The sequence below is a fragment of the Equus caballus genome, chromosome 2 (genome assembly GCF_041296265.1).
Source record: "Equus caballus isolate H_3958 breed thoroughbred chromosome 2, TB-T2T, whole genome shotgun sequence".
Lineage (NCBI taxonomy): Eukaryota > Metazoa > Chordata > Mammalia > Perissodactyla > Equidae > Equus > Equus caballus.
Window position 1 is genome coordinate 46,324,163 of NC_091685.1, and position 132,973 is coordinate 46,457,135.

The following is a 132,973-nucleotide window of genomic DNA, read 5'->3' on the forward strand; positions in this document are numbered from 1 at the left end:
AGGTTCAGCTACCTCCTCTAACCTGGGAGTCTGAGGGTTTGGGTAACATAACTCCTGACTGGTGACGCCTCTCGCCAATCACAGTCGCCCAGCACCCAAGCTCAGGGCCTGGAAGCAAGTGGAAAACAACAAACAATGTCACACCGGGAGAGCCTTGCAGCTCCTGCTCGAAGGCGCCTGTCTGCACAGAGCTTCGGGCAGAGCGCATTTCTGGTTTCCTGCCGTGGCGGAGATGCAACTGCAGGTTAGGAAGGGCAGGAGAAACAGGTACAGGAGCCGACAGCAGTGAAGGCGGGAAAAGCCCTAACAGAGCCAATGTCACAGAGCCCAGCGATGGGCGTGGCACCCGGAGCCCGCTGGTGGAGGGGCAGCAGCCCTGTGTGTCCCGTGGCGAGGCGGGGGCACTGTCACTCTCCTGTGTGGGAGAAGGAGCGTCCACTAGAACAACTCTACCAAGACGGCCGTCAGGAAAGGCTCTGACAAAGACGCGCCGCAGAAAGGGGACTTCCGGCCCCGGAGAGCAGGATAGCCCTTCCCCAAACTCAGTGAACGAGCTGGAGGAGCTTGGAGGCTGCCGGGCCCAGCCCAGCCCCTCACTGCACAGATGGCAGCTGCTGAGCTCTGGAGAGTTTGGCCTGGGCACGAGGGACATGGGGAGAGGATCCAGGCGTCCTGGGCGCCAGCTCGCCCTCCGCACTTCCTGATCAGACAGATAAACGCCACTTAATCAGACGGAACTTCTAAAATTCTGCATCTAGAACTGGCTCATTCTAAGGTGTTTCTATATTTCAGAGAAGAAAACGGGACGATTGGGTTAATCTTTTAAAAATCATTGACCCCTTATTTTTATCCTTATTTTTGTCATTATCAATGATTGCAAACTCTTTTGACATGCCTATTTAATAAAAATCTTTATTGCTTTTTCTGATTATACAATAAATGTAAAAATTCAAATAGTACAAAACATTGACTTTAAATTTTTTTAAATTATGAAATGCTCATTTCAAAAACTTCAAGTATTATAAAATACACAATTTATAAAATGAGTCCTTTGTAATCCACTCGGACCCCAACCTTGTCCCCCAGGATTACTGCCATTCACAGATGGTGTGTTTCCTTGCAGGCTGTCTCTGTATGCATTGTCATACATGTGACATACACTCAGAACCTTTTATAAAACCAACGGCTCCTACTCTGCCTGGTTAAGCGCTTGCCTCATGCATTTAACAGACAGCTCCCCATTTCCGTACATAAACACTTAAAACTGCTACATAGTTTTGCATTTTATAGACGTATTAGGTTGAATCATGAAATCAGTGATGTCTGACCCTTTTTAACCTACAGAAACAGCAGTTTCACATGGTTCAACAGGAGGCCCCCATCAGCCTTTCCCCACAGACAGACATTTGGAGAGTTTTCTGCTTTTGCCATTATAAAGAATGCATTAGAAATAACACAACAATGACTATCCTTGTATGTTCTTTATGGAGTACAACACTTTACCCCAAAAGGGTCACAGCTGTTTCTTGAGCATTTAGAAGAGTCCAGAGGATGGAGCTCTCCAAGGCAGATGGAAACGCAGCAGCAGAGAGCTGGCGCATAAACAACTGGTCCCTCAAGAGTGGCCAGGTTTGGCCGTGAGGCCGTTTTAGGATGGAGACGCTACAGGAGCATACACACCAGTGGTGACGTCAGAGGAGGAAAGGATTCCTGAGCACAGGGACTGTTCCCGACCCTGCCAGCTGGCACTCCCAGGACGCACAGGCGCCAGGGAGCACACCACACTGGGCCTCTGGCAGCTGGGCTCTCAGAGGTGCAGAAGACAGAGGCAGAAAGATACTGGAGTCAGAATTTGTAGAAAGATTTTTTTTTAAGTTTTCTTCCAGAGACTACTGGAGTGACCAAAATTAATTAGCACCTATTAAAATTACCCACACACTGTCAGGCCATGCGTGAGGTCAAGGTGTGTGCCCAGGTCACGGGCACTTTTTAGCAGGCCGCTTCCTCTTTGGCTTTGTCAGGGGTTTGTAGATTCTGTCTGGGTCGCAGCTGAGTTTGTGGTTGGTTTTCTTATGGCAGGCAATGTGAACTAACTTTAGATTCTCCGAGGTAAAAAGCAGGCTGTAAAAATACTCCCAGTCTATTTCTCTTCCATCTTGTTCTTTAATCGCTTCAGCCAGCGTGGGAACAATGGTGCGTTTCTTCTCTATTCTGCAAAAGAAAGTTAGAGACGGTCACTTTCTGTTGTCACAATCCCACAGCACCTGCCGAGGCATGTTTCCTATTAAGCCACAGAGCCAGTTAAATATAGTTTCTATTTGGTTGTTGTAGCTAAAACATAAAACCATGTTTGGCTGCTTACAGGAAAAGACGAGTAAAATTGTTAAGATTTCAAAAGGAACCACCTTGGAAACCCCAGAGGGAGCAGGGCGGCAAGGACACAGAGAGGCCTCATGAGCTGTCAGCAGGAGGAGCACTGGGGACATTCCTTCACGCGCTTCTCCAAGCGTCATCACTGAGTGTCGCCACGCCTGCTGGCCAGGTCTGCCTGGCAGAGCCCGATGCAAGCAACTTTCCTTCGTCTCACTTTTTAAAATTGGATTGGTGCTTATATTTTTCAATACAGAAAAGTACACAGGAAAAAATGGGAGTCAACCGTATTCCCATCACAATTACTCCCCAACAACAATTTGGCCTGCTTGCTTCCACACTTTTACCTATGTGTAGATTTACCAAAACATTGCACAATGCTATCTGAACACTTTTAAATAGAACCTTACAGTAAGGCCAAAGTCCCCTCTGACTTCCACCTTTAACCTCACTGGCCCCCCCCAGGGACAATCTCCCATGAGCACTGGTAAGTGTTCCTAGTCCTAATCTTATGCTTGTATATGCATACGTGTGACCACTCAGAACAGTTACGTGTTTTGTGTAAACTTGTTTCACATATAAACAAACAATTCAAAAAGCTGTGCAATAGCCAGTGTAAAAGCTTGTAACCTGGCAAGACGGAACTGGCAATCCCACAGCTGGAAGGGCTGGTGGCAACAGCGCGGCCCAGACTGATTCCTCTCCCCTACAGGACCGGGAAATACGCAATCAAAGGCACCTTTTTATAAAAAATACATAGATCAAAAGAAAAGAGGCGGCTTCTCAGCTGCCAGCAACAGAGAAACCAGTGCTTGATCCATGGGGCAAGCCCCCCTTCAGCTGCTCACCAGGGTTCTGGTCCTGAGAGAGGCCAGGGTGGGTGGGACTGAGACCCCTGCTCCCCTCATTACAGGGGAATAGAGAAGCTGCAGGGGAGTCCAGGACTTGGGGAGGAGGGAGGAGAAGCCACTGTCAATTACCTATTGCTCATAACCAGCCCCCCAAAACTTAGTGGTTTCTGTGGGCAGGCCTGGCAGGGCTTCTGCTGGTTTTCCTGGCCTAATAATGCGGCTGCACTCTGCTGGACGGTTGGCTGGGGGCTGGCCCTTCTCCATGGGGTCTTTTGTCCTCAAGGAGGCCAGGTCAGGCTCCCTCATGTGGTGATGGCAGCATTCAAAGAGGACAAGCTCCTCTGTGCAAGCACTTATCAGGCCCCCATCTGTGTCCCCCATGTGTGTCCAGTCTGCTGGAGTCCCACGGCGAAACTGATTCAGTGTTGGGAGTGGGGCGCAGGGAACACACAAGGCAAGGACACCAGGAGGTGTGACTCACGGGGAACTGTTAGTGTAACCGGCTTCCACAGTCACCGGAAAACCAGGACCCTCGGCCCACCTCTCACACAGGCGCACAGTGCAACTGTACGTCACCACGCGGTATGGGAGCCACAAGCAAGAAATTACATGCAGTTGTTTCGGAACCACTGAAAGCCCTGGGCTTCTGGCAGAAACAAATGCAAGCCGCTCTGTAGGGATACTCTGAGAAGCCAGCGCACGAAGGATGTCTACAGAAAACACAGTTCCCACTGAGGATGAACTCCAACTCCAGACACACAAACAGCATAAGGAACAGACTGCAATGGGCAGGAGAGGCGCAGCCAACGGCAGTACCCCCAAGAGCCACAGGCTAGAAGCATCTGAAGGAGACCACCAAGAGGTCAGGGAACATCCCCGAGACCTCCCCCACTTCTGACACCATCTGTAACTGGCTCCCAAGACCACCCTCAGGTTCAATAATTTGTTAAAAGGACTCAGAAGCCCCTGAAAGCTGTTATACTCATGGTTATGGCTTAATCACAAGGTAAGGATGCAGATTAAAATCATCCAAGGGAAGGGAGGCACAGAGCAGAGCCTAGGAAAGGTCTGGCAGCTTCCAGTGAGGCGAGGACAGTGCTAACTCCTCCCGGCAGCAGTGGTGACCACATGTGGAGTATCACCAGCCAGGGATGCTCCCCCAAGCCTCAGTGTCCAGAGTCTTCTCTGACTCTGTCACATGGGCATGGCTGACCACCCAAGTGGCTGACCTCATCTCCAGCCCTCCCAGAGGTCAAGTTGAAACAGGCAGCCCAAAGCCCCCACCCTAACCACACTGTTAGCCTGTCCAGGGACCCATGGCCCCAGGTGAACAATGACACCAACAGGCAGGAGACTCCAAGGGCTGGGGTGTGACTTCCCAGGGGTCGGGGACAAAGGCCAGACCTCTCTTTGGGCAGTTACGTTCTTCACGCACAACCACAAAATAAATATGCTTAAAATGAATGATTAAAGTGACTTAAAAGACTGGTGTGGGGCCTGGGCCTTGCTTACTCAGCAGAAACCCTCAGGCCCATTGCAACTGTGTGTCCTTCTGGTTCCCCTCTGGGCAGGCAGTCCAGCTACCGGGCTTTGTAACCATCTGGGCCTGGCCAGCCCGGATCCTCCTTTATCCCACAAGAACATCATGTCTTACGGGGACACAGAGCCCCTCCATGTGAGCTTCTGTTCCTGGGACCGCTGGTCGTACCAAGGACAGCCCTCTGGCAAGCATGCAGCCTTTGTTCCTGTGCCTACTTAAGCAAGCTTCTCTCAGGGGGCAGATGCGGGTGCACACTTCCGTCCAGCCAGCCGCCACTGGACACTCCCTGTAAGTCAGTCCCAATAAACCTATATGTCTCGTTCGCAGTCTCCGGGTCGTTTCTTTGGTCTCTCGGCATGATACCCCGCCATCCTAGCCCAGCTGGGCTTGTGGCAGAACAACTGGTATGAAAAGGCTTGTTTTAAAAAGAACCCACTTCCAGGCAGGAAATACGTCCTCAACGGGCAGAGTGAATGCATTGGAGGTGAAGAGAGAATCAGTGCACTGAGCCACACAGGACGTGCACAGTCAGCTCAGGCTGCCGAAACAAAACGCCCCCGACAGGCCGGCTTAAACAACAAGAATTTCCCCACAGTTCTGGAGGCTGGCAGTCTGAGGCCAGGGAGCCAGCAGGGGTGGGTTCCCGTGAGGGCCCTCCTCCTGGCTCCCGGGCGGCCGCCTTCTCACGTGTCCTCACATGGCAGAGAGAGAGCTCTCTTCCTCTTCTTAGAAGACTACCATCCTGTGGGATCAGGGCCCCACCCTTATGACCTCATGTAACCTTAGTCTCCTCTTGAAGGTCCCATCCCCAGATATGGTCACATCAGGGATTAGGGTGTCAACATGTGAATTCTGGGGACACAGTTCAGTGCATGGCAGGAAGTCAGCAGCAACATAGCAGCAGAGCTGGAAACATGACAGAGCAGGCACAGCACACGGGGACAGAACCAGAAGGTCCAGCACCCGGCCGGCGAGAGTTCCAGAGAAACTGAATGGGGGAATCAGGAAAGCAATACTAATAAATGCTGAAGAATTTTCCAAAATTAAAGAAGAACGTGTCTTCAGAACAAAGAATACACATCCCAGTCAGAATTTAAAATAAAGACCTACACCTAGATACATCATGTTCAAAGAGAAAGGGAAAATCTAAAACTGCCATAAAAAAGGCAGAGATCAGACTGACAGCAGGCTTCTCGAGCACAGAAGACACTGGAGTCACGTCTGGGAAGCTCTGAAGGTAGGACACCTGTCGACCCAGAATCACTTCAGTAAACGGTCGCTCAGCGAGGACGTGGACCCCTCACACCCTCATGAGAGAAATGCTGAAGGCAGCACGTTGTACGTGAGAAGGGAAACCAGACGTGAGATGCAGGCAGACACGGGTCAACATGTTGCTGAATATACCTGAGCATTGACCACGAAACACACAAGCATTTTGTTCAGGGTACCAATCAGCCGGGCAGCCAACAGTCCATGTGACACCGTGCAGGACGGGGAGTGAGGACAACGATGCCACCTCCAGACGCTGTCCACGTCTAGGCACCCCACTCAGGGGACAGAAGGAAACACCTATTTTCTGAACTAGTGTAGGGTGGGGTGATGGGCCAGAGGAAAAAGAAAACTCAGTTAAACCTATAGAAAGCACAATGGAAACCAAAAAAGTAAAGAAATGGTGCAGCGAATAGGAAACCCCGAATAAAGTGGTTAAAATCAGTCCAGATACACCATTTACTCACCAGACGTTTACTAAACAGCCACTGTGGCCAGCCACTGCCCAGGACACTGGGAATACAGCTGAGAACAGAGACAAGACCCCTGACCTCGCAGAGTTCGTGCTCAGCCTTAACAAAGGCAGTGGGTTCTAGGTGCCTGCAAACCAGAGAATCTCAGATGCCATGAAGACAGAAGGCAGAGATGCAGCCAACAGGGGATCCACCCCAAACCCAATGGCACATCCAGGTCGGAGGTAAAGGGGCGGGAAACACTGTGTTCCCCAAGAGAAAGCTGCAGAGCAACTTCTGATCCAGCCAAGGGGAAGCTGAGGCAGGAGCATCTACAGACACCACCGTCTCCAAGACTGAGGGGAGCTCTCAACACTCACCACGGTCACAGACCACAAGGAGGAAATCAGGAATAAAACAGACACTGAAAACAAACACAAACACGGGTTTGGAAACTACAAAGACTTGCAAATAATTCATGGATCAAAAATACAATCACAATGGCAATTATAAAATCTTTAGAGCTGAGTAACAAATACAAACACTGCAGTCGTGGGAAGCAGCTAGCGCAGCATTAGGAGGAATTTATAGCTTTAACTGTACACATTAGAATACAAAAGAGATACAAATTAGTGAGTAAACAAGAGAAACCTGAAAAAGCAGAAAGAAGGAAGAGAAGATAAAAGCAGAAATGGCTGAAGTTCAGTAAAAAGCCAAGGTGGTTTGGGAGAGGACTGGGCGGGAGACACCTGCGCCGGACGGGAAGGCTTGGCATGTGCTACCCAACCACCACGGAACAGCCAGTGTTGAAGGAAGCACCCTCGGGAAAAGGGACCCGTGCTTCCGAGGGCGCCAGTGGGGGCAGGATGCTCTGGGCTGAGGAGCCATGGCCTCCCAGAGCCACGTGGACACCTGCCCAACCACACTCCCAAAGCATCCTGCCAGATGTCCCCAGCACTGCTTCCAGGGCCTGCATGGCCTCCTCACTGGCCCTTCTTCCCAGGACAGGCTGCACCCCAGTGCACACCCCCCTAAGCCCGAGGGGATGGTCAGAGCCCGGCCATGCATGCGTGCAGGCCCTCGTGGTGTGACAGGGCGAGGCAGCTGGGAGAAGAGGGCAGGCTGTGGAGCACAGGCCGTGGGGGTGCCAGGCCGGCTCCCCTGCACAGCCATGTTCCGGAACGCTGTGAAGTCTGCAAATGCCAAGCAGGAACCTGGCCCTCCTGGCTGCGGCCATCTATCATCCAGGTAGAATGATAGCACGTAAGTTATTTAACGGTTTGTTACTTTCTAACATTTACCTATTAAACACGGGGCATGTGGCTTCGCGCCCTACGGGAGCCAGGGGCAGGCCTGTGGTCGTGGCTCAGGGAAACAATCAGACCAATGTTCTCAAACTTTTGATGCCTCGTAGTAAAAACTACATTTCTGATGAAAACCCAGTACACACATCTATGGGTAATGCATAATATATGTATTGAGAGAGAGAGAAAATATAACCAAAACAAACATTTCATGAAACATCGCTCTGGCTCCTGCCGCGCATTCTGCTCTGTTCTAGGCTGACCTATTTCATTTTTCAATTGCTGGTGGTGTCCCCTAGAGTGATGTCCCCGCCTCTAATGGGTCAGGAAAAGACCCAAAGTAGATGGATGGCCTGGACAGCCCAGGAGTCTTTGGGTGCTCAGTGCACATCAGAAGGAGCTCAGCAAACCAGCAGAGAAAAAAATAGAGGAAAGGGAAGGATTTCTTAACACACAAAAAGGAAGAGGTACATCTCAGTACATTAAATTTAAAACTTGTCATTATCAAAGACATCATAGAATTAAAAGGCAAGCCCAACTGTAAAAAGATATCTGTAACATAAATAGCCAGCAAAGAATCAGTATCTAGGATAGGTAAACAATTCCTACAAATAAATAAGAACAAAACCCAATAAAAAATGAGCAAAAGAAGCAACAGCCAGGGGCCAGCCCAGTGGCATAGAGGTTAAGTTTGCGTGTTCCATTTGAGCAGCCCGGGGTCTGTGGGTTCAGACCTACACCCCTGCTCATCCAGCCATGCTGTGGCAGCATCCCACATACAAAATAGAGGAAGCTGGGCACAGATGTTAGCTCAGCAACAATCTTCCTCACACACACCAAAAAAGCAACAGCCACTTCACAGAAGTGACGGCCAATAAACATGTCAAGAGACACTTGGCCTTCCTAGTAATCAGGAAGATGAATTAAAACAGGAAAATCTCTCTCATCCATTAGATTGGGAAGACGCAAAAAAGTACAATGACACCAAGTGGTGGCAAGGACACAGAGCATCATGTGAACTCACACGGTCAGCGAGCGTGTAAACTGGGTTACCCTGGAAGGCAACCTGGCAATACTCAGAAGGGGAAGATAGGTGTTGTCGAGACCCAGCAGCCCCCTTGAGGGCAGCTCAGGCACCAGGACAGCCCTTCAACCCTGTATACCCCAATCCCGGGCTCCTGGGTAATGTTGGGGGGGGCCCTGAGAACCTGCACTCCTGACCAGCCCCAGTTGTTGCTGATGCTGCCGCCCACAGAACATACCGGAACCAGGGGACCATGTGGGTTCATCCCCTGTGGGTGTTCATCCCAGGGTTTCTTATACAAGTGGAAGACTAGAAAAAACCTACGTGCCTACATATGGAAATGGATGTTAAAATTGGAGTCAAGAAGTGAAGCACTCTGCACTGGTGAAATGAATGTTGCAAAGCTACAAACGCACCAGTGTCGCCCAGCGTGGTGTGGAAAAGCACAGCGGGCGAGGCTCCGTGAAGTGTATTTTAAACACAAACGCATATGGGAAAGGTGCATAAACAGGTATCAGAAGGACACACACATCTCAGGACAGCGGTCCCTGAGGGTGGGGAGGGGCTAACTACAGACAGGTGAAAGGGGGCCTCAACTGTAGCCAGCCATTTTAGGGGCATCTGAAGATCTTTCTTCAGAAAGCGGGGCAAGGATACAATTACAGTCGTGTGTCACTTAACGACGGGGATGCGTTCTGAGAAACGCACTGTTAGGCGATTTTGTCACTGTGCAAACATCACAGAATGCCCTCACACAAACTGAGATGTAGAGCCTGCCACACACCTAGGCTCTATGGCACTGATCTTGTGGGACCAGCACCATACATATAGTCCATCGCTGACCCAGATGTCATTGTGTGGCACATGACTGTCTATTCAAGGAAAGCGTCTCAGTTACAATAATAAAATTTTCCATTTCTGCCCTTTTTATAGAATGAGCTAGTATAGTTATAAAAACAATCCTGCTGGCCAAGACTTTAGCTCATCCTGGTTCAAGCAGGAGCTGCCCTACACATTCCAGCAGCCGAGAGTTTCTGCTCTCTGAGCACAGCCTGGTTGAGACAGGAGATGCCCTCACGGTGCAGTACCCGTGACAGCCGCTTACTGGGCCCTGCAAGGCCCCTCCTCCCACAGCCCTGCGAAGCAGGCATGCAGACCACCAACTCCATCCACAGGTGGGAGCTGGAGGTGAGAGAGGGGACACTCGCAAGGTCACACAGATGTGGACGGAGATCTGGGCCAGCTCCTGTCAGAGCCCACCGGCCACTGGATGACACCCCATCATGCGGGTTAGGGGCAGATGCACAGTGTGCGCCCAGCAGCCCCTAACACCCTGCCCACCCATGACACCTTTGGGTCCGTAACCCACGAGCTCAGCACGTGAACACAAGGGAGCCGGCGAGCCAGGGGCACCGCGGCAGGGACAGCCTCCAGTGGGCGCTCTTTGGGTTAGTGAACGTGGTTCTCCAGGATGAAGACTCCTGACGCTGCGGAACGCGCACTCACACGTGGTCCAGGTTCCAGGTGCTGAAGAGGACCCGGCTCTCCCTGTTGCTGTAGGGGTTGATGGAGTGCTTAGACACACAGTCGTCCACGTCAAAAGGACCCTGGGCCAAAACGGAACAAGGTGAAGGCCACGAGTGACTTCTGAGCCGCCAGTCTCACAGCCAGCTGGAGGATTTGCTGAAGAAGGAGGCCCAGCTAGGAGGGGGTCAGTCCCTGATAAATGGCCTCCTGTTTGGGGCGATTAGGAATTCTACCTTTGGAGGGGCATCCCTCGTTATCCTAGCATGACATTCTGCATTTGCAAAGGGGACAAGTTCGTTCTCCATTGTTAGGAACACCAGCTTCCTTTACTGTGTGCCTCTGTGTGTGTCTCCACACCCAGACAAACCCATTGTCTCCAGCCATCCTCATGGAAACGGAGGCCCACACCAGTGGGGGCGGGGCCAGGACCCACACGCTGGCTGTTCCCTTCCTGTCTGCTCCACATGGCTTCCCCACATTTCCCCATCATCCCAACACAGACTGGCCAGCGGAGAGGCTCAAACAGAGTCTGGGTGCCCTGCTGAAGGTGCCCTGAGAACTGGCCATTCAGCACGCTCAGCCACTTGTTCACAGACACGTGTCCAATGTGGGCTGCGGGCCATGGCCCCACCCACCACCTACCTGCCAGTCACCCCACAGAGTGCACTGCCTCCCACCTCTGTGCCAGGGCCCACCCAGTCCCCTCACAGGGACTACCCACTCACCCCGACTCCCACATATCCGTCAACTCCGCCCTAAAGCGTCACCTCCCCACTGAAGCCCCAACTCCACTCCACCCAAGAGGACTGGCCCATCCCCCGGGGGCCTTCACAGCCTCCCTGCACGAAGCCCACTGCCCTCACTGGCACACGCCTTTGACCTAGAGCCTCCCAAGGTCAGGGCGAGGTCAGTCATCTTTGTCCCCCTCGCTGTGCCTGGCTCCGGGAACACCCACTGAGAGCAGGTGAGCTCATTTGAAGTCCACACTGAAGCCGCTGGAAAGAAGTGTTTTGATGGTCAGAGCGCATCACCCATGGGAAGAACTGCCAGGGCAGAAGCACGAGGAGCCTGTCTGTGGGCGGGGGGCCATGCCTGCCCTGGATCCTGCTCCGCAACCTCTCAGTGGCGCTATGAAGACCACCAGCGCGGGAGGGGATTTTACTGGAGATGCAATTTGCAGCTTGTAAATGGCAAGAGGCCCCACTTCAGGTGCTCTCCACAGCCCAGGGGGCCGAGCACTCGCCAAAGCCCCGATGTCATCAGCACCGAAGGCTAGACCAACCTGGCAATCACAGCAGTGAAACCGGGGGAGGCGGCAAGAAGGAGGTGTGGGCTGCCTGTCCTCACAAAGGTCACTTGAACGTGAGCTGTTCCCCAGAGGGCTGCCCCTCATGAGGCCTTGCCCAGGCAGGCCAAGGAGGACTGTCCTCGCCTACCTCGCCACGGGAGGGCTGGCTCAGCAGGCACCAGGTGGCCCCAGGATAAACAGCACGCAGCTCACCTGGCAGGAGAACCAGCCTTCTGGCGTGCAGAGCCGGCTTGCCTTAGCTCCTCTGTCGAAGTAGCTGCCATTGTAACTCATAGCCCTGAGCCTCCGGGACATGGCCTCGACGATCTGCACATACTCCTCCTGAGCCTCGGCGCCGACCAGGGAGGAGTAAGCGCCCACCTTCAAGAAACCAAGGGACATCGCTGAACACTGGTGCACCATGCCTGAAACCCACCGTCGGCTCCCATCCATTCACACCACGGCCCTCAGAGACCCTGGCGCCTGAGGGCCCGGCACCGCCCTGCAGTCAGGGGCTCTGAGTTCACACACACCATGGCTGCCCAACCCTGCAAAATTTCTCTGGGCCCATGAGACGGAGCTTGGGTCACAGTTGGGCAGAGAACACGCTCAAACTTTGGGCAGCCTGGCCACCCCGGCTCCCCGGCACTCGTCAGTGCTGCCTGGGAAGAAACTCGAGGAGCAGCCCCTGCGTCACCATCGCCCACCCCGCCTCCCACACTGCCCACTCAAATGCAGGTGGAGACTCGCACGCTGGGTGCACCCAAGCCTGTGCTGAGCACCAGGCAGAGGCCAGGAGACCACTGTCCCCTCCCTGATGAGCTCCTGGGAGCGACAGGACAGCAGGCATGTTAACACAGTACAGAGGGTTGGCACCGGCCTGGAGACGGGCCGGGTTGGCCAGTGCGGGAAGCACGCTCTCGGCACCAGCAGGAGGTGGAGCGAGCGGGGCTGGACCAGGGCGGCCACGGTCAGACAGTGACAGGGGCAGCGACAGGGAGCTGGGCTGGGACACAGGGCCGCAGACACCCACTCCTGAGGCTTCCTTCTGCGTCACAGGATCTCAATGGAGCACTAGCTCTGGGCGGTTTTCTACCACAAACATTAAAATTTAGTCCAAGACACGTGCCTGGGTGTGGAGAGTCAGGCATGGGGGTGAGAGCCATCTACAAGGTTAGGGGGCAAGACAGCCTCAGGACTGACTTCCGACCACTGAGCTTAGGGGCAGCAGTGCTGTTAAAACAGACAAAGCCCCACCGGCTCGGTGGGAGGCGCCTGGCCCCCAGCCGGCCACAGTGGGCCCGGCTCAGAGGGCAGAAACAGCGGCAGTAGACATGCAGCCTCGGCTCTTGGAGCCAGCACATTCTGAGGAACCGACGTGTGTGTGTGTGTGTGTGTGTGTGTGTGTGTGTGTGTGTGTCTGTGTGTCTGTATGTCTGTGTGTGTCTGTGTGTGCGTGTATTTATCTTAAAGAGGTCAGGGCCCAGAACCCCTTCTTGAAGCTGCCCCAAAATGCACCCCTCCTCTATCTGTCCTACTGTAACAGGCCTGAAAGGAGCTGCACCGAACCCAGACTCATGAAAAAGTGCAGGCTCCCCGCAGCCAGACTGTCCCCCAGACAGGACCGCGTTCCCTTGTCCCCAGCAGGCCCGGCTCCCCGCGGCATCCTCTCCCCTGCACTTCACCTGTCAGCTAGGTCTGCTCCTTGTGGAAAGGGAAGTGGAACAGAGACCACATCGGGCCCTGGACCCAAGGACTCATTTCTTCTTGGAGGTGCAACGCTGTTTCCACTGGGAGCGTCTCAGCTTTACATGTACATCAGCCTACTTCTCACGCCTCCCGGAGGAGAAAGCGCACAGAGTCGGAGCTCCGACCCACAACTGCTCAGGGCCCTTCCAGCTCTTGTCAGAGCTCACACAACCGTACTTTGCCACAGAGAGAAAAGCGAGAAGCAGCTGTCTGCTGTGTGGCATCCGTCAGAGCTAACGGGGGACAAAGAGATGTTTCTTTGGGATAAGTTCACGTCAAAAGTGAAGCACCTGATACAGGAAGACACTCCGAAGTGAGCTCTATTCGGAACCCAGAGGGAAAATTACATGCAAAATGGAGGGCGTACGAAAGCTGCTCTGGCTCAGGCACGGCAGCCCAAGCCAAAGGGCAGCAGCTGGGGACAGATCCCAGCACCACGCTCGGAGGAGAGGGGAGGCAGGTGCTAACTGTGCCAGAGGGCCCATGAAGCGGCGTGCCCACGCCCACCTGGGGACCGCAGCTTCCTGACAGCAGAGCTGGCTTCCTACACCGCCCGGCGCACCTGCCACAAACGTGGACCCACCTCTCTCAGGTAGCCCCGGATCCGGCTCTCGCAGCTGTATCTCAGATAGCTGGACTTACTCCTAAACCGGGACTCCAAACCTGCCAGGAAGAAGAGAAGAGCCCTGGAGCCCATGTCTGTCCTCTCCCGGGCGGGTCGAACCGCTTCGGCTGAGAAATACCCTGGAGGGCTGTGCACAGTCTCTGGTTTCGTGTGTTTGGGGAGGGTTCTTTGTTTCACCAGCATGGAGCATCTCAAACACCACTGAGGGGCTTCTGCATGTGGCACCTCAAGCCTCCCTCTTCTAAGAGGGCTGCAGACTCTCAGGGTTGCTTCCACTGGCTCAAAAAGCCAGTCCAAAAGGTGGAAGCGACCCAAGTGTCCATGGATGGATGAACGGATAAAGAAGATGTCATCCCCCATACACTGGAATATTACTCAGCCTTAAAAAGGAAGGAAATTCTGACACAAAGTACAACACGAATGGACCTTGAGAACATCATGCTGAGTGAAATCAGCCCGTCACAGCAGGACAGATACTGAATGGTTCCACCCATCCGACATCCCCAGAGGAGTCAAAGTCACAGAGACAGAAAGTGAATGGTGGGTGCCAGGGGCTGGGGGAGGGGGCGTTGGTGTTCAATGGGCAGAGCTTCAGTGTGGAGATGAACACATTCTATGCTGGGACAGTGGTGACGGCTGCACAACAACGTGAATGTGCCCAACACTAGTGAACAGTACACTTAAAATGGTTAAAATAGTAAGTTTTGTGTTATGTATACTTTTCCACAATTAAAAAATAAACAGAAGTAAATGGCCAGTCCCAGGGCTGCCCGGACTCTGGCCAGCCATGAGCAGAGGAGCCAGGCAAGCCCCTTGCTGGGGAGCCCCTCACTCCGGGAACTGGAACAGAACCCGGGTCCTCCAGGCGAGTCCGGCCGGAGGAAGCCCTCCCACTCCCAGCTCCCTCCCAGACCTCGAACCCACAAGGTACCTTCGAACCACGGCGGGTCCTCGGCCCGGGTCTCAGCCGCGATGTTCTCACTGACAGTGTGCAGCAGGTCGACCAGAAGCTTCTGCCGCAGCGGGGCCAGCTCGCCAGAGAGCAGTTGCCGGGCGGCCTGGATGAGGCCCTCGTGGGGCTTGTGGAACACGCTGAGGAAGTGACTGATGTCACTCACATCTGCCACCAGAAGGGGGACAAAGGGAAAAGCCAGGAGTCCTTGGAGCACTGCGTAGGAAGACACATGCCACCCAGCCAGGGAAGGGCTGTCCCCACGTCACCCACCTCATCACCTGGGGACCACCACACCTCAAGGAAGTCCCAGGCCCCAGACCCTGTCGTGACACCAACCAGCCCATTCCTCTGGGCCTCGGGCCTGGCCGCCCTCCCACAGGGCGGTGTGAGAACCATGGGGAGGTACGGGACACACTTTAGCAAATGAAAGCACCCTCCAAAAGGCTGCCCTTCCTCCTGGCTTCTCCCTCACAAACGAAAGCACCGCATTTTTGGGCCTCCTCTCCAGGCCTTCCATCACTGCACTGCTCTCTCCTGGAGCCGATCTACACGCCCCAGGCAGCGGCCCTCCAAGCAAGCACTCAGTGTCACGTGGAGCCAGTCGGCTGGGCCCTCACGGCCTCACACAGAAGCAGCAGTGCACACGGGGTCGGCCGGGCCCTAACGGCCCTCACAGAGAAGCAGCAGTGCACACGGGGTCGGCCAGGCCCTAATGGCCCTCGCACAGAGGGCAGCAGTGCACACATGCACTGTGCACCATGGCCGCGGTCACCCAGGACACAAGGGTGTTCAGTACTCAGGAATCACTCCGTGTAATGCGCCCTTAACAGGATAAAGAAGAAAAGTTGCATCATCCTTGCAATTGATGTAGAAAACAGAGGAGAAAACCTTCGGGACCTTGGGCTCGATGAAGCATTCTCAGACTTAACTCCAAAAGCAGAAGCATGAGACAAAACAAGTGGACAAGCTGGGCTTCACCAAAGTTAAAAACGTTTGTTCTGTGAAAGATCCTGTCAGGAGAATGAAAAGACAAGCTACAGAGAAGGAGAGCACGTCTGCCAACCACCTCTCTGGTGAGACTCATATCCAGAATATTAGAAAAGACTCAAAACTCAACAGTAAAAAAATCCAATCAGAAAATGACATGAACATAACAAAAGACATGAACAGACATTTCACCTAAGAGGATATACAGATGCAAGTGATCACAGGAAAAGATGCTCGCCACCAATAGCCGTTAGGGAAATGCAAATTAAGACCACAATGAGACATTACGGCACACCCAGCTGAACAGCTACAATAGAAACAGCAACAACGCCAACAGCTGGAGAGGCTGCATCTTGCATACATCCACAGCGGAAATGTAAAACGGTACAGCCGCTCTGGAAAAGAGCGTGGCAGTTTCTTTTCTTTTTCTTTTTCTTTTTAACAACTTTATTGAGATTTAATTTCCATTCCTTACAATTCACCCATTTAAAATGTACAACTCAACAGTTTTTAGTTATTCACAGAGTTGTGCAACCATCTCCACATTCAATTTTAGAGCATTCCATCACCTCAAAAAGGTACCTCGTATCCTTCAGCAATCCTCCTCCCCCTCCATCCCCCAAACAGCCACTAATCTACTTTCTGTCTCTACAGACTTCTCTGTTCTGGACACTTCACATGGATGGAACCATATTCTAAGTGGCCTCTTGTGACTGGCTTCTTTCACTGAGCATGATGTTTTGTAGGGTCATCATGTTGTAGCGTGGGTCAGGACTTCATTCCTTTTCATGGTCAAATAATACTCTGCTGTAGAATACACTATATTTTGTTTATCCATTTGTCCATCAATGGACATGTGGATTGTTTCCACCTTTTGGCCATTATGAATAAAGCTGCTATGAACATTCCGGTAAAAGCTTTTATGCGGACATGTGTTTTCATTTCTCTTGGGTATATACCTAGGAGTGGAATTGATACTGGCCCTGACATCAGTTCCCCTACATTAAACCCAGCATATATGGGGTTAAAACCAAAGCACTCATTCCTTGCTTACTCCCTGGCTTCCCGGCTCCAGAATCCACTATCCATGGAGACAGACAACCAAGAACAGCCACCAGGATTCCCTTATCACCCTCCTCTCCGTAAGCAGCCTTACAAGGCTGAACACAGGCTCGGGGGAAAGCTCAGAACAGCAAGGCCATAGATACCCCCCACCCCGACCGTGCCCCGCATGCAAAAACATTCCTTGCAACCTTTAAAACACCTTGCTTCCCATCTTTCAGGGAGATGAGAAGAGATGAGACAAAACGAGTTTGAGGGCTCACTCTCGTCTGTCTCCTGGCTGACATCATCCAAAATAAAACCCTTTCTTTGCCGTCAGTTTGGCGTGTCAGTTATCATTTGGCACCTCTTGTGTGGCGGGTAGGGAACCTATGTTCGTAGGCGGTAACAGAATGTCTGGGTCACATGGTGATTCTGTTTAATAGTTTAAAGGACCGCCAGAGTGTTTTCCACGGTGGCTGCACCATTTTGTGTGAGGGTTCCAATTCCTCTACCTCCTCACCAGCACCTGTTATCATTCTAGTGGGTATGAAGTGGTATCTCACTGTGGCTTTGATTTGCATTCCCTGATGACTAATGACATCAAGCACCTTTTCACGTGCTTATTGACCATTTCTATATCTTCCTTAGAGAAACATCTATCAGATCCTTTGCCTCAGCATCTCCATAGCCCCACCTGCTTCCCCTCCAATCTCCAAGGTCTCTACCACTTACAGCCCTGCCAAGTCTGGCCCTTGGTGAGAAGCACAAGCTCCGAGTTGTCAGGAACGCTCCAGAAGTAATCTCCAGTCAGCTCCGTGCCATCTTCATAGAGGCAGAGGCGGGAGCCAGCAATAGGGAGCTGGGGAGAGAGGGGAGAGCAGGGCAGGACACTTACAAGGGTGGTCTCAGGTGGGCCACCCTCGGAGCAGAAACATGAGGTCTATTCATCTGCAATCCTCACAAAGAACAAGAATGAACTATGTTTTAAAGAATCATGCTCTGCATGCTACAGCAGGACGAACACCTGAGACAAGCACTCAGTGTCTAAAGAATCAGTGTGTCGAAATGACGGCACCCACTGTAGGGCATTCTAAATATGAAAAGTCACATAAAAATACATATACATTGGTGACTGCTTTTGGGGATTCACCACATGGACCTTTTCAAGATGAGCTCCTCAAGGGCGCTTAAAACAGAAGCCTGTTTCTGAAAATGATGCATGCCTGCTTCCACTAAGCCTGTAAATACATCCCATCAATGAGGCCCCTCGTCAGGACACCCCCGCTTAAGGCCCTCGTTTTTTCCTGGGCACTGATCAATCAAGGAGAACATCTTACTGCAAATGACTTATTGCTTCTGTCTACAGAAGTGTGACCAGCACACAGTACCGTTAGTTTGCTGAGGTTTGGTTCTCTGTTGCTTGACACTGATCAGTTTCATGAATTTTTATAGCACCTCCTCCACCCACTACCCCACACATGTACACACTCACAACCCCAGCACAGGTCTAAGACCAGTCAAGGAAACTAATACAATATGAACAAGAATGATGGCTGAAATCCCTAGGACATTAGTGCTGGAAGGGCCTTTAGAGGCCTCTGAGCCTAACCCCTTCATTTCACACAAGGAGAAACTGAGGCACACAGAGGCCAAGCGGCTGTGTTCGGCAGCACACAGCGAGTTATCAGATGTGCACTAGAACCAGGTTCCTGAATGTCAGGCCAGAGCTGTCACGTCCCGCAGGGTCAGAAGAGGGAGGTGTTCCAGATGCCCTCCACAGTCCCCCTCCCTCTGAATGGGGCTGAGGAGCTGGAGGAAGAAGTTAGGGACTCAAGGGGTCAGGCCCACTGCCTGCTGGTAGCACACGAAATGGGGATTTATCCCCTGGAGCTCAGACATCTCCCACACCCTCCGGCTTTGAAGTGGAAAAGCAGCACCTCTGACTCTCCCAAATTTCTCCCAAGCAGATCAGCACCCGAACACTAGGGCCGAGACTTCACTAAAGCTGCTTGCCGAGATGTGGCACCTCCGGGTGCACGAGGCAGCACTGGAAGCCCGAGGAGGACCCAAATTCCGCCCACTCGCAGCAGCTCTATGCACACTCAGAGGTTCTGCTAAGATCCCGGGGACCAGCTTTGGGCTTTGAGCTTAGCTAGTCCTGGGTTTCAACGCTGGCCCCTTACTCCATAGCTACGGCAGGTTACTTAGTGGCTCCGAGCCTCAGTTTCCTCCTCTGTGGAATGAGGGCCTTTCACCGATTCACTGGATTTTGTCATGGACTCCGTGACAACCCACGTGAAGAGTGAGAGGGTACCCGCCTAGAGTTCTGCTACGTGGTGGGGAGGGCGTCAACTGTGGTCGTGCTCGGGTTCTCCGCCTGCGGGAGCGACGTGGACAGTCCCCCCTTCCAGGACGTGTCAGGACTCGGTGACACACTGTGCGCTCGGCGCGGCCAGAGCTCCACCAGTCCCGGTGGCAAAAGATGAACGGTCAGCACTGTCCCATCCAACCCAGCACACTCTGGGCAAGCTGGCACAACGCCCTCGCCCCTGTCCGGGCCCGCGGCACCTGCGAGTGGAGGCAACCAGTCCCCTGCCCCCCGGCAGCACCCAGCCCTCCGGCCCAGCGCCGGCACCTGCAAGTGGAGGCACCCAGCCCCCGGCCCAGCCCCCGCCCCGCGGGCACCTGCAGGTGGAGGCACCCCTTCCGCAGCACCTCCTCGCAGCTCCTGCCCGCCACCCCAAACTTGCTCTGGCTGTGCAGGGCCCGCAGCTTGAACGTCTTGGGCTTCCGGAACACCGCAAACATACTCAGGGCCTCACCCTGGCCCCTGGCGTCTGCGCGGGGTAGGCTCTGCTGAGGTGACGAAGGCCGCGCGCCGTCCCCGGAAACTACATTACCCAGAAGGCACGAGAGAGGAAGGCGCGATCTCACCTTGTGCGCATGTGCAGTCACCGAAAGCGCCGGTACCAAGGTGGCCAGGGAAGCGGAGGCTCGACCTCGTCCTGTGAGCAGGCGCCGTCCTCCTGAAACTCCATTACCCAGAAAGCCCGGGGAAGCGAAGGCGGGGGTGGGGGGGGGGGGGGGGGCCCCCTATCTTGTGCGCATGCGCAGCGCAACGGGGTGGGGTCGCGCACGCGCGATGTCCTGGCCCGGCCGGCCTGGTTGTCATGAGAGCGGCGGCCGCAGCCCGGGTGATGAACGCTGGCGGCCGCGGCTTCTCCTCTGCTGCCGGCGCCGCTGCGGCTCGCGGGTGCGGGCCGGCCCGGGGCGGCGGAGGAGGTGCCACCTGAGCTCCGCCGACGGCGTGGCGCTACCGAGGGGCGGCGGAGGGGGTCGTGCGGGCGGAGGTCCGGGCGAGGCCTGCGGTCCTGACAGGTACCCCAAGCTGGCCGGGAGCGCGGGCGCGGGCGCGGGCCGGGGCACAGGCCCGGGCGGGCTTGAGGCCCAGGCCTCGCGGGTGTGGGCCGGACCTGCTGTCCGGAGGGCCGGCGGGGCGGGGTCCGGAGCGCCGGGCCGGGTGGGCGCTCCTGCGCGCTGCGTCACCGCCCCGGGCCCGCCCCTGGTGCGCCCCGCTCGGTTCCTGGATTTAGCGTCGGAGCCGCTTCTCGGATCCCCCCTACTCTGGACGCTCAGCTGCGGTGACCCAGGGCTCCAAGACTGACCAAAATGCGGGAAGAAGGTGGCTCTGCCCTAGGCGGCTTCCGTCTTGATCCCCCCTTTTTTTTTTTTTTTTTGGTACTCTTAAATTTCAGATATTCTGGGATTTCAATCCTTAAAATTACTTGACCAAAAATCATTTAATTGTGTAACATTTACGTTTCTTAGAAAGAAAAGTGGAAACAAGTTTTGTCTCCTAGTCTTGTAGCAAAATGTTTGAAAGTTGCTAAATTGTTTCAGTTTAATGCATAGATGTCGGTACCCCTGATACGTATTGACAGGTACTTTCTAGAAGGAGCTCCGGAGTTAGCTTCTTCCGTGCCGGGACCAGTAGGTGCAGTAAGGGAGCCGTGGGGAGGGAGCGGCTGCTGCTTGGGAAGAAATGCCATCTGGGGACGAGGACCGCTCCTGTGCACCAGGACAGTTGGGGCCCCGCGTGCTACTGAGCACCCAGCAGAGCTTTGGTTCTTCTCAAAATGTTAAGGGTGATTTTTATAGAGCCTAAGAATAGCACCCTTTAGTGACACCCCCAAGTATCTCTTGCAACACTTGAAGGTTTTACACAGAGGACCCCAGGGTGCAAGGGGGAAGGGCTTTAGATGGGCATGGCTAGAAAGGAATCCTTTTCCAATCCTGAAACTGAGGTAACAACGTTGCCACTACAGTGCCCAGGCATTTCTCCCACCTGGTTCGTAAATGCCAGCACTTTGTTTTGGATTTATTGAAACAACATAGTATAGTGGACACACCTCTGTTTCAACTTAAGAGGCCCTATGTTTAAATCTTAGCGTGTAGCAGAGTACTGGTCAAGGTCAGGCTCTGGAACCTGACCACGGCACGTGACCGGCTGAGAACAAACCCTGCCTGCAGGGCTTACTAGCTGAATGACCCTGGACACCGGCCTCTGTGTGCCTCAGTTTCCTCCTCTCAAAGTTGGGGTGACGAAACTTACATCAGAGTTGTTAGGAAGGTATCAGTCTGTGTCAAGTGCTGAGGACAGTCCCTCACCCGCTGAGTGCTCTGCGGGAAGTGTCCGTCTGCCGGTGAAGGGCTGTGTGAAGGAGTCAGTCTATACACATGTGGGTAATACGAGTAGTATTCCGCATTTTAAGATAGATAATCACATTCAGTTGAAACTATTTAATAGACACCTACTATTTTCATGGTGGCACAGGAAGTAACAGCCCCTGCTCCTAAAGATCAAAGGATTTGGTGCATTCAGAGCAGAGGGATAGACTTTAGAATTCAGAACAAGAAGTGAGGCTCAGAACCACAAGTTGGGTCAGGACACGGAGTCAGCCCTTTGGCCCTGGACAGGGAGCCCATCAAGGGTTCCTGAGCTAGGGCATAGATGGTGGTGAGCTGGCTGGGCATAAGGAGGGTGTGTCAGCAGGAGCACAGGGCGAGTGGGCAGGGGCAGCGCTGCAGGTGGGGAGACCTGGCCGTGGTTACTGTTGTCTAAAGACAGTGAGATAGAGAAAAAGAGAGACAGAGGAAGAAGAATTGCCGTTCCAAAGGCAGGACCAATGAGACTTCCCACTCGATGCATTGGGAGGGGGAGGCGGAGATGCAGAAGTAGATGGCGGGTGGAGAGGGCGGGTGCCGGGAGGAATCCCCTTCCTGCCCGGGGTGCTGGGAGCGAGGGTGGGGCTGTGCAGCGCACCGTGGCTTAAATCACACTTGTCCATTTTTTATGCCTGCTTTTCCTGGTTTTCTGGGTTAGTCTACTTTAATTTTCCTCTGCTATACTATAACATCTGCAGTGAACTTTGTATATAAAAAACTAGATCTTTAATAGTGGTTTATCATTCTATTTTTAATGCTTTTGTTCGTACATTCCAAGAAACATTAGATGCCAGCCAATGATTGATTTACTGATGTACTCTTCTTCAGGTTCTCAATGAAAGTAAAAGAAAGATCCAGCTCATGCATGTTTAAAAGGCAAAATTTCATGTGAGGTGTTTATATGTTACTTCCTGTGGAGAATTTCAGTTAATAGTATGTCCTACCCCAGAGAATTTTCTGGAAAATTCTTTATCCTCTGTTTTAGTGAGGACTCTTTTGGCCGCAGATACTTAAACCTAACTCAAACTGGAATTTGAATTGAAGAGGAATTTGATTGGTTCAGTGACTGGAGAGTGACCGGAAGTCCATGAGTAGTTGGGGTTTTAAATGTGAACCAAAGTCTCGCAGGTGTCCATGCCTCTCAGCACTGCTGCCCCCGTCCCCCCACTCTCCAGCAGCACCTCCTGCCTGGCGGCCTCCAGCACCTCCAGACAAATGTTATCCCACTGCCACAGGCCCAGCAAGAGGAAAGCTGCTCTCTCCCACCTGTGCCAGCCCAGTCCTGGGATTGAGTGGCCTTGGTCCACTGGGTCCTGTTCTCATGTTCCCATCCCTGAGCCATTCACTGAGGAGCCACGTGGAGCTCCTGGAAGGCCTGCGCCCGGGAAACATGCCCGCTGCAGGCAGGGAGCTGAGGAGCGTGGGGTGGGGTCAGCAGCCCCGCAGATGTGGGTGTGGGGAGGGCATAGTCACCCAGAGAAATTGCGACTGAGGTGCTGCTTTCAAATGAGCAGGCGAAAACAGACATCACAACGTCCACCTTCAGAGCAATGATGTTTAACTATGAACAAAGTCAGGTTCACTGAAAAATCATTCAGCCAGTGTGTAAATATCTCCTAGAAGTCAGTCACTCACCAGGCTCTGCCGCACAGTTCTGTACTTACTGTGTCTGTCTGTACTGCTCTCTCTTCTCTGGTCATTTTCATTCAGCAGTTATTATTACGCCATTGATTAAACTGCTCTTTTTTGTATAACTTATTAACACGCTGATTGTATTAGTTTCTTAACTAATATAAAAAACTTAGTATTTGCGTCTTAGCAAAAAAAACTTTTGTTTTTGCCATACAAAGTACCTCAACCTGGATGGCTTAAAATAACAACAATTTACTCTGGAGGCTAGAAGTCCAAAGTCAAGGTGTCAGCAGGGCCATGCTCCCTCTGAAGGCTCTAGGGGAGGATCCTTCCTGCCTCTTCCAGCTTCTGGTGGTCTCCAGCAATCCTTGGCATTCCTTGGCTTGTAGAAGCATTGCTCCAGTCGCTTGGCCATTGTCACATGGCCTTCTCCCTGAGTGTGTGTGTGTGTGTGTCTGTGTGTCTTTTCTTGTAAGGACACCAGTCACATTGGAGTAGGGCCCACCCTACCACAGTATGACCTCATCTTCACTAGATTACGTCTACGGAGACCCTGTTTTCAAGTGAGGTCACATGCACAGGTACCAGCGGTGGGACTTGAATGGATCTTTTTGGGAGACACAGTTCAACCCACAGCACTGGTCATGCTCTCTGGACATATGTTCGGGAGAAGTTGAGACAACTTAAATGATACTTTAAGTACAAGTAGAGGCTCCTATAAAAAGCACTTAAGAAAAAAACAGACTCTTTCAATGTGATGGAAAAATTCTGAATATGTTGTGAATTACTTTGTATGTTAGCAAGGCATGACTAACACTTTCCATGCTATAATGTGGTTAGAATATGTTGCTCAGTTCCTTTATTCTAAAGCAGTCTTTCCTGCTCTTATAAACAGCCCCAGCTCACAGAATGCCCCACAAGATTGGATTTGTAGTTGTCAGCTCGTCTGGACACGAAGACGGCTTCAGTGCCCGGGAGCTAATGATCCATGCACCAACCGTCAGCGGGTGGAGGTCACCGAGGTGGGCTGGACAGGGGGCCATGGGCTGGGGGTGGCACGGGTTCTGAAGGGCACGTGGGCTCCTTTCGTTCTAAGCTGCTAATTTTATTATAATTCAGACATGAGAACCCCGGGATCATCAGATTGTACTGCACTGTCATCTGTCTAGTTACGTGATGGATTTTTTCCTTGTGGTTACGTTTTTAAGGAAAATTTGTTGGATCTTTTTCCCTTATCACATTAACCCATACTCACTTAAGAAAGGCACAAATATGGACGAGTAGAAGGAAGAAAAGTGGTCCCCCATGGTGGTTTAGCCGTGTTCCCTGACCATGTGCGGGTATCACATCCTCATCCGTGTTCTGGACGGAAGTTTGTGTTTGCAGATTTCTTGCTTTCATGGTTGTGCTCCTTGGTAAATATTTTGTATCTAACTGCTTTTGTATAATGCTGAATTTTAACCTAAAAGGTCTCTTTCGAATTTGTCTTGAATATTTGCACACCTTTATAAAAATGTTCATTACTTGAGTAATGTAATACTAGTTAGTATTTCTCTGAAACATTTGAGTCTTTTCCTGAGAGATGTTCACTCTTCACCAAAGGCGGAGTCAGAGTTGTTTAGCAGCCGAGTGCCTGCTCGGGCTTCGTGCACGTCGGTGGTGTCGGTCCTGTGAGGCCTGCTCGCCTCCCGCTGCCTCACCTCCCCAGTGTCTCTGCTCCTCATGTCACCCACCTGGTCCCTCAGTGTCCTGGCTCCTCATGGTTACCCACCTGGCCCTGTCACCTCCTCCTCAGTGTCCCCGTTCCTCATGGTCACACACCCAGTCCTGTCACCTCCTCACTGTCCCTGCTCCTCATGACTTGTTTTCCAAGTCTGAGTAGAAGTACTATTTGCTCCTAACTTGTAAATGTGTAAATATGTATGATATTTTAAATTCAGTATATATACTTAGGACTTGCTTTTATTCAGAAGATATGTTGCTGAAAAGTTGACTATAAATTCCATTTAAAATTAAAATCTGTTTTCCTTTTGGAGTTTTTGAGGGGACCCAACAGAGACTCCCATTCCCTGCCCCAGTCCTGTATGAGCTGAGGAATGAAACAAAAGAGGAAAGCAGCTGGGGACAGACGGCTCTTCTGTCGCTGATGAGGCTGATACTGGGGCAGGGGCTGTCTGTGCAGGCAGGTGGGCTTCCTAGGACCAAACCCGCCATGGCCGTGTGCTTGCCCAGCCAGGGCAGCCTGACCTGCGGGAGCCGGGCCGGGGGGGCAGCGTGGGAGCACACCCGTGCGGGCAGCTGCCCCAGACTCACCGGTCAGTCCAGCGCTGCCTCTCCTCCGGCGGCTGGGGCCACAGTCATCCGCAGATGCACTCCCCTGCCCCCCCAGCACTTCCCTTCAGCAGAGTCCTTCCTGCGGACTGCATTTGTGCTTACCTGTGGATTAAAGGTACTTACATACACAGAGAGGGTACCCCGTTAGGAATATTTATCAAGACAGCACTAGTATGCTGCTTTCGTGCATTGACATGCATCTCTTTAAGGCGTGAGCTGTAGTCATTTTAGTAGTTAGCTTTCAGACTACACCAAAGAAAGGGATATATGTACCTTGGTCACCACAGACTCAACCTCGGTTTCGCTTGGGGTCTTCTGAATTCAACACAGAGTGTTCCCCGAGGTCAAGCTTAAAGCAGGAAGGCAAAAGAAAATACCCTCCAACTGCGTCCCCTAGAGAGAGGACGGGCCACTCTGTTAGCCCAGGTCTGAGAGGGCGTGCTCCAGGCCCGGACAGATGGCTCCCCTGGGCCGGCCTCGGGCGTGCCGGACGCGCGGGAAGCTCCTCCTGTACCCTTCCATGACCAGGAGCTCGAAGAGCCTAGACTCTGAAGGGTGAGACACGCTTCTCTAAGAGAGCCGAAGCTTATACCAACCACTAGAACCTCTGGGCATGAATTTTTTTATTGCCAAGTTATTTTTATTCAAAAAGAAATCTAGAGCTATCACTTTATCTTGAAAAGGTAGATACATACTAGGCTTTTTAAATGTATTGTTTCATTTTATAATCAGCTTGAAAGATGTTTTTGATTCATCTATAAACTATAAGCTACATTTGTAGCTAAATCTTTTTTTTTTTTTTAGATTTTATTTTTTCCCTTTTCTCTCAAAGCCCTCTGGTACATAGTTATGTATTTTTAGTTGTGGGTCCTTCTAGCTGTGGCATGTGGGATGCCACCTCAGCATGGCCTGACGAGCAGTGCCATGTCCACGCCCAGGATTCGAACCAGCGAGACCCTGGGCCTCTGAAGCAGAGCATGTGAACTCAGCCACTCGGCCACGGGGCCAGCCCCTAAATCTTTTTTTGAAGGATTTTTAAAAGTATACAATTTCCAGATTTTGTCAGTTGTCTCAGTTTTCTTTGAACGGCTTTGGAGGGTTTTTTTAATAATAAAGGATTTTTTTTCATAATAGATTACTAGGGGTCCTTATGTCTAGAAGATCTCACCACAAGTTCTGATGTTTTCAGTGTCCAAAGCAGCACTTGACTGCCATCAAGGTGAACAGCATCTGTGTCATGAGCTGCCTGCTTTCCCACTGCTTCCAGCTGCCCTCCTGCCCCAAAGGCACCTGTCTTATGCATTTTGAGAACTCGGTGTTAGGAGGTACCCGGCGAGTGTGCCCCCGGAATTAGAGTCCATTCCATCCGTGGCCACCGGCCCCACTTTCTCATCACACCCTCTCCCTGTCCATCCTTGTACGTCCCTCAGAGGTAAACATAAAGCTTTCCACAGAGTTGCAGCCATTCAGCCTGCTTCTTTCTACACTCTTCCCTCTTCTTTTGTTCTGTCCCCTGAGGGTTGGGGTGCTCACCACGTGCCTCCTGTGATGCTGGGTGCTCATTACTCAGCAGTGAGCTGGGGGGAGGCCCCAGATGGCCTCACCACTGATAGGCCTAGTCATTCTCTTAGAAGCTTAAGGATAGGTGTGGGCTACTAGGTGGGTGGCAGTGCCACTGCTGAGGTGGGAGAAGCTGCAGAAGGAGGAGACTAGTCGGTCTGGGCAGGATGGGGCGGCTGGGGTCAGGAGTTTGTTTTGTCTGTGTCACATCTGGTGTCTTTCAGATGCCTATATGGAAATGACAAGTCGCCAACTAGACTACAGGATGGGACTCAGGGCGATGTTCAGTTGGGGTTCTTTGATAAGCACGGGGCTGATAGGATCCGCCATGGTGAGTGTAGATGGAGAAGGGGGCCTGGAACCTAGCCCAGGGGCACACTGAAGGCTGGACAAAGGGAGGGAGGCCTGAGCTAGGAGGAGAGCCAAGAGGGGGTGGTCCTGTGGGCTCAGTCACGTGGGCTAAGTGAGGTCAGGACCAGGAAGCCCACATTGCACTTGGCATCATGGAGGTCAGTGGTGGCCTTCACAAGAGTGACAGGGAGGTGTGGGACAGAAGCGGCCTGCAGGGTTTGGAAAGGGGGGCTTGAGAAAGCTGCCCTGGTGACTGCAGACGGCTCCTGCATGATCTTTGCTGAGGCGGGCAGCCAAGAAGTGCGGCCAGAGCTGGAGAGGGGCGCAGGGTCACAGGAGGGTTTCTAGAGTGCGCTTGTCTATTGGTGGGAGTGGTCGGGTAGAGAGAAAGGCCAGGTGAGTCCGGCGCTGGGACCAGCTGCCTCTGGTGCAGTTCAGCTGGGTGAGCGGGGAGGGTGGGGCTGCTGGCAAGAGAGGTGGAAGAGATGTGATGAGAGGGGCCGGGCAGAGCCAGTGGGCAGGAATGCACACTTGCAGGGGCTCCGAGCTCACGGAGAGCAGTGATGCTATTGGTGGAAGGGCCTTTCTCAGCTGACCCATCCTCAGTGCTCCAGTGCCCTCGATGCTGCTGCTCCAAGTGCACTGATGCCCCACTGTTGCATTAACCCAGCGCTTGCCAGCTCAACATATGTAGCATATACTGTCTTTAAGTATTGTGCTCGAGTGCCTCGGTCATGACCGTATATTGCAGTGTGAGGTCTTTGCTGACACTGTGGTTCTCTACCCGGTTCTCGTTTAGGTTTTTAACATGCTGCATTGCTTCTAAGCAAAATTAGAAGTCCCATGTGGACAGTTGTGGGCTTCTCTTCCAGACTGCTGAGCGCATATGGTCGGCACTCCTTCAACTCTCATTGTTGCTTTTCACTCATAACTCAGGATTCCGTAAGCCTGTGCCTTTCCTGAAGTTTAGGTTCCTGCGGAAAGTCCTTTGGTCTGTCTTGCCCACTAGTACAGCCCATTAAGACTGATATGTTTGGGGCCGGGCCCAGTGGCGCAGCGGTTAAGTTCGCACGTTCCGCTTCTCAGCAGCCCGGGGTTCGCCGGTTCAGATCCCAGGTGCGGACATGGCACTGCTTGGCACACCATGCTGAAGTAGGCATCCCACATATAAAGTAGAGGAAGATGGGCATGGATGTTAGCTCAGGGCCAGGCTTCCTCAGCAAAAAGAGGAGGATTGGCGGTAGTTAGCTCAGGGCTAATCTTCCTGAAAAAAAAAAAGACTGATATGTTTATCCCATAATAAACTTCAGGTTTCATTTCAAACCATTTACTAGCTGCCAAAAGTGTGATTCACGTTGCGTGGCAGGGAGATCAAATCAAATTTTAACTCTGAGCTTCAGCTCCCACTGGCAGAGCCGGAGAGAGCAGGACTAGCATCATGGGCCTCTTGTATCCTCAGTTCCTACAGACCTACCGTATTACGGGGAAGAGTGGGATGCAGACATCTGGAAACCCTCTGCAGTCACCGTGCAGAAAAAACAAAAATGTATTTGCTTTCAGATTTTGCCAGTTTCCGCAAGAAATTGTTCTTCAAATGGTAGAGAGATGTCGAATAAGAAAACTCCAGTTACTTGCTCACCAGTATATGATCTCAAGTAAAATTGAGTTCTACATCAGTGAAAGCCTGCCTGAATATTTCGTACCGTATCAAGCAGAGAGATTTCGAAGACTTGGGTAAGAATGAAATTTAAAATTTGTCATGGTCACTCCTAACCTGACTAATTGCCTCAAAGCAACTAAAAACTAATGAACTGCCCCTTGCCATTGCGGAACTTGTCTTAAGAAGAATGCTCATTAGAATTTGATTTCTGGGCTTTTTTCCTAGGTGGTTTTCATTCTAGACCTAACTTTTATTGAAACACATTGAGTTCAGTAGGAGAAGAGGGGCTGTTTTATTGACAGCATGTTTGCATATCAACATGGTTCTTGGGTTACGTCTTCTCTTCTAGCTATGTCTCTCTCTGTGACAACGAAAAGACGGGCTGCAAGGCCCGGGAGCTAAAATCCGTGTATGTGGATGCAGTAGGCCAGTTTCTTAAGCTGATTTTTCACCAGAACCACGTCAACAAATACAATGTATATAATCAGGTGAGACTCACGCGCCTCCGCCTTCGCCTGCCCCCACCTCTTCCAGGATTGCGTCGTCCTGTACCTCTTAGTAAAGGCACTTCCAGAGTTTCTTGAAGACAGTCTCCTTTATGGAGAACGTGGAGCTCCTCTGGAGCTGTGCTGTCCACTCAGGAGCTGCTGGCCACCTGTGGCGTGGCACGCTGGGAGCACAGCTAGTCCAAGTGCAGGGGGCTGCACGCGTCAGCTAGACGCTGGACTTCAAAGACTCAGTACGCAAAGAAGAGTCAGTTACACAAAGAAATGATAATATTTTGGATATATTAGGTTTAAATATATTATTAAAATAAATTTTATCTATTTTTAATTTTTTTGCTGTATCTACTAGGAACCTTAATTGCATGTGTGGCTTGCATAATATTTCTCTTGGACAGTGCTGTTCCAGATAAACCCACTAAACCTTTACAAGATCAATCCCATGGTAGAATGGGGAACGTGGTTTCCTGTTGCATGCAATCCAGAATCTCTCCAGCTCCAGGCTCCCAGCTCTTCACATCTGCCCCCTCCCTCCCGTTCATTTTCTGGGGGCATGATTAGTGCAATGGAAAAAAAGTGTGTCCAAAGCAATCTTTTTTTTTTTTTTAAAAGATTGGTCCTGAGCTAACATCTGTTGCCAATCTTCTTTTTTTTTCTCTTTTTTTTGTCTTCTTCTCCCCACAGCCCCCTAGTACATAGTTGTATATTGTAGTTGTAGGTCCTTCTGGTTCTGCTACATGGGACGCCGCCTCAGCATGGCTTGATGAGCAGTGCTAGGTCCACGCCGAGGATCCGAACCAGCGAACCCTGGGCCACCCAAGTGGAGCACATGACCCCAACCACTGAGCCATAGGGCCGGCCCCAAAGCAATCTTTTAATCAGCACAAATATTTACAGTACTCCCTTCCCCTCTGAGAGAGGAATGCAGCCATTCCAGCATATCAAAGTCTTATACCAACCAGTGAGCTGAAGGAGCTCTGAGAGCGAGTTACGCTGCTTGGGCCATTGCAGCAGTCTGTGACAGTAAACTGGAGAATGATTCTTGACCTTTTTCTTCCTCCACCCCATCTGCTGTGTTCACCAGCAACATCCCGGTTCCTTAGGTTCCTTAGTGGTTCTCAAGGAAGGGAGGGTCTGAGAAGGGGACTCCGCCCCTCAGGTGAGAATCCCTGACTTCGGCAGACCAAGCTGTGTTAATTGAGGTTTTCATTTCGTTGTGTAATTTACCAAGATCATGTAGCTGTGACCTCATATTTAACCTTGAATGAATGGTTCAATGCGAGGCTATGTTAGAACTTGGGAGGTTTTTTAGCTATTACCGTTTTAACATCCTTTAAACATTAAAATAGCCATTTTGTTCAGCATTAAAATATTAACTTATGTAATTTATAAAAATTATTAATAATAATTCTCTACATTAGCATGACAAATTTTCCATTTAATGTGCTTTCATGTACGTTACCCTATTTGTTGCCAGTGTAGGTCAGCAGCTTGGTATAAAGGAGGTAAGTCATCACAAATATTTTATACTTAATTTCTGTTGATTTAACTCTTTCTTAGGTTGCTCTGGTTGCAATAAATATCATTGGGGACCCTGCAGATTTCAGTGATGACAGCAATATTGTAAGTTTGAGAAGCTTCATTCCTAAAGAAGAAAATTTATTTCTAACAGGAGGGGATCATTTATTTATGTCACAAAAAGTGCCATCTTAAAAATCTTTGTAAAATTTTCTGGTGAATAACTATCAGATAATTTTTAGCAGCTAGCATATTAATCTTTGTTTTACTCAAGAATTTTAGTTGTCCCTCCAAAAGACTAGGATCACTGAAGCTTGCTGACATCCTTATATCACATCAGCTCTTAGTTAAGGTTTTGTGTTGTTCCTTTTTTTCTCTGAGATACTAAGCAGAACTCTTTGCTCCCAAAGACCTCTAGAGAGAAGCTGATTGACCATTACCTGGGGCACAACACCGAGGACCCAGCTCTGGAAGGAAGCTGTGCTGGGTAAGAAACTTCTCCTCCGGGTCAGTAAAGTTCACTGACCCCTTAAAGGCACGGCAGCGTGAGTCATGTCCAAAGGGTTCTGGACTTGAGGGCCTCTACGTTCGGTTTACGGCTGGGTAAGCCACTGATGGGATTGTCTTCAGCACACTTACAGATTAAGGTCACTGTTTTATTTAGCACATCTCCGTTTATTGCCCTTCACAGATGACTTCAGTTCTCGTGTGTTCAGGTATTACGAGAAAGTTCCTAAAATGCATTTGGATAAAAGATCCGTCAGCCATCTTTTGATATGTTATTGGCAAAGGGAAATTTATAGGTAATAATTAAAGGTATTAATTGACCCAAATTATCGGTTACTAAAGATTTCATCTTATGTCTGCTTTAAAACTTTATTCTTGGGGGCCGGCCCGGTGGCACAGCGGTTAAGTTCGCACGTTCCGCTTTTCGGCGGCCCGGGGTTCGCTGGTTCGGATCCCGGGTGCAGACATGGCATTGCTTGGCAACCATACTGTGGTAGGCATCCCACGTATAAACTAGACGAAGATGGGCACGGATGTTAGCTCAGAGCCAGGCTTCCTCAGCAAAAAGAGGAGGACTGGCAGTAGTTAGCTGAGGGCTAATCTTCCTCCAAAAAAAAAAAAACTTTATTCTTTAAGGGAGTGAGAAATACCTATATCAGTTTTTATAAGTACCATTTTTACCAATTCCTCTTTACATTCTTCACATTAACAATTTTATTTACGTATTTCTTTTACTGCCTCTTGTTTAGCAGTATAAGCACTCTTGGTAGGTCCAGAGCGGAGGGCGAGCTGAGGAGCGCTGGTTCACATGGTCCTTCTTACCCTCTCTGTTCCCTGGGCGCCTTTTGGGACAGAGAGCTCCTTCGGCGCCCTTGCCACGTGCCCACTCTTTATCAAAGCAAGGGGTCCCCATTCCAGAGGTTCCCAGCCTAAAAAGCAATACCCAGCTCCCCTTCTGACAGCAGCTGCCTGATAAAGAAAAGATAAAACACTTAGATTTTAATCGACATTTGGAGTTTGTCCACAGCTTTTGGTTGGTCACTTGCATATAGTCCAAACTTCTGACACAAAGTAATTAACACTTAAGCCAGGCTCTTCAGTTTGCATAAAATATGGAGTAGATTCTCCATATGTCCCAAGCGCTTGCTGGGGGGGCCATTGGCTCTGCCAGGTATGTGCACCAGTGGACAGTGAGGACAGGGAGCCCTGCTTCCTGCGGAGGCCGCCCCGGCCCCTGCGGCCTGAGCTTCACGAGGACTCAGCTGAGGCAGACCAGGCGGTCACAGCGTGGTTGTGAGTGTGGAGGGCTTAGAAAGTGCAAGCTGTTCTTAGAATGGGTATAGCAACTAGTGAGAAAAGTGACATCGTGCCTACACCAGCTCCTCAGTCTCCGCCTCAGACCCTGCCTGTGCCTCAGGGAGTGGCAGCAGCACCCTCCCTGCCTTCTGGGCAGGGTTGGAAACCTGGGGCCGCTCTGTCTCTCCCCTCCTGTCCCCTGACCCGTGGCTCAGTGAAGCTCGAGCCAGGAGAACAGGGACAGCCACACTCACTGGGTGGTTTCAGTATCTCCCATGGAAGGTCTTTGGGTTATTTTGATTCTGATTAAATCAGTTCTTTGTCAGGTTAGCCAGTGGGGACAGGAGACTGCAGTGCGCCTGTCTTGCCTCATCCCGCTGGGTTTTTCTGCAGGTGAGGCGAGGTCTGTGAAAAGGCTGTGCACCGAGAGCTGAGCAGTCCTAGGCAGGAGTCCACTGGTTACCGCTAGGGGGCCTTCTGTGTCAAGTGGCGAGCCTGGTGCCTGACGCTGCTCATGGCCCTGGAGTCCTGACATCGTTTTTTCCTTTGAGGGATTAATAATAAAATGAAGTCTTTGTTTTCATCTCTAGGACTTCAAGGCAAAGCGACTTACACTTAAGAGTGTAACATGTATTTAGATAAAAATGGCTATAGTGACCTTGTAGAGACATCGAAACGCACTGCAGTAGTCACCACTGAGATGAGTTGATACTGTTCACAGCTGCCTGCGCCTCCCGGCCCCCAGCCTGGTGCTGTGCTGTGAGCAAACTGCCTGAACTGAAGGAGTGGGGAAGTGTTGGGGACACCGGGGCGTTTTGAAAGGTGATGTAGTCCTGTGCCCTGTTTAAATTTATTATTATACGACCAAATTTTTTATGACAAATAACATTTTAATTGAAGTTTACCTATATATAAAGATATCCAAATCAAAGTTAACGACTAGCTTATTTCATGACAGCAGGCTGGGAGCCTTCGAAACTTGTTCTCTACTTTTGTTGAGTAGTTAGACTGGCATTATTGTTCTAAATGTTAGACCCAAAAGAAAGCCACTAGCCTACTATAGAATTTAAAAGAAAGAATAGAGGTGATACTAATCAGAAATGGGTTATTCAGGTAACTAAAAAGGTCATTTATTCCTGGAAGAATTTTTCTGGTCTCCTACAGGACTTGATGGTGATGGCACACAGTCTGACACTCAGAGGTAAAAGCCCCTAGTAGCAATTCTCTGTCTTTAGTGTTCATCACAATCACTGGGGGGCTGGTATGAAACATGGATGCCTGGGCGCCACTTGGCGCCACCAAGTCAGACTCTCAGGGAATGGGGCCTGGTCATCCACGGGCTTTGGTTTTGGTTTTCCCCATCTACAAACGGTCCACATGCACTGTCCTGTCTTCTGTGCCTAGAACAGAGCCTGGTGCAGAGTCTGCATTCTGAGTACTTACTGAATGAGTGAATGAATGAATGCAGCAGAGGCTCAGAAGCCTCAAAGTGCAGTCTGATTAATGGTCAGGAGCATAAGCTGTGGTGTCAGAAAGACTCACTTGCACTTCAGAGCTGTGTGACCTGAAGCCTGTTCCTGAGTTCTCTGAGACTCCATCTTCTCAGGGAGGAAACCCTCTGGGAGCGGCCGTGGGGGGGTGTCATCTTCACGACCGTTGGTGGATCTTCAGCACTGAGCCTGGAGGGCTCCCCACCACTGTGCTATCATGTGGATTGAAACTGGCTCTCAGTTACTCGCTTCTTTCCTTTAGGAAGTCTGACTATATTTCTCCACTGGATGACTTAGCTTTCGATATGTACCAAGATCCAGAAGTTGCACAGATAATACGCAAATTAGATGAAAGAAAACGTGAAGCTGTCCAAAAGGAGCGCTATGACTACGCCAAGAAACTGAAACAAGCTATTGCTGATTTGCAAAAGGTATGGCTTCTGGAGAAAACCGTTTTTCTTTCCTGCCTGTGATACGTTTTCTGTTAATTACCATAGTACATATGTTAAAACAAACGAGCAGCTTACTAGAAGCTGCGGGAGTCAATGTGGTTCAGAGATCCAAGCAAAATGAAGCAATGGGCAGACAAGGCGCAATAAAAATGTAAGTGAGGGGGCCGGCCCCAGTGGCACAGCGGTTAAGTTTGCACATTCCGCTTCGGTGGCCTAGGGTTTGCCGATTCAGATCCCAGGTGTGGACCTACACACCACTTGTCAAGCCATACTGTGGCAGGCATCCCACCTATAAAGTAGAGGAAGATGGGCACAGATTTTAGCTCAGGGCCAGTCTTCCTCAGCAAAAAGAGGAGGATTGGTGGCAGATGTTAGCTCAGGGCTAATCTTCCCAAAAAACAAAAATTATTTAAAAAAATAAATTTTAAAAACATGAGTGAAAGCATATTCTGTGCCTCTTCAGACTCCCCTCAGACATCATCCTCAGGTGCCGTGTTGCTATCATAAGATGGTAGAAAAATGTAAGAGATGTTTTAAAATCACCATGAACTCGGGCTTCTTGGAGCTGCTGCAGTGACAGGCAGCACAACCTTTGCAGGCGAATGTGGTGTGGCCCCTTGGTTCTCCTGTGTCCTTCCCTCCTCCCCACCACATCTGTAGATGGCCCTTGCCACTGTCGTTTAGGCGTCACCCTAGAGATTATCTTTGCCCCTGAGGTGAACTGACCGTGTCTGAGACAGAAAGCAAACGCGCTGTGCTTCAGGTCGGCGAGCGCCTCGGAAGGTACGAGGTGGAGAAGCGCTGCGCGGTGGAGAAGGAGGACTACGACCTCGCCAAGGAGAAGAAGCAGCAGATGGAGCAGTACCGCGCCAAGGTGTACGAGCAGCTGGAGCTGCACAGCCTCGCGGACGCCGAGCTGGTAGGTGCCCAGGGCTGCGTCCAGCGTGGACAGACAGAAGCCTCCGGAGAGTGCAGTGGTGGAGTTCACGAGTGTGTGTTCATAGAGCGGAAAGGCTTCGTCGTGCTCAGGCGACAGCTTGTAGGTCACTCAGCTCCTGCGTCCCTGTGGCAGGTGGGCTTTCACGGTAACGTGCTGGAGCAGGCAGATCCACAGGAGAGGAGGAAGGGAGAGTCGGGCCGGGGAGATCCCAGTGAGTCCCTTCATCTCCCTGGCTCTCGGTTTCCTCATTCGTAAAACGCATTGATGACAGCCCTGCCCCGTGGACCCCCAGGGGCGCTGTGAGAGCGTAATCCTGACAGCTGCAGCTTGTTGAGAATGTGTTTCGTGGGAGGTGCTCTGCCTCTGATCTTTAGAAGCCACAGGGGCAGGTTGTAAGGATCCCACATTACAGATTAGGAAACTGAGGCCCAGAGCCACAGAGAGGAGTGGCTGAGAGTGCAGACTCAAGCTGGACTGCCTGGGCTCAAATCCTGGCCCCACCGTTCCAGCTGTGTGATCTTGGATTAATTCCTCATCCACTCTATGCCTCAGTTTCCCCGTCACATTTACAACGGGGGTAGAAATGGTGAGCATTAAATGAGGTGCTGCCTCTAAAGCACTGGCCAGCACGCCCAGGGCACGAGAGCTGCCACGTCAGCTGTGCTGCTTACTTGACAGAAAATCACCTGCTTTGCAGACACAGAGCAAATGGCAGTGCTGGGTTCTGAACACAGTCTATTTTGGGTCCAGCCCAGGGGCTTCCTGCCACTTCTCGGCTGACACGTCCACTTGGGTGTGCTCCCACACTGTGGTGCCCCATGCACTAGGGCTCACCATCACACTGGTGCTTGTGGTGTGCAGTCGCTTCTGCAGTCCACACAGGAACATGGAGAGGCAGGTGCAGGACGTGACAGGACCGTAGGACATCTTCAGTGTAGATTATCGCTCCCTGCCTCCTATTCTTTTGCTCACCTGGTGGCTCTGGTGTGGCAGTGGCACTGGATTAAAGCTCCTGTTTTTTCCCCAGATGCGAAGGCCTTTTGACTCGCCCCTCCAGCCCCTTGTTCACTCTGGCAGTCCTCGCCACCAGCCAGCAACGCTCTCGCTACCACAACAAGAAGAAAGGGTGACAGAAAACCGGTTTGCAGACCCTTTCCCCCAGGAGAAGCCTTCGTCACATTCCCTGGACATTTCTCCGCAGCACCCCACAGGGGACTGGGCGCCGCCCACCATAGACCCTCCTCGCAGGACCCATGTAGGTAACTCAGTTTCGGATTATGTGCAGCTTATTCAGCAGGCATGTAGTGAGGACCTGCCTTGTGTGGGTGCTTTCCCAGTGCTGGGATGTATCGGGGTACAAAACACCACACCCCTTCCTGCCCCACATTCCAGGAGAGGGAGGTAAACATCGAAGCCAGGACACGATGACATAAGCAACCAGCATGTGGTCCCTCCTCACTGGGAGGCCCTTCTGGAGCAGAGGTGCCAGGCCTCCCAGCTGCTTCTGCCCCGTCAGCCAGTGGTCTAAGACACGCTTCGTCCTTCCGAGCCTCTTCTTTATTCTCTCTAAAAATGTATGGTCATCTACTTAAAGGATTGTTTCTAGGAATAAATGAGACAGTATTTGTAAAGTGCCTAACGTGAGCTAGCCTCAGTAGAACCTCGGCACAAGTCATGTATAGTTGCTATACCTATTAGAACTTTCTACGCTGTAAGTAGCAGAAAACCTGGTCCAAACTGGGGGCTTTATAGGCTTTTGTAACAAGGAACTTAAGAGATCATGTGGGTTTCAGGGTCAGATTGATTCAGTAGCTTAACAGTGTCATCAAAGCCTGGTTTCCTCCTCTCTCTCAACTCTGTTTTCCGTGGTTCCAAATCACCCTAGCGCTGGAACTGTCATGTAGCCCTCAGCTTCAGGTCTGTACGTTGTCCCATCTGATGGAGAGAGCATGTCCCATTCTAAGCAAGAGTCCCAGGTTTACCCTTATTAGATCAGCATCAGCCACACGCCAATCTCTGAAGTGATGACAAGGACAAAGGAGGGAAACATGTCCATTGGCTTGTTAGGGCCTCCCTGGAGCTTCTGCTGACGGCGTGGCCATGTGGCCAGTGGACTCTGAGGAGGAAGGAAGGATGCCAGGTGGGCACAGGCAAGTGTCTGCTGCAGCCAGAGGCCCAGGAAGTATAGAAAGGACCACTGCGCCACAGCAACCTCCACGGCACTCATGCCGCCGGCTTTCCCTGGCACATCTTTGAGTGTCACCATCAGCCCCACTGGTAATATCTTGTCTCTAACTTCATTGTTATAAGTTAGATTTAATACTTCAATTTAAAAATATTCTAATTTCTCCTTTTTTAGCATCTCAAAGTATTTTGTCTTACAATTATGAGTAAATTTTAGAATATGAGAAACATTCTCACACATGGTATGCACTCAATTAACATCTCAGGAGGTCTTCATACGAAAAAATAGTTACTCTTGTCTGTTCAGTGTCACAGTGACACCTGCCTCAGAAAATGACTCAGCAATTGCTCTCTTTCTATTCTCACCTAATTATCCCAAAGTCTGCTACGTATTTACTTGTTTAATGATACATCTCTGTCTCCCTGATGAGTGTGTACACCATGAGGATGGGAAGTCCATCTGGTCTACATGGGGCCTGAATTAGGTGCTTAGTAACATCTGCTGAAGTCTGAGATGGGTGGAACAGACAGCTGCCTGTGCAGAGTTTTATCAGGCACTGCAGAAAAAGGTTGTTTAAAGATCTTTAACATTGGCTGCCTGTTTTAAGTATAAGGCTGCCTGTTAATGAACTTGTTTAAAATGAAGCTTGATACTTGTTTCTAAGTCGTAAACTAAGAAAATATCAGAGGTCTTGTCAGAAAATAAAGTAATAACTTTTACTTGAGGTCTATAATGAGTTTAGAAAGGAATAGAAACCCTGACCTAATTTTTGTAGTTACGTCCTATTGTATAAATTATTCTAGGAAGACTGATACTTAGCAAAATACCATCCTTCAATCCAAGTGAGTCCAGAGCAGTGAGTCTGTGGGTGTAGACGGTGTTGGCGAGTGGGGAGAACCCTGCATGGGACTCTGCAGCCGCCCTTCCTGTCCTGCAGCTCGAGTCTCTGCCCTACGATGAGCGGCCGCTTCCCGCCGTCCGCAAGCAGCCTGGGGCTGCAGCTGTGGGACCAGAAAAGAGTGACGGGGACGTCAGCGAGGGTCCCAGAGCAGGCGCTGCAGGCGACCCAGAGCCTTTAACGGAGAAGGCCTTGAGAGAAGCCAGCTCTGCCATCGATGTCCTTGGGGAGGCCTTGGTAAAAAAGCAAATACCATATAAACGTGCACTTATAATGTAGAAAGGAAGCAGGCAGGAAGAGCTCCCAGGCATTCATATTTGTGACATTGTTGACTTCTCTTTGTCTGCATTATTCAGTTGAAAAGTCTTTTGATAGTTACTAATTATATGAAACAGCAGAAACATAAGCTGGAATTTAAGATTTTGTGAATGAGTATTCATTTAAGACAGGTGTTTCTTTCTGGCATTGACAGAGCTGGTAGTGAGAATCTGCTCCCGCTGTGAACAGCTAATTCGAGGGAAAAAGGATGACAAAGCAAAACAAAAGATGAAAGTGTCTCCCTGTTGAAATGAGCGCAGTGGATCTTTCCTGCGGTTCTCAGCTTCAAAGTATTTCTGAGTGGAGCTTTTAATACTTTCCATAGTTTAACATGGTCTTAAGTTTTCCATATTAGAAAAAATTATTTCTCTAAGTGCACATATTTATTCTGTAGAGGTCCTGTTATTAGAGTAGATTTTTCTTCATTTGAGACAAACAAAACCTCTGGTTGCACAGTATTGGGGGTGGTGGCGATGTCATTGAAACGCCCACCCTGAGTGAAGCAGGGCTCTTGGTCTGTGGTAGGTTGCCGGGGCCTATTCCAAGACGTGGTCACACCGGGAAGATGCACTGCTCGCCTTGTATAAACAGCTGATGGAGATGCCTGTTGGAACCCCAAAAGAAGATTTAAAGAGCACACTGAGAGCATCGGTATTTCTCATTAGAAGAGCCATCAGAGACATAGTGACCCCGGTGAGTCCCATGTTCCCCTCAGCAGCCCCAGTGTCTGCGGATGAGATGCTTGACATTCCCCAGGAGGCCACAGTAGCCCAAGAGGTAGCCTGGTCACTGGCATCGTCGTCAGCCCGCACAGCCAGGAAGCAGGGCTGCAGCAAGAATCGTGGTCAGGGAGGAGGCCGCGAGGTCTGTCTGTGCTCGGGCATTCTGTCTGGTCCTGAACAGCAGTAACTCTCTCCACGCTCCTCAAAGCCTCTCTTCACACAGGCCTGATTCACTGACCATGGAACATTCAGCTTATGTTTTTATTTTCCATGAAGCCTGAGGAGCTTGGGAACTACTGTGGAATTTTTCTAGCTCAGAAAGGGCCTTAAGAACGAATGTCCCACAGTCACGCATCGTCTGCATTATACAGGAGCTCATCCAGTTAACAGGAATGTCAGATGTTTGGCCTCAGGGGGAAGTGTGGAGTACCGTATGATGCTCTGAAATACGTGCATGTGTCTTCCACCTGCAGGCTACTGTGTTTAGAAAGCAGTGTTCAATTTGCCATTTTCAGCCTTTCAGACAACATGTAATTTTCCATATAATGTCCATATTTATTGCTAATAGTAAATTCATGTTCACTTTTGGTGGAATTCAATTATGGTAGCTCACCTGTTATCATTTTTTTCTTAGGTCTTTCAGGCTTCTTTGAAATTGTTGAAAATGATAATTACACAATATATTCCTAAACATAAACTGAGTAAACTTGAAACAACTCACTGTGTGGAAAGAACCATTCCCATTTTGCTCACCAGAACTGGAGATTCTTCTGCTCGGCTCCGTGTTATAGCTTCAAATTTTGTTCAGGTATGAACATTACTGTAAATGCAAAACCATAGATAATGAACATTCCTACAGGTGTTTGACTTTGTTAATACTTTACAAGATTCTGTCTCTACTCAGGAGCCTCGGGACGCGCTCTCGTACTTGCCTTACGCTCCACGAGGTAAATTCTGTTAGACACGAACTGTGATTAAGATAAACAGTTTGGTTTTTCTAGGGGCCCTCTTATTCAACATATGCTATTAATTTTTTCAATAAAAAAATATAGAAAACCAAATCAGTGTGGAAAATTTGGGAGTAAAGGAATAATAAATGTGTAACTGTCTTGATCTAAATATTTTCGTTCTTTCAGCCAACACGGCTGCTCTGGGCTAGGGCTGTGGTGGGTGTTGCCGCAGAAGTAAACGGGTGTGAGGTTTTGGCATGCGCTTATACCAAATAGCGTGAAAATATATTTTGCTATCTTTAGATTAGCTAATGAATTCGTCTAATCTAGGCGTTCTTAAGTTTGGGCCTATGTTTGGGCTTCAGAAAGTCTGTGAAGTCCTTAAAATTTTATACAAAATTTTGCAAATGTGCACATCTTTCTCGGGAAGGAGTCCAAAGTTTTCATAGTTTCTCAAAGGGACCATTTTTCCAATATGAAGAACCACTAATCTCATTTCGTTTAATTAATGACAAATTTTCAGGGAAAATGAATAAGGAGAAATAAGTGATACTAATTAGAAGGCAAAAATAAGTAATACTCAAGTCCTACAATATACTCCTAGTTAACATAGCTTAGAATTTGGGGGAGAGATCATCTTTCAAAGGATATGTTAAAAACGAGGACATGTCATCGCTTCAGCTGTTTTTAAGCCCTGTTGATTTCGGTCGTTTGGCCATGTTTGAGGCTGTCGACTCCAGTGCAGCACAGGCTGGGCCCCTGCTCTGCACAGCGTGCTTGTCAGCTGAATCTGCAGTTACACTATTGGCAGCATCTGTTTGTCATATAGGGTGTTTACTGTTACTCTTTCGCTGAAGAATGCTCATTCTTCTTTTTTCTTTCATCTTTGTACAGAGTCACTCACAGGCCCAAATATAAAGTTAATTGTGTTGGCAGAATGAAAAGTTATTTTAGGTGATATGACCTGCAGACCTATTAAAAATTGATTTTTTTCTATATTGCAAATCGTATGCTTCAATATTTTATAATTTCTTTCTTTTTCTGTGTCTGGCTAATTGAGCGGTAAATATCTTAATTATAGAAAGACTTGTTTGTGTGGAGACATTAAAATATATAGTGTTGGGGCAGGCCCCATGACCTAGTGGTTAAGTTGGGTGCTCTCACTTCAGCTCTCAGGGCTCAGTTCCCAGGCATGGACCTACACCAGTTGGTGGCAGCCATGCTGTGGCAGCGACTCACATACAAAAGAGAGGAAGACTGGCACAGATGTTAGCACAGGGCCAATCTTGCCCAAGCAAAAAGAAGAAGATTGGCAACAGATGTTAGCTCAGGGCCAGTCTTCCTCAGGATAAAAAAATGTAGTGGTACTTACATTCTTTCATCTTAACCCATTAGTAATCTTAGAGTATTATACATTGTTACACTCTTGGTTGACATTTCATAAATACTAATGTGGTGATTTTCACAGCAAAACTAATTTCTTTTAGAATTTTAGAAGTTAGGAAACCGTTTTCTTGAGGTTGGGAAATCCTGAGACTCAGAGAAACCTTAAGCTCTCAATCACGTTTTCTGTAAAGCTTTCATTAATCTCCAGGTGCTCATGGTGTTCTTTCTTATGCTTCAGGGTTTTGTTTTTAATTGTTATAATGTCTTAAATAGAAATATAAGCTTATAGATCAATGATTGTACTGCCATTTGTCACTGTCATTTTTCATTCCCTATTCTTTCCTTCAGTGTATACTTTGAGGATCATACTAAATTACCTTTAGCATTTTCCAGTAAAAATTAACAAATTATGTTGGTTTTTACAGGAAATGGCCTTGTTTAAGGAAGTTAAGTCTCTCCAAATTATTCCATCTTATCTGGTACAACCGTTCAAAGCAAAGTCTTCCCCTCACGTGGCGCTGAGCCAGGTGGCCCTCCTCGCGCGACTGCTGAGAGACCTGGGCCTGGAGTGCTCGGGCCTCACCGCCGACAGCGTGATGAAGGTAAGCATGCCCCGCGCCTCCACGGCCTCGGCGTCAGGATGCTGCCTGCAGCACGGTGAGTCTGGGCAGGGTTTACCCAATGAATAAAGGAGCGATTTCAGAAAAATTGTCATGGTTTCATCTAACAAATGAACGCACCTAAAGCCTTTCTGCTCCTCCTCCTCCCGCGGTCAGCACGTGGTACGTGCAGTCTCATCCTGCTCCTCCTCCTTCCACCAATCGTTACTCAATATGTGCAGGTTTATGTCCATGGCAGTAAACAGTTGTAAAGAACCTTTGTCCATAAGAGTTAACTGCGCTGTAATGGAGATTATCAAGTATATGGAAGTATGTGTATTTTTTGTGCTCTGGACAAGCTAATGAAGCTATGGAAGTTACAGGAGAGATATTTCCTGCCAGCTCAAAAATTCCCTACTTCTGATTTCAAACGTGTTGCAAGTATAGCTCTGAGGATGTAGCCAGCGTCTTGGCCAGCCGTGCACATAAACTGCTCACAGTGTTACACTCGTGGGCCAGCCCGTATGTCAGTTCTCTGTGTCCATTCCTATCAATGGAGGAGGTGGAGGCGGTATTTAAACGCCTCTTTTCTTGTCTGTGGATTCCACATGTCCATCGACTCAGAGCCTGGATTTGGACCTGACATAAGTAAGTTTACCAGCAGGAGAGGCAGGAACCTATAAGGCCATTTTTATTCATCTGTTTTATTCACAGAGGTATGATGTAGACACTGAAATAAATAAAATACATCCAGAACCTGGCCAGGTCTCACACCTCCACTGCTGCCAGCCAGGTCCAGCCACCACCGTCTCCTGTCTGGACTGTTGTCACAGACTCCTCAGTGGACTTCCCACTTATGTCCTTGGCCCCTGCAGTCTGTTCTCAACCAGCACTCAGAGAGCCGCCGTTAACACAAGTCAGATCAGGATGCTCGTCTCCTCAGACCCGCCATGCTCCCCGTTGTACTCAGAGAAACAGTCTTTTCATTTCTGATTGCAAACTGCCATTCTTTCCTGAGCTCATCTCTTTGTTTTGTAAAAATGCCAAAGGCAGCCAATTTTAGTAAGCCCAGCCAATTTTAGCTCAGATACACCAACACTGATTCTTTCCATCCACTTCTAGCACTACCAGCTCAGTAGGCCCCTGGTTTGCCTTCTGAGCTATATTAGGCAACACTTGCATCTACTCTTTTGCTGTGCATAACATGGATCACCATCTTTCCTGCCTCCAAGTTCCGTTTCCTTGTTCCCACCACAGAAGCACAAAGTCTGCCCACATGTTTACGTTCCTGTTGTGGCAGCACCCACTTCAAGTCAGTGTGAGCACTAGTCACAGTAAGCTGTGCTGCAGTGACAAACACTATGATTTCAGTAGCATAACACTAAAAGTTTCTGGCCCTCCCTCATCCTGGTCCAGGGTAGTTTGCTAAGAGAGAGGTACTCTGCTCCATGCAGGCACTCAGGGACTCAGTCTCCTCCAAGTATGATGCCACCAACTTTTACACATGACCTCTGAGGTCACTGAATAAAGGAACATTGTGAGGGGGATGTCTCTATGGACCAAGCCACTCCCACCCACATTTCCATTGACCCAGATGGCCCCATCCTAACTACAGGGACCTGCAAGTGTGGCATCGCTGTGCACCAAGGAAGAGCAGAGAGGTTACTGAGCACCTTCTCCTGTTCTGGCCCATCTAGTTGCTGGTGGGATTGATCCAGACAGAGGGAAAGGAAGGAGAAATGAATAAAAGTAGGAAATTGGGGGCGAGGGGAGTTAACTGCAGGAGCAAAGTCCCTGAATAGCCAAAGGGACTGGGCCCCAGGGTACACACAGAAGGGTTGGCTCGGTGTGGAGCAGGGGCCAGTCATCCTCCTAACAGGAAGAAGTCAGCTCAAAGCCAAGAATGCGTAATGGAGGTTTGAGAGGCGAGGGGAAGTATGAAATGCTCCCCTTGACATCTGAGAGGGTACTGTTGCAAGTCAGTCTACTATGCAACGCCAAGGACCCCCATGATATCTGTGGCTGTAAATCCAGCATGAAACCAGTCAGCATGATTCTCAAGTCTGCACTCACATTCCACTTTGCCTGGTGAATGCAAAGAAAGGAGAAGGGGTCCTGGATTTTGAGGGTGTGCGTGAATGCCAGAAGTGACTTATAATGATGGACCATGCTGTCCAGGCTGCACACACAAGGGCAGTAAAGACTTGAGGGAGATGGCAGATGGGAAAAGATGTAGTGGGTGGTGGGAATGGACTGCAGGTCCCGAGGGGATTGAGGAATTGTCAGGGGAGGGTGTACCAAAAAATGAACTGGAAGGGTAGGAGGTGATCGTCAGAGGGCGGGTCCTTACACTCATGGCTTCCAGAGGGGTGCAGTGATGGGAATGACAAGGTCTAGGGTAACACCTAAGAGTGCATGGCACGCTGAGACTGTGGGGATGAGGGAGCCCAAGAACTGAGAGGCCATGCACCCAAAGGACCATGGGGAGATGTCGATTTCCTAGCACATAACATCAGTCTGGGATGGGATACCTATATTATGACAGATTCGTATGACAAAATACCATAAAGCAGTTAGAATGAATGAAATAGATCATGAGGAATGAAGGTACACAGATCTTGAAAAAGAAATGTTGAGCTGGAAAAAATGAAGTTTCAGAATGATAAGCATGGTATACCATTTATAATGTTAAAGAAAAAACCTGTACATACACACAAATACATGCACTCATGGTGTGTACACTTTGTAGTAGATGAAGTTGGGTGGGACCACACACGTCAGCTTCAGGACAAGGAGACATTGGGGCTGGGGGACTCCAAAGGGGACTTGCATGAGAGCCACAGTGGTTTATTTCTTCACCACAAAAAGATCGGGAGCAAATACAGCAAAATTACAACATTGGTTAATCTAGATGGTGGAGGCATGAAGTTTATATTTCCTCTTCTCTATGATTGGGATATCTTATAATACTTAATATTGAAGTTTATGGAAGATGTAACCTAAAAGATGCTTGTTAATATGTTAAGTGGATAAAAGCAAAACAAATTACATATACAACGTAAATTGAACCTCAAATGGAAAGTAAACGAAGTGAGAAAACTCTGTACCTAATGGCTGGAATGCAGTGGATGTTGTTTTCTTTTTCTATATTTTTTCAAATTTTTATGATGTACCTATATTTCTTTTATGCTGGAGAAAATAAACTTCATTGTTTCAAGAATCGATAACAACAAGAGCCCCTCCCAACTTTCTTTTCAGTTTTCAGTGAGTGCCCTGGAGCACAGAGTGTATGAGGTTCGAGAAACTGCAGTTACAATTATCTTGGACATGTATAAACAGCACGGGGCTTCTGTCCTGGAGTACCTCCCTCCAGACGACAGCACCACGCGCAAGAACGTTCTCTACAAAACAATTTTTGAGGGATTCGCTAAAATAGATGGCAGGCCTACAGATGCTGAAATTAGGGTAAGTTAACTTTTATGAAATTATGTTCGATCCTATTTTGAGTGAGTTACTTGGTACATGAATAAACTGACAAGTTCTTCAAGGAGCTGCGTGTTGAGGAAGCACAGCCCTCTGAGAATGTTGGTCCCGGAGGTCAGCTCCTGGCTCCACTCTGCCTCTGCTCTCCCTCCCAGTTCCCCAGCTAAACAGGAGGGTGATAGCTGTGAGGACATTTGCAGTTTATCTGACAGTGAACATTTATTAAGGTAATCTGGTGAATTGACTTTTAAGCCTGGTTTTAGTATTAGTCTTAGTGACTGTTATAATGGATAAGAAACATAATTTGTATATGCTGTAATTTGTCTCCCAATTTCTAAGACTACCCTCATAAGCTATTCTAATGGAAAAATAATTTTTATACCAGGCACAGAAAAAAGCAGCTACAGAAGAAGCAGAAAAACGAAAGAAAGAAGAAATTAAAGCTTTACAAGGGCAGCTGGCAGCACTGAGAGAAATGCAGGCCGAGGTCCAGGTAGGGACGGCTAACATGGCTTTCATCAGTCAATGCAATTCGAGCTGCAATCCTGGCTGTTTGTTTCCTTACAGAGATGCACAGCGTGCTTGATTTACTTCTCCAGCATTATGCGAATGGGCGTCTTTATTCTCTTTTTTTCTTTAATTAGTTTTGGGGTAAATACCAGGAATGCTCCGTTAGCTGGCTTGGATTCAATGTCGGCTCATCATCCAGGCTCTCATGCTCCAGAGGTGGAGTGAGCTGCCATAACGAGAGAGGAGGAGGTGGAGGGACGGTCTCCTCTCTCAGCAGCTTAGCCTCCTTCAGAAGCAAAGGAGAGAGAGAAGCCTGAGTGTGCAGGTCTGGTTTCCAGCATGAAAAAGGGAATTTCAGATCACTGTTGCACCTGGGGCAGCCCCCAGTCGTAAGCCTATGGAGGCTTGTGAATAGGGGTCGGATGGTGTGGAATGTGGACATGTCCCTTCTAAACTGCCTGCATCTGTGGTTAAATCAATTTCATAGCACTGATTTTGTAATTAAGTTCCCTAAGTTGAAAGAAAATTTCTTTTAAAAAGACAGAGAAAGGGCGAGGGAGCGGGGAGTTGCTAAACAGGGAGTCCCAGCGCGTGATGGTAGGTCCAGAGCTCTGTGGTACAGCACTGGGCCTGTGGTTGACAGCATCGCCCTGTGCACTTAACAGTCTGCTGCCTCAGGGCCAGTGTTCGCACCAGTTTTTAAAAAAAAGAATAGAATTGTTTTAAAAAAAATGAAAAAGAAGAAAATATGATTGACTATGTGTTGAAGTGCCTGGCAAAGAGTCACAGTAACATTTCAACTAAATGCTAGAATATGAGAACAGCACTAAGAGAAGGAAAAAGGAGGCCACTGAGGGGGGCCTGGGGCGGGGCCAATGCCTGATGCCCGTGGAGAAATGGTGGTTTAAGACTTTCACTTTCTATTTTTTTATTGTGGTAAAATGTACATAACATAAAATTTATCATTTTAACCATTTTTTAGAAGATTTTATTTTTCCTTTTTCTCCCCAAAGCCCCCTGGTACATAGTTGTATATTCTTCGTTGTGGGTTCTTCTAGTTGTGGCATGTGGGACGCTGCCTCGGCGTGGTTTGATGAGCAGTGCCATGTCCGCGCCCAGGATTGAACCAACAAAACACTGGGCCGCCTGCAGCGGAGCGCTCGAACTTAACCACTCGGCCACGGGGCCGGCCCCTAACCATTTTTAAGTGTACAGTTCTGTGCCATTAAGTGCATTCACATTGTTAGCAATCATTACCACCATCCATCTCCACAACTTCGGTGAAAGACAGAATATTTTTAAATTGCCTGATTTAAATTGCTCCTGAGTTTTAGAAAAAAGGATTTAAAATTTGCTAATCAGTTTTCTAAGTTGTTCAAAGCATAGGTAAGGTATACTAAAATTCTGAAAACTAAAATTCAACTTTTGGCATTGTTTATATTGTCTCCCTGCAAAATGTACAAACCCACCTCTCATTAATAAGAATGTTTTTGGTGCCTACAATCCAGTTATGTTAAGTTTGCTTTCTTTACCCTGTGGGCGCATGAATCACGTGAACCCCACTTGCAAGTTTAATATTTACCTATTAAGTCCTCTTGCGGTTCTAAGGTTGCATTCTTATGTGTGTTTTTCATATTCATTGATTGGATTTGATAGAAGTTACTTATTGTCGTGCAAAGTTTAATTTTCTACAAATGTAGTAGACGGCATCCGTGTTTGTACCACATCACTGAATGCTGTTCTCCTGTCAAACTGAAACTCCAAGAAGCCCCTCACCCCCCAGGCTGGGCTGGTTGCTCACCCAGACAGTGTGCGTTTACGTGTTCAGTTTTTGTAGAGACTATAGCAGTGTTTCTGGGGGTCTAGGGGTTAAGATCTGGCACTCTCACTACAGCCCGGGTTCATGTCCCAGCCAGGGAACCACACCACCATCTGTTGCTTGTCACACTGTGGCAGCTGCGTGTTGCTATGATGCTGAAAGCTCTGCCACTGGGATTTCAAATACCAGCAGGATCACCCATGGTGGACAGGCTTCAGCGGAGCTTCCAGACTAGACAGACTAGGAAGAAGGACCTGGCCACCCACTTCTGAAAAAATTGGTCACGAAAACCCTTTGAATAGCAGCAAAGCATTGTCTGATGTAGCACCGGGAGGTGAGAGGATGGCGCAGAAAGGCTGGGCAGGGTTCCGCTCTGCTGTCCACGGGGTCGCTAGGAGTCGGAATCAACTCAACAGCACTGACAATGAAAATAGCAGTGTTTAGCAGGCTGAGTGGCAGGGAGAAAAGCTTGATAAAGTGTGTCCCAGAGTTTTAGGGCAGAGAGAGCAGACTAGGAAGAGTACTGGGAGGCAGCTCCGGAGTGGTGGCGCGAAGGCCCAGCCCCGGAACCTCCCGTGGGCGGTATATCCCGCCATGGGCCGCAGCAGCTGAGCCCAACAACCAGCGGTGAACTCTGCCGCTAGTAACTAAGCTTTTCCGTCCAGTCCCCCCCTGTCGTTAGCACACCTAACACGAGGAAAAGAGCTTGGCGGAGAAGAGTGTGACAGATCACTGCCTGTGCTGCCAGGAGTCCACCTTGGCATAAAGAACTGTGTGATGCCTAAATTATTCATTTAGTCAACCAATATTTATTAAGCACTTACTGTGTGCCAGGCGGTATTCTAGGTACTGGGGATACACCAATGAACAGAACAAACAAAATCCCTGCCGTCATGCACCTCTGCTTCTCATAGTGGAGACAGACAATAAACGAGATCGGCAAGGAAAATACATCCTTTTTGGAGAGGGTGGTACATGCTAAGCAGAAAAATAAAGCCAAGAAGGGAATTCCAGTGGGAGGAGGGCAGCATGCTGAAATAGTGTGGCAGGAGAGGCCTCATGGGAGAGGTGGTCTTGAGGAAAGAGCTGGAGGAAGTGGAGGAAAACCTCCAGATCATTGGAGAAAGAGCCGAGAACTGCAGGTGCAAAGGCCCACAGGTGAAAACCAGCCTGCATGCTGAGGAGCAGCAGGGAAGGCAATGTGGTTGGTGCACAGTGAACAGCGTGGACACTGGAGATGAGTTGAGAGAGTGACTTAGAAGGCCGTCCAGGGTTTTGAGCAAAGGTCAATCACCTTATGAGGCATTAATGGAGTCACTCTGGCCACTGTGCTAGGAGCCTTTGGAAGCAGTCACCAGGGTCCTGATGAGACACGGTGGTGCTTGCAGTGTAGGTGGGGAGAAGCGACTGGACTCTGTGTATGTTTTGAAGTCGAGCCTATAGGATTTGCTGATGGGTCTGATGAGGTTCTAGAGGGAGAGGGAGAGAAGTCAGCTGTCTCTCCGGAGTTTGTGCCCTCAGTAACTGGAAGACTGAAGATGCTGGGATCTGTGACAGAGAAGACAGAGGAGCAGGCTTGAGGGGTGCGCAGGAGTTTGGTCTGGGCAAATGAAGGTTAAGATGACTAGTAAAGATCCAAACAGAGATGCTGAGTAAGCAGAGAAGTCCGCACTAAAGGCTTACGTGTTTGGTCCTCGGCACAGAGATGGGTTTCAAGCCTGGGAACTGGCGAGAGCAGCAATAGGGTGAGTCCAGATAGAAGGGGCGACGGCTGCATCCTGGAGAAGGCAGCCCTGGCGTCAGGAAGGTGAAGCCAGTGAAGCTGGAGGAGACGAGGCACGTGGGGCGCCCTGGGAGCCAGACTAAGAAGGGATTTAAGGAGAAGGGGTGACGAATCCTGGGCTGTGAGACCAGCGGGAGATGAGGGGGACATGGTGATGGGTGAGCAACTTGGAGGAGGGCGGTGGCCTTGACAAAGAGTGGTCTCCAGGGAGTGAGGGGACAAGAGCCTGGAGAGGGGAGACTGCAGACGTTAGAGTGTCGCTGACTCTTTCATAGACTTGTGTTATTTGTTGACAGACATTTTGAAACAAACCTAGGCACGTTCTTTCAGGGTCAAAATGTCTCCTGGATAGACTCTCGCTCATACCACTGCCATTTGTCCCTGATCACTCTGTTTTTGTGTCTTAGGAAAAAGAAAGCGATGCTGTGAAGGCAAAGAACCAGGGTAGGTAAAATGTGCATTGTGGCGACTGCCTGTCAAACCCGCTTTCTTCATCCGTCGGATGTCTGTTGAACACCTGCCGCATCTCAGCCCATCCAGGGCTGATGTAAAACACTACTACCTTTGTTAACTCTTGTGTTTTTAAAATATGCGTCACATCAAACTGGTTACTAAAAGTTTGAAAGTAATTTCTATAAGAAGTTACTTAAATTGCTTTCCTTTTAAATTCTGTAGACACTCAAGGAAGAAAAGCAGCCCCGCCTGATGCTGCAGAAATTCCAGATAATCACTATCTGGACAAGTGAGTAACGCTGTCTGTAACCCGCCAGGTAATGACCGGAGGGACGGACTGCGTAACAACGCTGTGAGATAAAGATAGTCTCCCAGGTGCATTGTGATGATGGAAACCCTAACTGGCTCTTGCTGGTAGTTTTAAAAGCTAGGAAAATGGTCCTCTAAAGTGACCAGCATTAACTCTGAGTCAAGACCGCTTCCCATGTCGTTACCCAATAGAGGTAGAGCCTGTTTGTCCAGGTGCCACTACAGGCACAAAACACCACAGCAGCAAAAGCCTCTTCCTGTGCGGTGGCCAAGACAAATCTCTAAGGAATTTAAGGGAATGTCTTTGTCTTATCTTTTCTTGTGACTTAAATATGCTTTCGGCTTGATTCTGCCAAATAAAGTTAGAATTGGAAGGGATCTTAAGCTTTTCTCTGGAATACCTCCTCTTTTTCACACTCACGGCCCCTCCTGAGCCCCCAGTGAGGTGGGACCTGTCCCCGAGAGCACACTGTTGGGGGGGGAACAGGGTGCCGAGCGCGGCGTCCGGAGCAGCATAGGTGTTTCTAAACCAGGCCTGCACCTTCAGGTCGCGCTCTTCTGCTTTGTTTCAGTTTATGTATTTTTTGTGGGGAAAGGAGTGACTCCTTCACAGAAGAAGGCCTGGATCTCCATTACTGGAAGCAGTGCCTCATGCTGACGAGATGTGACTACTGCAAACAGGTCAGGCGCTGGGCACGCGTGCTTGAAAGGCCGCGTCCCAAAATATGCCCCCTTAGTATTTCCAGAGGAAAAGTTGTGGGAAAAGTAATTGAATGTATATCACCACAATTAGTTTTTCTTACTTTTTCATTGAAGTATAACACATGTATGTAAATGTGAACACATCATACGTGTTACAGCTCCCTGAATTATCACGAAGTAAATGCCCCGTGTAACAACCACGCAGGCCAAGTACCCTCGAAGTACACCCCTGCTCCCCAGTGTCATCGCTGTCCTGGTTTCTGACACCACAAGTTAGTGTTTCTTGCTTTCTGAGTTTTATATAACCGTAATCATACGTTATGTAATTTTTGTGTGTCATGTTTGTTTCCTTGCTTTGTGGTCTTCCCTTGTTTGAATTCCACGATTTATCCATCCGTTCTACTGTTTTAGGAATTTAGGTGGGTCCAGTTTGAGACTATATGAGGGATGTTGCTAGAGACATGGTTGTATACGTCTTCTGGCGCGCGTGTGAATGCACTGTTGTAGGTGCACACCTAGTTATGGAATCACTGGGTGTGCCCATGTTCACTGTAGAGCTAGTGAAAGCCATGCTCTGTAGTGGTCGTGGGTTCAACTCCCACGAGGCCAGCACTCCACACCCTGGCCAGCCGCACGTAGTCAGCCTTCCTGGTGGCGCTCGTCACACTCCCGGCCTGCGTCTCTCTGGATGTCCACTGGGTGGCCGTTTGGCCGCCCTCTTGTAAAGCACCTTCTAGTGCTCTGCCCGTGTTTGAAGTCGGTCAGTGATCTTGTCTCACTGATTGGTGCATACTCTGTACATGACTGGATGCGAGCCCTCTCCAGTGTGTGTGCTGGTCCACCCTCCCCACTCTGTCTGGCCTCTTCATTGTCTTATGTATCTTTTGACGAACAGAAGCTTTTAATTTTAATGCTATCCACCTCATCAACCTTTTTTATGGTTAATACTTTTTGAGTCCTGTTTAAAAAATCTTCCCCTACCCCCAATTTTTAATCTCCTCTGCTGCAGGAGGCCTTCCTCTTAAAAAGGGGGAGAAGTGAGAGGAGAGTGACTTCCTCCCTCGACCCGGGACTCTGTCCCAGGCTCTGTCTTGCAGAGGAGAGCTGGAAGGGACACAGCGCCCTCTGAGCAGTTACCCCTCAGCCTGGGGCTACAGATCTGGACCCGAGAGGGTGACAGGCCTCCTCAGCAGTGTGTCAAAGTCCATGGCATGAAGTTTTAGGACGTCTATAAGTCATCCTGCCCAAGATGTCCGAGTGACGAGAGAGTCCTGTGGCGCTCCTTGTGGGCCTGTCTCTGTGCACATTCGGGAAAGGGCAGGGGGCCGGGATTGGAGCCCAAAAGCCACAGGTTGAACCTCCAAGCCATTCTGCCCAAGACAAGTGTCACACTGGGGTTAACTGGAGCTTCCACATCCCCACCCTGAGCAGTGGCCTTCACCTGCCACCAAGGTAACAGGACAAGATGGACATGGGGTCCTTAGCAAGTAGAATAATGACCACAGAAGCCCAGTGGATAAGTGCCAGAGGCAACAAATTCCCGAGCAGAGCTGACCTTCTCGTGCGGCGACACAGGAAACCGTGCTCATCTTGCTCGTCACAGGAAGCCAGGCACACATTGCGCAGGGTGGCCAGGGCAGGACACACGGCCGTGTTCTCAGCTCTCTTCTGTGTTTTGGAATCCAGGTGGTCGAGATATCCAGCTTGACGGAGCACTTGCTGACAGAATGTGACAAAAAAGACGGGTTTGGAAAGTGTTACCGCTGCAGCGAGGCCATTTTAAAAGAAGAGCTGCCTAGACACATAAAAATGAAAGACTGTAACCGTGAGTGCCTCCTCAGGCCCCCGCCAAGAGCCCTCACGCCCTGTGTCACCAGTGTGCTCCCTGGGCAAGGCCCAGCTGGAGGGGTGTCAGACAAAGTGTCCGCTGGGCCGTCGGGTGATACGTCCTGTTTTTCTGCCATTAGTTCAAGTTTCACAGAAGTAACTAAATCTTGTTTTATTGAAATCATTTCAGCTGCCAAATCAGAAAAGCTGGCAAACCGGTGTCCTTTGTGCCATGAGAACTTCACACCTGGAGAAGAGGTGAGGGGCCTGACGCGGGGATGTGACCTAACACGGGGGTAACTAGCCCACTTCTAGGTGATGCTGATGAAGTCGTTGTCAGTGCTGGACCACGACATGGAAACATTCTGAGCCTGCAGGGAGCAGGCTGGTCCTGCTTTAGCTCTGGCAGACAGTTCTTCCATTTACCGACATAGTCACGCCATCTCTTGCCGTAACATCTGTAAATGTCTCTTTGAGGAGTCTCAGCTCTTTGGAACATGAGCAGGAAATGGTTTTATTTTTTCCTGGTCATTGCTTTCATCTATATTTGGGGCCCTAAATGGCATCTTAGCCAGATTCTGTAACACGCTGGTCCCTTTTGAATAATAAAACTGAGCCCAGTCCAGTTTGGAAATTCTGCTTTACATCTGATCCAGGCTCTCCTCCCTTCCCCAGTATAAGTTAGCTTGCAACTCAGTGGCTTGGGTGAAAGTAGGCAAGGTCTTCCATTCCCACCCTCTCCTTCCCCATGTGCCCTGCTCCTCTGGAGCTGGGGACAAGGAGGAGGGACCACAGGGAGTCAGAGACTCCATATTGGTCATTCTGGCTAACACGATGGCAGGTGATGCCCTCTCTGTGCCAGACAGCCATGCTGAGCCCCTGTGGGGCCCGCCCAGGGCCCAGTTTTGGAGACCTGCCTCTGGCTCAGCCACTTCTGCGTCATCCCCTTTAGCCACTGCCACCTGCAGTCCAGCCGCAGCATCCTGCTGCTGGGCTCTCCTTGTGCCAGCCCCCTGGGATGCGGTGCCAGCAAGATGGCCCAGACCCAGCAATGCCCTGCAGCTTCCTCTTGACCACAGAAAACCCACCTATGAAACAGCAGGTACAGGCTTCCCCCAGCTGCTCCCAGCCCTTTCATCCATCCAGTTGTCCAAGGCTCATCCTCTCTCTTAGAAAATGTCAGCTCCGTAATAAAGGACACGAGAAAGCAGAGGAACCGCAGGTGCCCTGTCGGCCCCATGCCCCTGAATAACTCGCTCATAGCTCCTTGTTGCAGCCCCACCCCCACCTGCCTGCTCCCCTCTCACGTTGTGTTGAAGCACACCAAGACAGCAGGTGGCTTCCTCTCTAAACGTCCCACCACAGGGCTCTAGACATAAGGCCTTCTCCAGGTAGCCACAGAGGCTTTGTTCATCAGGACCCAGAGAAGGCCCACACGCCCACTCGTTGAGATGGGTTGGTATGTTTTTAAATAACTTCCTTCTCATGCTTGCTTTTCTTACCATTTGATGAGGCGGCCATTTGTCCTGTAGGGTTTTCCATCATGTGGACTGGCTCATTGGACCCCACATGGTGTCGTTTAACACGAGTCTCTGTCCTCTGTATCTCCTGTGAATTGGAGGTTGACTAGAGCCTGATCAGATACAGGTGTGACTCTTTACGCCTTTCTCTTCCTGTGGCTGCTTCATGGTTGGTGGTGGGCTCTCATGCGGAGGCTCATGGCGTGTGTGATGTCAGCAGCTGTTGACTCTCCAGGCCAGATCCACGAGCTCATTAGGGACTCCACAAAATCTACATGTCCCACTTCTGCCTCCTTCTCCACTCATTAGCTTGCACGTTTCTTTAAGCAGAAACTTTCCCTCCTCTGCCCTTCAGTCTGCCTGGGCTAGACTTTGTCCTGGAAAGGCAAGATAAATGTTTAATTCTCTTCCATTGTTGACTGGTTTTCTAACTAACAAGCTGGGTCACCACGGTGTTCTAGCAGTAGCTTATTTGTTTTGTTTTGGCTTTAGTATCATTGTGAACTCATGGGGTTAAGCTATTGGATGTGCTCCAGTCATTGCAGTCACCACCCTCAGTGATGCGTGCACCGTCTCCTCCAGCCGGGGTAGCCTTGTCACATGGGCTCCTCATGTTATGGATGGGACCCTAATGGGTGTCGACCTTCCTGGCCATCTGGTGAACACGGTGCCACAGACCTGAGAGCAGCCATTTCTTCAGAGAGGCCTGGTTCCTTTTAGAGGAAATCGGTATTTCAAGACCAGCACCGGCTGCCTCAGATGCTCATTGCTCCTGGGCCGGTCATGTTGCTGGCCTCTCAGTGGACAGAACCAGGGAGTGTCAAGACAGAGACATCTTCAGTTCAGTTGACATTTCCGATTCAGAGCCTGAGTGGTCAGGGTTTTCTTCAACCTCTTCTGTCTCACATCTCCTTCCTTCCCTCTCAAGAATCCAGTTCTCAAAGCCCCTGGAGATGTTAGAATTAGAATATCGCAAATTATGCACTGGCCTTGCCCCTCTTTACACACAGACCATCTCAGAGCAGCAGCGCCAGCACTACGGGCATGAGACGACTGCTGGAAGTCCTCTCCCCGCTCTGCCTGTCTTTACGTGTGCTCACTGGTGAGGCGGGTCGACGGCTCTGTGCACCGGCACTCGGAATCATTCCACCTGGTTATGCCACCAACTGGAAATTCGTTTACATTCAATAGTTTCATTTTCATATTCATATGCAACTTTGGGGATTTTTAAAAATTAAGTTGTATAAGTATATAAAATACTTGCATGGTTGCAAAATCTATACAGTGAGGCATATTCAGAGAAGACCAGACAGAAGCTGCTGGCTCTGCCTCTGCTCGCCTTTCCGTCCTCTTACAGAACAAATTTTTTTTATGGTTTATCCTCTTTTTTTAATAAAAGCAACTCTCACATGCACACCCACATTCTCTCTCTCCTTGTTTATTTTTAGAATTGAAGAGCCTTTGTGTTTTGTTCTGATTGCCACCTTTACACTGACACTGTCACATGCTGCCCATCTTTCTGTGTGGTTACTCTCTGTTGGTTCCCTACTCTGAGCAATGCAAACATTAGCTGGTGGCCTCCTTTTCCTCCTTGCCTTCGTGTCCCCCAACACCTGATTTGAAGTGACAGCCTCGTGCCCACGGTAAACAGCTATGCGGCAGTCACCAGGCTTGTTCTGCCTTTCCTCTGCCTTCTACATATTTGAGTCACCCGTGTTGCATAACACATCACCACACATTTAGCAGCTTGAACCCCCGTTTATTATCTCTCAGTTTCTGCAGCCTCCACTCGGGAGTCTGCGCACGACTCAGCTGGGCCCTCTGCTCAGGGTGCCACAGGCTGCAGTCACGCTGTCGGTGGGCTGCCTTCTCCTCCATGGGCTCCACTAGGGAGGGATCCGCCTTCAAGCTCATTCTGTTGCTGGCAGAATTCTTTTCTTTGTCATTAGAGGACCAAGATCCCTGTTTTCTTGCTGGCTGTCAACCTGGGGCCACTCTCAGCTCCTAGAAGCTACCCAAAGTCCCCTGCCCCATGTACTCCCTAAACTGGATTGCACATTTGCACGCTCCTATGTGATGGCAGTCTGAGCTGTTGTGCTCAGGGCTCAGCCGGGGTGCCCTGTCCACAGGGGGCACGGGACACGTGTGGTCACTGAGTCAGCCGCGGGGGCTTCCGGAGCTTGCTCTGCACACAGCGCTCATCAGCAGCTGGGAGGCGGTCGTCGTGGACGCGTGCGGAGAGCTCAGGAGCCGCTCCTCCTGCAGCTGTAGCTGCCTCTGGTTTCGTCTTTGATGGGAGGTTGTCTCAGATGCTGCAAGAGCCACCAAGTCCCTCTCGGTTGCCTGACTGACACACTGCGTGCCTCCTTTCTCCTTTCAGGCATGGAAAGCTCACCTCATGGGCCCCGCCGGCTGCACAATGAACCTGCGCAAGACACACGTGCTGCACACGGCTCCGACTCTGCCACTGGGTGAGGACCAGGCCCCGTGTCAGAGCCGTGCCCTCGGCTCCCAGCCCGCCATCCTCACCCAGTCAGGAGCGCCCCACCAGCGTCTTTCTGTTCTATCTCTGGTTCCTTAATTAACGAGCAGGTTAATCGTGTAACCAGAATTCTTCTCGCTGGCACCAAACTCTTGTCGCAGGCCCCTTCATCCTGGTTCTGCTCTTCCCCAAGGCTCTGTGGGCGGCATTCCTTGAGTTAACCAACCAGACTCACTGGGCGTTGTGAGGGGCACAGCCTGGTTCCTGGTGTCTTCCTGCACCCCAACTCCAGAGGGTCTACAGACCTGAAGCTGAATCACGGCCCAGACACGACGCTCCCACCTGGCTTGCAAACGTCACCCTGGCTAGTTTACGTCAGCCTTAGAGCCCTTACAGGGAAATATGACCGTTTCATTAGGAAATTATTCCTGACCAGAAGCCTTCCGGATACAGAGCTTGAGTTTAGGGTTTGTAAGAAACACGAGGGCAGCAGCCCATGTGTCTGCACTCGTCTGTGCCGGTGCTAAGGACTGGGTGGGCCTAGCACAGGCCGCCCTCCGCCACTGCCTCCTGTAGACGGGGATCGGGAGGGCCTGCCCCCCGGCATGGCAGAGGGAGCTCCTTTTCCTTGTTTCTGGAGCTGATCTCATGAAGCCAACAGTTAGGTGAATGGCTCCACTCTTTCTTCTGACCCTGTGTCAGGCGCTCCTCCGAGCTCCCCGGCCTTCCTCCCTGCCATCACACGTGCCGCCGCCTCAGTGGCCGGCACGGCTACTTCTCACACTCCCCGGCTCAGCCCAGCCACCTGTGGCCTGAGACCCCCGCACGCTCAGGCCGACCCCTAGACAGGTGACGAGTGTCACAGCCCTCGTGTCCTGTTCCTCCCCCCGTGTCTGATGACGCCTGGCCACACATCCTGTTGCCGAGGTCTTGCCCTCTGACTCGTGTGTTAGTCCCCTTCTAACTCCGTGCCTGTGCTCTGTGTGTCTGTGCGTACGCTGCAGGTAAAAGCCCAGCTGTGACCAAATCAGGGACCTCAGGACCAAAGGCCGGAAGCAAGATCCCAACCCCAAAGGGAGGCCTGAGTAAGGGCTCTGGCAGGACATACACAAAGCGATGACAGCACTCCGTCCGTCTCCTTTGTCTCCATGAGAGACAGAGCGAGTTTCCTGACTGTGAACCATTTCTCCTAAAACCACCTTTGGATGTGGCGCCCCCGTGCCCACCCCTGCCGTCCCTCAGCTCCTGGCCGTGCTCGTCCTTCCTTGTCGGCACCGTGTGTGGAACTGACCAAAGCCCTGCAGCCCAGTTAGGAGCTGGTCTCGCTGTCGTTTCAAGCTGCCAGGCCTCTGCCTTCTCAGGCGCAGAGTCAACAGAGGAGGAGTCGTTCTGTTCAGAGAGGGTCCGCCTCCTGGCCGGGAGCTCACTGAGCGCAGTGGCCGGGCGGGTCCGTGTGTGAAGGGCACAGTGCGAGCCCAGCGTCCTGTGTGCACAACCGCCTGGAGCGACCCCCGGAGCTTCACTGTGACCTCCGCGTTTGGTCTCCCACGGGGTGCAAGGTCCGCAGGGCTCTGCTCGCTGCTAAGCAGTGACACGATTGAGAGCCGCGGCATGCTCGAGGATCTCCCTGTGCCTTCTCCTCCCGCAGGCACTGTCTGCTCGGCCATCTGCTCACTGCCCCTCCTCGCAGGGCAGGAGGGCGGTCAGTACCCACACAACTGTGTTTCCACTAGAGCAAAAAATAAAGGTAAAAAACACGCGTTCCTGAGACTTGGTGCCCGTCAGCACTCACCCTGCTAGGTGCTCCGTGCACAGTGCTCTGTCTCTGGCAGACTTGCCCTCGTGGCAGACCCCCCCCCAGCCCCCATCCCCACCCCACAGTCAGTCCCAGGGGAACTGAGGTCACACTGGTGTGGGTCACGTCATGCTTTTCCTCAGGGGCCTTCACAGTCTTTACACGTGCGAAGTGCTAAAAACAATGATGAAATGACTTCCCACCGGTTATCCTGGGCTACCCAGCCACCGGTGTCGTCGCTCAGAACAGCCCCTTCTGAAACCCTCGGGGCGGTGCATTGTCCTGACTCCAGCACGTGGTCACTTCTACTTTGTTTAACATTCACAAGGGGGCCTTCAACACAGAACCGCAGACTCAGACCGCCAGGCTCGGGCTGTCCCCCTGTCCCCCTCAAATCCACATTGTAATCAACTGTGAGTCCACTTTCCCAGACACTTCATATGATACTTAAAACACCAAAACGTCGCTTAAAATGATGAAACCAAACCTCAAAACCCAGTCTCCTGCCCAGCCCTCGTGCCCCGGGGAAGTGGTCCACCTTGCTTCATGTCTGGCAGTGGGGGGGAAAGCCGGCATTTGTCTGAAGTCTGCTCGGAAACAAACCCCTGAGGCCAAGGCAACTGGAGACCAAGGAAGTTGGCCTCCCCATCCCGCCACGTGCCCGGCGCGCCTTCCTCCTGAGCGCTGCACGGGCAGGCTTTCCACACGCCAGCTGGAAATGCATGGATTGATGAGATTGGTACTACCCTGTTAGTGTATAAATATTTTTAATGCCGAACCTTGTCAAACAACAAAATCTATTTTAGAAAACTAACAGCTAGTGACCATGAGTATGCACTAATCAATCTGCATTCTTGGTAAACTAATACCTTCTCATATGGTTAACTCAAAATACAGCCAGAGTGAGACTGATCAAGAGAATTACCTTCAAAAAGATGCTCTATTAAAAAGTAAGTGTGGAGGAGGAATAAGGTGAAGCTTTCCTAGAAAAGCAGAGTACAGATGCCGGGTTAACTGTAAAATGATCCTTCCTGGTTTCGCAAAGCTGCTGGCTCCTGTCGTCTGGCCACGTTTGAAGCACAGATAAAACGCTTCTTCAAATAAAACAAACGGGGAAAGTCAACCGGGAAATTATTCTCTCTCTCCAATTAAAACTTAAGAAATACATATGTCATGTTTTCTATATATTGTAACAAAATATTTATAAAAATATTTAATTTTTAGTGATTGACAGACAAAATTGGGTGCATTGAAAACAGGTTAGTCTTGTCACAGAGAAATCATGCATTTATGTTGAAATGACTCCCGGCAGTGATTAGTGGCTATTAAAAGCTTTACAGAGTTATGTACTATGAAGGAACCAAGAATAGAGGATAAAAAATTAAAAAGGAACTGTAAGATCCCTTGGCCATTCATAAATAAATATCTAAATTTGGAACAGTAATTAAAATTGAATTTTCATTCATGAATATGTTGTGGCTATTTAACAATATTTCTATTTTCATATTTCAAAATATTCTATTAATTTAAAAGTTGTGTCTATAAATGTGGTATTAGAATACAAATGTAAATACTTTTAATGAAAATTTGCAACTTTCTCATGTTTTAACACACTTTTCTATTTGTCTTTATTTCAGGCACCAGAATTATAAAATCTCTCAGGAATATATTGTTGCTTAGGGCTCAGGGGTTAACTCACCCTGAGAATGTTAATATAATAAAAACATCACTAAGTGTTTTGTTACTTTTATTTCAAGATTATAAGTAAAAGCCATTTGTAAGCTACACTTACTTTCCTAAGCCGGCAGGGGGCTCAGCCCCGTGGGAGGCTGAGATCTGCTGAGAAGGGGCAGCAAGGGGAGCTGCCCAGAGGGAGGTATTGTCAATGTGGGTTCACTGCTGAAGAAGCTAAAAGATTTTAAGCTACATACAAATTAGAGGAAATTATTGACCAATTCTTTCGTGTGGAGTAAAGTCAGGATGCTCCATAAAGGCTCTGACAGTGCCCAGGGGAGGCTTCGTCTTTCTGGTCTCCCTGTGATTCTTCCCCCTTCGAAGAAGGTATATTTTTACCAGCCAACAAGGCTATTTTGCTTTTCAACTAAGTAAAAATGCAGTATTTTCTCTAGATTTGTAGAGTGCTTTTAAACTATCAGCTATGATAATTTTGTAATTGTTTCCATTTTGAAGTTATAATGTACAGTTTTTTTCCTTTACACAAATATATATTAACTTAAAACATGGCATGACAGGGCCTGTCCCCCAGCACAGCGGTTAAGTTTGCGCACTGCGCTTCAGTGGCCCAGGGTTTGCGGGCTCCTATTCTGGGCGCAGACCTACGCACGGCTCATCAAGCCATGCAGTGGGGGCGTCCCAGATACAAAATAGAGGAAGATGGTCACAGATGTTAGCTCAGGGACAATCTTCCTCACCAAAAAAAACCCCAAAAGCGTGGCATTACAGTTTAAACAGCAAAAAGTACTTTAAACGTTGTATCTTACCTTGGTTAAGTGGGGCGTGTACACTGAGAGGCTAGGTGTGCACTCGAGAGCCCTTCTGGGAGAAAAGAGTTCGCTTTCCGGAGAAAACTGACAGCGGTGCGGCGTGAGCTCTAATTCCAGCTGCTGGGCCCTATCACGATTGACCCAGAGGAATCTGGAGTGTGCTCCACTTGCTCTTGAAAATTAGACGGTTCTAGCAACAGGAGCCTGCTCCCGCACCGTGCGCTCTTAACCGTGTGGCCCGGTTGTGGCTGTGTCGGCAGCGCCGGCCGTGCTCCTGCTGTCCTGTCGGCCTTCGGGCCTCTACGCAGCCCCGCCCCGCCGCCGCCGCCCTCCCCGGACCGGGAAAGTCCTGGGCAGGGCCTGAGGCTCCTGCACCTGGACCGCTGGGGAGGCCGCTGCTGGACAGGAGGGTAATGTCGGCGTTTGGAGCGGTGACCCTGGCAAGCTGCTGGAAGCGATTCAGCTGAGCGCCCCGGGTCCCGGGCGCGGGTGTTCTGGAATCCTACGAGGACCTGAAAGGCAGGCGTGTCATCCCCCAGGGTAGGCAGGGACACTGGCTCGGCGCCCAGGCGCGCGCTCAGTGCTGGAAGGCTGTGCGCCCAGATGTGGACCCTGTGCTCTGTGCTTCCGCCGCCTCTGCCACTCCGGGGTTGGGGGTGTGGGGAGGGCCCCCCAGCGCTGTCTAGGTCCTGGCTCCTGAAAGGAACAGATACAGGAGGACTGAGGACAACAACCGGTCTCTGCCTCAGTTTCCCCCTCTGGGGAATGGAGCTGAGGGAAAAGAGCCGATGAGGCCGGCTCGGGCTTGGAGGAGGCGCCACGTTCCTTGGGCACACGCTTGGCGCTTCCCACCTCTGCGCAGCCCGGCCGCTGCGCGTCGTCGGCGCGGGGAAGCCAGCGCCCGCCGCAAGCGCCCAGCACTCCGGCGCGCAGCCTCCAGCCCTGCACCGGGTTAGGCTCAGCCGACTGGGAAGTGCGGGTGAGGAGACTGCGGCACGGCCTCCGCCTGCCCAGAGGGCGCCGAAATTCCAGGGAGCTGCCTTCCAGCCTCCGGGGTTCCCGGGGGGGGGGGGGGGGGGGGGGAGGCGTGTCTCCTGGGAAGAACGGCCCCGGGAGGAGGGGCCACGCCGCCCGCCTGGGCCTCCGGGTCTCGGAGCGCTCGAGCCTCAGGGACGGGAGTGATCTTCCCGCAGGGAAAGTGGCAGGGAGGGGGGCCGGACTGGGCGGTTGAAGGCGACCCCTCGGGAGGGCTGCTGCAGGCTCCTCCCCAAACGAGGCCCTTTCTGGGCCCTCTGCCCCAGGAGCGTGTCCTACAGCCGCCTCCACGCCGCTCACCTGGCCAGGCCCTCCTTGGTGCCTCCCGGTGTCCAAGGACCAGTCCTGGAAATGGGGGCGCAGCGTCCTGCCTGAAGGTGGGGGACCTTGCGGAAACCACTGCGACGGTTCTGGACCGAGATCTTTCCCTCCCCGTGGGTAAGGAGCGCCTTGAGAATGCTGTTTCCCAAATTCCGGGTCCCTAATCTGGGGGGGAGGGGGGCACCCTGGTGGTTGGAACAGAAGCAGAAGGGTGAGGACTGCAGGTGTCTGGGGACTCTGGCTCCCGGCCTCAGCCTGGGCGGCGTCGGGGTCAGGGTCGGGGACCGGGTTGGGGTCCGGGCTGTGCCCAGCCTCCCCCACCCGCACCCCTGGCCCTGGACCTGACGCCCCTGCGTCCCTGCTCCTGCCGGGTGACCGAGGCCTCAGGTGGGGCCGGAGGCCACCCCGGTCCTGCCACTCTAATCCCCGGGGTCCCCTAGAAGGCCAGGTCCTCGGACCTGGCAATGGTGTCCCTCTCGACACCCTGGCCGGCGCGTCTGCCAGAGAACTCACCCGACGCGGGGATCCGGGCTGGAGCGCGCGGGCGCGCACGCGGACGTGCCGGCACCAGCCCCGGGAGTGGCGGGCGCGCCAGGGCTGCTGCTCGCAGGCAACCCAGAGCGCTGAGCCCAGTCTGGGGCCTAATGCCGTGGCCTTGGGCGGGCTGCAGTCGGAGCCAGCATTGCCATCCCGGAGGGGATCAGAGGGAGAAAGCAGCGCCCCCCGCCCCAACACACACACACACACCCCTTTCTAAATGCCCAGCGTGCACAGGTGCAGTCTGCTGACTGGGAGGCCCCAGCGCCTCCAGGTCTTCCCTGGAATGCGTCCAGGTCCCCCACCCGCAAGAAGAGCTCATTTTGATCTGCTCACTTTTGCTTATTGGACCCGCCTAAGATTGCCTTTGCAGAAAGTTTCCGTGCAAAAGAAAGTTTGCGGCCCCCAGAATAGACCATCTCACAGGCGCCTGCCTTCCCAAAAGTGCCAGGACTCCTCCAGAAGCCCACGCAGGCCCCCAAGGCTGCACAGGATTCCTGTGGCGGGGGGGGGCGGCTCTGTTGGTGGTGGGTGGGACTGGCACAACTTGGAGCTGTGAACAAACTTTTGGGACCCCTCTCCCTGGTCTAAGAGACAAATCTAGCCAGCAAACGGCGTCTGCTCTAAGTCAGCACAGTAAACTCCATGCTGTGCTGCAAAGCTGCCGTCCACGCCCTCCTCAGCCTGTGTCAGAATGAACTTGCAACCCCCGTCTCGTGACGGAAGCCGCCAGCTGGAGAAACCAACAGCAGAAAAGAGAAAGGGGACCTAGCTCCTGCATGCCAGCTGCATTTCTTAGAGATGGAGGGAGTAATTAGCCACCCTGGTCCTTGCCTCCCTCCACACGTGGATAACATCAGCATCCCAGAACTTTGATGCATAACCAAGAAATCCTTCTTTATGTTATCTTTAATATACAAACTAGAGAAAAACCAGATGTACCCTACGCCTTTTGACACATATGAAATTTAGTTGTACATTTTTTTCTGCACATATACTGTTTGTAAGATGTATAAGCTGCACTTGAACCCACACACCTCGGAGCACTTCCATTAGAGCATTCTGTCGAGCTGTTTCCCGGGGCTCCAGTTCCTCCCCTTGATTATTGAATAAACTCCTTCACTGACATTTACCTGGACGCTTTGTTTCAGTCGGCAGAGCTTTGTGCAGAGGGAGACCCTTGTGGGCCTGGGGCTGCAGAGGTAGGGAGGCCACCGACCCCGGGTCCCTGCCATCATCACCTTGGGCGGGTGGTGCTCCAGGCTTGGAGCGGAGGGCCATGGGCCGGCCTTGGACTGGGACCCCAGGAGCTGGTTGATGCTGGATGAGCTGTGTCTGCCTGTTTCTTGTAGGGTCTCCCAGGGGCACACCTGGGGATCATTTTCTCCCCTCAGCTGCATCCTCTGAAAGCCGGAGGGAGTGGGAGGATCCAGTTCCAAGAGGCCCTCACGTGGCTGGCAAGGCAGTACTGGCTGGTGGCTGGGGACCTCAGTCCCCTGCTGTGGGAGCCTCTCCACAGGGCTGCTTGGGTGTCCCCTCAATGTCACAACATGGTGGCTGATTCCCCCAGGGCGAGTGGCCAAGACCAAGATGGAAGCCACAATGTCTCTTAAGGCCTGGTCCTAGAGGTCATGCTCTGTCACTTCTGCAGTAGCCTGTTGGGGACACAGGTCAGCCCTGCTCAACGCGGAGGGGTTACAGAGGGCATAACCACAGGAGGGGGGTCCTTGGGGGCATCTCGGAGACTGCTGGCTGCCACCATGTGGAACTTGATATGTGACCAAAGCGACACCACAGGAAAGGATGGAGCGTTTAGTAGGAAGACTGGCTCATCATGCGGAAGAAAATTAAGTTGAACCCCTGTCCAAAACTGCACCATATCCAAGGATGAAATTACCCCTCAAGAAACAAAGAGCTAAAGACAAAACCTAAAACCATAAAGCTTTAGAAACTGTGAAGCCACGGAAGAAAACAGAGAGCATCTCTGCAACCTTGGGATGGAGAACTTTTTAAACAAGACACAAAAAATCGACAGACTGGATAACAAGGCAATTAAGGATTAGGGCTCCGTGAAGGACACTGGCACGACCATTGATCCTTGTCATTTTGTGCCAACTTCACAGCTCGTTTGCCCCCCCAGTCTGCAGCTCTCTGCCCTTTCTGGTTTTCATCGGCCGAGCGACTGAGACCCATAATCAACGATCATTCATCAAGGCTAAGTAAGACTTCAGGCCAACTCTCCTCTGCCGGGATAGTGTCCTCAGAGGCATTAATTCCACCTCTCAAAATACCTGATCACCAATATCAGTATGACCGGCCGTTTGTTAGCTTCTAGAACGTTAATTGAACCGCTGGGCCCCGTATGGCTCCATCCAGCAGCATCAGGTGGTACTCTTGGATATTTCAATATAAACCAGACACAATTACATAGTACACTTGTTCTGACCATGCCAAGAAAACGTACCTTCTCCCACATACCTTATACTATTTCTCATAGAAATATAGGTCAGAGGCCCTGTCTCTGTTACTTGAGGGTCTCAAACATCTTGAGAACACAGAGGAATTCCTTTTCTCAGGTCTCACAGTTTAACAGATCTTGGTTGTCCCACAGGAAGCACAGTGTAACATTTGTCCTATTCCACGAGTAGGGAGGACCATGTAGGGCAGAGCGGCTAGCGCTCAGCATGGCGCTACAGCTACTCTGTTCTCTGATCCGGGCAGCCTCGGTCTCCCCGCTCTGGGCTGTGTCTCCCCAGCTCAGGGAGGCTGCCGGCTCTGCCCGGCTCCCCTCCCCGCTCCACAGCCCAGAGGCTCCCGAGGCAGGGAGCTCAGCAGGGCTCACCCGGTTGGTTTCCCATCTCCTAGGCACCATTCTCTTCTGTTACCTGGTGTCCAGGGTCTTGAAAACTGTTGTTTCCTCTATTTCTCACATCTGTTTTTATCGTTCCTGCTAGAGGGTAAATTCGGTCCCTGTTACTGAATCTTGACCAGAAGCAGAAGGTCCGATGACCTCTCAGTGCAGGACGATCTACAGATGCACTTCACCACATTGATGGACTAATGAGAAAAGCTGTGCAAATACTCAAAGGAAGGGAGAAATCTGCACTAAACTCAACCACGAAAAGCCTGTTAGTGAACTGGAAGTAGGAGGAAAAGGTGAACGGGTAAGACTATGTCCACAGCAGTATTATTCCAGGTGAGGAAGCGTCAGACGCATGTTCTTGAAAATCAAGAATACGATGAGGATGCTCACTGCCATCTCTTCTATTTAGTATTGTTTTGGATTTTCTAGCCAAGATGAGACAACACATAATAAGACAAGAAAATGAAGTAGACAAGAAGAGAGAGGAAATAAGACAAGAAAAATAAAGCCACAAAGATTGGGAAGGTGAAACAAAACTCTCATTGATTGTAGAATGATTTGAATGACTAGAAAACTCAAAAGAATCTTTAGAAAAATTGTTAAAACTAATAGGTGACATAAGATCATTATACAAAAATCAGTTGCATTGGGCTGGCCCCATGGCCGAGTGGTTAAGTTCGTGCACTCTGCTTTGGCGGCCCAGGGTTTCGCTGGTTCAAGTCCTGGGCGCGGACATGGCACCATTCATCAGACCATGCTGAGGCGGCGTCTCGCATGCCACAGATAGAAGGATCCACAACTAAAATATACAACTGTGTACCGGGGGGCTTTGGGGAGAAAAAGGAAAAAATAAAATCTGAAAAAAAAAAAATCAGTTGCATTTTTATGCACCAGCAAGAAGTAATTTTCAATGGCAGCAATGACTATAAAGCACATAAATAAATCTAACAAAAATGTGCATGGCCTGTAGCTAAGACAGAAACATTCCATGTTTTTAGATTTTTGACTAATATCAAAAATCAAAATCCCAACAGCAGTTTTTGTGAAACTTGAATAAAATAATTTTAAGTTTTACACAAAAGAGTGCCCAGTGCACTGAGAAGGAAGAGAGAAGAAGAAAAATGAGAGGGAAAAAGAAAGGGAGAAAGAAAGAAGGGGACAAGAAGGGATTTCCCCTCCCAGAGAAATGGGTCCACATCTATGTGGATTTTTGATTAGGACAGAGATCTATGGTCTGGAAAGAAAATTATTATCCCTGTGGAAAAGCCAAATAGGATCCTTATCTCACCTGAAATACAAAACGTCAGCTCCAGGTAGATTCTAGACGTCAATGTACAAAGCAAACCTTTAAAACTTTCAACTGGAAAAATATGTGACTATTTCTTTCTGTTCTTGAATTAAAGATCTATTTTAAAAGACACAAAAAAGATGACTGTAAAAGACAGATCGATCGTCTGACTTCTCCTGGGGATTAGGCAGATATACAAGAACACTTTCTGAAGTTATGAATATAAAATTATGAACATCTGAAATGGATAAATTCTTAGACTCACAACCTCCCAAAACTGAATCAAGAAGAAACAGAGAACCTGCATAGACCAACCACAAGTGAAGAGATTGAAACAGTCATCAAAAACCTCCTAAAATTATGAACATCTGTGCATCCGAAGACACCTTAAAGAAATGAGAAACTGGGAGGACGCACTGACCACACTTACCCCACGAAGAATGCGTCCAAAGACACAGAGAGCATTCCTACATGTCACGAGGAAAGGAACAAGCAGCTCTCTAGCCTGGTTTTTAAAGTGTGAAGGGAAATATGTAAATAATTTCAGAACATGCTACTACATTAGTTTTCTGTTGCTGCTGTGACAAATTATCACGAGCTTAGTGGCTTCTAAACCACGACATGTTAGCTCGCATCTGTACGTCAGAAGCCTGACAGAGGCGACCGGGCTACAACCGCAGTGTCGGCGGGCTGCCTGCCCTCTGGAGGCTGCAGGGAGAATCCTCGCCTTTCCCAGTTTCTAGAGGCTGCCCACTTTCCTTAGCACTGAGCCCCTTCCTCCGTGTTCAAAGCCAGCAACAGAGGGCCAGCTCTCCAGGCTGCCTTCTCTCCGGTTCCCTGTCTTCCTTCCCTCTCCTACTTTTAAGGACCCTTGTGACTGCACTGGGCCCACAGGAGAATCTCCCATCTCAAGGTCACTATCAATCTTAATCCCATCTGCAGCCTTAATTCCCCTTTGCCCTCAAACCTAATATCTTCACAGGTTCTGGGAGTCAGGACATGGACGTCTCTGGAGCCATTATTCTGTCCACCATAAACACCAGAACATGACGTGCCTGATGTTTGTATCACATTTCAAAAAGGTCCCCCAGCCTGGAAGATATTCAGAAGAAGTTTAACAGGGACTAGTGATGGCAATACCAGAGAAAGAAACAATACCAGCATTTCAGCATCTTTTCACATAAATACAGTATTTTTACTGAAAATAGTTTGTAATTCATATGATAAAATGTTAAGGCAACTTAATATCCAATGCATTTAAAATATGTTATAAACATATTACAAAACATCAAATGAACCATAAATTCATAAAGGTAAAGATTAAATATAATTAATCATTCAATTAGCAAATAAAATATTAGCAGGTAAAACTAATTAAAATATTAAAAACAAATTAAACTATACAAGTGGAAAATACAATTAATAATAAACATTTTTAAGTGATACAATAATATTTTATCTTTTTTAAAGTTCAATCTTAAAAGACAAAACATATCAATGGGCCATCTCTGAGTCATGGTGTATTTTTGTAAAATTGTACTAGGTGCCCAAAATGCTCTTTTTCATTCTACACTAGCAGGTGGGGGGGGATGATAATTCAGAGAGGATGTTGTGAACATTTTGGGATTTGCACATGGACTGTTATCATTTATAATGATAATGAGATGTGTTTTTTGTTTCAAAGGAAATATTTCCGGTGTGTCCTAGGCTTCGGGTAATCATGAGCCCTCAGAGACTCCATGGCCAGGTTACTGCATTGCTTTCAAAACCAGCCTTATCGTCTTCCACTTGATCAAAAAGTCTTTGACCAGAATAAGGATTATTCTTGCAACAGAAGCTGTGCTTTGTTGATTAGCACTTTCTTTCTTCTCTTGAGGATTAGGTAGATATACAAGAACACTTTCTGAACATAGCGCATGTCACCTTGTTAGATTAGCAATGCTAATTCAGTGTATAACTTAAATTTTCAAAAATTTAAAAATACCTGAACAACAGTAAAACCACTGGAAATGATCCAGGCTCCTTCCACATTTCTGCTCCTTTCTCTTACTGATTTGGTGATGTCTTTCCTCATCGTCACAAGATAGCTGCTGCAGCACCAAGCATCACATTCTACAGTCTGGTGTGCTGAGCCAAAACAAACGTGGATAAGAGATAGCCTTCACTTCACATGCCTCTCTTTTCTCAGGGAGGAAAAATTTCCCAGAAGCCCCTAGCAAACATCCCCTTTTATCTTATTGACCAGGTCGATGTCACAGTCTTTCCTTAGAATAAATGTTGGCAAAGAGGATTTCCATGACCAACCCTGATTCTTCCCTTGGGGCAGGGCAAATACCACCTAAACACAGCCTTCTGGGAGTGAGAAGGATGCCACGGCTGCAAGTCAGGCAGCCAGCAGCGTCTGTGCCAGGCTGTCATGAGGCGGGGGGATGAGGTGTGCCGAGGGCAGAACGAGAACCAGCTGGGGTGAGGGAGAGCGAGATTGGGGCTTATCAGAGGGATGCACTTTCCAACAGAGCTGCCTCGGGAAGAGGGTGGGTCTGTCATCGGCAGGGCTCAGCTGGGGTGGAAGAGCCGAGTCTGGGATGAAGGAGAGATGCTCCTGGCAGGGGAAGCAGCGAGAGGATTCAAGTCTGAGGTTCCCTCCAGCCCTAAGACTGTGGTTCTAAAGCTTTTTCCCTCAGTATCTGTGGAGGCTCCTGCTATAGGTTCGCACTTGTTCTCGCCTTGTGTCCTGGAGGCAGCACAGGCCCCCGCCCCATGTGCGAGCTCGTGGTGTGGTCCCTCGGCCCCTGCACACGAGCGGACATGACGGATCAACACGCAGAAGCGTCCCCAGTGCTTGAGGGAGTCGCCCTGCCCATCTTGTCCCTTCCCTCTGCCGTGAGAGCACAGTGGCACCAGAGGGGAGTCCCCGCAGCCAGGGCCCCGACGGTGAGGACGTGGCGCCGCAGCCGACACAGCCACCACGCCGAGGGAATGGCTGTCGCCGTGTACTGTTGGAGAGCCCTGGGAGTTCACAGTTGCTTTTTGGCCAACGTCACCACCGCAAAAGCTGACCCCTACAGGGTCACGAAGTCGGCTCAGAGATGTTAGTTGGGCTCCAGAAAAATGAATCACTTACGACTCAGTTGCACGGTCGACACGAGGCCTTAGAGACAGTAAGTTCAGCTCCGCTTTTCGGGAATAATGTATCGACACTGGGTTGTCTTCATAGATTTACCACATATGAAGGTAACCCTAAGTAATATAATCTTCAGTCTGACGTGTTAAGCTACGCAAATGGAATCATACTAGATGCGTTCTTCTGTGATCCGCTTTTTCCCTCTATGTCACCATCCTGATAGGCATTCATGCTGTTGTGTGTAGCTTAGCACTTCTCAATGGGGCCGTCCATTTTGATAAATGTCTCACAACTGACTTATCACTCTTCTGTTGGTGGACAGTTGGGTCGTTTCCAGTGTTGGCTACTATCAAACTATGAATATTCTCAAAGCCTGTCAAAATGGCATATAATAGCATGAACTGTTGGACTCTTCCCCAAAAATCTATTCTGGAGAAACTGAGCAAGCAAAAAGACACACAGATAAAGCAGAAAAAGAAAAAAAAGTTGGCAACAGTTGTTAGCCCAGGTGCCAATCTTTAAAAAAAGAAAAAAACGCAAGGAAGATTTAACCCAAGATCATCGTGATGAGAGAGCGAACCCGACCCTGAACACAGCAGGGCAGCTGGGCGTTCACGCCAGCGCAGGAGAGGAGGGCAGCGCACGGAAAATTACTAGGGGAGCTTGATCGGGTATTGAAGGCGGCCGAGCACGCCCCTAAACGCCCCGCTCTGGCATCCGGGTTATTTCGGGCTCAGGCTCCTGGGAAACAGCAGGTGCAGGGCGGGGCTTTCTCTAATCCCCTTCTCCACCTGAGCACGGATCCGCGCGTTTCACCGGCCAGGAAGGCGGGCTCCGTCTAGGGGAGGGGATCAGAGGCAAGGGGTCAAGGCCAGGTCAGGAGGGAGCGGTCCCGCGGATTCCCGAGCTCGGGGCTGACGAGACTTGGAATGGAACGAACCTCCCAACCCCGCCCCACGGCCCCATTTGGGGGAAGACCCGCTCCTCTGTGGCACTCGCTGTGGCGCTCTAGCGTCCGAGCGTGTTCTCTATGGCCCCTTCCGGCCTTGGCAGGAAGTGACGCGAGGGTGCCCCGGAAACACGCCGGGAGTGGCTGCGGAAGCGGCGGCGCGATGGCGGCGGCGGCGGTGTCGGAGCCCTGGCCCGAGCTGGAGCTGGCGGAGCGGGAGCGGCGGCGGGAGCTGCTGCTGACCGGGCCCGGGCTGGAAGAGCGGGTGCGGGCGGCGGGCGGGCGGCTGCCGCCGCGGCTCTTCACCCTGCCGCTGCTGCACTACCTGGAGGTGAGCGGCTGCGGGAGCCTGCGCGAGCCGGGGCCGGGCCTGGCGCAGGGCCTCCCGCAGCTGCACAGCCTGGTGCTGCGGCGCAACGCGCTGGGGCCCGGCCTGAGCCCCGAGCTCGGCCCGCTGCCCGCGCTGCGCGTGCTCGACCTGTCGGGCAACGCGCTGGAGGCGCTGCCGCCGGGCCAGGGCCTGGGCCCCGCCGACCCGCCGGGCCTCCCGCAGCTGCAGAGCCTCAATCTCAGCGGCAACCGGCTACGCGAGCTGCCCGCCGACCTGGCGCGCTGCGCCCCGCGCCTGCAGACCCTCAACCTCACCGGCAACTGCCTGGACTCCTTCCCCGCCGCGCTCTTCCGCCCCGGCGCGCTGCCCCTGCTCAGCGAACTGGCGGCCGCCGACAACTGCCTCCGAGAGCTCAGCCCTGACATTGCCCACCTGGCCTCGCTCAAGGTCAGCGGGGCTGCCCGGCGCGGGCGGGGCGGGGCCTGGCGTAGTCGCGGCTAGGGAGCTCCTCCCGGTGCTGAGCCGTCCCGGGGACGTCCCACGGGGACGGGCCTGGGAAGTCTCTACTGGCCGGGAAGAGCCAGCGCCAGTGTCAGCACCTCTGGGAAGCCCTCCCTACCCCCTTTCCCCTCCCACTAACGTGGCCTACATCCTCGGGTGGTTCTCTCCACTCGCGCTAGGCTGTTCCCAACTGGACTTTCCCACGTAACCACTGTTTCGTAATTCTTAGCCAACTTGGCTTCTCTCTCAGGTTGGAAGCAGGTCAACAGCAGGGACTCATGTCTAGATAGTTTATCTCCAAGTATTTTTGAAATGAGTGTGTGAGCCCTGTGTGTGGGGCCACCCGGACAAGGCATGAAGATGTGAAATGACTAGAATTTGCATAATGCCCACAATGTGATTTCATATGTGATATTTTACTTAACCCTAACAACAGTCTTCTAAGGTAGGAGTTAGTATTCCTGTTTTACAGGAGACAAGATGGGGTTGCCGAAAGTAAACAGCAAATAATTTGGGGCTTCCTCTAGATGACATTGTCTGTGGACCTCTTACTTATTCGTCTTAGGTCCCCAGGCCCCAGCATAAGGCTTGGCTCATAATAGGCGCTCTTTAACTCTGTTGAGTAAGAGGTGGAGCATGGAAGTCACAGAGAAACGGCCTAAATCAAGTTAGTAGGTTCCTGTTCGATGCTCTTTCCCCTGCATCTTCCCTTTTCATTCTTCAAAAGGCAGGCTTGGGCCAGCACCGTGGCCTAGTGGTTAAGTTTGGCACGCTCTGTTTTCGCAGCCGGGGCTTGGTTCCCAGGCGCTGACCTACATCACTTGTTGACAGCCATGCTGTGGCAGCGACCCGCATACAAAATAAGGAAGACTGGCACAGATGTTAGCTCAGGGCGAATCTCCCTCAGCAAAAAAAAAAGGCCTGTATTTCTTCTTTCTCCAGTTTTTCGTTCTTTTATACAGACTTTAAGCAATAGAATGTGTATACAATTTAGCAACTGATCTATCTGCAGCGGAAATTACTCTTAAGGTATTACCAACTCCTTTTACAAATATGTCTCTGTCTGTGTAAAGATGTATGTATACAAGCATGTGTATGTTTGTAGTTAAGAGAAATAGATGAGAGCACTGCAGAATGAGTTGTGCTGGCATTTCCAGGAGGAAGCTATGAGGGATGGCTCCCTGGGACGCCCTGGTCGTCCAGGGCTGTAGGTGTCCCTCTAAGGCGAGGGGCATGACACGTGATGTATGACGCTTTCTACTTCAACTTCCCCCATGATCTTTTGGTTTTTCAGAAGGTTGATGTGCCAGATGTGTCTCTTAATGTAGCATCATGGGAGTGTACCATCAGTTATTACGGTTCTCTTCAAATCCGTAATGTCTTACCAGTATTCAAGTTGTGTTGTTTTGTCTTGATGCTCTGGACTACTCTCTCTCGTACCCACTCTGTAAAGCCATCCGTCGCCTTTATTGTGTCCAAAAAACCCTCGTTCAGGTCAAAGAGAATGTCTCCCTTGCTCAGTCCCCGTCTCCTGGTCCGTTCTGTTCACCGTCTGTAGACTCCCATCTGCTCTCTTTCACGTGAAGAGACCTGTTTTTTGGAGCGTGTCCTGCAAGAGCTACTTGGAATCCCTTTTGGGCTTGGATGTCCTTTTGGGGGCCTTTTCTAAAATGATGCCTCCATGAGGAATGACTGCTAAAACTGTGTGAAGCAACATTGCCACACACACGCTGGAGTTTGCGGTACAGAGGTATTCCTTGTCCTTCCTGGTGCTGTGGGAAGACAGCTTAGAGGGGAGAAAATTGGGCTCAGAAGCAGGAAGTGTGGGTTTCAGCTCAGCATCTCGTGCAGTGCCGTGGGCTCCGCACCTGTCTCCTCATCTGTGAGAGAACTGTGAGGATGGCCATAGTGCCGGTGGAGGGAGAGGCGATGGCTTCTGTGGGTCATCCAGGGCTGCATTACCGCTCCAGAACTCTGTGGCTTCCAACAACAGCAGTCGTTTTGTTTGGTAGCATTCTCCATCCTGGGCTGGCTCAGCTCCACGGTCCACTGTCCTGCTGTCGATCACTCATGCGGCTGCGTTCAGCAGGCCGTGGGCTAAGCTGGAATGCTGGGGTGGCTGGGCTTCTCTCTCTCCATGTCATCTGGGGACCTCTCCTTCCCCAGCAGCATAGTCTGACTTCTTAGGTGGCAGCTCAGGGGTCCTCAGAGCACGAAAGCAGAAGCTGTTAGGCCTTATAGCATAGACCTGGAATGAGCACTCTCTCACTTTCACTGCATCCTGTCAATTAATGAAGTAGAGCCCAGTACAGATTGGTGGGAGACATCACACAAGGATGTGAATACCTGGAGGCCTGGTTCTCTAGGGGCCACCAAAGTAACAGCACACAGACCTCTGCTTGGCCCTCTCCCCAGGGAGCTGCCGCCAGGTGCTGGCCCCAGACCTCGCAGCTGTGAAGGCCTGACCTTCTGCCCCACACCAGCCACCTGGGACAATGAAGCTGAAGAGATGCTGTGCTTTCCTTCACTACTCAGTTACCTCTGCCTGTGGGGAGCCTGGCTTCATCAGCGTCTTGGCCTCTGACCCATTCCACATGGCTTGCTCTCTGGGGGAGACCCAAGAGAGGCTGGAGTGGGCTTCTCCCCACTTGCATACCTTCTTGCACCAGGCTTCTGTGACCGGTTGGGCCCAACTGCCAGGGCTGTGGTGGGCCAAGGATGGGCGACACCCTCATGTCACTGCCGCCTGCGTTTTAAGTGACTGTTGCCCAGACCCATGGCACTGCCCATTGGACTGACGGAGGGATGGACAAGATACATGTTCCCCTAAACTTCTGAAATGGGCCAGCACAGCACGGCAGCCAGCTAAGAGACTATAGCATCCAGGATTTCCCCACTTCCTGCCAGGAGTTGTGCCCACTCAGGTCACCCAGTGTTGCTCACATATGGGACTCCTCCTGTAGTCAAGCTTCGCAGAGAAGTTAAACTTTGGAGGTGAAACCTTTCTTCCACTGATAAGAGACATTGAAGTAAAAAAAATCCTCCCTCAATCTTATTTTCTCATTGCTGCTGGAGGTAGCGGGGCTCACTCAGGTGTCCAGGCAGAGTCCAGGTCCCCTCAGCAGCCACCACCTGGCATCGCCTGCTAGAACGAAGGAGGTTCCTTACACACCTCCAGAGGGGAGCGTTTTGTCTCAGGTTCTCTCAACCTGGAATTTAGGGTCCCTTCCCCAGCAGCTCGTCCCATGCGAGGGTGACATTCCCATAAGGCAGGCCGCTCACAGTCTAGGGGCAGGGACCGACCCCACTTCACGAGCGCGTCTGTTACCTGCAGGGAGGAGAGAAACGCGTCTGCTGTGTGTCAGGTCCAGGCAACTGCAGTTAACGCAGCAGCTCCCTCCACGTGCACTTCCTTCCCCCTTCAGCACTGATGCGCGTCCTCGCCTTTCTGGGTGGGAGCGCATAAGCCAAACACAGCTTCCCCCGCAGAAGTGAGTGCTTAACCCTCTGGCCCTCTGGCGTAGTTTAAACTCGGTGCTGGCATGACCTCTCGCCCCAGGGCCTCTCCTGAGACTCCCGGCTGCCGTCAGCGTTCCCGGTGGACATGTGAACTCACACTCGGTTGAAGCTGCTGCTCTGGCTGCTCAGTGCCAGGTTGAGCTGGTTTTGCTGTAGGGACCAGCTTGCAGTCCCGTTGGAGGTCTCTGCCTTTTTACAGGACTCCATCATCTGAGGCTTGGCACCCCTAGAACCCTGCCCCTGCTGCCTGCCTCCCTCCTCCCACATTTATATTCCCACAGGGCCCAAGCACAGGTCCTGAGCGGCCACATGTGGCACGTGGCTCCCGCCACTGCTGCTCTGAAAAGCCCGTTATTTGGTGATTGTTGCTCCTGAGAGAAGATCCCCCCCGATACCCTGGCACCTTTGTCCTCTGTGGAGACGTCACCAGTCACCAGGCTGCTGGCCTAAAGCTGCTCTGGTTGGGGCTGGGAACCAGTGAGGCACAGCCCCTGCCCCATCCCGGCCCCCCCCTCCCCTGCCCCATCCCATCCCGCCCCCCCCCCGCCCCATCCCAGCCCGCCCCTCCCCTCCTCTGCCCCATCCCAGCCCGCCTCTCCCCTCCTCTGCCCCATCCCTGCCCTCCCCTCCCCTCCCCTGCCCCCTCCCAGCCCCCCCCCGCCCCCTCCCTGCCCTCCCCTCCTCACCGGCTCTTCCTCTGCCGCTGTTCCAGGTTTCTCAGCGTGGAGGCAGACACAGTCCATCACCCGGCTGGCCGTGTTTCCATGCAGCCATGAGGGTTACCCCAGTGGCGTTCTCAAGCTGTTTGGCCAAAGCCCCTTTGGACAGTACAGGAGACCCCAAAGCTGGTGTGTACGGGGGAGCTGTGTACAGACCTCCCCAAACCTGACCTTGACATCTTTGCTCACAAGCCTCTGAGCAGGCGGTCGGGTGACCCCATTCTTTTGGCCTAAGCCGGGCTCATGTGTCCACATGGGGACATCTGGTCTAGCAGGCCTGCCCAGGAGGGTTCTAATGCTGGAGGTGGGCTTTTGAAAGAGCAGTGTGTGGGCTCTGCAAACCTAGGCTCTGAGCCATGGCACTGGCACTGTGGCTGCCAGTTCCTAGCACGTCAGGAGGCCAGCCCAGACCCCAGGGGAGGCAACAGGCTCTGCCTCTTGGTGGGAAGAGCTGCCAAGTGCCAGCGGTGGGGCACGGGGAGGCCTGGAAGGGCCACCAGATGGTCCATGTACCCTACCCTGTCTGGTCCTGCCTTAAGATTGGAGGAGGGCCTGGAGAAGCATAAACGGTGACAATTGTGTGGAATGGTGTTACCCACGGCCCCCTTGGCCCATGTGGAGCTGGTGGTTTGAATGAAGACCAAGTCTGTGGTGACGCCCCCTTCTCCACTCTTCTCTCCCGGCCTCTCAGCAGCCTGATTGAGCCAGAGGATTCCAAACAAACAGATGCCTTTTGAATTTCCTTCATCACTTGGAGTCTGTGAAATTCCATTAAAATCATCCACTATACTAGCCAAAGCAGATGCATCTTTTGAATAGTCAGAGCCCTTTCCCCCTTTTTCAGTTCATGATAAAATCTACCACCCTCTGTGGCCCGAGTGTGGTAGGTCTCAGGGCCTGTCAAATCCCCAGTCGGGACCAGGACTCAGGCCACGAAGACCAAGTGTGCGCACCTGCTTTGCTGTGAGTGTGCGCAGAGGGCCTGCCTGCTGTGCCGTCACTTGGACGCCAGGTGTGGTCCAGGTGGGCTACGTCCACCCAGAGCTCTCCCCGAGCTGCGGCCGGTCGGGAGTCCCCTGCTGCCCCTTGCTGCCTCGCTTTCCAAATGTGTGTCTCCGCTCCAACCAAACCAGGTAATAAGGTGTCCTCCAAGGCCACCCAGTTAGCCCCCAAGCCCTGTGTCAGGTCTTCACAGCACCGAGCAGAGCCAGTCCAGAGCTTCCCCTGGCCTGGGAGGAGAATGAGAAAGAAGCCATTTACACACAGTCCGAAATGCTGCCCCTGGGACAGTCATGCTGGGAAAAGACCAGAGAAGGGGGCAGTGGCTGGGCGGCCTCCTGGGAGGGGCCTGTCCTCTCCCAACCAGGTGAGGAGGGAAGGCAGAAGACCCTGCCCAGCAGGGACCCCACCCACTGTGGACATAGTCCCATCAGTGTCCGGAATCAGACAGCTCACCTTGGTGTCCCTCATCCTACCCCTGTGGCTCCGAGAAAGACACCGTGACCATGTAAGGTGCTGCTTTGCTTGTCTTCATGACATCAGTGATACTGACACCAGCAGCATGTTTTGTCAAAGTCCAGTCGATAATGCTGATAGAAGGTTCTTTCACATGGGCTGTAGGATTTCATGAGCCTCCTCTTTTTCTTTGAGGAAGATTGGCCCTGAGCTGACATCCATTGCCAGCCCTCTTTTTGCTTGAGGAAGATTGTTGCTGAGCTAACATCTGTGCCGGTCTTCCTCTCTTTTATGTAGGATGCTGGCCACAGGGTGGCTTGACGAGCCGTGCTAGGTTTGTGCCTGGGATCCAAACCTGTGAATCCCAGGTCGCCGAAGCAGAGCGTGAACTTAACTACTACACCACCGGGCTGGCCCCTTGTGAGCCTCTGTGGCACAGACAGCAGTGCCCTGTGCCCTTTTCCCGGGTCCTGTGAAGGGCTGAGAACCCATCCCAGTACTGAAGCCAGGTCACCATTTTGTTGCACACAAAGTACGAGAGCATTGTGTGCGGCGTTGCTGACGACCTCACGTTTCAACAGGAAGAGTAATGTGTTCTTTTTAGCTCGTTTAACTTAAAAAGCTTAGCGTCATTTTGTGGGGAACCGATCTCTCATCTGAAGTACTTAAGTTGTTCATAACCCGACAGTCCCCTGTCCTTGTCTCAAGCCTGCCTGTCCGTCTGCAAAGGCACTGTGGCCGGTCCCTCTGGGGCCGTGCAGTGAGCAGGAAGAATAAGAGCAGTGCCTCGCAGAGACCGTTAGTCACCCTCGCTGCCTCCTCTCCCTTCGCGGAGCCACAGTGATTGCGGACATTGGCGGTGCTGGTACAGAGCTGGGAGGGGTGGGGGGCGGCTCAGACCCGCAGGTGGGCACAGGGCATGCGGCAACAGGAAAGCAGGTCTTGCCATGTCATGGCCGAAGTGGCCGAGGGGCATGCTGCGACTGACGGGCAGCAGGGCTCTCGCTGAGTGACAGGCACTCAGGCCTGTCCCTGGCCAGGCCAAAGTGCCAGGAGTCTGACGTGTTCTCCGTCTCTCTTGCAGACACTGGACCTCTCCAACAACCAGCTCAGTGAGATCCCGGCCGAGCTGGCCGACTGCCCCAAGCTCAAGGAGATCAACTTCCGAGGCAACAAGCTGAAGGACAGGCGCCTGGAGAAGATGGTCAGCGGCTGCCAGACCAGGTCCATCCTGGAGTACCTGCGTGTGGGAGGCCGCGGGGGCGGGCGCGGCAAGGGCAAGGCCGAGGGCCCGGAGAAGGAGGAGGGCCGCAGGAGGCGGCGGGAGAGGAAGAAGAAGGAGAGCGGCGAGGCCGGGGAGGAGGACGCGGACGGGGCCGGCAGGCTGCTGCTCAGGGTCCTGCACGTCTCCGAGAGCCCCGCCCCGCTGACAGTCAGGGTGAGCCCCGAGGTCAGGGACGTCCGGCCGTTCCTCGTGGGCGCCGTTGTGAGGGGCATGGACCTGCACGCCGGCAGCTCGCTCAAGCGGTTCCTCACCTCCCAGGTGGGTCCATGTGGCCAGCAGACAGGGGTGGGGAGGGGGCGCCGGGTGGCCTTGGCCTATCACTTCTGCATGCCTCAGTTTCCTCACCTGCAAGAGGGGGCTCCTGGGGTTAGTGAGGAAGACAGGAGTCTGCGCGGTGGGCCTGACGGACCTAGATCTGGAGCGCTCCATGAGGCCCATCACCCTGGCCCTGGACACACGGGGCGAGCACGCAGCCGACGCACCTCACGAGCTGCGAGCGCCTCCCGCAGACAACGTGTGTGTGGGCGGCGCCGTCGGGGCCTCACCGCCGCCTGCTGCTCCCCGCGTTGCCCTGACAGTGGAGCCTTGTTTCTGAACACAGATTTGTTGCGATGGGAAATCAGTGTTCCTCCAATTTCTGAGATTTTGGGGGTTTTTCTATTTCTGTATTAAATTACACATTTAGTTTCATAGAAGACAGCGTTAAAATTGTCAAGTCTTGCCAGCATGTTCTTAAGTGAACTGTTCAGTTTTTGTTTAGTTTTTAGCTAGATGTGCTTCCTAATTTGTTTTTCTGTGAGGTCTGTCCAGCTTTTAAAATAAAAAGCACATCTTTGCACGTGGGAAAAACCCCCAAGTGCGGCCCCCGGGGTGGAGGTGGCTTCTGGAGTTTCCTCCGCTGTGTCTCAGGATCCTGCGCTCCGGCAGGAAGCACGCAGCTCACGCCCGGCGTTTGGAGCTCAGAGATCGGTGTTTGGGAGGAGTCTTCTTTTTCAGTTGCACTTTTGTTTAGTCGGTCAGAAATTTTAGTTCAGGGCAGATCCTTAGAAGTGTCAAACGTTGTGTTCTAGAGGGAGAGAAAGAAGAAATCCTGCTGATAGACAGATAAAATGGTTTTCCGATGATGGTTCCACACGATAAATATTCGGCTTGGAGGCGGAGGGGAGAGGCTGCGGGTGGCGGGGGGCACGCAGGGGGTGCTCCCGCCTGCGATGTGCCTGGCACCTCGCTGGACCCCGGCCCCCCAGCTTCGCTCTCCTTTGCTCTGTGTTGCAGACGAAGCTCCACGAGGACCTTTGTGAGAAGAGAACGGCGGCCACCATCGCGACTCACGACCTCAGTGCTGTCCGAGGGCCTCTGCTGTACACCACTCGCCCGCCGCAGGACCTCAAGGTGACCCGCACATCCCTGCCTGTGTTTGGGATTTGAGGTGTTCCTTTGGTGTTTTTCAAAAAAATACACATGCTAAGGATTGCCTCGGAGCATTTTAGAGTAGAATCTGACACTGCTCCTAGCAAGTACATAAGTAGAATGATAAAACGGGCCGGCCAGTGATGTAGTGGTTAAGTTCACATGCTCCGCCTCAGCGGCCCACGGTTCGCAGGTTCAGATCCCAGGCATGGCCCTAGCACTGCTTGTCAAGCCGTGCTGTGGTGGTGTCCCACATAAAGTAGAAGACAGTTGGCAACAGATGTTAGCTCAGCAACAATCTTCCTCAAACAAAAAGGAAGATTGGCAACAGATGTTAGCTCAGGGCCAGTCTTCCTCACCAAAAAAAATAATAATGGTAATAATAAAACAGTCCATGTTTACAGTTACTTTTGAAAGCAAACTCATCAGAGGATTTGAAAGTGATTTTCTTCATTTACTCAGTAACTTTTAGCCAAAAATTGTGGTTTATATCCCAATTGCAAAACCCCTAATATGGGGCTGACTTCAGTGTGAGTTGTTCCTTTGCTGTCCTGCCCCTGGCCTGTACAGCGCACCGAGGTCCGTGGGCGTGGCAGGTGTCCAGCAGCCGCTGCCTGGACCTCACTGCTGGGCTGTGCTCCTGACCTGACCTGTGCCAGTGGCTTCCCTGGCCCTCCTCCTCGGCTCACCTTGGAAACGCAGTTGTGTGCAGGGCAGGCTCAAGGTTAAGCTCAGCTTGGAACGTGCTTGGGTGTTCAGGCATTCGGAACCCTGAGGGGACGTCCGAAGGCAAAGCGTGTTCACGTGTGACGTGGAGGGCAGGCTCCATCCTTGGTCAGCTTGCTCTCCGCTCGGAGAATTGCCAGCTCTCGGACGCCTCTCCCTGTCATGCAGGTTAATGGAGGAGAGAGTTGAGAGGGATCAGTGGTGAAGCCAGAGCAAACGGAAGGACAGCGTGTTTTGTGGCTGTGAGCCTAATGCAAGTTTGTTTTCTTACGAGCTAACTGAGGTTTCTACCCCTAGATCATCCCCTTGGGGCGGAGAGAAGTCAAGGCCAAGGACCTGGTGCGGCAGTTGCAGCAGGAGGCCGAGGAGCACAGGAAGCAGAAGAAGAGACAGAACGTCTCGGGCCTGCACAGGTCAGTCTGCGCATCCCTCCTGGGTGGGGGGCGCGGCCAGGACCCCTGCGGGCCCGCGGGTGCACGCTCAGGCAATCATGACAGGCCATCCTCCATTTCCTTAACTCAGGCCCCTTAGGAAGCTCCTAACATCCCTCAAACCTGAAACTTGTTGCAGGTGTGAAAAACAGAAAGAAAAGGCATCTCCCCACACTTTTTTCACTCTCCTGTCGGGTTCTTGCGTGGGGTCAGAGGAAATGCTGTTAGATCAGCCTGTTATCTAGACGGGCCCTGGGCTCGGACCTGTGGGAAGGTGGCCCCTGCTTCAGAGATCCAGGAATGCAGGTTTTGTGTCATCTCACGGGAGGGTGGCCCTCCTGGCGTGCCCAAGCACAGACAAGAGAGACGCACAAGAGAGGAGGAAACATTGCCCATTAACGATGGGAAATCGCACAGTCACACCCACCGCGTGTGTCAGATTGTGGGTGGCTGGGGTCAGTGCCCAGTGGAGGTCCCTGGACCTGCCTTCATTACACAGAAGCCTCTTGCCGCCCCGAGTAAACACAGGCTTCTTGTAAGCTTGTTAAACGTGCCTCTGATCTCACGCACACTTTGTCTAAACAACTTTGATTTGTCCAGTTTATGCTTTAGGTATGTTTTCTGTAGCTCTGCCTATGGTTATTTTGCTCCACACAGATACCTTCACTTACTGGATGGAAAAGAAAATTACCCTTGCCTTGTGGATGCTGATGGTGATGTGATTTCTTTCCCACCAATAACAAACAGTGAGAAGACGAAGGTAGGGCCACGTCTGTGAATGTCTGTGTGTCTTGGAGGCTGTTTCCCGTGCAGAGTAGACCAGGTGTCTGTCCCCTGTGCAGGCCCCTCCCTCTGCGCAATAGAAGCACAGACCCTAAGCCAGGCTGCATTGGCCTTCAGAGCGTGCACCCCTGCTCGCACTTGGCACTGCCCCGGGACTTACCACGTGGGCAGCATTCCAGTTTGTGTCTCTTTGTAGGAAGGTGACAGTCTTGGTTTGGGTGACATTTTACGAGGTTTTTTCAGATTAAGAATTGCAATTGCTGATGGCTACTTTTGATAACTTTATTTTTTTCTGAAATCTTTCTGATTTCTTTCTAAGATTAAGAAAACAACTTCTGATTTGTTTTTGGAAGTGACAAGTGCTACTAGTCTGCAGATATGCAAAGACATCATGGACGCCCTCATTCTGGTGAGTCCTGCGGGCTCGTCCTGGCGTCTGCCGGCTGTGATGGAGGCGTCTTCTGTCCCCACCGCCCTGTGTATGGCTGCCTCTTGCAGCAGTCTTCTCGGGTCCATCTGATCTCCAGGTTAAAGAGTTATTTTCCATTTGCAGAAAATGGCGGAACTCAACAAATACACCTTGGAAAATAAAGAGGAAGGCTCACTCTCAGACACTGAAGCTGATGCAATTTCGGGACAACTTGCGGCTCCCAGAACGAGTTCCCAAGCTGAGAAAGACGCGCACTCCCCCCTGGTGGTGGAGCAGGTCCGCGTGGTGGACGAGGAGGGCCGTCTGAAGGTGGTCTACCCGTCCAAGACGGACCTGGGCACGGTAGCAGCTTCCCACGTGACCGTGATCCGCTGAGAAGCCGGGCTGCGGCTCCGTGCCAGCAGGCTGCTGGTCACACGTGGTGTCAGCTGTCTTTCTACGGGGGTTGTATGTGGTGATGTTAAGTTATTTGTCATGTTTTTTAAGATACCTGAGTTCTTTGTTCAGTTTTCTGGACAATTCTGTCATAAAGGAGTGCCATGTTGTCATGTGCTTAAATTGATTTGCCTTTACAGCACCAAACTGATTTTACTAATGCTTTTTATGAAATTACTTGAATATCAAGTAACATCAATTTTACTTGATCCAAAACATCAATATTACTTGATCCGAATATCAATATCGGAATTAACTGTTGAAAGTGTTCTCAAATCATGTGGAGACACAGCAAATAACTATTTATGGGGAAAAAGGACACTATAATTGGTTTAAATGTTCAGTTCTAAATTGAGAAGCTGAACGACATGCATTTTATTGAATTGCACAATTATTTTTCTACGATATAGCATCTTTTAAAATCATACTGTGCCAGTAGCACAGCTTACAAATGTGGAATGACATCATATTTTCCAGCTGGCAGCAAATCGTAATCTTTTTATTAAAAATTTTTTTAATGTGACTTCAGAATTGGCAAGATCGTTTTTCGTAATATTGCTGTTGGAAGCTTTAGGGGAGCAGAGATGCGCAGAGTCCCCTCGTGGCGGCCCCACGGTCTGAGCGCCCTGGGCCGTGCCCCCGAGCAGGGAGGGGGTCCATGGACTTTAATCATCAGAACCTGCGTCTCGAGGTCAACATGCAGGTTTCCCCTTAGAAAGGAAGCCTCCACGATGGGACAGGACAGTCCTGTTTGTCAACTGTCCCCCAGCGGTCATCAGGGACTGCAGCTGTGAGGTTTTTGAAGCCAGGAATCAGAGAGTGCGCCAGATGAGTGCTGCTTCAGCATTTTACATTCTAGCTGTTTCCAGTTCTGAATGTCTCAGGCTACAGACCGTCTGTGTCTGTCGTGTGCTCGTTCGTGTGCGGGAGCTCACGCTCACGGCCTCCCTGAAGAGGTGGTTTGTGCTGGCCTCGCTGCTTTATCGTCTGGCTGGACAGGGAGAAGCTGCCTCAGCGGCTTCTGGCTAGTTCATGACACCATTTGAGTTTTGTAGATATGACAGACGATTTTTGGGGGGCATTTGCAAGAGCCCCGCTGAACCCACACGTTTAGCTGTCAGAACCAGACACATGTGAGGCCCAAGACCCCACATGTTGGGCATACCAACGAAGCCACATGGTTCTCCCAAAGCTCGGCCAGCCCGCTTTGTAGGACACAGGTGGGGCTGCCTTGAGACCCTGACCTGGCTCTTGGGCCACCGCCAAGCCTTCCCATCGGTCCCTGGAGGTGGCGGTTGCTTGGCTGGGCTGGAGTGGGTGTGCCTAATAACAGCTTTTCCTTCTGTTTTGTTTCCCCCCCCAAAACCTTCCAACGTCTGTGTGTGTTGGTGGCTCCGGCTTGTCATCATGACCTTTGGGCAGTCAAGGCTGCTGATGCTATGGTGGGTGTCAGGCATGTGTGGGCCTGTGGGTCACAGCCAAGCTGTCCTCTTGGCTCCCAGGACTAAGGGTTCAGTGGCCATGTCACATCTGTGACCTCACTGATGAAGCCACCAGCATCTGCTGCTTTCTTCTGATGCTTGATTCCATGTGAGATTTGAAAATGTATTTAACTTAGAGCAGAAAACCTTTTTGACATCTTTTTCTTTGCCAGTCCGACCCTCTAATAAAAAATATTTAATAAGAACATCTTGACTCCTTCCCAGTGAATCCTGTCCTGCTGGTATTTCTGGAGGTGGGTGTTGGAAGTGTCTATGGGGAAACTGAGGACCTGGCCACCCTCCCACCCCAGCCCAGATCTTGCCAGCACAGAGCAAGAGGCACTTAACTGCTGTTGCACAGGCCCCAGCCCAAGAAGCCACTGCCCTTGACCCCGAGACCCTGGGAACCAGCTTCCTGCAGCACCCTGCACCACCCCCTGGGCCCTGTTGCCCTGGAGCCCCTGGTAGATCCCATCCAGGGGCATGCGCAAAGGAGTCAAGTCACTGAGACCCACCCCTAGCAATCATCCAGTTCCTGAACTTCTATGGGAGAGGAGGCTGGCTGGGGACTCAGCAGGGTCCTGTCCCATCCTTTCCCCAACCCTCCCAGGGCTGTAAGGACTCGGCCCAGGGTATAGGGCCTGGGGAACCATGGGGCGTGAGCTGCTGCCTCCAGCCTGACCACTCCGTCTGGCTGGAGCCCGGGGGTCCCATTTCATGGAGGCAGCTGGCATGGAAGTGGTGTGCACCCTGAGGGCTCTGCCTGCAGCCTCCCCCACAGGGGCCAGGTAAGGGATGTTGGTGGAGCCCACGGGCAGGGGACACTGTATCCACCAACCAGGCTGGTGCACCAGGCTCCTGAGACCTGCTGGGCCTCAGGGTGCACGGGGCTTGACTGGCCAGATCCAGGCTGGAGCCCAGCATGGGCCTCTGCTATCCACTGCCCATGCAGTTCCCCCGACCCCAGGAGGTGTTTGTGAGGACCCACAGGCACTGCCCTGTGCTGCTGGACTGAGCTGGAGAGACTGAGGTGACTTCTCCTCTTGCCCCAAGTACTGCCCCCCTTTCATGGACTGCACCTGCTCCCTGGCCCTCCCCCCGCCCCCCCTCCCCACTGTGCTGCTGCCTTGCCCCGGCCAGCTGTATCTGACCTGTCCCTCAGCAGACCTGTTCCTGCCTGGAACTGCTTAGGGAGCGTGGCCCTGGAGCCTGCAGGGCATCTTGGAAGCCAGGGAGGCCAGAGCAGCCTGAGAGAGGGAGGAGAGGCCGGGGGCGGCCAGGACCACCTCCCTTCTGTCCTGCAGCCTTGCCTGGCGCCTGGCTGATGCTGCACCAGGTCTTGGGGGGCCCAGCCCCTGCACCTCCAGATCAGACTGCCCACCTCTTGGGGCCCACGGAGGCCATGCAGCCCAACTATGCCAGGCCAGTGGCCCCTGGCCACCTCTCCACAGCCCCCACCCCAGTGCCCATCCTGTGATGGCAGGGGGGGACTCCAGATGGGGTGCCAGGGCGATGCCACACGAGTGTGGGTCAGCTGGCACCCCTCCCTCCCCAAGTGTGGCCAAACAGGGATGGGAGGTGGGGGTCTCTTTTTGGAGGAGTTTTTTCAGCGGCTTTTCTGAGCTGATGCTTAGAGACCAGGGCTGAGTGAACCAGACGCACCGCCACTGCCTCTTAACCTGCTTCCCTAGCCCTCAGCCCCCCACCAGCCCCTGGTGAAGCACTGCTGCTGGGGGACCCCAGCCCAGGCACACCCACCAGGCACCGCTCCCAGACCCCTGCCTGGCCTCCCTCCTCGGGTCAGAGCCAGGGAGCATCTGCAGATGCTGCAGAAACTGGCTGTGCAGCTCCCCGACTTCCGCCCAGCCTAGGCAGACCTCAAGTGGGGCTGCTGTCCCCAAAGGCTAGTCCTGTGGGGTCTCTGCCTGCCCTGCCCTCCGCCAGGTTGGCCTCTGATACCAGGTCTGCAAGATGGCCTCCGATCTCAGGGCTCACAAGGACCATGACCGGCCCTGGACTCCCACTCTCAGTCCTGGGGTGAGGACCACTTTCCTAAGATGTTTCTGGCAAGGGTCTGTGAGGCCTGAGACATGAGTTTGCAGTAGATGAGGGCCGAATGCATGGCCCAGGAGGGCACCTACAGAGAACGGGGGGCCAGGAGACGGCACTGAAGACCCTCAAGGGGCCAGGAGATGGGAGTGAAGGCCCGGCAGTGGCAGGACTGACCCCAGAGTCGGCCTTGTCCGGGCTCAGGTGAGGCAGGAACAGGTCTGGCCACATCCTGGCCCTGAGGCCTGTGCCATGTTCTGGCTTCCCACCAGAGGGCCCAACCACAAGAGCGCACATTCCAAGGCCCAGGGCCTGAGGGGGGGCGGCACAGACCATTCCCACAGGCCTCTCGGCTGCTGTCCAGACACCCTCCAGCTAGCCTCCCCTCAGGTGGATACCGAGAATCATCCCTGGCTTGGAGGACCCGTGGGAGAGGCCGTCATCCATCTTTCTTTCAGCAGACGTTTAATGACGGCGCAGGCCATGTGCACAGCACAGGTGGAGGAACCAAGCCTTCCCGCCGGGCCCACCCCAGTGAGGTGGACAGCCCAGGGAGAACCACGCCCACTGTACTGGAGGGGAGACACAGTGATGGGCCGAGGCCCATCTCCCCACTCTGCGCAGGAAATGACTTCCAGGACGGGGTCTCGGGCCCTCGGAGGGTGGACAGAGGGACACAGCCCTGCTCAGAGCCATCCTTGCACAGCTGGAGTCAGAAGAGCCCAGAGAAGGCAGGGGCACGCCCAGGGCCATACAGCTTCACACAGGACCCATCCAGGGAAGATGCCACCCTGAGGCCACCAGGCCTGGGCCCATTGTGGGGGCCTGTGACTACTGAGCACACTGGTGTCCGCATGTGCCTGGGGCCAATACCTGTGCCCTGTGAGCTGTGTCTGCCCCTGAGGTCTGTGCGTGGAGCAGGCTATGTATAGGAATAGGGCTGTGTATAGGAGGTTCTGTGTATATGGAAGGGAGTCTGTGTATGGGGGGATCTGTGTATATGGGGGAGTCTGTATATATGGGGGCACTGTATTTAGGAGGTTCTGTGTATATGGGGATCCGTGTGTACGAGTTGGTCTGTGTATATGGAGGAGGGTCTGTGTATTTGGGGGGGGGTGCGTATATACAAGGGATGCTGTGTATATAAGAGGGCTGTGTATATGGGGATCTGTGTGTACCAGTGGGGCCATGTATATGGAGGAGGGTCCGTGTACACAGGGGAGGCTTTGTATAGGAAGGTTTGTATATATAGGGATACGTGTATACAGAGGGGTTTCTCGTATATAGCAGTGTCCCTCTCGTGCCCCTGAGTGTGCGCGTGTGGCCACCCCAAGGGTGCGTGCTGGGCACCGCTATTTGCACTTGTGCATGTAGTAGCCGGTGAGGTAGCCCAGGATGAAGACAGCCCAGAAGAGGGTCACTCCGCCCAGCACCTTCAGGGAGATGCCCAGCTTGCCCGAGCACAGCTTCCGGGAGATCCTAGGGTGAGAATCATGGGCACATGAACCTAGACGGGCCCGAGTGGACTGCAGGGTGCTGGCTGGGGGAGGAGGGGGCCTGGGGCAGGGGGCGCCCCAGGAGGGCAGCCTGGGCACTCTGCTGGACCTGGGTGACAGGAGGGAGGTGAGCGGGGAAAGACGGAGGCGTAGGGCCCAGGGCTGCGACTGCGGGTGAGCACCCAGCAGCGTGGAGCGGAGGGGAGGCTGGAGGGGGGAGGCTGGAGGAAGGACACGGAGGAGGGACTCAGAGGAGGTGGAGGGTGGGACCGGCCTGTGGGACCACGTGGGGCTGCTCCTCCCGGACCCTCACCTCGCATAGCCCGAGGCCTCCTCTGTGCTGGACACAGGGGCCACGCTGACTTCATCTCGGCTGCTGTTGTTCCACCGGCTGTACTGGACGCTGCTGTCCTGGGGCTGCATGCTGAGGGCGGCAGAGGGCCGGGGAGGCCTTTGAGGGCGGGGAAACCGAGGCAGGCGTGCGTTCCTTCAGGGCTCTGACTTCACTGTAAAGCAGGCCGGGTGAGGGCAGTGCGGCCTCCCTGCGGGGCTACTTTGAGGGCGAGGAGGGGCTGCCTGGGGGCGGGGCTGACCTCTTTACCGCAGCCCCTCATCTGGCTTCTAAGGTAGCCAGGACACAGTGGTCAAGCCCCTTGCCCAGGGTCACAGGGGAGGAGGCAAAGCAGGAATTCCAACCCAGGGAGGCTGAAGTCCGCCAAGCCCTGCCTCAGGAATGTGAGCGGCTGATTTCCACGCGGCCCACTCCCTGGGGGCCTCCCAGCACAGCTGCTGCCACCCTGGAGGCAGCACTCGTGGGTCCTTGCTGGGCCCGCCAGCCAGCCTGATAACTGCCTTCCTCTCCTCCCCATTCCTGACAGATAAGGCCCCAGAGCCGCTCCCTGGAGACTGGGAAGACAGGGATGAGGCGGGGTGGCAGGCCTGGGGGCGGCGGCTGGTACGGCCCGTCCGGTGGGGGGAGGAGGCCTGGCGGCCTGGGCAGTGGCAGCATCTGTGGCCTCTGGCCTGTCCGAATTGCAGCCCCTCCCCCACCTGCCACTGTGGGAGGACCCGGGGCTTGGGGGTCACCCTGGTGTGCTGGGGGTTCAGAGGCCAGGGAGGTCCCTTACTTTCAGGGGCTGAGACTTTGCTCAGCCCCCAGCAGCCTGGGAACCTCTGCCCTTTCTCCCAGGTAATCTTGGACCCAGGCCGAAGGCACAGCGGGCCACTTAAGTCAAGCAGCCAATCCAGAAACTCACAAACCTGGTGGTTCTCCACCCCCTGCCCTGCTTCTGAGTTCGGCCTGCCCCCAATCCCAGGCCAGCAGGGAGCAAGGAGGGGAGCCTGTCTCCGAGCCACAGAGCCTGTCTCCGGGTGGGAGCCCTGGCTCGGCGGTGGCCACTCAGGCCATTCTCAGGCCCAAGGGGGACCAAGCGTTTGCTGAGTGTGGGTTCTGCATTCCCAGGGTGTGTTCGGGAGCGGGGCTATGGGCCGGCTCTGCTAGCTGCCTGCCTACGTCTACCGCCTCCCTCTGGAGGCCAGAATCCCCATCTTGTTCCAGGCAGCAATGTGCTAGCCCCAAGTGATAGCTAAGACAAGCTTAACACCCTGGTCTCCGCTTTCCCAGATGTGGGCAGTGCTGGGGTGCCGCAGGCGGCAAGGGGAGCTTTTGCTTTCACGAAGGAAACAGCAGCCACCTCCTTCCTCGTGCTTTGATGTGATGGCTGGAGCAGCAGCAGCCACCTTCCATTCCATATATCCTGCAACACCAGCCCCGATGATGCAGAGTCTCCCAATTCACACCAACTGCCCAGCTTCTTGCTATGAGGAGAGTCAACCCCAACCTACTCAAGCCTACAGCGGGGTCCTGCCACGACCCGCAGAATGCATTCCTGACTGATGCAGACCGTGGTTCTCAAAGTCGTCCTGGTTGGACAAAGTCACCAAAGCCGGTGAGGTGCTGGAGCTAGGCTCTGGAGGACTTCACTCACTCGCTCAGGAAGTGTGTGTCCAACCCCCACACAACGGCACACCGTGTCACAGAAGCCCGGGGCTGTGTTGCCAGCCAGGGGCACCTGCCAAGCCCTGGGAGCCTCAGGGGGTACAGCGGCCTCTGGAGGGTGAGAACTGGTTCCCCATACCTTAGACCCCTTTGACCCCAAAACCCCTCCAAGGAGCCCATAACTTACAAAGGTGGGGTCCTGGCGTCCTCTGGAGCCCCGGAAGACGGCCAGAGCCTGGTAAGTGGATCTCACCTCCTCCCAGCCCAAGGGTCGGGGTCTGAGGTGCAGCCGGTGCCCCCCACCTTAAAAAAAATAGAAAATAAAGAAAAGCCAAAGAGAAGCAGCCTGATAGGGGCCGCTGGGAAGGGAAAGGGCCCTGGGGCGTCCTCAGGCGGTCAGCAGAAGCTAGGGGCCAGTTCGGACCTCTGGCCGCCCCTCCTAGGGTTGGCCCCGGGGCTCGGTGGGCCGCGGACAGCCCCTCCTCCCCGCCCCCCACCCCGGTAGTTTCACTCTCCCAGGCCGGCCGCTCGCAGGCCAGGGGCGCCGCCGCCTCCGAGGCCGGGGGCTGCGCAGCCAGACCCACCTCCTCCTCGTGGCCGCACCAGGAAGCTGCACCCGGCCCCGCGTCTCACCTGGCGCCTGCGGCCCGGGCCGCCCCGCGTGCGGCAGTAGTGTCCCGGCCCGGGCAGGGTGGGCGGGCCTGGGCAGTGGGTGGGTGGTGCCTGCGCGGGGGCCGGGCCGAGGTGGGCGGGGCCCGAGGTGGGGCCTGGGGAGAGGCGGGGCCAGGCCGGGGGAGATGGGGCTGGCGGGGAGAGACGCCTGGCCGCGAGGGGGCCGAGCTGAGGGGCGGGGGCGGGGCGGGGGCGGGGCCTTGGGCGGGGCCGGGGTGGAGCGAGCTGGGGAGCTGACCGCGCCGCGGAGGAGGTGCTTGCTGCCGGGGCGAGAGGGCTAGGGGCCGCAGGGGCTAGGGGCCGCAACAAGAGGCGCCTCCCAAGGCCCGGCCGCGGCCAGGATCTCCCCGGCCCTCCCCACTGCTGCAGCCCTGCGCTGGCGCCCGGTCCTCCCCCCAGACCCAGCTGACTCGGCTCGAAGGCAGAAGCGGAGCTCCGAGAGCCTCCGGCCGTCTGGGTTTGAACAGAGACGAGGCGGCTCCCCTTGGGCGCCCCGGGGCCTGCGCGGGGCTCGGCGCGCCCTGTTCGGAGCCCCGGCTGGGGTTGTCCTTGCGCTCGCTACCAGGGGCCAGAGGCCGGGGCGGGGCGGCTACGCGCAGGGTCCGCGCTCAGCAAGCAGGTGCTGCGTGAATGGGAGGATGCGTGGACGGCGGCGTGGAGAGCAGAGAGAAGATGCCGTGACCGACGCCTTCTTTCCGCACGTGGTTATATGCCTGAAGCCTGCTGTGCGCTGGAGACAGACATCGGTGGCCAACACAGACAAACCTGCCCTCCCGGTGCTCTCATTCCAGCAGCGGGGGTGGGAGCGGAGGTGCCCCACCTCCACCCACCTTCTTCCACAGCTAGGGGAGCCCCCATGGCAGGGCGCCCTCAGAGGTGTGTGCAGCTGGCAGAAGGAAAGGACAGATGCGGGGTCTGATCTGAACTGCCGTGAACAGGAGCCCAGGCTCAGGCCTCCTAAACCTGGGACCACCGGAAGGACCCTGCTCAGTGTGGGGTCTCCTCAGGAAGGAGCCAGGGGTGCGGGCTGCTGTGCTGACCCCCAAGGAGTGAGTATTGGAATCAGGGGTGTCGATATAGCCCGAGCCCCCTCTGAGTCCCAGGAAGGAAAAGGTGAGACCGTGGCCAACAGCAAGGTTTACTCCGGAATCAGCGCGCAGAGGCGGGGCCGCAGGGCGCAGGGACGCTTCCCCAGCGGGTCCTGCCTCCGCGGCCGGCCAGACCTGGGGGTGGGGCGGGGCCTACTTGGCGGCCGGCTTCTTGGGTTTGCCCACCGAGGATAAGATTTCCAGCTGCTGCAGGGGAGGAACTTTGACCCCTTTCATTTTCAACTGATTGTAGTAGTCGGTTCTCTCCGAGATGATCTTCTGGAAGAGAAATGCAGCCAGGGCGGCGGTCCATGCTGGCTGCCGGGGACCCCACCCGTCCTCCCCCGAGGGGCCACTGCAGCGGTGGTGTGCTACTGGGGAACATTTACAACCGCTCTCCAGGGGTAAAAAGAAAAAGCTCTGGTTTGGAGCATTTGCCATTTCTGTGCTGAAAACACTCCCACCACGGGCTGGTCCAGCCACAGACGTGAAGCTGCGGAACTCCCAGCTGGGGAGAGATGCCCACGGGGGCTCCGGGTGGGCTCACTCCTGAAGCTGGTGCTAAAATCACTTTAGTCCTCTGAGAATTGCAAGGAGCCTAGACTCGGAGACCTCAGAGCCCTTCAAGTCTGTCCCTCAAGTCCTTTCTGTCCTGCACACAGGGAGGCTGTCCCATTTCCTCCCTCCCTCCTCCTCTCTGGCCCATTGCTGTTTTGTGTCAGGCGTCAGCAAAGGAAAGGGGATCTTTCCTGGCTACTAGGTGGTGCTGAGGACTCCTTGCATCCCTCCCTCCATCCCTCCCCATCTTCCTCCCATCCCCCCTCCCTCCTTACCTTCTGCCTCCCTCTCTCCCTCTCTCTCTCCCTCCCATCCTCTCTCTCCGGCCATCCTCTCTCGCCCACTCCTCCGCCAAACAGTGTTAGCTAGGGGCAGAGACCTCTCCGCAGGTCCCCATGCAGGTGTCCTCTCCCCTGAGGACCACTGCCCTACAGGAGCACTCTTGACCAGGGCCTGCCCCACTTCACAGAGGAAAGGAGCCAGGCCAAGGGAAACATGGGTGACGGAAGGTCATGGACACCTGCTGGGGTCGAAGGGTTGTGCTGTCAGGGAGACTTGGGGCTTGACGACAGAGCAGCCCCTGGTGAGAAGCCTGCGTGGCCCCCACAGAGCACCTGTCAGTGGGGGGCTCTTCCCCCAGAGCTCCGGACCCCACCATGCCTGCTCTCTCCCATGTGCAGGGGGAAGCTCTAGGGCTCAGCCAAGTCGAGGGAACCTGCCCACAGCTTCTCCGCCAAGGGAGGCAGACAACAGCTCACCCCTGCTGGCCCCAAAGCCTGCACTATTTCTCCTACACCACCCTGTCCCTCTGAGGCCTCTGCTTGGGGTCAGCGAGGAGCTGGCAGGGGCTGAGGCTGGGGAGAGAGCTCCTTGCCAGGGTCCTGGCTCAGCAGATGACAATTCCAGTGGAGGCCATGCCAAGGTGCTAAGAAGCATGGCCAAGAAGGCTGAGCTGGGCAGAGCCTGGGGAGGGCTCCTGTGGCAGGAGACTCTCCAGGACCCCAGCAGCCTGGCCCTCTCCCCACTGCACCCCAGACGGCTTGCTGCTGCCGCCGGTCACGGAATGCCGAGAGCACCCCAGCCTCGCCAGCTGCCTGACATCACCACCCCTGCGGGAGATCTGGTCTCTGCCTGAGCAGAAAGAAAGGATGACCCCAGGGTCACAGTGAACGAGGGTGAGCCAGGGTGAGAATGGGGGTCCCCAGCATCCAATCCAGGCCTGTCCCTTTGGCCCCATTGCAGATCGGCGAGCTCTGGCCTGGAGATGTGGCCCCAGAGATGAGGCGGCGGCCAAGCACTGGATGTACCTGTAGGACTTCCAGGATGTCATTGTCAGAGATCTCGGTGGCCAAGGACTTGATGCCTGAGGTGCTGAAGGTGGCCTGGATGATCTTGTTTCTCAGTCTTTCAAGCTGCCAGCAAAGGGAGGATAAGGAAGGCGTGAGCCACGCCCACTGCCCCGTGTAAGGTTTACAGGAGGTAGCCGAATGCTCGCTTTTTGGGCTTTAGGAACTGCGAACTGAGGGTGGGAGAGGTCAGCGTGGTCAGCCTGAGAGCTAGACGGTGCCCCATCAAAGCCACCCAGCGTGGCCTGAACCAAAGATTTTCTACCATACTAACTCGTCTTAATTGAAAAAGTAAAACCCGCACATGGTTAGAAAAAAAAAAACACAAAAGCTCCCAACGACCCCCAGGAGCTTCGGGCACCATCTCCTCCCGACACCGGGGGAGGGGGGCTCTCCAGGACACAGTGGCATGTCCTGCAGGCTCAGTCAGCCCCTCGCTTTGGGATTCAATGAAACGCTTGGCGGCCCCTCCCTATCGGGACCGGGAGACACTTCAAGCTGTGCGTTTAACCAGGTGTTAACCAGGATGGACCGCTGAGGCTGTCTAGTCTCTTGCTGTCATCAGCATCCTTGTGCATGTGCACGGCCCCAGCCCGCCTCCCCAGAGGTGAGCTGATCATGCCCCCAGTGACTTCAGAATAAACCCCTCCAATCTGTACCCAAGAAGCCCTCAGACAGGGTCCCCCAACTTATGGCAACCAGCTCAGCACCATCTCCTGGATCCTGAGTGTCCAGAAGCCCTGGAGATGCAGAAATGCTGAGTGAGAGCCAGGCTAGGAGACTCGGCATTGTCTAAAAGGGTTGTGAGCATGTCTGCTTTGCCTCTGGGACAGGATTCAAGCAACAGCGGGGATATTAAAGGCCCCGGACTGCAAATGTGGGGAGGGGCTTCCTTTCCTTCTGTCTTCTATGTATCGATGCCAGCTCTGTGCCAGGCACCGTGCTAGGTGTGGGGGTTACCGAGGGAATGGGGGGTGCTCTCTCTGTGCCAGAAGTGACTTCCGCTGCCTAAGGGGTGGCGGTCACCTGGGTGTCCAGCCACAGTGCCCCGTGCACAGGCCTGTCTCAGGCACCACTCATCACTCATGGCGTTCCTTCCCACTGACCCCAGACTTAGCCTCAGAATCTTTCTCAACACAGCATTCTAGGCTCTACCAAACCAACGTGAGTTGGCACAGGAAATGAAATCTAGACACCATCAGCCATCTGATGCTCCAGCTGGGACTACTGCTGGATGGGAAACACGGTCTCATAAAAGATAACAGGTGTGTGGGGGGGCCCTCAGTGATGCTGCCTGAGCCAGTTGGCAGGAGGCCAGCCCCAAACAGGCAGGAGAACACAGCTGGCTCAGAGCTGGTGCTCCTGGAGGGTGGGGAAAATGCTTCAAAAGCCTACTTGTGTGGGAGGGACCTTTCACTTGGCTGGTTTGGTGACTTGAGTCAGGTCAGCTCCTCACTGGTTTCCCTTTTCGGCCTGGTTCCTCCTAAGCAGGGTGTACCCGGCCTCCCACTGTGCTTTTGCTCACGTCTGGCTGGGGGCTCTGAGGGGTCCTTCTCTTCAAACCCCACCTCTAGGCAGCTCTGGGGTCTCGGGGGGAATATTTGTCCTCTCCTGCTGCAGCCTCCTCCTCTGTAGGGTGAGATACTGAGGACATCTGGCTTTGTTAACAGGGTCACATGACTCATATAAAATGCTCAGACACTGCCTGCCCCATGGCACGCACTCGATAAGTTACAGATTATTACTATGTCCCTCCCACTGGGGGCCCTTCTCCTTCCTGGCTGGCTGTCCACATCCTTGTGGCCCTTCACAGCACAACCCAAGACGCTCTCCACAAACGGGGTCATCAAGGCCACCTTCGCCCACCTGGCTGCCTCCTGCCTCGACGGCTGAGTAAAGTGTCTGTGCCCCATCGCACCCCTGCCCCCTCCTCCACCACCATTTTTGGAGCATTGACTCCGTGCCAGGGGCTGGGATGCAGGGGACTGAGTCAGAGCGCCTGGCCACTCAGAGCATGGTCCGCCCCCTGTCAGCCACCCACAAGGTCCTGATGCTCTGCGCTGCCTGCTGCTGGACCAGGACCCTCAGGAGGAGGGAGCCGGGCCTACCCTGGAGTGGGCGATCTCCAGGGCCATGAGGGCCCGCTGCTCTGCCTGTTGGACCATCTCATTCTTGTTCTGCATCTCCTCCTGCAGCTGCTTCCATCTCTGCAGGTGCTTCTGGTTCAGGTCCACCTGGGCCTGCAGCTGGCTGACCTTGGCGTCACACTCCAAGATGGTCTGCTCTCGCTTGGTGAGTTCACTCTCCAGCTCCGACACTTTCTAGGGGCCGGGGGCCGGGGGGAGACAGCCATGGGGGACAGAGGAGTCGGCCGATCTGGCCCAAAATGATTACACCTGTTCCCATCCCTGTTTCCCCCAAAAGCCACCAACTCTCACTGAGTTCCTCAGGTCAAATCCGGATCCAGCAATGGGAGGAGCCGCTGTGTGCATCTGCGCTCCTGAGGAGTGTTGAATGGGGTGCTGCCCACGAGTGGGCGCCAACTCAGCTGTGAAGGGATTGCCCAGCTTCATCTTCCCCCATCACTGCATCAAGACTTACAGCAAGAACAGTGACCTGCTGACCTTTTAATCCCTGCAGTGGTCACCTGTCGGAGAAGACGGTTGTCCTTCTCAATGAGCCCCATCATCTCTGTGTGCTTCTTGTCTTCTCGGAGGTTGGAGAACTGGAAGGCAGAGAGGAGGGGCGGGCTCAGGGGCTCCGCGGCGAGGTAGCAGGTTGAACACTCATGTCTACCTTTCAACCCCATGAACCTCAGTAAGACGAAAGCAGGGAGCTTTCTGTCAAGGAGGGGAGAAGAGGAGAAGGAATGCCAGAGATGCTGGGGGAGTTGGGGAGCAGACCCGGGAAAGCTGAATCCTGAGCCGGCAGCAGGGACAGCTGAAGACAAGCCGGATTCACACTCAGTCCCCAGAGTCTCAGAAATTGGTGGTGCCGGCTCTCCTGGACGTGGAGGCTCAAATGGGGAGAATCGGTGCGACATTGTTTCAGAAACTAACGGCCGCAGACTGCCTCCAACCCTCAGTAGACGGGTACCCACCCCTCCCTACCTGGCGGGAGACCGGATGTTGGGGGGGTGGGGGCGGGGCGGGGGGGTGGGGGGGGGGATCCCAGACGCCAGGTGGAGTGTGGGTGCTGAACGCGCAGACTCCAGCCTTCGTCCCCACTTGGCTCCCAGAATACAGGCAGCCAGGCCTTTACATTCCAGGCAAGAAATTCATGCAGTTTTCCCAGATCCCAGGGGAAGCTAACCAAACCAAGAGGAAAGACCTAAGAAAACCAGCACTGAACTCTCCGTTTAAACGCCCAAGCACACGCCTCTGCCACGAAGCACAACGTTGTCACCGCGCTCGGAGGGGCCAGCCAGCTCTGACGCTGGAACAGAGTTCTCCCATGGGTGACAGGGACCAAAAACACACTTACAAAAGGATCTTGTAAGAGATAGAAGTGGTGCAAGAAGTTAAAACAACTACTCTCATTAACGCTTTCATCCAAGTAAAAGAAGATATCGCAACTGAGGGGGAAAAAAAGAGCACGCCTCAAAAAGGGAGAGAAAGGACCGTTCAGAGAACAGAAGAGAGGTCTCGAGAATTGTGAGTGTTGGAACAAAATTAAAACTCAGGCAGAGGGCTGTTGGCAAAGTCAAGGAAATCTCCTAAAAAGAAGAGGAAATGAAAAACAATATAAACAAAGAAAAATTCCAGAACTGAAGGGCCCAAGTCTCCAGTTGGCCACTGCGAGCCAGGACAATGAAAAGAGACGCTCAATAAGGCGCAACTTGGTGGGATTTCAGAACACTTGGGACAAAGGTAGGATCTTACAACTTTCTAGAGAGGAACCAGCCAACACCAAGAACCACGTTGTAAGGAAGCACAAGCATGAGGGAGACCGTGGGCTTCCCGCCAGCAACCCCGGGAGCTAGGAGATGATGGAGCAAGGCCTTCACAGTTCTGAGGGAAAGTGCTTTCCAAACTGGAATTCTGGATCCAGCCAAGTTCTATTCCTGTGTGGAACAAGGACATCTGCAGACCTATGGTGTCCCTCAAAATTTACGCCCACTCATCTCTTCTCAAAAAGCCACCGAAGGATGTGCTCCAAAGAAGATAAGGGAGCAGATCAAGAAAGAGAAAGATGTGGGGTGCAGCAGTTTTAAAATGTGGTTTACGAATCTTAATACCGTTTCACAAAACGGGTTTCAGTTCATGCGTGTGCTACTGGTAAGTGTCCTAATGCTGTAAATGCAACGTCAACCCACTGACACCGTGAGAGAATGGGATTGGGGGTAGATTTCCTGTGTGGGGGAGCCAGAGGAGGAAAGAGGGAAGCGTCAGATAAGGCTAAGATGGAGAAAAATCTAGAATGGGCATTATAGACGTGCTATCTAGAGACATGGAGAGCAGTTCTTAAAGAACCAGCTAGAAGAGTTGAAAGTGGCTGCCTTGGGGGAGGGAGATGGGTGGACACCCCTGTTTCACATAACAAGCCCTGTGGAACCATTTGATTCTTTAAGCTATGTGAACGAATAACTTCGATAAAAGTAGAAACTAAAAGCTTCACAAGGAGTGGGCTCAGCAGAGGGGCCACCTCTCTAAGCATGGTGGGGATCTCACCCCTGGGACGCAGGGGCCAGGAGATGCTCGAGAAGTGGCCAGGAGCCAAGTGGCCCAGGAGACAGGACCACCCTTTGGACCAGAGGGCAATGCCAGGCTGTGGCGGGGCGTGATGCGAAGCCCAGCTCTGCCACTATCAGCGGTGTGACCCTGGGCAAATCACTCAGCTCCCTAAGTTCAACATCTCCATCAGTGGGATGGGATGGATGGCGCCCCCTCTCCAAGCTGCTGGGAGGGCCAGTGAAGGGATGCGGTGCTTGCAGAGTGACTGAGGACACCGCACCTTGTCTGACATGGCCTGTAACTGACGCTTCCGCTCTCGCAGCTCCTTCTCCAGCATCTCGTTTTCCGTGTTGATCTTTTGCAGCTGGGATTCTTGGAAATCCACTTGTCGTTGCAAAGATGTGATGACCCCTGAGTGAGCAGTGGGAGAGAGGAGAGGCGGGAGCCAGAGGTGATGATGAGACGAGGAAGAGAGGGGCTGGGGTCACCACGTCAGCTCCAAGGGGCCCTGCGACCCCAGGCTGAGGGTTGCTGACTCCTACCCAGGCGTCCAGCACCAGGCACCCCCTCCTTCAGTTTCCCAGGGTGCCTTCCTTTGGGTGCCTCCCAGCTAAGCAGGACAGGGTGGACCCTTGACCGTTCTGCCCACCGGACAAAGCTGGCAGTGCCTGGGCATCCCAGCTGCTAAGCCCGGGCCCGCTGGTTCTGCCTTGGTGTCCTCCAGCATCGTACCTATTGCGAGGGAGTATCTGGTCTTGGTGATCTCCAGCTCGAACTGGAACTCCTGGATCACCTGCTCATACTCCTCCAGCTGCGCCATCAGCTCCTGCTCAAACACCTCGTCCAGGGACCAAGTCCTCTTCCTGCCGAGGTTGGCGTCGGCGTCCTCCTCCTCCTGCACCTCCTTCTCCTCTTCCAATTCCACTTCCTCCTCCTCCTCCTGACCTCTCTCCTCTTGTGCAGACCCCGTCCCGCCCTCACGGTCCTGTGCTCCCTTGTCCGCTGCCCTCTCGGCCTCCCCTTCCAGGCTCTCTTCCTCCTCAACACCGCCTGCCTCCAGGTCCTTGCCTCTGTCGCTCACGGCATACTCCTCTTGCATCTGAGAGAGGGATGGGTGCTGGGCAGGGGCACTGTGCCGCCACCCCGCCGCAGACACGCGAGCCGCATAGTCTCCCCAGGTTCGGGGCCTGGGGTTGCTTTCCTGGCATCTGCCCCGCCACCCCTCTCCTGTTCCCCAGAGGGCAGCTGAGGGCCTACACCTGGGGGAAGGCCACCAGGTTAGGGCTGCAGGTGGGATAATGTGGCCTGGGCATCACCTGGGCCCCAAGCTGCTCGTCCAGCCTCCGGGCCCGCCCACACCTGCCTCAAGCAGTGCTGCTCCTCCTCATCTCTGAAGAACGATTTCAGGATGCTCAGCCTCCCCACCGCCTTTGGTGCAGACTCTGAGGACCGCTCCTGCGAGATGCCCGCATGAGCCTCAGGGTTTCAGACTGCTCCCTCAGCTCCCCCAGGTGATGTGCTGCCGAGACCCTTCCTCCTGGAAGGGGGACGGCAGCCTCTCTGCCCGCCGTGCTTGTGCCAAGGGTGCTGTGTCAGTGTGGTGAGGGGGCAGTGGCCTGCAGATGGCAGCCCTGGGGGGCCGTACGACTCCTGGCTCCCCAGAATGGCCCCGGTGAGTGGCCTTCCAGTAATGAACATGCTCATTTGGAAGAGTTGACGGGGGCCAGCCACAGACATGCTCACGCTGCACGTCACTGCTGTCGCCCTGCCCTCTCACGCCTATCTCACAGCTCCTGGGAGGCCGGGGAGCTGGAAATGCAGGTGATGCTTCCAGGCCTCTCCAGACTTCTGCTGCCCCCTGCCTACTGGCCCCCTACCATCGTGTCTGGGCAGCTTTCTCTGGAGGATTCTATAATGGTCTGAAGCCCCCAACCCCCACTTCATGTGTGCCCCCAGCATAAACGTGGGCTGCCTCCTCAGGGATGAAAGCAGTCAGGTGTGAGAAAGACCAGTGACTGCTTCCTGGGGCCACACAGAGCTGCTCCTGCACACTGCCAGGACCTGCCCCATCCAGGCCTCTGCCCAGCCCTGGGGGAGGACAGCACCCCCATCCCTATTTTACAAGCAAGAACACTGAGCATCCCACAGCCAGAAAGGGTCAGGCTAATCCAAGCCACCATGACTCATGGGGCCCACAGCCAGGCCAGGTCTGGGGACATCACCTGCAGGGGGCCTTCCATCCTCCAGGATTTCAGAGGAATGGGGCCCTCATCTTACAGGTAGGGAAACTGAGCCCAGAGAGTACCATAACCTGCTCCAGGGAGAAAGCAAGCCGGCAGCAAAGCACAGGGGTCTAGCTGTCCAGCTCATGGCTCTTTCTTCATATCATCCTCCTATTTACTGTCCTCTGGATTCTGGCCTGTAGCTCAAAACCCTGAGACCCAGTGGGAGCTCCTTTGAGGACCTGGCAACCCTCCAGGATGACCGGGGATTTTCCAGGTGGCCTGAGGGTCACCAGGAGGTCTGGACACTTTGGAAGCAGAGCCTGTGGCACAGGCGCTCAGCTCACCCGCATGCCCTGGTACCCTGAGGCCTCTTCGCCTTTGCTTTTGAGGAGGTATTTCAGCTGCCTCTTCAGGGCCTCCCGCTCCTCCTGGAGGGCCAAGATCTCCTCGTCTTTCTTCTGAACCTGCACCTGCAGCTCAGAGAGGCGCTGGACTTCCTCCCCCAGCGTGAACAGGCAGCGGTCCTGGGCAGAAAAACGAGGGCAGCCCCATGTGCCATAGAGCCACACAGACTCTTCCTCCTTTCTCTCCAGCCCACCCACAGGACAGCAGCTCCGGGCCCAGGAAGAGCAGACCTGCTGCCCCGGGACCCTGAAATCCTGAGCCCGAGATGTGAGCTTCTTTACTGCAGCCACATCCTGCCTACGGGCAGGTCTGAAATCCTTGCTGGGGAGATTTGTGGCAGCCTCTGCTTCAGGCCTGGGGCTCCTGGGCAGCCCTCCAGTTGTGACTGAGGATGCCAGTCTTTATGTGGCCTCACATCTAATCAGCAACACCCTCCCTCCGAGAGCCACCCCAGGGCCCTCTGCCCCTCAGCCTTCCATTCCCCAAATCTCAACACCCTAAATTCTTCCAAGTTGGAGATGCAAGATGTTTTCAGACAAACAGAAGCTGAAAGAATTTACCACCAGCAGACCTTAACTTCGAGAAATACTAGAGGGAAGGAGGGAGGTGATCCCAGACAGAATTCTGGAAGGAAAAGTAACTGGAAAGTCTTCTAAATGTTTGGAAATTACAAGATAGGCTTCCAGGTAGCCCACAAGTCAAAAAAGGAATCCAAAAGGAAATTAGAAAATATTTTAAGCTAAATAATAATGAACATTTGGACATATCAAGACTTATGGGGTATAGCTAAAGCTGTGACTAAGGGCAAATGTATAGCTTTAAAATGCACCTATTAGGGGGAAAAATGGAAAATCAATGACCTAGGTATCCATCTTAAGAATTCAGAAAAAGAACTGCACACTAAACTTAACGAACATAGAAGGAAGGGAATAATTCAGTGCAAGAATGGATGATACAGGAAGGGAGGGAGAGTAGAGGAGAAGGACGGAGCAAATGCGGCAAGATTTCAGTGTTCAGGGAATCTGAAGGGTATGTGGGAATTATTTGTACTATTAAAGTCAAAGGGGAAAGTAATCATGCAGAAACACATGCACGAGTCCCAGACCAGAAAATGCTTCCTAGGAAGGAGACCCTCATTTCTGATGGGGCTGCTGACTTTGCACACCTCGAGCTTGTTGCTGCTGGTAGCTCTCTTGCCTCCAGAGGAGAAGCACTACCTGTGACAGCTCAGATGATGGCAGAGATGCAAGAAAGAGAACCCTAAGGATACCATTTGAGCTCCTGGAGGCAGCCAAGCCTGCAGCCCTTCCCCTGGTTGGTTCACATACACGAGCTAGTAAATCCCCTCCCTGCTGTTTGGATTAATAACAGCAGTGAAAAGAACATCCTTTTATATCTATCTGTGTGACTCTAGCAACTTTTTTTTCCTCCCCAAATCCCCCCAGTATGTAGTTGTATATTGTAGTTGTGGGTCCTTCTAGTTGTAGCATGTGGGACGCTGCCTCGGTGTGGCCTGATGAGTGGTGCCGTGTCCGCACCCAGGATCTGAACCAGCAAAACCCTGGGCCGCCGAAGCAGAGCTTGCGAACTTAACCACTCAGCCATGGGGCTGGCCCCATAAATAAGTACCAGTCCCACTGTGTGACTCTATCGTCTTACATCCTCAAGCTATTTCCCAAAAGTGGAATTGCTTGGTCAAAGGGTATCAACACTTTTTAAATTGTGAAGTCTATCATAAATGTATGGGTAGCGTTTCAGGAATAAAGTGAACTGAATACTCATGGACCCGCCCCAGCAGGGCCCTGTAAGTCCCTGTCGTGTACCCACCAACTACCCGATATTTTGTGTTACTCATTTCCATAATTGTCATTAAAGCTTTACCAGCTTAAAAAAAAGAAGAAGGAGCTGATTCTAAGACTGTTAACATTGATAAACCTCTAACAAGACTGATGGAGAGAAAAAGAGAGAAGGCACAAGTTAGCCGCGTGAGGAATGATGGAGGCTCTCTAATCTCCTGCAGACTCTCCTGCAGATGCTGGAGAGGTAATACGAGACTATTATGTACACAGTTAGGCTAATAAATCTGAAAATTTACTTGAAATGGACATATTCCTAGGAAAACATAGCTTATCAAAACTGCAACAAGAGGAAAAAGGAAATCTGAATATCTTAAAAGAAATTTCTTAGTTTAAAAACCAACCCTGTAAGAAATCTCCAGGCACAGATGGCCCCGGTGATGAATTCTTCAGAATTTACCAAAGAGATAAAACTGATCTGTGCAAAGTCTTCCAGAGAATAGAAAAAGAAAAATAGGAAATGCTTCCCAACCTTTTTTGTTGTTGTTTTGAGGCCAGAATGACTCTGACACCAAAAGCAGACGAGGGAATTACAAGCCAATCTCTCACAAACATTGATGAAAACGCTAAGACCACAAGGAACTGACTCACAGGTGGATCTTTACATATCAAGCTGATTATTACTATTTTTAAGAAGATATTCTCCCAAATGGAATTACTAAGTCAAAGGTGTGTGGCTAGGTGACGGTCAGGATAACGTGTGTCGAGCTGCATACAAGTTGGCGAGATCCGTGCCAGCTTTAAGGGCCACCCGCTGGGAAGAAGATGGACAGAGGACAGAAGATTTGTCAAATGTCTGATTCACAGAAGCCAAAGGAGGGGATCTGGAGGCCAATGTAGGCCACATCTGGGGACCTGCTCGCAGGGGCGACCAGAACAAGAGCCCCCGGGGTGGGTGGGGCCTCCTCTCCAGCAGGATGCAGAGCTGGGGCAGTAGGGCCAGTATCCGTGCCCAGGGCTCCGCGCCCGGCCTTACCTTCTCGTGGATGACCGAGATGTACCAGGGTATCCGCTTTGTCGGGTGGCTCTGCTCTAGGACCGAGGTGCTGGTGACCGGGCTCAACTCTTCGCTCTTCTTCCGCAAGTAATTGAACTCGCAGGCACTCTTGCTGAAGGGGAGCAGGTGCCCTGCCAAGAAGCAGGGAGCATTCACACTCCTCCTGTGCTGAGTCACCTAGCGTCTTCCAGGATAACATCCCCCTGTCAAGACTCCCCTCAGAAACCCTTCGCTGCCCGGCTGGGCTCCTCTCTGTCTCCTGGTTCGTACCACCATCGTCCATCTGCCCATACCCAGCCCAGGGTGCATGTTGAAGACATGGAGGGAAACGTCAGCACCCCTGGAGATTCCCAGAGCCTGGGAGTCAGGGCAACAAGGTCATCCCAATGCTGCCCCATGCACAGGTGGCCCTGGACACTGCAAGGGGTTTCCTTGCATTCAGGCAAAGCAGACATGTGGGTGTGGAGTACATCTTTGGATAAACAGAAGTACATTTTTCTGTAGGAACAGTCATATTGGGTCTCCTGACTCAAGAAGCGATGCATCCCAGGGGCCTGTGTGTCAGGGACGCAGGGCCAGGCAGGCAGTCCTGGGGAGGGAGTTCCATGGGAAAGGAGCAGGTAGCAGAGGCCCCTATAGGTGCAGGCAGAGGCCGTCGGCGCTGGGTGCCGAGGAGAGGCCCCCACGGGACCCCATGGGTGCACCCGCCCTGGCGCCCAGCAGGCCCTGCCCTCACCGTCCGCCTTCACATCTGAACCCTGCTGGCTGTCGAATGAGTCATCTCTCTTCCTCCAGGTCCTGGGGCTGACACACAGTTCCTCTGGCAGAGCGACGGTCGTGGCTGAACCTGCAGGATGTTAAAATGCCGGCTGGTGACCGCTAAGGTTGCACCTCACCAGGACCTCCAGGGCAGGCACTATTCTTTCATTTCTTTTTAAACATGGGGTAGGGTTGAAGGTGACTTCTTCTCTCTGTGGATGCACGGGATTGAGCCCTGGAACTGAATCAGAACATTGTTCCGTCCTCCTACCCACTTTGGTGTGTCCACTGGAAATTGAGCAGGAGCAACTTAATCTCTGCAAATTGATGCATCCCCTCCCCTGGGAGGATGGACCCCGAGTTCCCTTCTGTCAGAACAGCTCCTCCTCAAAGTTTTGCAGAAGCCCCTTCTCCCCAAAGGGCAGACCCCATTTCCTCTAAGCTGTCGCGAATTGTACCAATGGCAGGCGCCCTGGGAGCAGTATGTTGGCACAGACCCTGCACTCAGGATGCTGTGTGGTCCCTCAGCCCTTCCTACACACCTGCCCACACAACTCATGGTCCTGGAGCATTGGCCACTCTCTGAGGCCCTGGCACTGAGAAAGGGGGAGCTTAGAGCCTAGATGGGTGGTTGGGGTCCCCACTTTTGCTCGACTGCTGGCTCCATCCATGAACAGGGCCCCAGTTGCTGGCTGCAAGCACTAAGCCTTGATTCCACCTTCCCTAAGGATAATATCATGTGTAGGGAGATGGGACCAGCCCGGGTCCTGGAGCCTAGAGGTCTGGAACAATGGCTGGCCTGACTGATGCTCCCTCGGTAACCACTGATCGCCGTGGTTGCCCTCTCTGAGCCTCATATTCTGTATCAGAACAATGTCGGGTTAGACAAAGCCATTGCTAAGGATTCTTACAGCGACTGGTTCCTAATGAGTTATCTTTGGCCTTACGGACCTCCTTCTGGAAGCTTCCAGAATCTTCAACTTCTCCCTCTTCCCTGCCCCACAACCCTACTGAATGAGACAATAGGAAAGCAAGAAGGCTGGGAGACAGATAATAGGAATAGTGACAGGGAGAAGGGTCCCTCCCTCTGCGGTCTCAGCTGCTTGTTCCAGCTCAAGCTTCCGCACAGAGGGAATTTCAGAAGCTGCAGGTGCACATCCGATCTGGCCACCCCCCGCAGGCTGCCATGTGCTGGAAGGTGGCCCAGCACAGACAGGGAGGGAGGAGGTGTGCACGTGGGGCCCCTTGTTGGTGGCTCTCACCAAAGTGAGACATGGACGTGGCCCTGGTGCTAAACTGGGGGCAGCCAGGACGCATGAGAAATGCCTTTCGTAGTTCCTCCATTCCAGACACAAAGTTGGTGTCCTCGGCACTGGCGTCTTGCCTGGATTCGCTCTGGCAGAGTGGGAAAAATGACAGTTGCTGAGAGAAGAGACCCGGGAAGCCACTCTCCTGGCAGCGGATCCTGAGGGCCTGGCCGTGGCTGCCCACTGCAGCCGTCTTCCCTTCTCCCAAAAAACTGCAAGCCACGCGGGCCCTGCTCTAGAAGCTGCCGTCAGCTCAGCCTGGACGGCGTGCATTCAGGAAGCCCCTGAGAGCTGGGGGCTGGCTCTCTAGACTCCCAGCGCATGTGAGGTGCATGACCCTGCCAACCGGGTTCTTCCTTCCTTATTTTCTCTTCTCCCCACTTCACTCCTTTTCAAGACCCCCTAAGGAAGGCTCAGGGCAACAGTGCGTCTCCTCTCCTGGGCTTCGGGTCTGCTCCATTCTTTGCACTCCTGGAATCTACCTATCCTAATCCATCACCAAAACATATTTGGAATGCTGTATGGGATGACCAGCCCGTGAGGCCTTTCGTCAAGCAGGAGAAGCAGGTCATCTCCAAGTGAGCTGCACGTGGCCGGCCACCCTCCCTCGAGACCCCATACCATCTTCCTGTAGTAGCTGCTGATGGCCTGAGCCGACTTGCTGAGGGAGCGCTGTTTCTGGCGAAGTTTCCATTCTGGGGCCTGGTAGTCCCGGCTGGCCACACTCCGGAGGACCATCAGGCCCTTCTCCATCAAGTTGGGCGCCAGACTCCGCTTCTTGGGGGTGCTGGTTCCGATAGGCAACATCGGGAGGGTGGGACAAAAGGACCAAGGGTTGCCTCCTGAATGATAACTTAGACAGACTGCTCCTATGGGCATCTCGGTCTGGAGCAGGGTGTAAGGGGAGCACGGCCCCCAGCGTGGACCTGCCCCTGACACAGGCCAGCAGGAGACCAGCTTCTGAAATTCCATGTCCTCTCGGATCCTGGGAGCAGTGTATGGCATCACAGATGTCTCCATAGAAACAGGACACGTCATTCGTGTTAATTTTCTACTGGGAGGGGCCGTGGAAGCTGTTTCCGCTACATCTCAGGATGTTACAAGCCTGGGAGATGTGGCCGAGGCATTAGCAGCCTGTTCTCCTGGGGTTTTTTTCCTCCAATCATCAGTATTTCACCTTATTCAAAATCTGACATCAGTGCCTCCGATGCGAAAATTTAACATCCTCGGTTAAAATCCACAATTCAGAAGCATTTCTTAACACCTGAAAATGTAATTCTTTTTTAAAAACAGAGTTGGTGGTGGAGAGGGGAGAGACGTCTTCTGGAGAAAAGCTTACTGTGATTTCAGTAAAACCTCACCGTCCCAGATTCTTGAACACACAGGCCTTGGGCTCGCAAAAGACATTAAGAAGTCGTGTTGGCATGGTCGCCACGTCCAGGCTACTGCCCAAAAAGGTTTTGTTTCCAGTCCATGGTAGGTCCGCTTCCTGGTGAGTCGAAATAAAGTCTTCGCCAGATGCAGTTGTCACACAAAAATTTTTATTTGCAAATAAAGGAGACCACAGGGAATGACTTCACAAAGCTGTGGCTGCTCCAGCAAAGGAAAATCGGGGACTTTATTTGGGACAGGGAATGAATATTCCAAAGAGAATACGTCACGTGTGGAGGTGGGTATAAGCCTGTGCAGGTGTAGTCTGAAATCATGCTTTCGCATACATCGCGCGTTGTGCTAATAAGGCTTAAGATCGTCCTGGGGTGGTGATTTTAGTATTACATTGAGGCACAGGTTACATTTTTACGCTTCTCTGCACGTCTGCGCAGGTGTCACTCTTGCGGTTGGGGTCTGGACCGGTTCAGGGTGGTTGGTGTTGAGATCTTCTTCCTGCAACAGCTGAAACCAGCAACTTAAGGACGTCAGAGAATGGAACACCTGCACGCTTCAGCAAGGCGAGAGCAATAGGTCAGAGCCCGCGGCTGGCAACAGTTTCTTTTTGGCCGCTTCAGGTTTCTCAAACTTCATTTTGAATTTGAGAACATTACGTTCAGTGAAAGAAGCCAGACACAAAAGGCCATATAGCGTGTGATTCCGTTTACATGAAATGTCCAGAATAGGCAAATCCCTAGAGACAGAGCACAAATTGGTGGTGCTGGGAGCAGGAGGGAGGGAGGAGTCGGGAGTGACTGCTTAATGGCTATGGGGTTTCCTTTCAGGGAGACTAAAAGGTTCTGGAACTAGATGGTGGTGATGGTTGCACAATTTTGTGAGGGTACTAAATGCCGTGGGACTAGACACTTTAAAATGATGGGGTTTACCTTAATTAAAAAAAAAAAAACAACTATAGTTTGAGCCCACCTTCTTTCAGCTCATCCTTCAGGTGGATGGAAAATGCCAGACCCTGAAGGCAGCATGTATAGCTGGGTTTTTAAGTTGCCTCGATTTCTTCCAAGGGCATCAAGGTGCCCCCCCAGCGTTGGTCCCCTCTGGATCACCCCTGGGTCTCCCACAGCTCAGCAACGGCCTCCTCATCCTGCTTGCTGTTTTCTCCTCCAACCAGTAGCTGGTCTGGACCAGCTCCGAGGTTCGAAGGAATTTGAAGCATTGTTTTGAATTAAAGTCTTAAGCCTATTTCAGTGTCACGTGCCATTGCTTTTTCTCCAGTCCACTCGAGGGACATTTCAGTCACGAAGTTCTCAGTCCTTCTGCATTCATGGAAGGTCGAACCTGCCATCTCGGTTTCTACTCCTGACTGTGAGCTTGAGTCTAAAAGGAAAGTGTCCGTCTGGACTCGGAGGCTCTGAGAGCGGGCAGGGGCCTGTGTGCGGGGCTGGAGGGACCTGGGGGAACAAACGCGTGAACGAGAACGAGAGAGGGAACACGGCAAAGATTTTGGTGCCTACCCCATGTTAATAGAGATAAAGACAGTACAAGGGTAATCCTGAATCATAAAATAAATGTAAGGAAATCCAGTATTGATCATTCCCATGACGGCTATATTAACGCTTTCTCTGAATCTGCTAAATTCTTCCCTCTTTTATTTTTCATCTGCTTTGGTGTCTCTGTGGCACTGGTGCCCAACTCTGTCTGGGTTAGAGGCAGCCTGCAGTTCCACCCAGCTCCGTTTGTCTATGTTGGGTATAGTTTTTACAAATAGCATCTAGGTAAAGGTGACTGAAGGTGTTGTTCAGATCCTCTGTGTCTTTACTGATTTCCCCATCATTTGCTGAGAGAGGGGTATTGAAATCTTCCAGCTATGGTGTGAAAACTGTCTTTAATTCTGTAAATTTTGCTTTATGTATTTTGGAGCTGTGTTATTAGGCAAATATACATTTAAGATCGCCGTGTCTCCCTCGTGAGTCAATTCTTTTCTCTTTGTGTAAAGTCTCTATCGTTTATGATATTTCTGGCCTTGAAGTCTATTTTATCTGACATCAATATAGTCGCTTCTACCTTCTTATGCTTACCGTCTCATGGCATACTTTTTCCATCCATTCGTCTTCGACCCCGTTTGTCTTTATGTTTAAAGCCCGTCTCTCACAGACGGTGTATGGTTGGATCCTGTCTGCTTCTTCACTCTGATCATCTCTGTTAATTGGAGTGCTCAGTCCATTAATATTTAATGTAATTATTGATGTGGTTAGATTAGGTCTACCGTTTTATTATTTGTTTTCTCTTTGCCCACATCTTTCTTGTTCTCTGCATCCCTCTCCTTATTTTGGGGGGTTTGTTGTTTACTTTATAGACTTGCATCTGAATTCATCTATTGGACTTTTCGATATATCTCTTGGCATTATATCTTAGAGGTTGCTCTAGATGTCACAATATGCACCCTCAACTTTTCGCAGTCTAGCAGAGTTAATGTTGCACCATTTTATGTAACATACAGAAATCTTGGGACCAACCGGGTCCTTAACCCCCCACCATATTTTATGCTGTAGTTGTCATAAATATTACATTACCTACATTGTAAGTCCTATGAGACAGTGTAATACATTTTACTTTTGACAGTATTTCAAAGAAATTGAGAGGAGAGATAGTCTTTTGTATTTACACGTATATTTCCCTTCAGCCTGAAAAACTCCACTGAGCATTTCTTGTGATGCAGGTCTGGTGGCAGCACAGTCTCTTAGTTTTCCTTCATCTAGACATTCTTGAAGGATACTTTTATGAATACAGAGTTCTGGGTTAGCAACTTTGTTTTTGTCTCAGCACTGTGAAGATGTCCCACCGGATTCTGGCCTCTCTGATTTCTGATGAGAAGTCTGTAGTCATTTTCATCCTCGTTCCTTGTACATAACGTTTAATTTTCCTCTTAGTGGATTTCAAGATTTTTGTCTTCATCTTTCAGCAGTTTGACTCTGATGTGCCTAGGGGTGATTTTCTTTGCATTTATCCTGTTTGGGCTTCATTAACTTCTTAAATCTACAATTGAATGACTTCCACCAAATTGAGAAGTTTTTAGCCATTATTTCTTCTAATAATTTTCCAGCACTGTTCTCTGTTCTCCTTTGGGAAGTCCAATTACCCATATATTAGGCCTTTTAATATTGCCCTACAAGTCCCTGAGGTTCTGTTCTTTTTTTTTTTTTTTTTTTGAGGAAGATTAGCCCTGAGCTAACTGCTGCCGATCCTCTTCTTTTTGCTGAGGAAGACCGGCCCTGAGCTAACAACCATGCCCATCTTCCTCTACTTTATATGTGGGATGCCTACTACAGCCTGGCATGCCAAGTAGTGCCACATCTGCACCTGGATCCAAACTGGTGGACCCCGGGCCGCCGAAGTGGAATGTGCACACTTAACCACTGTGCCACTGGGCCGGCCCCCTGTTCATTTTTAAAAATCTTCTTTTCCTCTTCTTCAGATTGGATCATTTCTATAGATCTGTCTTCAAGTTCACTTCGTCTTTCCTCCATTACCTTGATCCTACCATTAAGCTCCTTCCAGTGATTTTAAAATTTTTTCAGATATATTCTTCAGTTCTAAAATTTCCATTTGGTTCTTTTCTATATTTGCTATCTGTCGGCTGAGATTCCATATCGCCTCACTCATCATGAGAGAATTTGCCTAACTAAGCGTAGTGACAATAGCTTCTTCAAGTCATTGTCTGACAATTCCAATGAGTCAGGGTCATCTCGAGGCTGGCTCTGTTGACTGTCGTTTCCCTTCAGAGCACGTCATATTCTCCTGGTTGAGTAATTTTAGATTCTATCTGGGACATTGTGAATGTTATGCTGTGGAGACTCTGAATTCTGTTATATTCTCTGAAGAGTGTTGATGGTTTCATTTTAGTGGTCAACTCACGTGGTGAACTTAACTGCAGCTCTGTGTCTCAGTGTAGACTGCCTCTGTCTGCCCCAAGCATGTGGCCTGAGGGTCAGCAAGGCTTGGGCAGAGTTTACACACAGGATTTGGGGTTGCCCCTGTCTGGCTGTCCTGCCTGGCCTTCCTCCTTCACTGTCCAGCTGCCCTGGTTCCCCTGGACTCCTTCCCTGCTCACTCCAGCCAGACAGATGGCAGAGAGACCTTTCCCTCAGATGTTTAGCCACCTGCCCCACACTGCAACTGTGCTTGTCCTCAGAGAAAAGCAGCAGAAAGGGGAACCTGCACCTTGCTGGGTGCTCCCTGCAAGTTTTCACCCCCCTCCAAAGTAGTCCTGTTTTCATCCTCTTCAGAGAGCTCAGGAGTCGTTTTTCGCATTCTGTCCCAAGTTTATCACTGTCATCTGTTGGAGGGGTTGGGGGGTCCCTCTCGTGGGAGTTCCCTCCTCCACTCTGAAGCAGAACCCCGTGGGTCCATTTGGGAAATCTCTCCAGGGCCATCTTGTAGACGGACCTCCAGAAACCTACTCACTAATGGGTAGTGGTGCCCAGTAGCAGGGAGGAGCTAGTGGAGAGGCCCTCGCATGGAGTGCCCTCCTCGGGCCACCACGGGCTCTTCAGCAGGAGGCGTTAGAGACTGAATGTCTGTGCCTCCCTGAAATGCCTGTTGAAGCCCCAACCCCCAGTGTGATGGTATTGGGAGGGGGGTCTTTGGGAGGTGATAGTTCAGAAGAGGTCCTGAGGGTGGGGTTCTCGTGATGGGATTAGCGCCCTTATAAGGAAAGGAAGAGAGGGAGCTCTCTCTCCAGCATATGCACAGGAAAAACCACAGGAGGACAGAGCGAGAATGGAGCTGTCTACAAGGCAGGAAGCAGGTCCTCACCAGAACCCAACATGCTGGCACTCTGATCTCAGACTTCCAGTCTCCAGAACTGTGAGACATAAATGTCTGTTGTTTAAGCTGCCCCGTCTATGGTGTTTTGTTACAGCAGCCAAACAGACTAAGACAAGAGGGATCCTGGAGCACAGAAAAGTCACCAGAATGGCTGGAGCCGCTGATATGGGTGAAGCAGGGACTCCTGGCAGGCGGGAGAGCCTCTGGGAGTGATGGGGAACACCTCCGTTTGAACCCAAGCATAATGCAAATAAGAATATTAAATACAACTTCAGTGGCAGTGGAGACTCAGGTTTGAAGGAGCGAATTCTTGTTCATTCATCCAACGTTTAGTACGGATCACATGGGATCATACCCAGCAAACGCTGCAGTGGGCCGTGAATAGGACCCGAGCCCCCAGCCCGCCTTTCTGAGCTCACAGCGCTGTGGGGACTCAGGCAGAAATGGCTCATCAGGGTGCAGTTGGGGAAGGACCAACGGAGCTCTATCTGAATGGAAGAAGTGCTGTCCAAGGAAATGAGCTACACCGAAGCACCTGCTCCTTTCCTTGATTTTCTTCCTCCAGACTGAATACAAGATAACATTGTGGCCAGTTCTGAACGGAGACGGGTTTTAATGTAGCATCTGAGGAAACCAAGCACGTTGTCTTCATAGATTTGGAGCTGTCAGATCACCTGCGAGAGATTTCTTTTCTTGGGAAATAAAATCCCACGGGAAGAACTGTTTAAAATTTGAAAGCTACAAAACACTTTGCAGTGCAATTCTGAGAATAGCAAAATGAATGGGCAGCCACAGGGCGCCGTCTGCAGGAGGCGCTGTGTCCCTCCTTCACTGCAGGCAGGTGCTTGTCAGGCTTAGAGAGGTGTGCTGACAGTGACTCACTTCATCGTCATGTGACACCATTAGCAGAGCAGATCAAGGAATTCTCAGGCTCCCAGTTACCTTGGAAGAAAATCAGAGTCCACGCGGGATAGACGCTGTAAGCCGTCTGAGTCCTTAGCTAGGAACCCTCAGGGTCTTGGTGACTCAAAGACTGTTTGCTGTTAAAACTGATGAGGAAGCATTTCTGTTTCTTTCCTGCCTGGGATTCCTCGCTTAAATTTTTTTCATGCTTTTGTTGATGCAAATAATCCATAATCAATCTATAAAAGAAAATTGGGGTAAGTTTATTCTGAGCCAAAATGTGAGGACCATATAGCCCAGGGCCTTCCTTCCCCAAGGAAGAAAGGGCACCAAAGAAGTGGGGTGTACGGAGTGGTTATATACCCCCAAGGAGGATGTTTCACATATGATTGAAACGTCCCTTTTACAACAGTCGCAAGACTGCTGTTGGCACAGCAATTGATGGACACAGCAGGTAGGTCTGCTGTCTCAGTGGACACAGAAGGGTGGCAGGTCTGTTCTCTGGAGCTGGGTGGTCACAGGTGAGCTGGGTGGTCACAGGTGAGTGCAGCAATCAGTTCCTAGTCTAGGGAGAGATGCTTATGCTTAAAGAAATGCCAATGCAGGGAAGTTGCACCTTTATCTTAAGGTCATTTTTTCTTGCCTTTGGGGCATAGCAAATGCTTAAAGCAGACATATGATGCATGCCCAATGGCCATGTCAGGCCCTTTTGGAAAAACAAAGTCAGGCTGAATTAGGTTTACACCAAATGGCTTCCTTATATACTCCAATATTCTATTGCTTGCCATTTCTATTTGTCACTTTACATACAGTAACTCCTGTATTTCTCAATACAACCCAGTGAGGTAGGTATTAGGGTGACTCCACTTTACAGATGAGGACAATGAGGCAGAGAGGGGTTATCTAACTTTCCCAATGTCACACAGCTAGGAAGGGGCACAGCGGGGACCCTGGCAACCTGATTTCGGGGTCCATGTTTTAAACATCCCTGTCTACATCGCCCTTCATTGAATTGGTTGACTTGCAAAAAGGGATGCACCACATTCTGTTGTGATTGGATCCAAGACAGAATGGCAAAGAAGTTAGAGCACAGCACTAGAGCCTGGCTGCTCGAGTTTAGATCCCAGCTCCGACCTGTTAGAAGCTGTGTGCCCTTGAGTAAGATACTTCATCTCTCTGGGCCAATTTGCTCATCTCTCAAATGGGGATAAAAATAATACCTATCTCACAGAGTTGTTGTGAGGATTTAATTCATAAATGTAGAGAGTTTAGAGGGGCCGGCCCAGTGGTGCAGAGGTTAAGTTTGCATGTTCTGCTTCCCGGTGGGTGGCCCGGGATTCAAACCGACAAACCCCAGGCCACACAGTTGCAGGAAGCGTAGTTTTTACCACTGGCAGCAGTCCACGTCTCTTGCACCTGTACAGCGTCCCACCAAAGGGTTGCCTGTGTCTCCCGGCGCCTCCAGGATGTAATCCATGCTGCACGGCCTATATTTTAAGTCAATTTATCCTAGACATGACCTTGAAATTTATTGAGAGTCCGTGGAGACACTTTCACATGATGAAGTAATAAGCCATTTCATTTTCACAGATTCATCCCAAAGATTGAGCAATACCATCTGGAAGACCAGAGAAGCATTAATACACTGTATTTTTCCTAACCTGTTCAAGCTTCAACAAGCTTCCTTTCGTCCTTCCTTTCCCCTGACGCGCATCTCCCTCGGGCCCGGCCCAGTGCTCCCAGCTCAGATACAATGGAAAATCAGACCTGCCGGGTCCTTTCTCTTGCAGAGCCTCCAATCTGGAGATCATCCAAAACGATGAACAAAAGGATTCGACCTTTGATAACGTAGAGTTCCAAATGTAATCGTAACCGCTTTGCGGGGGATTAAAAAGGTGTAGAAGACATTTGCACACCCATGTTCGTAACAGCATTATTCCTAATCGCCAAAAGGTGGAGGTAACCCAAGTGTCCATCAACAGATGAAGGGGTAAGCAAAATGTGGTCCATCCATACAGTGGCATATTATTCAGCCTGAAAAAGGAAGGAAATTCTGACATACGCTATAACATGGATGGAACCTTAAGGACGTTATGCTAAGTGAAATAAGCCAGCCACAAAAGGACAAAACTGGGTGATTCCACTTATACAAGGTCTGGAGAGCCATCAAACTCATAGAGTCAGAAAGTGGAATGTGGAGAAGAGCATTCCCGGCAGATGGAGCAAGTTCATCAGCTGGGGCAGAAGCGAGCTTGGCGTGTTCGAACAGCGGCAGAGGTCAGCTTCTCGGGGCCTGTGCTCCACGTGATGGGGACTGACCATCAGGAAGATGTAAGAGCTCTTAGACGCAGCCAGAATCCCCAAGGGTGAATATTACTGTACTGGTTTCCTGTGGCTTCTATAACACACCACCACAGACAGAGTTATTCTCGCTCGATTCTGGAGGCCAGAAGTCCAAGATCGAGGTGTCAGTAGGGCTGGTTCCTTCTGGGGCTGTGAGGGACAATCCATTCCAGGCTTCTCCCTCAGCCTCTGGTGGTTTGCTGACCATCCTTGGTGTTCCTTGTCTTGTAGAAGCTTCATCCCCGTGTCTGCTTCATCTTCACATGGCATTCTCCCTGTGCACGTGCCTATGTCCAAATTTCCCTTTTTGTAAGGACATCAGTCATATGGGGTTAGGCACCCACCCTCCAGTATGACCTCATCTTAAGTCAACCAATTACATATGCAACGACTCTATCTTCTAATAAGGTCACATTCACAGGGACTGGGGGTGAGGACTTCAACATGTGAATCTTGGGGAGACACAATTCAACCCATAACAACTGCCCTCTGTCAGCAACGTTAAGTGCAGGGAGCACTCCAGACCTGATCCCCTCACCTCAGAGCACCTAAAATGCGCCTGCATCCAGCAGGTGCTTGAAGAGTGTCTGGTTGAATGAATGAAGCATCCTTTCTCGCTTACAAGACTTTCTGATGAAAAATGCAGCAAAAAGCTGAGAGTATTCCAGCTTAGTTTCAAACTTTAATTCAGTAAATATTTAAGGCCAGTAAAAATGCCAGGCTTGTTGTAGGCGCTGGGGACAGTGGGGTGCAAACGAGACAAGTTCTCTGCCGCCATGGAGCTCACACTCTGGCCTCAAACACTGGTCTTCACCTGTATTTGCACTCAGCTGCACCCATGAATGCATCCTGCGTTCAAAATCTAGAAATGAGACCAAATCACCACGGGGCAGCTGCTTACCCAACATCTCTTTCTCTCTGTAAACAGAACCCTTGTCTATGCCTGGCAGGAATGAATCCAGCTAAGAAGACAGTTCCCAGCCATGCAAAAGGAGTTGCTTGGCTTTCACAGAGTTCTTTATGCAGAGAGAGGCTGCTTAGGTTCAAATTGTGGTCTTTTCACCTTCCACTTCCTCACCTTTAAAGCAATGTCCAAAGTGCGAGACTGGGAGGTGACCTTGCCAATGAAACCGTTTGGCCAAGAGAGACCCAGAAGAGAAAGAGAAGCCTGCCTCCCAGCTGATGATCCCCCAGCCCTCAGATGCCTACCTCAGAACACCTTTAATGACACAGAAACAAAACCCTAATTATCCATCCCTCTAGCGGGGTGGGAGTGGAGGTGGGAAAAAAGTCTTCTTTTCTTGTTGGCTGAAGGAAATGCATGACACAATCTCTTTCAAGAAAATTTTATAAAAAAATAAATTTGGGGCCAGCCCTGTGGCTGAGTGGTTAAGTTCACGTGCTCTGATTTGGTGGCCTGGGGTTCACCAGTTCAGATCCTGGGTGTGGACATGGCACTGCTCATCAAAGCCATACTGTGGCAGCGCCCCATATAGAAGAACTAGAAGGACACACAACTAAGATATACAACTATGTACTGGGGCTTTGGGGAGGAAAAAAAAAATGAGGAAGATTGGCAACAGATGTTTGCTCAGCGCCAAGAAAATATTCCTCACCAAGAAAATAAATAAATAAATAAATAATAAATCCACCATCCCAAAATGCTTTCATATTATTTTTGCAGCTAAATGGGAAATTACAAAACCAGCCTATTATGTATTTGAACTTTCGACACTTTAATAAGAAGCAGAGCTATTCTCCCATCCTCAAATTTTGGGAAATACTTCTCACCTTGTTGATTTCTCTTTTTGTAATGACTTTGTGATCTTCAATGTGCAATTTCTAATTATTTTGGGACATAGACCTCATAAAATTTTATCAACTTGCTTGAGGTCCAACATGTTTGAAAATCACATATATTGTCCTTCCTTTGGTTTTTACACTGGTCTTTTAAATTCAATTTGAATAGGTCCTTATATATTAAAACACAAGTAGATTTCTGATTTGGTTAACAGAAACCCAAATCAATCAATAGAGAAGCCAGCATTAAATAGAAAACTTACCTTGGAGCAGTCATTCCATCACGTAAACAAATCAAGTTTTCTGGTCTTGTCCTAAGAAAAGGGTTAGATTTTCACCAAATTTGGAGAATATGTTGGGAGTTGGCTTAATTTCAGGCTGGGTGGCACCAGAAAATGTATTTGGAAATTTGGGGAGACCTTGGAAGTCAGGCCGTCGTGGGGGCAGGGCTAACAGCGGGGATCTCCTGCTGCAGCCACATTTCTCGGGAGCCAAGGTGCTCGGCTGGTGTGAAAGAAGGGCGCCCACACCTGGGTCTGTTTGCCGGCATCCAGGTCCAGGGGCCGTCTTGAGCTTGGTGCCCCACACTGTGTCCTTGCACTCATGGAAGAGCAACCTGGGAGTGTGGGGGCCCTCTTGAATAAAACCTGAGTGGAAATTCAAATGGGAAAAAAACCTATGACCTTTTTGGTTATTTTTTAAAAATTTTAATTGCAGTGTCAGTTTTCACAAAAATGAAAATTAGTAAGTAAAAAAAGCCCTCTCGCCCATCAGGGACATCCTGTTGGGGGAGAGGCTTCACCTGGAGATGAAAGCGCAGAGAAACCGCCATAAGGTGGGAGCGGAGGGCACCTGAGACAGGTGCGTTTCCAGCGGGTCAGAGGTGGGTTTTACGCCCCGCCCCCACAGAGGCCCCGCCCCACAGAGGCCCGCCCCACCGAGGCCCGCCCCACGCCCAGAGCCACGCCCCACGCCTGGGTCCCGTCCCGGATTTCCGCCTCCGCGCTTCCGCCTCCGGGTTGCTGCGGGGTCGCCGGGGCGTTAATCCACAGCGCTGAGGCCGGCCGCAGCGTCCCAAGTGGCGTGCGCCCGGAGGAGCTGTGGGTGGGCCGGGGCCCGCGGGGGCCGGCGCTGCGGCTCCTCCCGGGCCGGGCGGGGCTGACGACGGCGGGGCGGGACCCCCTGGACGCCGTAACCCGCCCTCGGAGGCCCGGGCCCGTCAGCCCCGCGGAGGGCGCCCTCGTGGCGGGGAAGCGCCCGCGGTGGGGTCGCGCTGGGCCCCGGTCCTGAGGATCAGCGCTGCCCGCAGCTCCCGGGGTTCCCCAGCGGAGGGCCCCGCCGCCCCGCTCCCACCCTGGGGCCTGGTGACCCCAGGAAGGGCCGGAAGAGGAGGACGTCACACGACTGTGCGGCCGAGGTCGCGGGCCTGGTGGTGAAGCTGCGCCGGGCGAGCTCAGCGACTCTGGGAACGCCTCCGTGGAGGAGACCCTCTACTGCGAGGCCTGCGAGCTCCCCTGAGGGTCAGGAGGGCCCGCGTCCCGGAGCGCCTGTCCTCGGGCCGGCACTGCCAGGCTCCCCGGGCGGCTCGGCCTCCGGACCCCGGTTCTCATGTGAGTGTCACCCCGGCCTGGACGGGACCCGCCAACGCCAGCGCTTCGGGAGAGATCTGAGCGGGCCGAGGGCCTGTGGTCGCTTTAGGGCTCCCTGCCCTGCAGACGATCGCTTATCGCGTGGACAGGCCGCCTGATGGTGCCTTGGTTTTGCTAAGCTGCTAGTGGCTCGTTAACAGAGGGATGAATCCTGTGAGGTCTTGGAATCGTGTGCTCTGTCCCTGCGCGGTGTCTCTTGTGACCAGCCCTCTTAACGCTTCCTTGGGACGTCCAGGGACATCCTAGAGTGAGCGCTTCCCCACTCTTAGCGTCGATGGGATGATTCGGGGACGGGGGACACCGAGTCTTGCCAGGCTTTGTCGAGTGAGGGATCTGTCATCCTCTGTCTAGTGCCGCAGCCTCGGAGCTTGCTGCAGCTGGCCTTCCCTCCCTCCGAAATGGCCCAGGTCTGCGTCCTCAGCCTTCGCTCTTCCTCTCAGGCAGCCCCGCCAGCGCCTGCACCAGGGTGCCCTCTGCTCCCGCTGGCCACACGTGTCTGCTGCCAGCCCCTCCCAGTGCTGTCAGCTCTACCACCAGTGACGTGTCTGCCCCAGAGGACCAAATGCCATCTGCCTCCACCAGCCACCCTTCAGGAGGCTGCCCCTGCAGCTGTTGGCTGTGAGAGCCGTGGTCCAGGGGTCAGGACACCAGGTCGGGAAGGCTCTCCCACCACGGTCACCTTGACGGCAGGCTGGTGACAGGCCCCTGGGATGCTGTGGAAGTGACTGTTTTCTCCATGGAGCTGCCTTTCTACTTTTGTCAAAACCCATCTCTCTTCCTCTCCTTTGAACACTCTGCTGTTTCGCCAGTACCACTCTGTCCTGATTACTACAGCTGTTAGTAAGTTGAAAGGAAATGGGGTAGCCTGGGTCCTCCAGTTTGTTCACTTTCATTAGTGTTTTGGTTATTCTAGATCCTTTGCCTTTCCATATAAATTTTGGACTCGCCCTCTTGGTTTCTACAGCAAAAGTCCTGTTAGGATTTTGACTAAAATCACACTGCATCTGTAGATGGGTCCCGAGAGAAATGACATCTTCACAGTAGCGTCACACCCTACCTCTGCGTTTATTGAGGTCTTGGATTTCTTCCATCACGTTTTGTACTTTGTACTTTTATAAATTTCAGGTCTTGCCATGTTTTGTTAGTTTTTTTGTTTTGTTACAATAGTAAATGGTGCTTTTTAAATTTTCTATTTTCAGTTGCTCATTGCAAGCACATAGAAATACAATTGGTTTTCGTATACTGATCTTGTCTTTGTCACCTCGCTAAACTCACTTGTTAGTTCCATTGGCTTTGCCATCAGTTCTTGTGATTTTCTATGTTGACAGCCACGTTGTTTGTGAATAGAGACAGTTTCTTCCGTTTTCCTCCTTGCCTAGTTGTACTGGTGGGGACCTGTCAGGGTGTGGCATAGGCGTGATGTGAGCTTGCCTCGTGCCCAGTCTTTGGACGGAGGTGTTCTGTCTTTCCCTGTGAGTATGGTGCCAGCTCTGAGTTCTAACAGCTGGAGAAATTTCCCTCCTGTTCCTCCTCTGCTGAGTTTTTATCACGAATGGACGTGGAACTTTGTCAGATGCGTTTTCTGCGTCTGTTGAGATGATAAATGATCAGTCTTCTCCTGTCTAGCCAGCCTTGTGTTCCTGGGAAAAGCCCCCCGATCCTGCTGCCTTATCCCTTTGTAGACGTGGTTGGATCTGTTTGCTAAATGTTTAAGTACTTTTGTGTCTGCGTTCAGGAGAGATACTCGTCTGAGGTTTCTTTTCTCCTAATGTCTTTATCTGGTTTTGGTTTCAGGGTAGCACTTGCCTCATAGACTGAGTTGGGAGTGCTCCCCCTTTCCAGTTTTCTGGACGTGCTTGTGTAGAATAGGTTCTGATTCTTAAAAATGTAAAAAGCATTCTTAGCTCCTCAGGATGTGTACACACAGCCTCAGCTCTAGTTTGCCAACTCTTGTCTCTTAAGGGAGAAGCTAGGTCATTGTAACTTGCTTTTGTTGTAAGCCAAGAATTTCAGTGTTCACTCAGCTTAGGCTCCTGAGTTGCAGGCTTTTTGTTCGAGACTGTACGGGGCTGACAGTTCCTTGGGGAAAGAGGTTTTGGGAGTGCTTCAGGGGTTCTTCCGTGAGGCTGCGGCAGGTCTGTGTTGCGTGAGTGTGGAAACTGCTTGATAGCGCTTCTCCTGGAAGTGCCCGCTCACGTAGGGGCTGATGTCCTGGCCGTTGGGAGACAGGAAGGCTTACATACAAAGTGGGGCCTGTGTTTCTCAAGCTGGTGGCAGCAGCCTCCAGGACTTTGGGGTGTTCTTGAGACCTGGAAGTCCTCCACAAACATTTCGTGATTCGGCATTTACATTTTGGTGATTTAAGAAAATTGCACCATATTTGGTCATTGATAAGGGCCACATTGACTGGAGCCACTCTGCAGGTGTCCCCCCATGGCTCTACCACCTGTGAGCTGTGTGACCCTGGGCACCTTTCTCTCCCTCTGCCATGTTACAGAAAGGGAAGCTGGTACCTGTGTTTACAGTGCCCAGATCATAGTAAGTGCTCAGTCTCGATGTTAGTTCTTGGCACTGCTCCTGTCAGCTGGGGGGCCACTTTGTAGCCAGTAATGCCATGTAATTTCAGTGACCGGACTGTCACGTCCATTGACACGTTGGCATCAAGCCATAGACTTTAATCATCTTGGACTGTGTTGTAAGTGATGCCCTCAGAGCTGGGGCAGCATCTGCAGCAGTTCGAATAGAGCAGAGTGGTGAGGAATGGGAGCCTGCGAGCAGGGAGCGTGTCACATTGAAAACCTGGGTGGAGGCGGCAGTGGGGGTCCCTCTGCGGGCACTGGGTAGTTGCAGCAAAGCTTTTGCACGTCAAATAAATGTTTATTTGGATTTAGTTGGTTTTGTGACTTTATATGTAGCTTATAAATTAGTTTTGGTTTAATAGTTATATAAGAGGAATTAATACCTGGTTTTATGTTAAGTATGTTATATTTAGAATAATTTGTCAACACTGGGGATCTGAGAGAATTTTTCCTTTAATAGGCATCTATATCTTATTCAAGTTTGAGAAACACTGGTAGAAATTACATTCTATATTTATAAATTTGGAGGTGGATCTATTTTTTCCCTGCCTCGTGCCATCCTGTTAAAGCAGTGTGCCCAACTCCCTTTGTCACCAGGGAGGGGCTCTGGGTGACAGCTGCCAGGCCTAGGAGTGGTCTGTGGTCATAGAGAAGAACAAGATTGGGATTTTCTGTCTGTGACCTGCTCTCCATGCCGTGACCTCTCAGTGTCCTCACAGTTTCCGGGGAAGGGCGTGCTCTGCGAGCGGCTGCCCAGTTGGAACACAGACTGCTGAGTCCTGCTCTGGTGAAGCCGACAGGTGCGGAAAGCCTTTGGTCTGGAGTTTACGAGTAAAAGCAGCCTCTTGGCAATTTTCAAAGAATTTTTAAATAAAATCATGTGAACTACTCAGAGTACCTTTTTTAAGCAGCTAACCTGCAATCTCTAAATGAGATTCTCATTTCCAGAGGTGAGAGAGGGATATTATCAGCTTTTTTCATTTGATTATTTGTTCTAAAGAGATGGGTAGCAGTTGGGTGTCGTGCGGGAAGAATGCAGACTTTGGAAGGAATCCAGCCGGGTTCTCGGTGATGGCTCTGCCGATTGCCAATGTGTGACTTTGGGAATGTGGATAGCCTCTTGGGGCCTGTTTTGGCTTCTGTAAAATGCAGATGGTCTGGATCACATTATTGCTATGACCGGAGTTTATTGAATGGCTCCTGGTTGCCAGGAACCGTGCTGGGTGTTGAATGTTACTGGGGAATAAAACAGAATGGCTTTTGCCCTCGTGGGCTCAGGGTCTGGAGCAAGGGACAGCTGCTAAACAAGTAAACAGCCATGTGTGTGATTACAAAACTGCACAATGTTTGAAGCGTCAGCATATAAAAAAGGTAGGACTGAGATTCAAGTAAAGCATCCAGTATGCTGCCCGCTGCCCCCCTTATGCCCAGTGAACGGTCACCATTGTGGGCCTCAGAATTTACATGTGTTGAAAGGGTTCTGAGGGACGTGGCCCAGAAGAGACTCTGGCGGCGAACTTGGCCTTGGGAGCTCGGCTGGCCAGATGTGCCTCTCAGGTGAGCGGGCTTGGGGGCGGACTTGCCCTGTTCTGTTTCTTCTCTTCCAGGCGCTTTGACCCGGCTCTCCAGTTCTTACACAAGGAGGTCCGGGGGCTGTGCCCTGGGACGGGTGTGGCCGGTCACTGCTGTCAGCATCTGTGCCCAGCAGCTTCTCTGGGTCTCCAGAGGAATCCAGGCGGGGAATCCCCGAGCGGAGGCCCACTTGCCTCCCTTCTGGCCAGAGAACCCTGCTCATGCTCCCGGCCAGATGCCAGCGTTTGCTCCCCTCTGTGTCCAGGTCAGGTTTTCTGTGGCGCTGCCCTGCACGACGTGGGTGTCGCTAGTGTGCTGCTGGGAGAACCCGTCCCAGATGTGTTATTTGCCTTGGGGGGTGCGCTCTGCCCTCTGCCCAGGTGAGGGCGTGGCTCTCCTTTCAAGGCTCTCCTACCCCCACCGAGGCTGAAAATGCAGCACGGGCTGGAGACCCTGTGCAGGGTCCGGCCCGTTCCCCACCCCCTTAGTTTTAGGAGCAAGTAAAATAACATAGGACATGTATAAAAAAGATGTATAAATGGTCACATTCAAGTCAGATAACGTCACTGAATTCCTCAACTTTCTCTCAGTTAAAAGGCATCATGCAAGAAGCATTTCATATTTGGTGAACTTTGAGATTCATTATTTTAGTAAATGTTTCTCTAGCACCTCCCATGCGACAGGCCCTTTGTAGTCTCTGAGGTTGCAGAGATGAATGAGATGCAGTCCCTGTCCTGGAGGAAGTCACAGCCAGGTCCGGCACGCACAGATTAGCAGGTCATTTCTCAGCACCCTGGGAAGGTCAGGGCGGGATGGGTGGTTCCCAGGCCCTGGCCTGGCAGATGAGGCCTGGGTGAGTCTAAGGGCGGAGGAAATGGATGGGTTATTTGTTGCCAGCGATACACTGCTCACACTTAACAGCTTGAAATGACAGCCACCTAGGATTTCAGGATTCTGCAGACTGGGCTGGGCGAGGTCCTTGTGGTCTTGTTGGTGGTCATCACGTGGCTACAGTCTGCTGGTTGGTGGCTGGCCTGGAACAGCTCAACCAGGATCACAGGGCTGGGTCTTGCTGTCACCTGAGTTCTCTTCTGTGTGGTCTTAGGGTCCATCCTCCACCATATAGCCCCTCTGCAGGCCTCCCCTACAGGTTGGCCACACATCTCAGGGCCCCAGGAGCGCAAAAGCAGGAGCCCCTGGGCCTCTCGAGGCTTGGGCCCAGAACTAGCGCAGCGCCGTCTCTGCTGCAGGCTGTGGGTTGGGCAGGTCCCAGGCCACTGTGGGTTCGAGGGAAGGGCCTGCTCAGGAGTGAGAACCACGAGGCATGGGTCACTGGGGGCCTCCAGTGCAGCAGATGTGCCCAGAAAGAGCTGGTTAGACCTTGGGAAGAATGGTGGAGGGCTAGGAGAGGGCAGCCGGGCAGAAAGAAGGATCTGGACCCAGGACCGAAGCAGGAGACAGCAGGGTGCCCTGGGGGACCATGGACACCTGTGTCACCCTGAGTGACATGAGATGGGGTGAAGAGGGGAGGACCAGACAGGGCACCATGTGATTGTACTTAAGCAGGAGTGGCAAAGTCTTGGCCTCTAGAGCCCTCACTGGAAAAATACTCGGTAGGTGACATCCCAAGTCTTGGGCAGTGAGTGGTGTGTGGGGCAAGGAGTGAAAGTGGACGCCAGCTTCTCACTGGCTGACTGGTGCAGGGAAGCTGCATGTGGGAGGTCAGAGCCCCAGCAGAAGGGTGAGTCTGGGGCGCCCGGCAGGGGAGGTGGCCATGTGGAGGGCACTGCTCTCTGTCTCAGAAAGAAACCCCTCTCCTGACTGGGCCCCTCCTGAACTCCAGCTGCCTGTCTCCTGTCCTCGTAGCAGAGCCTCCCGAGCCGTCCGCTCTCCGGGTCTTCCACCCCTCCTTCCCTTCTCCCTGGAATCTGCTCCATGGGAGCTGCTTCTGCAGAACCCCGCTGACCCCTTATGGGTCCAAGCCTGTCCCCCTCCTTGGCATCAGTCACAGCTCTGCGAGCCTGGTCCCTTTCTCCTTCCTGGAAAGACACTACAAGAGCACGTGTCCTCTAGCTTCCTCCCGTCTTTCTGGACACTGTTCCATCTCATTTCCCCCTACTCAGATCTCCACTCGGAAGACGGATTAGCCCATGCTGAGTCCTGGGTGATGCCCCCACACTCAGTCTTCCCCTTCAGCTACTGCTGCTGACCATCCCATTTCCACATCCTGGCCAGAGCTTTCCCCTGAGCCCCAGCCCCACATTCTAGCTGCCCAGCTGGTCCTTAACGTGCTCAAAGCAGAGCTCCTTCTTGCCTGTCCTGGTACATGGCCCGCCCTCCTGCGTTGCTCGAGCCACAGCCTGTTGCCACCTTTGGCTCCTCTCATTTCTCCACTTCACATCCCATCCATCGGCAGCTTGTGTTGACACTACCTTTGGCTTCCACAGGGAGTTCATCCTCCTACCCCTGCCTTCTGGGCACCCACCCTGGTCCTGGCCACAGCCTCTTACTGGTCCCGCTGCGGCTGTCTCCCCGCACAGTGGCCATGAAAGTCACACCAGGTCCGTGTCTGTTCCAAACCCTCCAGGGGGTCTCCTCTCACTCCCGGTAGAAGGTGCCACCTCCTTGCTGACTCACCAGGCCCTATAGCAGTGACCCGCCCCCCGCCATGGCCATTCTTGGTGTTCTCAGGGCACCAGGCAGGCCCCTCCTTGGGGCTTGCATGCGTCATCCCCGGCTTCTCCATCCCTGCAGGTTTTCCTTTGGCCATCGCCCCAGGACCTCTCCTCTGGCCTCGATTTACTGTTCCACCCCACCCTGACCATGTTTTTAAAGAAAATTTGCATGCCTTTTTTAGGTATCCAAAGTTTTGCAGTTTGCCTGAATTAACTTCTGTAGTAACTAATGTCCTTCTACCTGGATATGGCCTCCTTAAAAGATGCAGACACTGTTGTGATCAGCATGAAATTTCCTAGCAGGGCTGTTGTCAGCATGGCCATCAGCCAGCCCTGCACAAAGAGCTGTGATCAGATGGGAGGCCGCACCCCCTGCCCCAGCCAGGGTCAGTCATGAAGAAGGGAGTCTCCTTCTGACTGGTCGGACTCCTTGTCTGACCTGGCCGTGCCTGTTGGGAGTGCGCAGGAGGAGCAGCGCTCCGGCAGCCCCACTCTGGACTGGTGCTTAGTGAATGTTGGTCTTCATTTGTAAAAAGTAATTTTAGTCTTGTGTGGTGAGAGCCAAATTTTCCGTACTTTGATGACTGAGGTTCAGTCTTTGGTTCCAATAATGCTTCAAGGAATTGTCTTCCCAAAGGTGGTTTTCCTTTACTTTGGTGATTATTTCAAAGATACCCGTGGTCCTTTGGTCGTTCCATGTAAAGCTTGCATCACAGTGCGCCATAGAGTAGGATCGAAACACTCCTGGAAAATAGGGTGTCATGTGCCCCCTGCCCCCAATTACAAGTTATCGCCACATAGACTGGCCATTTCTGATCACGCGCACTTTCCAGTCCTGTCTGATGGCTGCCCTAGGTACGTGGTTCTCAAGGCACCTTACGGATGGATAGCCACACTCCCCTGGGCAGCTCCAGCTGGGGCACAGCCCTCTCCCTGGACTCCCCGACCCAGGCTGGGCACTACCAGAGGGCGTACCAAGGGCTCTTCAGACACTTTCTCAGAGGCCTTAAAGGTAGCGAACTCTGAGGAAGAACTTTGACACACTGACTTTCAGCGAGACTGTTTCCTGTCCGCTTACAGCCGGCGCAGTGGCTGTGCCGTTTTCAAAGCTCAGGTCGGTTCCGCATGTCCACTCAGTGTCGGAGTTGTTTGTCTGAGTGATCGTTTGTATTGCATGTGTTTTAGATACAGTCTGACGGGGCCCCGTTAGGTTGTGCAGATATGCGTGCTGCCTGCAGTCTTGTAGGAATGCCTTTTAGCTCTGAAGCATGCAAAGTGACAGTTACTTCCAAATTCCTGGGATCTGCTGAATTTCATGGGTCCTTGAAGAATGTGCCTGGAAGGGCAGCATAGATGACAGGAGGGTGGGCAGGAGTCTTGGTAGGGGTTGGGCGCATCAGATAGAGGCAGTGGGCCTCCCCCAGTGATCCCTTCGGGGCCCATCCTGGAGGCCCAAGGCCTTTCCACATCCCCAACCAGAAGTTGAATGTCTTTGGCTCTGGTTGGTTTCTTGGTTTTCGCCCTGAATCTGTGCAAACACACTCCGTGTCTGGGGAAAGAACCTGCTGCAGTCACCGAAGAGTAGCTGCTTGGGGCCCTTCCGGGGGCCACTGCTGCAGAGCAGTCCTGGCGGAACTGCTCCACCATGGACCTGCGACATGGAGCAGTCGAGGCCTCTGTGGTCAGGACAGAAACACCATGAGCCGCAGCACTCATGGAACCCGGGACCTGCCTGAGGTCTGACGGCCTGTCCACTTGTGCCCGTCACGGAGACAGATAGAGCCTCCCGTGGCATTGTCCTCTCCGGAGACTGAGAAGGGAGCCTTTGAAAGCCGAGTGAGTCTCATTCCTGGTGTATTGGGGTTGTTGAGGACGTGACATCAGAGCCAGGGGACAGGTTGGGCTGCTTCTCTGTTTGGAGCTCGGGCCTGGTGAGTGAGGGCTGCCCTCCTGGTCAGAGGCTCCTCAGCAGAACGCAGGTCGGGAACTCGACCGTGTGAACTGACCCAGAAGCTGCAGTTGCGCTCTGAGCGTCTGCTTTTCCGTGTGGTGAGCAGAGCTGAAGGCTGTTCAGGGTGTTAGCCTAAACGGTGCCTGCACGAAGCAGCCTGCCCAGTTTGTTGGGCCTTTTGGGGCAGTTATAGCAGTGTTTCAAAGTGAAACAGTTTTCTTGAAGAGTCTGAGTTTGTGCACAGTAATATTATGCAGCACCGTTCCTGAGAAACAGGATAAAGTACTGCGTATGATATTAAACACCGTTGTTCTTTTCTTGCCTCAATACAGACTTTCTCTCTGGATGTCGGTAGGGAAACGCTCCAATACTTTGTGTCCCGCAGGGGCATGGGAAACGTCTCAGCAATAGCCTGCTCTTCTCTTCTGAGCAGTTACATTCCAAGAAACATAGTGCCTTGCAAAGTGGCAGATCTGCTTTGAACCAGGTTATCTTTTTTTTTTCGGTGGGGAAATAGGCCCTGAGCTAACATCTATTGCCAATCTTCCTCTTTTTACTTGAGGAAGAATGGCTGTGAGCTAACATCTGTGCCCATCTTCCTCTGTTTTGTATGTGGGATGCCGCCACAGAATGGCTTGATGAGCAATGTATAGGTCTGTGCCAGGGATCCAAACCCACAAACCCTGGGCTGCCAAAGTGGAACATGTGAACTTAACCACTATGCTACCGGGCTGGCCTTCATGTTATCTTTCTAAAATTACACGTCAAATTTATTGGACATGTTTTTATGTATTTGAAAATAATTGTATTGTACTCTACTTTAAAAACAAAAACTTTTTTAACAAAGATATTAAAATTGCGCTCGTGCTGAGACCACTAGATTATTGTGTTCGTTCCTCCGAGGGCGTTCAAAGTCCCTGTTTCTGTGGTGTGCGCGGCAGTCTCTCTAGTTAAACATCCCGAGTCTTTGTGTCCCGTCCTGTTTCTGAGGGTCGGCGTGTTTGTGATTCAGATTCCTGTCCCTGTGATAGGGTGGCGGCACCTCTCGCTCAGCTCTCCCCAGTGGGCCCTGGGGAAAGGGATGAGCGGGTTTGGTGTGAAGGAGTGTGGGTGAGTAGCCCGGCCAGGGAGGCAGCCCCTCCCCGCCACCCGTGCTGGCTCGCCGCCCAGCCGAGCTCTCCCCGCTCAGCCGAGCTCTCCCCGCTTGGCGAGTGCTGGGGGGCGTGGGCTCCCTGCTCCGTTCTGCCCCCTGCTCTGTTCTGCTTCGTTTCAGCCCAGTGGCTCAGGCCTTGCTCAAGGTTGCATGGATTTCGAGAGCCCAGTTGTGCTGTGGCAGGTCCCCAGTGCCTTACTCACAGTTCTGAAATCCAGGAATCTGAGAAGTGGGGGAGCCGAAAGGAAGCGCAGGTGGCCTAGAGCCTGAGTGGAGCCAACTTGAGCTCCCAGCCATCTTTTGTTTTGCTAAGTTTTGCAGAGAAATGTGAACACACCGGACTCCAGACAGCAAGGAGGGTGTTCATGACCTACACAGACGCCCTGTATGACCTTTCTGAAGTTGAGACCCCCAGGCCTCAGGGGGTTGGATGAGGGGTCATGGCCTGCACTTCAGGAGGCCTGAGGTGGCCAGGCTGAGGCCGAGGTCAGTCCTGGGAGGTTAGCAGGCTCTGCCCGGACAGAACCGCCCGTCTGTCTGCCCGCAGGTTGTTCCTGTGACTTGAGTCAGGGCTGAGCACGCGGCTCCGAGGCGCAGGGGAGAGGGCACCCCGCGGGCTCCTCACGCCCCCCGAACACTCGAGAGGAGCGCAGGCCAGGCCGTGGGTTCCCTCGCCTATAAGGAGCCGTCTCTCCGTCTGTGCTGTTGTCGAATGTGACGTATTTATGAGACAGTCATTGGAACATGTGCTTTATTATGTTACAAAGACAAAAATTCCCACCAAAACACAGCTAAAAAAATAACACATTTTCCCAAGATTACATTACCAAAAACAGTTAGCATCATTGGAATATATCCATTAATACTGCTTGAAGAAGCATTATATTACATTAAAAACATGGGTGGTAGGTATTTTTTCTCCAACCTTAAAGCATTAAAGTGCTTTAACTGACCATGACAGAAGTGGATGTTTGTGGGTGAAACGCTGATCTGTTCGCAGGGACAAGTTACACTGTGTCCCAGATCCATGCATGTCGGGGGCCTGGGCCTCCGACTGTGCAATCAAACCTGCGAGGAACGACCACTTCGTGGCCGCCCAGCCCTGGTGGCGAACGTCTGGGTACAGCCACAGCCCGCTGTGGCCATGGGAGACAGAGGAGTGACTGGCTAGCTGTTGTTTTCCTGCTGAAACCACCTCTGCAGGTGTTGGTGTGCTGGCTCTCCTGCCTGGCTGTCACTCAGCACAGCGAGCAGCTGCCCTCCCGCCCCGTCCCCTTGGGAAAACCTTACGCCTTGAAAGCTTTTGTTGCTTTCTATTTTCTCCCCGCCGAGACTCCTTTATTCTCAGAGCTGTTCTCTCCTCCATCAGCAAAGGAAGAACAGGCTCGTGGTCCGTGAGCTCCTCACACAGGCAGGTGGGGGTCTGAGGAGCCCCTGTGCACCTGGGGCCCCTGCTGGGAGGACAGTCACCGTTCACAGCCCCAAGGCCTTCCTTCCTCGTCATTTGGCTGGGGGCTCTGCCCACCCTTGCCTGCAGTGTCACACTCCCACTAACCCTTTCCAGGAGCATACGGTGGGGGCCCTTGTGGCGTCCCCTGCCAGACTTGGACCGATGGGAAACATGCCTAAGAAACAAAGCCATGCAAGACCTGGGAACTCAGCTGCATCTCAGCTGGGTTTGTGGACCCCAGGGAGTCGGGGATGGGCCCTTGCACTCCTGAGGTGGTACGAGGGGGACAACTGGGGGACTCCAGCAGGTGGCCCGAGAGCAAGTGCGAGACTCCAGCCCGGCTCCGCTATGAGCTGGCCGTGACACTTGAGTCACAAGACTTAGCCCTCCTGTGCCTCAGCTTCCTTGTCTGTGAAATGGCAAGAACAGTGTCCTTACCCCGGGCTTGGGAGAGAGAGATGAGGAAATGCACGGATGGGGCGGTCTGCCCAGCCCGCAGTAGCCCTGAGTCTGTGGCCACTGTGACTGTGGCCGCCTGGGCGTGCTGTGTATTCTGGGGGAGCTGCAGATCCCCCAGGAGCTGAGCTGCTCCGGGCTAATTGGCAAAGCCTGATGCCTGTCAGAGTGACCTGGTTCTGTGACCACATGGCTCTCAGCCCTGGCTGCAGGCGGAGCATCCTGGGTGCTCTCACAACCCTGAAAGGTGGTCCCCAGGGAGCGCACGGTGGAGGGGGCCAGCTGGGGGCATTATCCTAGACACAGGCACCTGCGTCAACACAAATTGCTGCTTTTAAATCAACAGAGACTGGCGATGTTTATGCTTTTTCCTGAGATGAAGTCCTAGTCGGCGCGACCCCAATGGTGGGTTTGGGGCAGAGCTGACTCTGTGGCTTTGTTCACTGGAGTTGGATGGGGTCTGAGCCACTCGAGGGCTCCCTTCCCCTGCTGGCTAGTCTCTGAACCATTTTAATACAATTAACACTCCTTCCTCCTCCCAATGTCCAGCTTTCTCCAGAGCCTGGAAATCTAACAAAGAAATTGGCATTTTAACACCCATTCTTTGTTCAACGAGCAGAGGGATGGAGCTTGACTTCTGAATGGACCCTCCACAGGATCTGCTGCTTTTTCTCTGAACAGGCAACCTGAAGACAGCCCTTCCTCGCTGCCCCGAAGAGCAGGGCATCTTCTGGGTGGTTTATGGCAACAAGAAGAGACCCAGAGGGTGATTAACGGCTGTGTCTACACCTCCCCTGGCCTGGGGCTTACCTGCTTCTCTGGGGACATCAGTGACAGGAGAGCCCAGCCTAGAAATAACGTAACTCCACGCGTGCCCCAGGCAAACGGATGGGGACCCACTTGTGTTTGGCAGGCACCTGGCGGCCTGTGCCCAAGGCGGTGTCTCCGCTTGTGTTAGCCAGGATTCCCTTCATCCCA

The 132,973-nt window shown here is 52.3% G+C and overlaps 5 protein-coding genes and 4 long non-coding RNA genes across 21 annotated transcripts; 4 read left to right on the forward strand and 5 right to left on the reverse strand.

Annotated features, from left to right (window-relative positions):
• Positions 1 to 894: 894 nt before the first annotated feature.
• DFFB (DNA fragmentation factor subunit beta) lies at positions 895 to 19,890 on the reverse strand. Its single transcript, XM_023635915.2, has 7 exons — positions 19,671 to 19,890; positions 17,718 to 17,844; positions 14,931 to 15,119; positions 13,958 to 14,037; positions 11,839 to 12,006; positions 10,317 to 10,417; positions 895 to 2,211 (listed from the first exon to the last, which is right to left on the reverse strand). Exons 1-7 carry the CDS (start codon positions 19,791 to 19,793, stop codon positions 1,977 to 1,979), a joined length of 1,023 nt encoding a protein of 340 aa, XP_023491683.2. The 5' UTR covers positions 19,794 to 19,890; the 3' UTR covers positions 895 to 1,976.
• A 190-nt stretch (positions 19,891 to 20,080) lies between these two features.
• CEP104 (centrosomal protein 104) lies at positions 20,081 to 59,659 on the forward strand. 3 transcript variants are annotated; one of them, XM_023635917.2, is made up of 22 exons: positions 20,081 to 20,363; positions 24,238 to 24,364; positions 29,148 to 29,321; positions 29,597 to 29,735; positions 31,311 to 31,373; positions 31,679 to 31,755; positions 34,824 to 34,992; positions 35,777 to 35,932; positions 36,981 to 37,208; positions 39,076 to 39,273; positions 39,880 to 40,047; positions 40,711 to 40,884; positions 42,838 to 43,014; positions 46,270 to 46,476; positions 46,880 to 46,987; positions 51,014 to 51,050; positions 51,282 to 51,348; positions 51,941 to 52,049; positions 53,757 to 53,895; positions 54,088 to 54,155; positions 57,798 to 57,888; positions 58,904 to 59,659. In XM_023635917.2, exons 2-22 carry the CDS (start codon positions 24,252 to 24,254, stop codon positions 59,017 to 59,019), a joined length of 2,778 nt encoding a protein of 925 aa, XP_023491685.2. In that variant the 5' UTR covers positions 20,081 to 20,363; positions 24,238 to 24,251; the 3' UTR covers positions 59,020 to 59,659. The 3 variants fall into 3 exon arrangements, with proteins under 3 accessions (XP_023491685.2, XP_070110239.1, XP_070110251.1); XM_070254138.1 differs by lacking the exons at positions 57,798 to 57,888; positions 58,904 to 59,659 and adding an exon at positions 56,428 to 56,839 and having other exon boundaries at positions 20,086 to 20,363; XM_070254150.1 differs by lacking the exon at positions 39,076 to 39,273 and having other exon boundaries at positions 20,094 to 20,363.
• Positions 59,660 to 64,988: 5,329 nt separating this feature from the next.
• LRRC47 (leucine rich repeat containing 47) lies at positions 64,989 to 86,027 on the forward strand. Its single transcript, XM_023635919.2, has 7 exons — positions 64,989 to 73,093; positions 79,925 to 80,383; positions 81,401 to 81,517; positions 82,559 to 82,674; positions 83,350 to 83,452; positions 83,795 to 83,884; positions 84,029 to 86,027. Exons 1-7 carry the CDS (start codon positions 72,296 to 72,298, stop codon positions 84,278 to 84,280), a joined length of 1,935 nt encoding a protein of 644 aa, XP_023491687.2. The 5' UTR covers positions 64,989 to 72,295; the 3' UTR covers positions 84,281 to 86,027.
• On the reverse strand, positions 73,543 to 77,484 carry LOC138921232 (uncharacterized). The gene is made up of 2 exons (XR_011433650.1): positions 77,353 to 77,484; positions 73,543 to 76,475 (listed from the first exon to the last, which is right to left on the reverse strand). It is a non-coding gene; the product is annotated as an uncharacterized lncRNA (long non-coding RNA).
• Positions 86,028 to 88,318: 2,291 nt separating the features above from the next.
• SMIM1 (small integral membrane protein 1) lies at positions 88,319 to 92,123 on the reverse strand. Of its 4 annotated transcripts, none has more exons than XM_070254188.1 (4): positions 91,999 to 92,123; positions 91,553 to 91,668; positions 89,680 to 89,790; positions 88,319 to 89,349 (listed from the first exon to the last, which is right to left on the reverse strand). In XM_070254188.1, the coding sequence occupies exons 3-4, from the start codon at positions 89,787 to 89,789 to the stop codon at positions 89,223 to 89,225; spliced, it is 237 nt and encodes a 78-aa protein (XP_070110289.1). In that variant the 5' UTR covers position 89,790; positions 91,553 to 91,668; positions 91,999 to 92,123; the 3' UTR covers positions 88,319 to 89,222. The 4 variants fall into 4 exon arrangements, with proteins under 4 accessions (XP_070110289.1, XP_070110280.1, XP_014593146.1 ...); XM_070254179.1 differs by having other exon boundaries at positions 89,680 to 89,872; XM_014737660.3 differs by having other exon boundaries at positions 89,680 to 89,872; positions 91,950 to 92,072.
• Positions 92,124 to 92,254: 131 nt separating this feature from the next.
• Positions 92,255 to 95,296, forward strand: LOC138921302 (uncharacterized). The gene is made up of 2 exons (XR_011433787.1): positions 92,255 to 93,086; positions 94,926 to 95,296. It is a non-coding gene; the product is annotated as an uncharacterized lncRNA (long non-coding RNA).
• Positions 93,157 to 109,628, reverse strand: CCDC27 (coiled-coil domain containing 27). 8 transcript variants are annotated; one of them, XR_011433755.1, is made up of 12 exons: positions 107,873 to 109,628; positions 107,207 to 107,339; positions 105,922 to 106,032; positions 105,165 to 105,316; positions 102,272 to 102,451; positions 101,062 to 101,157; positions 100,435 to 100,801; positions 99,983 to 100,113; positions 97,654 to 97,754; positions 97,138 to 97,350; positions 94,991 to 95,095; positions 93,157 to 93,404 (listed from the first exon to the last, which is right to left on the reverse strand). XR_011433755.1 is itself a non-coding variant. In XM_070254484.1 (12 exons), the coding sequence occupies exons 1-12, from the start codon at positions 108,287 to 108,289 to the stop codon at positions 93,279 to 93,281; spliced, it is 2,106 nt and encodes a 701-aa protein (XP_070110585.1). In that variant the 5' UTR covers positions 108,290 to 109,628; the 3' UTR covers positions 93,157 to 93,278. The 8 variants fall into 8 exon arrangements, 5 of the variants coding, with proteins under 5 accessions (XP_070110585.1, XP_005607629.2, XP_070110592.1 ...); XM_070254484.1 differs by having other exon boundaries at positions 93,157 to 93,401; positions 97,677 to 97,754; XM_005607572.4 differs by having other exon boundaries at positions 97,677 to 97,754.
• Positions 108,324 to 109,879, forward strand: LOC111772469 (uncharacterized). The gene is made up of 4 exons (XR_011433784.1): positions 108,324 to 108,727; positions 108,809 to 108,920; positions 109,075 to 109,213; positions 109,617 to 109,879. It is a non-coding gene; the product is annotated as an uncharacterized lncRNA (long non-coding RNA).
• Positions 109,880 to 114,485: 4,606 nt separating this feature from the next.
• Positions 114,486 to 119,412, reverse strand: LOC138921300 (uncharacterized). Its single transcript, XR_011433782.1, has 4 exons — positions 119,313 to 119,412; positions 119,041 to 119,157; positions 118,774 to 118,824; positions 114,486 to 114,606 (listed from the first exon to the last, which is right to left on the reverse strand). It is a non-coding gene; the product is annotated as an uncharacterized lncRNA (long non-coding RNA).
• Between the last annotated feature and the right edge of the window lie 13,561 nt (positions 119,413 to 132,973).

Bases quoted from the DNA above. Each gene is read 5' to 3' on its own strand.
- CCDC27 (XM_005607572.4), bottom strand. From the start codon at position 108,289: ATGACGTGTCCTGTTTCTATGGAGACATCTGTGATGCCATACACTGCT. The intron at 101,158-102,271 runs GTGAGCTGAGCG...GGCATCTCGCAG, and splicing joins CAGGGTACCAGGGCATGCGG to GAGCGGTCCTCAGAGTCTGC. The intron at 100,802-101,061 runs GTGTGGGCGGGC...TCCCTCTCTCAG, and splicing joins AGCAGCACTGCTTGAGGCAG to ATGCAAGAGGAGTATGCCGT.
- DFFB (XM_023635915.2), bottom strand. From the start codon at position 19,793: ATGTTTGCGGTGTTCCGGAAGCCCAAGACGTTCAAGCTGCGGGCCCTG. The intron at 15,120-17,717 runs GTAAGTGGTAGA...TTCTGGTGGCAG, and splicing joins GGGCCAGACTTGGCAGGGCT to ATGTGAGTGACATCAGTCAC. The intron at 10,418-11,838 runs GTGAGCTGCGTG...GTTTTGGCCCAG, and splicing joins AAGGCTGGTTCTCCTGCCAG to GGTCCTTTTGACGTGGACGA.
- SMIM1 (XM_070254188.1), bottom strand. From the start codon at position 89,789: ATGCAGCCCCAGGACAGCAGCGTCCAGTACAGCCGGTGGAACAACAGC. The intron at 89,350-89,679 runs GTGAGGGTCCGG...TTCTCACCCTAG, and splicing joins GAGGCCTCGGGCTATGCGAG to GATCTCCCGGAAGCTGTGCT.
- CEP104 (XM_023635917.2), top strand. From the start codon at position 24,252: ATGCCCCACAAGATTGGATTTGTAGTTGTCAGCTCGTCTGGACACGAA. The intron at 29,322-29,596 runs GTAAGAATGAAA...CTTCTCTTCTAG, and splicing joins GAGAGATTTCGAAGACTTGG to CTATGTCTCTCTCTGTGACA. The intron at 43,015-46,269 runs GTAAGCATGCCC...CTTTCTTTTCAG, and splicing joins CCGCCGACAGCGTGATGAAG to TTTTCAGTGAGTGCCCTGGA.
- LRRC47 (XM_023635919.2), top strand. From the start codon at position 72,296: ATGGAACGAACCTCCCAACCCCGCCCCACGGCCCCATTTGGGGGAAGA. The intron at 81,518-82,558 runs GTGACCCGCACA...TTCTACCCCTAG, and splicing joins GCCCGCCGCAGGACCTCAAG to ATCATCCCCTTGGGGCGGAG. The intron at 82,675-83,349 runs GTCAGTCTGCGC...TGCTCCACACAG, and splicing joins AACGTCTCGGGCCTGCACAG to ATACCTTCACTTACTGGATG.